The 144,179-nt window shown below is 45.5% G+C and overlaps 4 long non-coding RNA genes across 6 annotated transcripts; 2 read left to right on the top strand and 2 right to left on the bottom strand.

Annotated features, from left to right (window-relative positions):
* Positions 1–19,772: 19,772 nt before the first annotated feature.
* Positions 19,773–25,662, bottom strand: LOC128344862 (uncharacterized). Its single transcript, XR_008316104.1, has 3 exons — positions 25,493–25,662; positions 22,599–22,740; positions 19,773–21,408 (listed from the first exon to the last, which is right to left on the bottom strand). It is a non-coding gene; the product is annotated as an uncharacterized LOC128344862 (long non-coding RNA).
* A 32,328-nt stretch (positions 25,663–57,990) lies between these two features.
* On the top strand, positions 57,991–110,699 carry LOC128344859 (uncharacterized). The gene is made up of 3 exons (XR_008316099.1): positions 57,991–58,092; positions 93,026–93,138; positions 110,613–110,699. It is a non-coding gene; the product is annotated as an uncharacterized LOC128344859 (long non-coding RNA).
* On the bottom strand, positions 87,597–99,466 carry LOC128344858 (uncharacterized). The gene is made up of 2 exons (XR_008316098.1): positions 98,672–99,466; positions 87,597–89,010 (listed from the first exon to the last, which is right to left on the bottom strand). It is a non-coding gene; the product is annotated as an uncharacterized LOC128344858 (long non-coding RNA).
* A 1,238-nt stretch (positions 110,700–111,937) lies between the features above and the next one.
* On the top strand, positions 111,938–117,741 carry LOC128344860 (uncharacterized). 3 transcript variants are annotated; one of them, XR_008316100.1, is made up of 3 exons: positions 111,950–112,063; positions 115,047–117,212; positions 117,562–117,741. It is a non-coding gene; the product is annotated as an uncharacterized LOC128344860 (long non-coding RNA). The 3 variants fall into 3 exon arrangements; XR_008316102.1 differs by lacking the exon at positions 117,562–117,741 and having other exon boundaries at positions 111,938–112,063; positions 115,082–117,389; XR_008316101.1 differs by lacking the exon at positions 117,562–117,741 and having other exon boundaries at positions 115,047–117,389.
* The last annotated feature ends 26,438 nt before the right edge of the window (positions 117,742–144,179 follow it).

Here is a 144,179-nt window from a genome sequence, read left to right as displayed (position 1 = left end):
TTGTGCACACCCCTACTTCCCACTGACTTGCACTTATGACATTTTGCATGGACAATCCTGCCACTTAAATTATCTGAATGCACTATTTTTTACACCAGAACATGCTCAGGGAAAGCTGGAAACCCCCCTCCCCCTTTTTTGTATTTTTAGAATAAATTCTGCATAAGATACTTTGCACTGACCTGAACATACCACATTTTGCATGGACAGTACTGCTACTCTCCCCTCTTTCTCCTTCACTTCCACTCACTTTGTCTTGAGTATGCCAGTGCCAGCCCCAGCAAAGGCAGAGGGTGGGGGAGAAACACAGTGAAGAAACTCTTCTTTGGCATGGCACTTGGCAGTGTGGGCAGTGGAGTTGGGGGGAGAAACATACCAGCAGTGGCAGCAGGAAGCAGTGAATCTTCTTTCATCCCGGACCCCAGCTGGCCCCAATAGCTAGTGCAGCCTTCCTGCTATGGTTGTCTGCAGTCAAGGAGACTGCAGAGAGGAGGGGGAATTGGCTGTGTGGGCTTCCTTCTTAACTGAAGGAGAGCCCTGACAGCCAATCGCAGCTGGAGCAAGGGAGGAGCTTCCTCCCGCAACTCCAGTTGCAGCGGGTGGGAGTGTGGTGCAGCATTTGCATGTAATGCTAGCACTGCCAAACTGGCGGTAGAGGCAGCAAAATGCACGACAAACCAAAGATACAAATTGTAGTTTCAGGAGAAAAACTTTGGCTTCCTTTTCGGTCTGAACGGCAATTGCATGCATTTGGACGTAATTTCAACCTGAGGCCCCTTCAATTCTGGTTTCAAGTTATGTGCGAATGCAGCTATTATCTCAGTTCACATGTGGAACATGCTTATCTATGTTTGAATGTGTCTATGTGCTGCCTTGAGGGTTGGGTCACAGCCTGCTCCTTACTTGCTGTCCTAAATTTCAAACTGAGAGGTTCTCCCTCTCTCTGCATAAGAGACTGTCTCTTTATTGTTTTCTTAGGGTTAAGTTGGTAATAAATATCAAGCTCTTGTTTCTCGTTTAAAGTTGGCTTCCTGTGTAATTACTTATGCAAGATAAATAAATACTCTGCAACAACACTGTGGACTCTTATCTCACAGCCCCATCCTGGATTTTGTTTCTTAGTCACAGTATGTGATAGACTGTTAATTCACTCTCCTGTCTCCTGTCTCCCTTCACCCAGGAAATTAACTCTGTTGTCTGCTTGCTGTCTGGGAAAGCTCCTGGCTTTTGGGCCTGCCTCTCCTTCCCTTCGCTTCCCTTCCAGTCAATATTGCAAATCTGATTGGTTGACTGAGAGGGACCACGGATATGACATTTTACATTTCTTTTTCTTTGGGTGCTCAGGGTTGCTTTTACTTGGCTCTCCCTGTAGTTCCACAGGACAAGGACAAGTCTAGGTTGGTTGGCCTGAGATATGTCAGAGTTTTCTGTGAGCCAGAACCACACCATTGCAACCTGTCGAAACCTGTGATGATGCAAGGAGTAATGGTTGGCATCGCTTAGAGGAGCACACCAAGACATTTTCAGGCACACCTGAAACCCGGGACAAGAGAATGAAGGAATCCCATTGGACTGGCAACCAATAAGGGAGGCGAGTTGACTAGGAAGTGGGAAGTGATGGTGGCTTGTTGGCTAGTACCCATGAATGAGGAGCAGCACTATTATCTCCAGAGCAGCACTATTATCTCCCCTCCTGTCCTGCAGCAACATTCTCCTGGAACACAAGGGTTCTGAGGTTAAATCCTTTATTCAATTGATATACATTTTTGTACAAGCTGCCATTCTGTCACAGGCTCCACCTCTCCAAGCTGCCATTTTGTCACTGGCTCTGCCTCCCCAGGCTGCTATTTTATGCTAGTAACTCTCAAGACTCGGGCCAAAAAAAGAAAGAAAGAAAACCCTCCCAGCAGCCTTAAGTCACCACTGAACTACATTGCAACTCTCTGAAACAAGAGAAAGTACTGCCACCACTCTGTCTCGATCATAGCCAGTGGCTGAGGGCTCTATTAGCTGTCTGGGCTCCAGCCAATTCCTTCAGACTGCCCACACCCAGAATTGCCTCTCTCTCTCCTGTCTTGTGATCGCAGCCCTTTGCCTACCAGCTGCCCGAGTTTGCTTTGCAGCCTGCCAGGGGCATACCAAGGTTGGAGTGGGCCCAGAGATTATATTTTAAAATAGACTCCCCCCCCCCTCTCTCTCTCTCTCTCTGACACATACAGTCTTTTTAACATACAGGTTCTTGAGGGCACAAACAGCAACTGAACTCACAAGGAAGTAAGAATATAAAAACAAATATATTCATGCAAATATGTATTAGCAGAAACATTTCAACACACAACTTAACATACTCCTATCCCACATATTCCCCCTCCCCCCCCTTCTGGCTCTAAAGGTTCCAATATTTAAGCCACTGAATTTGTAGAGATGTACAAGACTCTCTGTGCAGATATACACTAGTAGAAACATCCCAGGGGGTGGAATAAGGCTTCACCTGCATTGGGCCACAGATCTCAAAGAGCCCCTGCCTTCTGCCCCTTCCTCTCCACAACATCATCTCCAACTGTCAGGAAGTGCCATGGAATGCCATGGAGGCACAAGAAGGCAGCAGCCCCCACATCAGCCTGGCTGTTCTTTATACAAATAATAACGCAAAAGTGGTCACCTCTTGAAATACTCTGGCCACATACAGCTACGGTCATGGTTTTCACCACATCACGTTTGAAGTTCCAACTGAACTTATATTCTATTCCAAGCTATTATTGTAGCCTGCATATCAACTATGACAGAGGGAGGTGTGGCAGTGAACACTTAGAAGTCAAAATAACTAACCCATTTTATTGCATGCCGCCCTCCACATATACACACATATATACATATACAAACACATGCTATGGAGGGATACCTATAGTAAGAGGCCTCCTTTGCTTCTGAAAACCCCCAGATACATTTCACTATACTATATTTAGTAAAATTAAATAAAAAATTTTCAGCAGATTCAGATACAGGTGAAACTCGGAAAATTAGAATATTGTGCAAAAGTCCATTAATTTCAGTAATGCAAATTAAAAGGTGAAATTGATATATGAGACAGACGCATTACATGCAAAGCGAGATAAGTCAGGCCTTAATTTGTTACAATTGTGATGATCATGGCGTACAGCTCATGAAAACCCCAAATCCACAATCTCAGAAAATTAGAATATTACATGGAACCATGAAGACAAGGATTGAAGAATAGAACAATATCGGACCTCTGAAAAGTATACAGTGTACTGTGCTTGATTGGCCAGCAAACTCGCCTGACCTGACCCCATAGAGAATCTATGGGGCATTGCCAAGAGATGGATGAGAGACATGAGACCAAACAATGCAGAAGAGCTGAAGGCCGCTAATGAAGCATCCTGGTCTTCCATAACACCTCATCAGTGCCACAGGCTGATAGCATCCATGCCACGCCGCATTGAGGCAGTAATTGCTGCAAAAGGGGCCCAAACCAAGTACTGAATACATATGCATGCTTATACTTTTCAGAGGTCCGATATTGTTCTATTTACAATCCTTGTTTTATTGGTTCCATGTAATATTCTAATTTTCTGGGATTGTGGATTTGGGGTTTTCATGAGCTGTACGCCATGATCATCACAATTATAACAAATTAAGGCTTGACTTATCTCGCTTTGCATGTAATGCGTCTGTCTCATATATCAGTTTCACCTTTTAATTTGCATTACTGAAATTAATGGACTTTTGCACGATATTCTAATTTTCCGAGTTTCACCTGTAGGTAATGCTAAGGATGGGGCAGGGTGGGTAGAGTACAAGAAGACAGGAATTCAAGGAGGTGACGAGAGGCTGTGATTGTGGAAGAAAGGGGGGCAACAAAGAGGGCGGAGACAACAGAGAAAAAGCAGAAGGAGGCAACAGAAAAAAGGGGAAAGAACAAAGAAAGGGGGCAACAAAGATTACAAAGAAAGGGGGCAACAAATAGGGAGAGGGAATGGACAAAGTAAGGGGGCAAGGAGGGGACTAACTGTGTGTGTGGAGGTGGGGGGAAGCAGGTAATCTGGTTTGTTTAAGAGGGGGGAGCTGCAGTCAGCAGATGGTTGTAGCTGTGTGCTCCCCAGTGTTTTGAGCTGCCTGCTAAGAAGGGTGGAAAAACAAGCACAGCTATGTATTGGGAAGGGGGAGGGGGAGGGAAGTCCCTTGATAAGGGGGAAGACGAAGAGTAAGGAAAGGATTAGTTTCAGCTTCAGTATCCTGGGGACTGGGAGGGAGGATTTAATTTTTTCGACCTTCTCCATGCTCCTAACTGACTGAATGATGGGAAGGACGAGGGAGACTGTGAAAGCCCTCAGCCCAGATAGGTGGAATTAAGCTGCTGGTGTAGCACTTCAGACAAGAACTTTCTCTCTCTCTCTCTCTCCCCACCCCCCCGCCCCAGCCAGCGTAGCAGTCGGAAAGCAGCCGAGCCGAGGCTGTTGCTACTCTCTACTGGAGCTTCTTCTTCTCAATCACAACGACAAGGAAGCTCCAGTCCAGAGTGTGGGAATCCCACAAACACTCCTTCCTTGTCTCCTTCATTCAAGCTCTTTGCAGGAGCAAGCAACAATAGGAGGAGAGGGGAAGAGTGGTTGGCCTGCCAACAGCGAGCAGTGAGTCCCTACCCCTGTGGAGCTTCTTGTTTTCGTCTCCAGTCTCCTCGTTCTTTTTTTTTTTTTTAATTACAATGAGGCAGGCACCAACAACATCATTGCTGCCACCTAGCTAAGCTTCCCTTCCTGTTCCCGGCCACGCTTCAGCCTGCCTGCCTGATACTCACAGCTGAGCAGACATAAGGCAAACAGGTGGCTTCTGAGCACCCTGCCTGAGCCCAGACCGGAAGAGAGAGGGCAGGGCATGCATGTGCAATGGGCCAGGACCGGTCTTGTTGCAAGGGAAAGCCCCCGCCCCCTCACCACACCAAGGGCAGCAGTGGTTGTCCATTGTGTGGTCCGCCCAGGCTGGCTGCAACTCGGGAAGGTGCCGACCATGGGTGTGTGTGCATGCCCTGCCGTGCTGCACCATGGGGGAAGACTGGCCTCTTGGGGTGGGGGTGGGGGGCTTTGAGGCAACCAGGCTAGGAGACAACTGTCTCCCCTTGCCTAATTTACCGTACGCCCCTGCAGCCTGCCTGCCTGCTTGGCTCATCCTGTGGGCCTGACTCTGAATGGGATCACAGTCATCCTGAGCTCTGGAGAGTGGTGCCCTTGCTGATCCCAATGTCATCCACATCTGTAGTGCACTGAACAGAGGCAAGGGATCAACCTCAGCCTAGGGTGTGTGTGTGTGTGTGTGAGAAGGGGGGTGGGGACAGTGAATGTGCTGCAGGGGGATATACCATCTCTGGAGAAAGCCCCTGGCAGATGCGTGCTTCAGATGACTTCATATGTATCCCCCAGTCATGCATAGGCACCTGTATATGCACCCAATGAATTTCATGGGTGTGTGTGCATTTTTATGTGCTTCGAAAGCCCTGTAATAGTTTTGAAGGATTAGCTGGGAACGCTGTCCTCTTTATGTTATTTGCAAGGCTATAAACTACATTTATGACTTGGTTAAAATAACAGAAAGCGGAGCACCTCTGCACACTAATGGTGTCTTTACGTTTCCTGGGTTCTCTTCCCACCTGCTTGTCTTTTCCTTGCACTTCCACTTTCTCTCCCCCTCCTGCCACCCCCGTGCACTCAGAAGACCCGTAACCAGATCCTATCTCAGATCTTCCTTAAAAGCTGTCATGTTCAATTGCTTTATTAGATGATAATAGATCACTTTTGCCTCCCTTTGCCAGGACTGCTTTCAAGAGCTTGTATCATAAAAAAGCACAAATAAAATATTATTGCTGTCTCTTTATGCGCGAGCTGGTATTTTCCAGGGATAATTGGGGAGCGTTCCAGGCCTTACGTGAACCTAGAAGCAGGGAGCCAGGCCGCCTGTCAAACAGCTGAACAGCAGGGAGGGCATGGAAGCTGAGCTTTGCCACAGTCTGGTTACTAAACCTCCCTGGCATGCGGCCACCTGCTTCTAACTGCTGGACAAGGGCCGAAGCTGGGAGGGGAGGGGCAGACATCTGGTGAATGCCTCCCTGCCTTCAACCCTTCCATACGCTCTCCTCCAACTATACTAGATTGCCTTTGGTGGGACAGCTGCAGGAAGGGAGGTGCCGGACTGTTCTGCAGGTTTGGCCATGTGGGAGATTGATTTGCTTGAAATTGGGGGCCCTTTGACTCGAGGACACACCACTTCTGCCTCTAAAATAAATATATGTGTGCATATGTATTGAGCACAGAGGTGCTGACCTGAAAATCCGCACTGAAGAGTTTTCAGCCTTGAATTTGGGCTGGCAGGCATAGTTCAGGGGTGGAGAACTGGGGGTGATTCTGAGGTGGGGTGTAGAGAAATTCTGAACAATTTCGGGGACAGCTTACCACTGGCTGGCAGCAGGTGGTTGTCCGTGTTGGTTTTGTTTGTTCCTGCTGCCTCTTTGGCTGTGGAGCTGTAGAGCTCTTCTAGGCAGCTGGTTCTCATTGGCTGCCATGGATTTCCCCTCAGAATGCCCGTGAATGATGCTGCATCATGACATAGTCTCATTCTGAAGGGGTTTCTGGGGGGAAACGGCAGCAGCCAGGAAAATCACAATTGGTTTCCTGTTTTTGCTACCTGAGAATGTGGTGAAGAAAATTAGATGCATGTGTCATTGCTAATCAGTCCTCACACTCACACACACACACACTGTGCAGCACCCTGCTGAAGGAAGAGAGAGGTGTACACACTCGCTCCATGCTAGTCCAAACTGTGTGCCCTCTGCTAGCAAGCGCAGAGAGGCTCTTTGCCTCCTAAGGATGGCACCAGAGCTATAGCACCAATCTCCCCATTGGGAATGATAGGAAAATTGGTGCAATAGCTCTGACACAATCCTTAGGAGCCATAGTGCCTCTTGATAGCAGTGTGAACCCAGTTTGGATGATCACGGAGCCAGTATATGCACCCCTCTCTTCCTTCACAGGGGCACTGAGCAGGATGTAAGTCAGTGTGTTTACACACAGACAGACACACACACGAAAACTGTCACATCACAAGAGTTGCTACCACTCATCCCAAACATGTAACTTTACTTCTCCTGAGGCAGCAGGGGAAAGGGCAGTCACAGCTCTTCCCACTTGCTCTTTTCTCCACCCTCCTACCTCACCTGCTGTGTGACATGCTTGAAGGCTTGTTTGCCACATCAGGTGAGGGAGTGGTGAGTGACAGAATTGGGAAGGGAATGGGTGGGAGGACTCACAGCTGCCTTATCTCCTGTCACACTGTGAGATTTCCAAGTATGAATTCCATAATCTGGGGTAAGAGGTGGCAACTCTAAACAAGCATTTTTGAAACACACACCCCACCTCCCCCACTTGCAGTTTGAGTTTAGATGTGTCTAGCGACAGGCCTTTGGGCCCTTCTTAAACTAAGAGTTTAGTTAAACTCTTAAGTTAAACTTAGTTAAAACTAAGAAGAACCTTGCTGTGTGTGATCAGAAGACCATCTAGTCCATCATCTTATTTTCCGTAGCAGTGTTGAAACTTTGCAGTGAGCCAATATTGATTCTGACTGGTTTACATACTGTGCAGAGAGCCATGCAACCAAGAGGGATGCAGGCTTGCTGTTTCCATGGCATTCACCCGCCCATCAGTACTCTTAGTGATGGTGGGAGAGGCTCCATGCAAATAAGGTGGTGCACCATTGCTGCTGAGATGGGACCAATTCCCATTGGGAATAATGAGCATCATTCATACCTCTCAGGCAGTCGCTAGGACTGTCTAATAAAGAGTATCATTCACACCTCTCAGGCAGTTGCTAGGAGCACAAATGGGTTGGTGGATGCCACAGAAGCAGCTAGCCCACATCCTTCTTGGTTGCACAGCTTGCTGTGTGTTATGTAAGCTGCTGTCATGAAGCATATGTGGATGGGGCTATGGCTCTTTGTTAGAGCATTTGCTTTGCATGCAGAAGGTCCCAGGTTCAATCTCTGACCCTTCAGGGAAGGCTGGGGAAGTCTCCTGCCTGAAACCTTGGAGAGCCACTGCCAGTCAGTGTAGACAATACTGAGCTAGATGGACCAATGGTCTGACTCAGTATAATGCAGCTTCCTGTGTTCTTATTTCCCTGTATAGTACCCTGGGTTTTCAAGGCAAGGCATGAACAATTCTTTCTAAATCTTCTGTATAGCAGCAGCAGCAACAACAACAACAACTTACTCTGACACATACAAGCCACCTTCCTTTGGCTAAACTAACATAAACTGTGCTGAGTTACTTTGGCCTCGGAAGTATCTCCCCATGTGCAGCTGTGTTAGCAAGATATCCCAGATCCCTCTTGGCTTGGATATGACCTTTTCTTGGCTGGGAAGGAGAGGGGCTGACCTCATCAGCCACCTGCTCAGCCAATAGGAGCTGCTCTGAGCTCGCCTTGGCTGGGAGTGAGGTCTCTTAGGTGGAAAAGGTTGTACTGACCTGCTTCCCACCGAGAATGTCCTCCTTTGATAGAAGCCAAGAAGAACCACAACAAGTGCCTCGTAACTGGAAGTCACTTTCCCCTGGGCAGTCTAGCAGAGGTTACTCTGACCAGACGGGTTTTGCAACAGCTTCCTGTTGATGAGCCAGTAATTGACAAGAAGCTGCTGTTGAATATATATGGCTTCTTTGTCCTAGGCCTGTCTGCCCTAGCAACAGACTGAATGGTGCTGATTAGGACTGTCTTTAATGGACATGCCATCTGCAAAGAAAATGTCCAAGAACTGATCTGCCGGATGTCATGGTTCTAGGTCAGAAATAATTTAGATTTACTGTACACATACACACCTCCTCCAAGATCCTATGGATGCCAGATTTGTTAATGTGGAACTTGGGTTATTTATTGACTGAGGCCTCCTGTCTCCCATTGGAGAGCTCTGGACTTTGCTATGTTTGTGTCAGAGCATAATGACATGTGTCAACATGGGTTGAGGATATATTTGACTCACATTCATTTGGCTACTCCAGGCCTCTCAAGACACCAGCTCAGGTTTGATGCACTCATGCAGAACAGTTACATCATCAACCAATATACATGGGCCTTTGATCACCCCAGGACTATCTAAGTTCCATCCATCTTTGCCACAACTGTCCTAGTTACAAGTTTGAAGAAAGGGTGAGCAGTCACCTCCTCTGCAGAAGTGGTGTCTAAGAAGTGTGAAAGGGGATGGGGGAAGGCTTTTTGGATCACCAGCAGCTAGTAAATCCCGGTGCAGAAGTAGACTTTAGACCTCAAAATGTGCCACCACATTCTGCTTATTTCTGGACTTGGGCAAAATTCTAAACATAATGGATATTTCTGGAGTAATGATGTCATTAATCAACATTCATATACCATGCCATACCCCAGGCCTAATGAGGCTTGGTCATTGCTGCCATATCCTCCCTCCCTCCCTCCCTTCTCTCTGTGTAAACTGCTTTGGGAACTTTTGCTGAAAAGCAGTATATAAATATTATTATTATTATTATTTTACACAGTCAGACAGGTGTTATTGACTGGTTTGTTTTATCCAGACATCGAGTCCTTCCCAAGGACCTGGGATGGCTGAATTTTATTGTCAATGTTGTTGCTGTTGTTATAGATATCGTTGCAGAATATAGGCTGTTCCCAGTAAAGCTGCTTTTTGTAATTGGCTGATGGTGATTTCTGTGGCCCCTATGGTGTTGAGGTGCTCTTCAAGGTCTTTTGGAACTGCACCCAGGGCGCCAGTTACCACTGGGATTATTTGGGTCTTTTTCTGCCAGAGCCTATCAATTTCAATTTGTAGATCTTTGTATTTGGTGATTTTTTTCTATTTCTTTTTCTTCTATTCTGCTATCCCCTGGTATGGCTATGTCGATGATTTTCACTTGTTTTTCTTTCTTCTCGACTACAGTGATATCTGGTGTATTGTGTGGCAGATGTTTGTCTGTTTGTAGTGTTTGAAGTTGTATTATTATTATTATTATTATTATTATTATTATTATTATTATTATTATTTATTAACACAGTCAGACAGGTGTTATTGACTGGTTTGTTTTATCCAGACATCGAGTCCTTCCCAAGGACCTGGGATGGCTAAATTTTATTGTCAGTTGTTATAGATATCGTTGCAGAATATAGGCTGTTCCCAGTAAAGCTGCTTTTTGTAATTGGCTGATGGTGATTTCTGTGGCCCCTATGGTGTTGAGGTGCTCTTCAAGGTCCTTTGGAACTGCACCCAGGGCGCCAGTTACCACTGGGATTATTTGGGTCTTTTTCTGCCAGAGCCTATCAATTTCAATTTGTAGATCTTTGTATTTGGTGATTTTTTTCTATTTCTTTTTCTTCTATTCTGCTATCCCCTGGTATGGCTATGTCGATGATTTTCACTTGTTTTTCTTTCTTCTCGACTACAGTTATATCTGGTGTATTGTGTGGCAGATGTTTGTCTGTTTGTAGTCGGAAGTCCCATAAGATTTTTACATCTTCATTTTCTTCAACTTTTTCAATGTTATGGTCCCACCAATTTTTGGCTACAGGTCACTTGTATTTTTTGCAGATGTTCCAGTGTATCGTCCCTGCTACTTTGTCATGCCTTTGTTTGTAGTCAGTCTTCCACCTGAGCTGCGAGGGAGGTATAGCCTATCAACATCATTGCGGGGGTGCAGAGCATAATTGATGGTCATGATTTTCCTGGTCTTACAATCTAGCGTCTCTAGCTCTGCCTGGGTCCAGTCTATTATTCCTGCACTGTATCTGATAATAGGTATAGCCCAGGTGTTTATGGCTTGTATGGTGTTCCCGCCATTGAGTTTGGACTTGAGGATTTTTCTAACTCTCCTGATGTATTCACTTCCAATTTTTCTTTTAACTTCAGTGTGTGCAATGTTATCAGCCTGGAGAATGCCCAGATATTTGTAATGTTCTTTCTCTTCCAGGTTCTTGATCTTGCTTCCATTGGGCAGTTCTATTCCTTCTGTTTTTGTTATTTTCCCTCTGTTCATTATTAATGCAGCACACTTGTCTAGTCCAAACTCCATTGCTTTATCGCTACTGAATATACGGACAGTGTTTAGCAGTGATTCGATTTCTGACTGGGACTTTCCATACAACTTCAGATCGTCCATGTACAGCAGATGGTTGATTTTACTTGATGTTTTAGATGTATTATTAATTATTATTATTTCTTGTTTACACAGTCAGACAGGTGTTATTGACTGGTTTGTTTTATCCAGACATCGAGTCCTTCCCAAGGACCTGGGATGGCTGAATTTTATTGTCAATGTTGTTGCTGTTATAGGTATTGTCGCAGAATATAGGCTGTTCCCAGTAAAGCTGCTTTTTGTAATTGGCTGATGGTGATTTCTGTGGCCCCTATGGTGTTGAGGTGCTCTTCAAGGTCTTTTGGAACTGCACCCAGGGCGCCAATTACCACTGGGATTATTTTGGTCTTTTTCTGCCACAGCCTTTCCATTTCAATTTGTAGATCTTTGTATTTGGTGATTTTTTCTATTTCTTTTTCTTCTATTCTGCTATCACCTGGTATTGCTATGTCGATTATTTTGACTTGTTTTTCTTTCTTCTCGACTACAGTGATATCTGGTGTATTGTGTGGCAGATGTTTGTCTGTTTGTAGTGTTTGAAGTTGTATTATTATTATTATTATTATTATTATTTATTAACACAGTCAGACAGGTGTTATTGACTGGTTTGTTTTATCCAGACATCGAGTCCTTCCCAAGGACCTGGGATTGTTTACCTGTTTCCATTTACTGGCCTTTTCTACTCATATAGGTGTGTTATTGAGGTTTCCTTCCGTTCGAAGCTTGGCTGACTACAAGAACTGGGTGGGGTTACCATCCGGCTCCTTTTATGGGTTTCTAATTTGCATACGTCCTGCCCTGGAGCGAGCATGGGATGTTGTTTTTCTTGTTATTATTATTATTGTTATTATTATTAGCAGTAGATACCTTTCAAGACAAGTGGCAGGAATTTGAAGTGAGTGGATTGCTCCCTTGGCCCTCTTGCTCTGTGTGTGTTTGTGTTTGTGTGTGTGTGTGTGTGTGTGTGTGTGTAAGAGGGAGAGAGGGAGATTGTTCCTGCTTATATATTAGAAAAAGAAAGCTGTGACCTTTATGAACAGTCAAAAAATAAAGACAAAGTTCTGATATTCCTGCCAAACTCCGGAGAGGCCAAGATTAGGCCCTGGCCTATTTCCAAAGTAGAAGAAATGTTGCTGTAATCTCTTCTTACAGCTGTCAGCAGAGTCTTCCTTATCCGGGCCATTATGAAGACTGCTTTCTGATTTTACCATTATGCTCTCACCCTCCAGAATTCATAGTCACAATGAGGCTTTTGGGGAGAAGGCAACTTTCACTTGCTTTGATTCTCCTCTTGATGATACCTTTGTATAGTGAGCGTGCTCGAGTTAATTCAGCTGTCCCCTGGTGCAGATGAGCCTGTGGGCTAGCTTGAGGGAGAACTCTCAATATTTTTAGCTCTTTTAAGGAAAATATAGACTAAATATAGACGCATTTCTGTTTTGGTGTACCACATAGTCCCTATTGACAGGTTTCTGCAGGAAAGTAATCATTTTATTTTATTTTATTTTGGTTTTTTTTAAAAGAAGGTGCTACTGTAAGACCTCAGGAAGGCAAGAGAGGAGGCACCCAGGCCAGGGAGCCCTTGTCCTCAGCTCCTGAAAAGACCAACAGCCTTAGACAACATTTTATTAACATTCTGTAATTTGCTTCTTTTAATATTGTAAACCACTTTGGGTGCCTTTATCAAGGCAGAAAGGCAGTATAAAAATGTAGTAAGTAAGTAAGTAAGTAAGTAAGTAAGTAAGTAAGTAAGTAAGTAAGTCCAAGTTATATATTGAATAAAGTCACCTGGAAGAATCCTTTGGAATTAGCTGACCCGGTGCAGAGCATCTGCACCCCTAGTTTTCCCTGCCTACCCTCCACCCGCTGCCACAACTGATCTGGTACCTGCTCCATCTTCATTTCGTCACCATCCCTTCAGCCACCCCCCCACCATCCCTTCAGCCAGTTTGTTCTCCCCCCTCGATCCCTTCAGCCAATTTGCTCCCCGCATCCCTTCAGCCAGTTTGTTCTCATCCCCATCCCTTCAGCCCCGGTTTCGCCGCCCACATGACCACCTGCTCGGCTGTCCTCCTCGCGAGGAGATGGGCGGTTGTTGCTGATGGGCACTCTCCTGTCGGCTCGCAGTGGTGCCTCCTCCTCCTCCTCCTCGGTCTCCCTCCCTCCCTCCTTGGCAGGCTGGCTCGGAGAGAGGCTCCCCCTGCTGTGCTCTGCTCTTTTATGCCTGGCTAGGAAATATCGCGAGATGTGCCACATACCATGGGATTTGCTACATATGTCCTCAGGCTTTTTAATATAAAGACTGTACCAGTGAGACCACGAGTGTAGAATTGTATTGCTCAATAATTCTGCTCAACTGAAAAAAAGGAAGGGGGGAATTTAAAGAAGCCTTCTGAAATTGTAATTAACACGCACCCATTCATAGCACAAGGCACCTGTGGCACTTCACATGCCCACAGCTATAAAAGGGAAGCACCCAGGCTTTTATAAGTTTTTGCTCTCTACGAAGTATCGGGGGCGGGGGGGGGACTTTAAGTTTCAAAGTGGTCAAAGGCATCGGACTTGAGGAGGTGTGGGCATGGTGCTGGCTATTCAGAGGAAGCACAGACAAAAAGAGCTCTGTTATGACAAATCTGCATTACTGATTTGGAATTTGAACTTGATTGCTTTCTGGGATGCTTAAACAGTTCAGAAGCTCTTTAACGTCCAAGACTACTTTTCATTAAAGATCAGGAACTCTGGCTTCATTAAGAACGCACAAGATTCTATAGGGGTGCATCACATTTTGATAGGCAGCTTTTGCTCAGTCTTTTTGTTGAGCTTTTTGTTCACTCTCTGCACAACAGTGCTGCTTGCTCTAAGCAGAAGCCAGTTTTCTCCTAGCACCAAGTGCCTGTCCTTGCTCTGTTTCCACTGTGCTCTTTAGGAAGGCAAGAAGTGGGTGGAGTGGGGAGAGGCTGTCTTAGAAAATTGTGATAAATTGACACTTAAAAAGGAACAGGGTAGGCACAGGAATACGGCAGTATGGAATAAACATTGTATGGATAATTAGGAATTCATAAGTGAGTTAATGGGGATCAGTACTAAGAAAATGCCTAATAAGGAAGCACACTTGCTTTGTGTTTCTTTAAGCATCTGTATGCTCCTTGAAGGGCCTCCTCCTGCTTAGCTTTCTGACCTGTTTTTAAATAACTTATGATAATGAACATGATACGATAAAGGTCAATTGGCTTCATACCAATAAAGAATCATCATCATTCATTACTTTTGATAACCGTGGTTTAGTTTCAAAGACCCAGCTTCCCTGAACCTGTACACAATGTACACTATTTTACATGTATCCCAGGAAATCCTCTTGCATAATGCTTGTAAGTACATGTTCTCCTAGTGTCTTAAAACATACACACACACACAGGAAAAATTGGAACCTGTCAGTTCTTGCTTTATTCATGGAATATCATGAGGTAGTTGTACAAGGTTAAATGGTGTCACCAACAAATCAGATTTTAACAAAAGGAATTAAATGTATAGCATGGGTATCTGCAGAACATTTTCTAGGGGAAGGATGGGAGCAAAAGCTGCAACTAAGCTCCATTTAATTTCTCAATGGAGGGAATTGACACTTAAAAAGGAATTGCCCCCTCATCCCTCCTGCCCCCAGACGCCCATGAATCATAAGGATGAAACAGAGAAGTAGTGAATAGCAATGTGACAAAGTTGTGGTTATATCAACCACTCCTGTATTTAAGATTGTTGGAAAATACAAAGAGGTCATTCTCATGAGCCTGCGGGAAGGCAGGAACCTACCTGCTCTTCTACACGATCAAAGTCTCCATTGGGCTCTGCTTCCCACGTGCCCACACAAGCCATGTGGCAGCAAGCCCAGAGGCAACTGGGTGGTGGGGAGCAAGCTGGGGCTACCAGGTATCCCACAATGCACCACACAAGCAGTGCAGTGCATTAGGGAAGCTCCACACTGACTGGCTACTTCTTCCTCCCAGCTCTGTGATAAAGATGGCTGCTGGCACAGACCAATGAGTGAGGTAGGTGGTGTGCACTTGCCCTCCTACTCACATTAAACCTGGGTTGCCAATCAGGGCAACCCAGGGGAGGAGCAGCGGGATCGGGAGCAATCCCAGAGCTACAGAAAACTAGTCCTACCTGGGCTTGCCCTGTCCTACCCAAAGACTTTTCTAAAAGCTAGTGGCCATATTTGTCGGTAAAATCACTCAGTGATTTGGGGAGAATGATTTTCGTGGGAGAAGGGAGGGAGGATGTTGTTGTGGTTCTATAAAGGCTGTTAAAGAGTGAAAGTGACTTGACTATGCTACCAGGGGTTAATCTGTGGACGAGTTAGTTGTGGAGGATGAAGTGCTCTCATAGATGCATTGTAGAGATGGTTCTCTCTGGAAAATTACAATAATATTAAAACATTTCCCTAAAATTTGCAAAAACCTTCCAGATACTACTCCACCTACATTTTCAGAATCAATTAAGCTAAATTGCTAGTGCATGTCTGTGATAACATCAAGATATGCTGCCAATGCCTAGAGGCCTATTGGCAGGCTGTGGCCTGCATGGTATGGCTTGGGTTTGTATACCATTCCCCATTATGACTCTATAGGGCTAAGAGTTGACTGTGATGGGCCCAGTCCACATTCTTAAGAGTAAGATACACAAAATGAGCAGGCAGGGCTATTGCTGAGGAATCTCAAGGTTAGGGCAAGGAAGAGAGAGAAACTAATACATTAATTCTTAAGGGGTACACTTATGAACAATTCTGGAATGTTAATCAAACTGTCCCCTCCTTTCCCCTTCCAATACATCAGAGCAAACAGCATAGGAAGAGAGATTTTGTTTATCCATGTGCCCATTTTTTAAAATTTATATTTACACTTATATCCCTCTCTTCTTCCAAGGAGCTCAAGTGGTGTATATGGGTTTTTTTATCCTCACAACAGCCCTGTGAGGTAGGTTAGGCTGAAAGATACATGACTGGCCCAAAGTCACCCAGTGAGATTCATGGTTGAATGAGGATTCAAACTCAGGTCTTCCTGGTCCTAGTCCAACACTCGAACCACTACACTATGCTGGCTCTCAGGAAAAGTCACAAAGAAATCCATCAATTATACTTGTATTCATCTGCCTCATAGAAGCGGTCTCTGCATATTAAGCTTTTTAAGGTTTCTTTTGGTGACTGCATTGTTTATGCACATTAATACAAGTCTATTTCTACATTTGTGTGCATGCCTGGCAGTAAATGAAAAACTTATTGTAAGTTCTAGAAAGTGTCTTCAACTTTCAGATGTAAAACAATCTTTTTCACTTACATTTACAATTACAAGCCTTTTTCAATTACAAATGATTTACTGCACATTTTAATAGTCAACTCTTTTAAAAGACAAGACTTAAATCACAAAATCAATTTTTAACAAACTGGTGCTGCTGGAAGGGCAAGCCAGCACAGCCAAGCCTCCCCACCCCTCCCCTCTAATCCCCTCTAACAACAGAGCACAGAGAAAAGCACATCCAAAGAAAGGAAGGTGGGATTTGAGTGGGATGGGGAGAGGGGTTGCCTGCAGAATGTTGCTTACTGAACAAGGACCACACCTTTGAGTGAAGAGCTGCTTTCACGCAGCAAGCCTGCTCTGAAAAGAGACTGAAGAGCTACCTCCGGCTCTTTAGAGCTTGAGGCTGCGCCCCCTTTGCATGTGATGTGTCATGTGATGATATCACATGCAAAGGGGGCGTGGCCTCAAGCTCTAAAGAGCCTGAGCGAGCTCTTCAGTCTCATTTCAGGGCAGGCTTGCTGCCTGAAAGCATCTGTTTTCCCTTTCTCTACCTCTCTGGAGGGAGAGAAAGGGGAATAGAGGCTTTCAGGCAGCAAACACTCCCTGAAAATAACCGGAAAGTCGGTGCTCGGGGAGGCTGGGAGCGGGGTGCAGCCTCAACTCAGATCTCTGTTGTGCGGCTGCGTGAGTGGGGGCGGCAGTGGGCACCCGGCTGGGGCAGGGATATTCAAAAAATAAAAATTAAAAACCCTCCCCAAACACACACACAACTGTGGTGTTTGGGGGTGGGGCATGGCAGGCACTTGGCGTCCTCCTGCAACTGGCGCCTAGGGCATGTGCCCTGCCTGCCCCACCCTGGTTACACGTCTGCCACCATCAAAGCCTGAGGACCGGTTTTCACAGTCCGGTGATCATAATTATGCTGCTGAATGTTGGGTGGTGGAGGGAGGAGGAGGCATGGATGCTTCCGATTCCCAGTCATCTGTGTGCTGAAAATGACCTGGAAAGAGATCATGTGGTTGTTTGGCATGAGCAACCAATGTCAGCAATCTTAGATTTGAACTATGGGGACCGATGCTGGTTGTCGTGCAAAGCAACCATGGCTGAACCCTTGCACACAATCACTTCCTAGTTGTTTTCACCACACATTAAAATGCTAATCGAGAGTACATGCACCTTTTCTTGCGTCTGCTGTCCAACATTTGCTGGCATAACTATGATTGCTGGATCATGAGAAGTGGCCTTGATTTTGTCAAAGGGGGGTGGACTGTTAACATTAAGATTCCGTGAAGCTTCAGTGTCCAATTTGATTTGATGGAGATTCAGCTGGATTCAGTTGAAGCTTCAAACTGACACGGAACCAGTTTGGTACAAATGGAAACAACCATAGACAAACTGCACAGATTCACTTTCGAAACATTCTGCCATGTCAGCCCATCCCCTCTGTCATTCACCCTTCCCCAACCCCTGCAGGTACTTTCTGGGCACAGGCAGGAGACAGGTTGGATCTATTTTGATTTTTATTTAAGCATCACCATTTAATTGTTGGAGGGGAGGAGTTTGACTAACCCCATTATTACAGCAAAAGTTGAGCCCATTAAAGAGTAGCTTGAGAAAGTTGTTTAAGATCAAAAAGCAAGTAAGCTTTGCCCCGTACCCCAGGAAGACACGAGACACAAAGGTATTGGTATAAACGAGGGCCACAATTTTATTTAAAACTTCAAACGAACTTAATTAACGAGCAGGGATTGGCTCACCACCCCTACAGTGCGGTATCTGGAGGCATGCCCCACCAAGGCGTGTCTCCCCAATAGCCTAGGGCGATGCACCAGGGCTCCAGGTAGCCCCAATGCTCTAGAGCAGGAACTGCCCAACTTAGCCAGCCTAATGCCAGGCCTCTGCCATAGCAGCACCCTCCAGTAGTCACCTAGCCATTCCAGGGAGTTTAGCCTGACAGAGTAGATCAGTCCAGGCCAGGTCTCCCTGAGCCACCCAGCCTCTAGGGAGCTGACCTGTCCGAGCTATAGCCAAACACTTACCTACAGGTACTCACTGACCTCCGATGTTATCCCCAACCGCACTGTATCTGCCAAATTGTGATCAATGAAGGAATGCCTTACTAACTAGCTAATGTCAGTACAGTCCAGAGCAGGCAAAAAAGGACGTGCACCACGGGCCAATCAGGTGAGCGCCCAAAAAGTTCCTGCCCAGCCTCAAAAGACGACCAGCTCGGGCCCAGACTGTACCCAGGGAGGGTGCCTCCAATGAGCGGAATAACGCTGGAGATGCCGGAGCAGACTGGCGTGCCTAGGCCCTGCCCCCGCATGATTAGGCCAGCCAATTAGGCTTCGCCTGCACTTTGGGCTCCTTGCAGGGGGACGGAGGCAAAGCCTCCGCACCACCCAATCGGGTGGCAAGCTCCTGCCCAGTGCTTAGCAGAAGAAGCTTTTCACAGCATGGCAGGAAATGTTATTGCCTGTGAATGCCTGGCATCAAGCTGCAATTGAAGGCACAACTTCAGAGGGTGGTACAAAGGATGGTAACCCTAATTATGTTCCCAGCTTTGGCCGGGGTAGGAGTACGATCTTGACGCAGATGGGGAGATAATTATAACTATTCATATATGATTATTTCTCTGGAGCACCTGCATCTCTGGCAGGCTCAATTGCTTCCATTTTACATACAAAGGGCATTTGCACAGGAGTCCTAAAGTGGCTCTTACTTCCTCTGCTTTGTAATGTGCACACTGCCTAGAGATTTCTATAATAGGCAGTATAGAAATTCATTCAATCAATCAAATAATGTAAATATAAAACCTGCGTTGGGCAGCTTGCTCATTTGCTTCACAAATTCTTCTCCTTCACTTTTCTTTCTCCTGCATGAACGATTATAGATGGTTGTCAGGTGATAACTGATTAAGTCTGATACATTGGTTTCTTTTTTCATGCGATAACAATTATAAACTGCGTAGTCTCTCTGTCACTATATAGGTGTTACCATTTTATTCTGTTGTTGCTGATTGTTATGGCATTGTGGAGTTGCTAAGATACGTGTGTCTTTTAGTGTTGCCAAGAGTTGTGCAGGAGCATGAAAATATGAGTGTCAGGAGCTCATAATCCTTACTTCAAATACAAGGTGGGCATTACAGTCCCGAAATTCTTCTCCAGCTTGGATTAAAACCTGTTGGAGTAGAATTCCCTCCCTCCCTCCTCCATCCAGATTTGGATTAGCTCAGATATATGAAGTGCTGTTTCCCATATTTTTGTTTTTGGAAAATAGCTTGGCATATTTCTAAGCTAATCCAAATTACATAAGAACAGCCCTGCTGGATCAGGCCCATGGCCCACCTTGTTCAGCATCCTGTTTCACACAGTGGCCCACCAGATGCCACTGCGAGCCTACAGGCAGGTGTTGAGGGCATGCCCTCTCTCCTGCACTTGCTACCTTGCAACTGGTATTCAGAGGCATCCTGCCACTGAGGCTGGAGGTGGACTTTAGCCCTCCAACTAGTAGCCGTTGATAGACCTCTTCTCCATGAAGTTTAAAGCCATCCAGGTTGTTGGGTGTCACCACATCTTGTGGCAGAGAATTCCACAAGTTGATTATGCATTGTGTGAAAAAGTACTTCCATTTGTTGGTCCTAAATTTCTTGGCAATCAATTTCATGGGATAACCCCTGTTTCTAGTGTTATGTGAGAGGGTGAAGAATTTATCTCTATCCACTTTCTCCACATCATGCATGATTTTATAGATGTCTATCATGTCTCCCCGCAGCCATCTTTTTTCTAAACTAAAAAACCCCAGGTGTTGTAGTCTTGCCTCATAAGGAAGGTGCTCTAGGCCCCTGATCATCTTGGTTGCCCTCTTCTGTACCTTCTCCAGTTCAACAATGTCCTTTTTAAGATGTGGTGCCCAGAATTATACGCAGTACTCCAGGTGTGGCCACACCATAGATTTGTATATGGGCATTCTAATAATAGCAGTTTTATTTTCAACCCCCTTCCTAATGATCTGTAGCATGGAATTGGCCTTTTTCACAGCAGATGCACATTGAGTCGACACTTTCAACGAACTGTCCACCATGACCCCAAGATCCCTACCAGTCACTGACAGCTCAGATCCCATCAGCATATACTTGAAATTGGGGCTTTTCATCCCAATGTGCATCACTTTACACTTGCCAACACTGAAGCGCATTTGCCACTTTGTCACCTACTCACCCAGTTTGGAGAGATTCTTTTGGAGCTCCTCACAATCTGTTTTGGATTTCACTACCCGAGTTTGGTATCATCTGCAAATTTGGCCACTTCGCTGCTTAGCCCTACTTCTAGATCATTTATGAATAAATTAAAAAGCACTGGTCCCAGTACAGATCCCTGGGGGACCCCACTTCTTACTCCCCTCCATTGTGAAAACTTTCCATTTATCCCTACCCTCTGTTTCCTGTCTTTCAACCAGTTAGCAATCCACACATGTACTTATCTCCTTATCCCATGACCGCTAAATTTCCTCAAGAGTCTTTGATGAGTCTTTAATGATTTTGGAAGTCCAGGTATACTATGTCAACTGGATCACCTTGATCTACACACCTGTTGACACTCTCAAAGAACTCCAAAAGGTTCATGAGGCAAGATTTGAAATTAATCTGGGAGAGCTTGCCCATCACTAGGGGTGTGTGTTCTAGTGGTTATAGTAGTGATGTATGGGAGCCAAAAGGTGCTTTGCTTCTATTCCTATTCCTAAAATAGGAGCACATCTGATTGCCCAGGAAAAATGCTGAAGAGCCAAGAGCCAAAGTCGGTTCCTAGCACTGGTGTGTGAAATCGAAGGTGGATCATCCTACCTCCAAAGATCTGAGCCAACAATTGCTAGACAGAGATGGCGCGGAGGTCTTGAGATGCTTCTTTAATTAACATCTGTGTGATATACTGAGATAAACTGCTAGTTGACTTAATGATTCCCTACGGAGAGAATAAAGATGCCTTCAGATAAGAGATAAACAACAAACCTTTATGCTGCAACAAGTAAAATCATGCTTAGAGAAACAGAGAGCTTTGCTTCAATCAAACTGACCCGAAGAGTCCCAAGTGGCAGGCCATATTGCTGCCATGGTGATCTGCCATCATCTGCAGTGTTTATGGTGCAACAGTTTTAACCCATATCTCACAGGATCCTCTGTAGCTGCAGGCCAGCCTGCCTCATGTTTTATACTGGACTAGAAAGACCAGACTATTATGAGGTGCTAGCTTACTCAGGACTAGCTGGCAACTCTGTGGCATAGTCATGCCTGAAGTAAACAATGCATGGCTGGAAGTGATGTGAGGGTGTCAGCAGCAGGCAAGATTAAAGCAAGTGGGGGGGGGGAAGAGGAGCAGAGGCCTGGACACAGAGCAGGAGAGACACTTTCATTTTTAAACAGGGAGGGACTCCATGCCTGATCTTCCAAGTTGCATGCCTGTTTTACAGACCCGTATCCTACCTGCGCATGGACTTGACTTGGACTGTTGGACTGTTGGAAAGACCAATGCTCTAAAATACTTCTGCCTGGTGAGTCAAAGGAACATAAGAAGCTGTCTTATACTGAGTTAGACCATTGGTCCATGTAGCTTAGTACTGTCTGACTTTCCTGCTCCTAGGGAAGAGGTGGAGGGGCCTCACTTGACTAGACCACCTCAGAGGCCATTTCAGAGGACACTTAGAATGGCAATGGTGCACCCTGTGAGACAGTGGACCAAGAAGGGAGGTTACAATGGAGGTCTATAGGAGTCATTCTTCAGCCTGCTTTCACATGCAGAAAGTGCAAGATGGTAGCCTAGGAAGACCATCATCTGAAGGAGTCACCACATTGAAGCTGTTTCAATTCACTTGAAGATGGTAGCTATAATGTGTAGACCAGCCCTCATGAGCACATGTTATTTCGTAGTACAGTCGTCCCTCATCAATTACAGTTTCCCCAATCGCGGATTTGAGTATCTGCTACTGGGAAATTGTGACTGCCCTTGCCAACCGCAACCCGAGTATCCGCAGTTTGTTGAGGTTCTTTTCTTTTTAAAAAAAGATGGTTTGGGGGGATTTCAGGGGTCAGGGGGTCATTTCTGGGGGTCAGGGGTGATCATCTTCATCTTCAGGGGGGATTTTTTCTGTTTTTTACCTTGCTTTGCGGTATTTTCTTGACCACGATTCCCCTAAACCTCCGTTTGCCATTGCTTTCAATAGATCTCCAACTGCAAATTCGGAATGGAACCCTCGTGGGGACGACTGTACTCAGGGATGACTGTACTCAGGGAAACATACTGTGAATGGGGAACATTTCACTGAATTATTTTTATGTGGCTGTTATTAGGCAGTAAATAACACACAACATTCTAGCCATTTGCCATGCATCATCCAGGGTGCAGCTTGTTTGCCCCAGCCTCATATGAACAGAGTACAAGCCCAAGAGGGTTTTCTAATTGGCTGCTGGGCAGGGAGTGGGCCATGTTAGGCAGCCATTGAGGCTCCTGCCCTTCTTGCCTGGCAGTCCATGTTTGGAGAGTGACCAAGGTGGATGCATCTTGTCACTCCTTTTGGTCAGTGGTAGCAGTGGCAAACTCCCGGGCAGACCAGACATGGCCCGCTTCATCAGCAATGCCTTGTCCAGGCACTTGGTGGTGGTGGTGGCAGCGGCAGCTTTTCTTGCCTAAGTGACCCATTGACCTATAACTTATTTCTGGCATGAGCATGTTCATAGGGGGTGATGGGCATCAGGGCCTTCCCTCTTGTGGGGTCACTGCGCAGCAGTGCTCTATTCTCTCCCATCCCTTTTCCTCACCTGCCCATGTTTCATCTTCCTCCCAAAAAACAAACACGCACCAGTAATCAAGCAAACTAAAACAGAGGTAACAGTTAAGGGGTTTGAGGTAGTGGCTTTTGGCCTGAGCATGGCTTATTGTGGGGGCTTCTGCCTCTTTATAGGCAATCCTGCACCCTGGCCACAGTTCCTTTTCTGATATCTCTGCTCCTTCTTCTCTTTGCTGGGAAGGACTGCTGCGTGCAGGTTTGGTGGCCGTAATTGGGGTCTGCTAATTACACAGAGGAGTTTGTGTTGGCACTATGCCCCCTAAGGAAGCAGGTGGAAAGAAAGGCCCATTTGGCCATCAAGGCCGCCACAAACTTTTCATCCTCAGATGAGGAGGAAGATTTCAGGGCAGTTCAGGCCCTTATAGCCTGACTGGGGGTGCTTGTGAAGATCAAACATGCCTGTTTGGTCCAGGTGCTGGTGAGTCCATCTGGGATTCCTACCAAGCGGAACAGGAATGTGAGGGATACAAAAAAGGAAAAAAAACTGATGTAGACTCTTTTGGATAGAATAGCATGACTCAAAGCTGAAGGTGCCGTTCCATTTGTTCTACCAGCTGATTTAAAAGAGGAAACATGGTTCCTGCACCAAGCCAGCCGGGGCCAGGCCCAGATGACCAGATCACATGGGGACATGGTGAAGTCCCTCTAAGGGTTTGGTCATGGCCTTCAGCCCTATATGGGTTTTACCCCCCACCAATGTCCCAGATTTGGGGTTTAGTAAACTGGGGCTTTTAGCAGGGGTACAGGGTTGGTGTTCTGGCTTCTCCAGGCAATACCTTTTCCCTTACAGGGCATGCAACCAAGACTGGCAGGGTAGTGATCTTCGTGGCCCAATTTCCTGGCCTAGAGCAGTGGCCAGCACTGTTGTTCCTATGTCAAGTTCTCCTCCCTCAGAGAACTATCCTTACGGTCATGGATCCCAGCCTTTGAGTGACCACATTCTCCCTGCCACCAAAGAGTGCATTTGGAAACAGGAGGTATGTTGATATGTTCCAGTTAAAGGTTTAATGAACCAGAAACTTTGTCTGGTGAGCAGGATAGGAAACGTGAGAAGTCCAAATGCAAACCCATTAAACACAATTGGGTAGGGATGTGCGAACCCGCTTGACCTTGAGCTGGTTCACCATCAAGCCAGCCCGGTCCGACTACTCACTGGACGCCTCAGGCTAAGTTAAGTAGCATCAGCCGTAGTGCCATGATGCTATCTGGAGCTAAGGTGTGATGCTTGATGCTTGCCTGATGTGTTACAGGCAAGACTGTCACCAAGGGTGGCAAGTCTCTCGCTACTGCACTGTAGGGGGGCAGGGAGCCAATCCTCATTTGCTTTCATTGGCTGTTTAACTAATAAAGTTTTGACCCTTTACTGCCAAAATCTGCCTCATGGGTGCAATGGATCTAGGAAGGGTCACGCCATGATCTCAGCTTGCTCTAAAGAATGAACAAGACAGGCTGCTTTGAATTTGCATGTTTATATATTTTTTCATGTCTATATATATTTGCTGTTCGCACACAGTTTGTTGCTGGTTTTGGTTTGTTCTTTACACGTGTGGCCCTTTTGTCATATGTTCAAGTCTGGCTGGAATGGCAAGACATGTGCAGCCATGGATGGGACTGTCTCCCCACTGTTCACCATCCCTGTCTTTCTCCCCCACCCTATATTGGGGGAAGGGTGCGCCCAGTTCCCCTTGAAAGCTGGCCAAACACAATACGGTTTTGTTTCTTTAAATTTCCCAAACATATCTGAAGGGGAAGAGAGAGGAGGAGGATGGGGGCATGGCACTTTGGCCAAGATGTAGCCATCAAGAGCTACCTTAGCATGCATAGAGCTACCGTGTCCCTGGGCAGGTCTGGGCCGCCCTCTATTATTGCAGTTCCAAAACTGGCACAAGACCACAGTTATGGCGGCATCTGCGTTCTGATGGAACACTTTGGCTGCCAGACCTCAGTTCTCGGTGGCAAACCTTACTGCAAACTGAAGGTTCAAATTGGAGTTTGGTGGGGAAAACCACAGGTCGCTTTCGGCTCAAAACTTTGGTTCCACGAATTTGGACGTAATGGAGTTCCAACCTCTACCTTGTTAAATTTTGGTTTCGGCCATTTTTTTGTGCTCAATAACTTGTTGCATTGGTTATTGCTGGTCCATTTCCAAGCACATGGCTTGGCACCCAAGGGCTTGAAAAAGTGCCTCTTCCCTTGCCAGCCTACCTGTTCACTGAGGTCATAATTGGAGGCCCTCCTCCAGCCTTTTTAGTGGTGGTGATGCCCTTTTGTAGATATTTCTTCCCAAGGAGACTCACCTAGTGCCAGGAAGACAACAGTGGTTGTGCACCAGGCAAAGACTTTTTTTATTTCCCCAGGTCTTTGAACACATTTTTAAAGCTTCTTATACTGTTTTAGTGCTGCTCTGAAATGGCTGCTTTCTATTACTGTATAATATCTACTCTGTAAGCTGCTTTGGAGTATTGTTTTAACAGAAAGGTGGCCTAGAAATATGTTAGCTTAATTAATTAATCAATTTAATTCCGCACCATCTGATGTTTCTGTCTGCAAAGGGAGCCCAAATATAATTTCTAGGGTGCTTTGGGGAAAGCCATGACAGTTAAACTCATATCAAACCAGTATAAGGTTGTAAAGAGGACAGACTCAGTCTCTTTCTCTCTCTTCTTGTGAATTTTATAGAATGCATAGGGTAATTTCATGATAATATGCAGCTAGGCATTGCTGTTTAATGACAGATGATAAAAACAAGGATCAATTTGGACTATATTGTAATGATCTGTCATATTTTTCTTTTTTTTGTATGGGAATGATCATTTGTTTTTTATTCTTCTGTGTTTATGGTTTGACTATATTTTTGAGTTGTAATTTTTTTAAATTGTGAAATGTAAAAGTCTTTATTTTAAAAATTAAGTATTAAAAAAGGGAGAGATATTAGTGCTTAATGATTCTGCCTACTACATAGTTGCGAATCTGTTGTGGGTGTGAGCCTGAAACAAACTGACATCTATTGGGTCTTTCTACTACTGCTACTGCTACTGCTGCTTGTACTACTACTACTACTACTACTACTACTGCTACTACTACTCATATACAGCTTTTCCACAAGGTTTCCAAAGTTGTTTAAATAGAAAAATAATAAGAAATACATACTGTAAGATAGGTTCTGAATCTCATTCTAGAACACAGGCTGAGATCTCAGCAATCTTCCTGCCCCCAAAATATTCTCCCATATAAAGCACCATTCCTAATATTTATATTTGCTGAGATTGTTAACCTGGAGATGATATCTGAAGACCCAAGGTGATTAGCAAATTTTAAGAACATTTTTTTAAAAGGCCAGCTGTTGAGGTATCTGAAGAATGCTCTATACAATTCAATTCGAGTTTTAAAAACCCAGTTAATTTCCAGTGGCATATTTACACATTTTACCCCAATGTATCCTTCTCCTTATGAAACTTCTCCTTCTCAGACCTTTAAAAAAAGTGCTGTATGATTTTTCTGGGAATCATGTGTATGAGTGAAGGGAAAGTGGAATTGTGATGTCAGAGTTGTCATCACAAGAATGATGACATCACAACAGTGGACCTTCTCTATTTAAACTCCAGCATAGTCCTTTTCAGATGTTAAGCTGTGAAGAATAATTACAACTAGCCAACCCCGCATAGAGCATCTGTGCACTCTTTGGAGCCGGCAGTTACCTCTCCCCCCACCCCCACTTTCTGCCCCAGTCTCCGCTTCCTGACCACAGTTGGTCTGTGCCAGGCCCAGCCACCTCTCTGCCCCACCACCACTTCTGCCCCCCCTCCACTTTCTTTCCTCGCTCCTGGGGTTTGCCTCCGCTGCTGGGCCTGCCGCCGCCGCGGCAACCAATCCTCCTGGGTGCTCCTCAGCCAATCAGGTGCCTCCACCGCCCAGCCAATCAGCTGGGTTCCGGAATGCACATTCCAAGGCACACCCAGGAGAATTAAATATATAGATAACGATGTTACATTAAGGGCTGGCAGTTTCCATCTCCAGCCTGTGTGTTTGTTTTAGGCATTGAAACAAACCTATAAAGCTCAGGGCAATGGTGCCACAATGCTGTCAGCTCAAGCTCTCTGTCTACACACTTATATTTCTTCACAGAGTACTGGGATGGATCTTACCCTCACACTCTGTGAATGGAAGGAGAGTTGTATTCATTGTGGCTCAGGATGATGGGAGTCGTCGTCCAGTAACATCTGGTGGGGACCAAGCTTGGGACAAAGTAGACAATCAGAATTTGCCACATGATATACATGATCACACTGAAGGGAAGCAAAGCTAATTCAGAGGAAGTGCTATGATTGTTTTAAAAAACCCATTCCTCATTCTGAATTAGCTTTGCTTGTCATCCGTGGCATTATCACATTATCACATAATCAAACCTGATGGACTAAGTCAGTGTTCTTCATTACAAGGCCCGAGGGTGAGTGGCGATCCTCATCAGCCCGGGACTGGGGCACTCCTTTAAGGGAAACTGAACCTTCTTGAGTTGCTGCACCTTCTTGGAAGGTGTTCACAGACTGCTGGGAAGTGCAGCCCTTTCCCATTGCTTTCTCCATGGAGCTCAAGAGAGGGTTCCGTTTTTCTTAAAGGGCCCTCCTAGCACTGAGGAAAGTGCAGTATTGTACGCAGAGGTCAGCACAGTGGGAAATGGCTCTCACATTTAAGGATTGGTTTTTTGTGGGTTTGTTGTTGTTGCTGTTGTTGTTTTGGTTTTGCCAAAGTAACCCCTGCTTGGAAAATAGTGAAGATCAATAGACTATGTGATAATGCGGATGCAACTAGAAAGAAGCGCAGTTTTAAAGTGGGGGGGGGGGAGATGTGGAGAAAATGCAGTTGATTGCAGCTGCAAAGAGGCCCACAATGGAGCTGCCCTCTGAATGCCAACTACAGAAGGCGGGAAGAGTATGTGATGCAGGCTGTGACTGAAGGGGGTGCAGGAAACCTTCATTGGTGCTGAGAGGCATCTTCTTTCTGAAGCATCACCCCCCAAAAATCAACAAAAAGGGAGGCACTTCTTTGCAGGGTAAAGAATTTTGCTAAAAGTGTGGCTCCATTTTGGCTCAGTCCTCCTAATTCACTGCTCACTATTCTCCTTTCCTAATTCTGATATTGACTGTTCTCTAGATATTCTTTGGATATTTGCAAAATATCCACAGAATACTTATCTGTGTATTTGACAACCCATGATATTTAATTTGAATATATGATGTTTGCCTTTGGCATTTGATGCCCAGCATTTTATCTTGGCAGTTGACAGTGGCCGACATCCAAATCAATATTGTGCATGCTGGGAAACAGTGCACGTCCACAATGGGCAAGGGGCGATTTTCACTGCTTCCCCCTCCCTGCATGCACATTTTTTTCAGCATGCTCTGTCTGGATGTCAGTCACTATCAGTCACTATTTGATAGTTGCTGTACAGTGGTTTGACAGTATTTGATGGTTGCCATGCAAACATATTTGATGCTTGACTGAATTTAAGAGATAGCATGCAGTGGTATATAGTAAATTTGAAACCTGACAGATTTAGGAATATAGGAATATAGGAAGCTACCTGATGTGGAATTAGAACTTTGGTCCACCTAGCTCAATTGTGTCTACACTAGAGATGAGCATAAATAGTTTTGGTTTTTTTGGTAATTCAATTCAATCTCAAATCAAATAGCAAAAATTCAAATTGATTCAACAAACCAGCCAGCCACTGCTGCCAGTCGAACTAATCAAATCAAAAATTCATAATAATTTGCAATTTACCTAGAGGGAACAATTGGAAACTCAAATCACCCCATTGTTCCGCACAGGTAGGTATTAGGGACACCAAAGGTCCTATGGACACCACTAAAGAAATGGGTAAGTGGATGATTTTTAATTTTTAAAGAAACCACTTTCCCCCCAAACCCCATAGGATCCTAGGGGGTTCAGATTAAAAAAAAATCCTTGCTTTCCCATTTCTTTTGCGGGTTGGGTGATAGGTAGCACCCATCATGCCCTACCACCCAACCCACTTTAGAGTTCCTAAGACCTACCCATGGGGAACAATTGGGTGTTTGGAGTTCCCCATTGTTCCCTATCGGCAAAACAAAGAAGTGTGCACACATTTTGAAACCCTGCCTTGAAAAACACTGCAGAACAGAAGCACACACAATCCCTCCCAACAGAGAACACATTTTGCCAAACACACAGTCCAAAGATGGCCAAAAAAGAATAACTGACCGAGAATCTACTGCCAGCCACAGTGCCAGTGCTGCACTAACATCATTGGTGTGAGTTGCTCTCACAGACAATTATGAGACTCCGTCCTTACTTTCCAGCATTGCAACAGCTGCCACAGCAGCACCCTTAGCAGTAGCAAGCATAGCCCAACTATATGTCTTCAGCCACATTTTGACTGAGTGAGGACACTGGAGTGAGGCACCCAAGTTCTGCCTTTGTCAATCTGAGATCCAGCAAAACCACATAGCTAATACAGCAGCAACAGCACAGAATATTATACTCAGTGCAGGGGCGTAACGATAGGGGGGGCAGGGGGGGCACATGCCCCAGGCGCCACTTGAGAGGGGGCGCCAAAAAGTGCCCCTGCCAGTCCCCTGCTTTTGGCAAAAAAAATTTTTTGTGTGATTTTTTTTTTTTTTTGGTCATTACGGAGATCTCCGGTGGGCGGGAGCTCCCATTGGCTGCCAGAGAACACATGACCACCATGCTGGTTGTCTCAGTTCCTCCCTCCCTGCTTGCTGCACGCAGGAGGAGTGGAGCGGAGTAGCTTGCGAGAGCTGCTGCTGCTGGGGACGTTCCTTGACTCTGTCTGCCTGCTGTTTGCCCACCACACTGCCCTCTGGCTGCATTTTATTCTTCTGTTCTGCATTAACAAAGTAAGTTTCATTGCTCAAATCTCTCTCTCTCCCCTGTGTGTGTTGTGTGTGAGAGAATGCCCCTACTCCCTTGCATAACGTCCTCCTTTTAGCTCTTCTGTGCTTTGCATAGCAGGCTTCACCCCCCCCCCCAAACCGGGGGTAGCTGCCTGCAAGTGGAGCCAGTGGCGCTCTCCTGGCTTGCATTGTGTGAGTTTCTGGCTTGCATTGTGTTTCTGGCTTGCAGTTTCTGGCTTGCATTGTGTGAGTCCCGGTGGGATTGCAAAAGGAAACTCACGCAATGCAAGCCAGGAGAGCGACTTGTGGCTCCACTTGCATTGCCCGAGTTTCCTTTTGCAATCCCACCTCTGCAAAAGGAAACTCATGCAATGCAAGTGGAGCCACAAGTCACTCTCCTGGCTTGCATGCATGAGTTTCCTTTTGCAGAGGTGGGATTGCAAAAGGAAACTAGTAGTACTAGTACACAAGATCTTTGCAGCTCTGCTAGTAATTACAACTTCTGGATCATCCCTTAGCATGGGGGGTGGGGTGGCAAATTTAATTTGGAACTCATTAATATAATTTTTGAATAATGTTCAGTCTGTCAATTAATACTAGGTTTATTCTTTATAGCAGATTTTTATTAGCAACATACAGTCTACAACATTTTCAGCCTTGTTCATTTGGTGCATATTGTAGATGTTCTGTCTCCAAAACATAAGTACAGCATCTATATTTTTGAAGGGGGGGAAATCCCATTTAATACAGTGTGAACAAATTGGTCCAAAAAGTAGCAATGGGAAGTTTTTCTTTCTGCCCCTGTAGCTTTAATAAGATAGAGTGCACAAATATCACTTGATTAACAGCTGCGATATTAATTTCCCTTTTTGGTTGCTTGACTCACAGCGAGAATCATGTCAAGGCAGTGGAGAACCAATTAAATTGATTTTAATCTTTGTTAGGGAAGATAACATGCCTTTCTCTCTCCTTGTTTAAATAATTAAAGTTTCAGTAGGTATTATTTCTGGCTTTAAAGAAATTGGTATCTTAATGTAATGGAATCCTTCTAATTACATACTTAATAGTTTTTTAAAAGTTAATCACGGTTTTTCATTCAATGTGTATTTTGTTTTACATATTAAACTTATATTTTCCTTTGAGAGAGTTTTAAAAATAAGAGGAAATTGGGAAGGCTTTTTTAAAACAAAGAAAAATCTCACCCCTACTTATTCATGATCTTTTTGATTTGCCTGTGTAATTTCAAGCAAGTCAGATGTATGTTGGGGGGTATTTATTTATGTGTATTTATTTCAAACAAGTCAGATGTAATTGCAAATAACATGCAGAAGATCCCAGGTTCAATCCCTACCTCCAGGTAGGGCTGGGAGAAACTCCTGCCTGAAACCTTGGAGAGCTGCTGCCAGTCAGTGTGGGCAATAGTGAGCTAGGTGGACCAATATCTGACTCTGTAGACAGCTTCCTACATAATCAAACCATAACTTGCCCTTACGTTCAGTCCAATTGGATGCATTCACATTCACAGCTTACATCCAATAAACTGCTGAGTAAGCCCTCCAAACTAGGATCACACAGTGTGGTTTGCAATTCTGGTATATGAAGGGCCCAAACCTCAGTTTTGCTGTTCAGGTGCATAGGCAAACGGTGATTTAATTAAACCAGGAGGTTATTTATTAAGACTGTGTATGAGAGGGAAGCAGAAAGAGGAGGAGATCATGGCTCAAATAATGGTGGCTGAATGTGGCCATTGAGTTTCCCAGGAATACAACCAACGTAAAGTGTGCTACAAATAGACATTATTATAGAATTAATAAACATAGAATATCTATGATAGACTAGAATATATGTCTATTATAATTTAAGTCTCAATTATAATATAAGCATAAATCTTGAATAGACTAGAATATCTATGATGGAAAAGACTAGAATACCTGTCTTGTCTTTTCCATTTTGGGACACAAAATCTATTACTATGTTTAAAAGCATTTATTTTCTGGCCATGAGGACTGCAAACTTAGGCTGTTAGTATGCAAGACATTTCTTTAAAATATATATTTCTAAAGAGCCTTGTAGCCTCATGTTTCCTTTTTCCTGTCCCAGTATACTTGCACGGATGCAGCCCACAACCCACATTTGACTCTGACTGTGACACATTTCCATATTTCCGGGGGCAGCCGGGGGGAAGGAGAGTGGGGGGGGGCGCAATTTCAGTGCTTGCCCCGGGCGCCGTTTTCCCTAGTTACGCCTCTGACTCAGTGCAGAGTAAAGAAAACCACAAAACCTAACCATCCTTGATTCCATCCTTCCTCCTCCCCTGATGTATCCTCCTCAAGGGCACACTAAGGGCTATCACTGCCTCCCAGGCCTTTTGAAAACATTTTGAAATTCCCTCCCTTTTTGTTCCCCTTCCCTCCTCACTCTCCTCAGCCAATGGGGGCAAAGTTGCCCATGATAACACTTGATTTGAATGACAAGGAGCCAGCCAAGAAGCAAGGAGATCTCAAGCCAATTGGACCCCAGTGCCAGAAAACCAATCAGCAAGAGGGGGAAATCCACCAATATGGCTGCTAGAATCACGCGAATTGATTCCTGTCAAATCAGGGCTAATTCAATTTAACATGAATCAGCTCCTTTATTTTAAGGGTGATTTGATTCACATTAGAATAACACAAATTGCCTCAATTTGGCAGGAATCGATTCGTGCACGAATCAATTTGCACATCCCCAGTCTGTACTGACTGGCAGTGGCTTTCCAAGGTCTCAGGCAGGAATCTCTCTCAGCCCTATCCAGAGATGCCAAGGATTGAACCCAGGACCTTCGGAATGCATAACTAGTACTCTTCCACTGAGCTACAGTCCCATCTCTATATTAATATTTGATGCCTGCTAAAAACAACGAAGACGTGTCAATACAGCTAAAGCATTAGGATGCTGAACTTCAGGTTACAAAATTTTCACTTAAAATGCAAATATGAAACTTGAGTTCAAAATTTCCTGTTCAAAATGTTAAGGGAACATTGTACTTGTTGCCAGTTTTCAATATTTGTTAATCTTTGTTTCAGCTCTGATTTATCACACCCACACAAGTGTATCTGTTCAATCCATAATGTCCATCATATTCAGAATTCCAATCTATAATCCCCATTTTCTGAACTAATTTCCTTTTTCACACATAAGGAATGAAGTTCCACATTTACTATCGTGGCCCTTGTTACATGCCATTCAACAAACTGACAGGCAAAAATTGGGTATAGTGGCCCACACAGCATTACAACTCTGGGATGATGGGGAAACTTGTGGAAGTTCTGGTTGCACAGCCGCCCATTTTGCACAGCCTCAAAGCTGTCTTTGAAGGCCTCAGCAGCCTCACAGTGAAGTGTTATGGAACGTAATGCTGTGCATCATGTCAGCCATTATTAATAAGTAGCAGGGCCGGGCACAGATCTGTGCCTCTGCCGGCCTGCTTCTTCCCCCTACCTGGCCTGCTTCTTCCCCCTACCTGGCCTGCTTCTCCCCCCGCCTGGCCCGCTTCTCCCCCCCGCACGGTTTCTGGCTGGCCCACCATTTCCTCCCACCCGCCCACCAATTCCTGGGATCTGGGCCAGCCCATCGTCTGCTGCTCCTGGTGCCCAGGTCGGCCCTCCACCTGCTCCCGCTGGCCAGCCGCCCACTGGTGGGAGCAGCCTGCTTCTTCCCCCATCCGGCCGCCCACCCACAGTTTCTGGTGAGCAGGCCAGATGGAAAGCCGGCCCGCCACCTCCTCCCTCTCTCCCTCCTGCCTGCCAACCAATTCCTGGTGGCCGGCCTAGCCCACCGCCCCCTGCTCCCACCAGCCAGCCGGCCACTGGTGGGAGCAGCTTGCTTCTTCTGCCCCCCTGCGCTTTCTGGCTGGCGGGCTGGCTGGAAAGCCGGCCCACCACTTCCTCCCACCTGCCTGCCGATTCCCAGTGGCCGGGCTGGCCGACCGCTACCTGCTCCCGGTGGCCAGCCCACGTCTACCGCTCCCGGAGGCCGGCCTACCCCACCACCACCTTCTCCCACTGGCCCGCCGCCCAACAGCTGGCAGGCATCCGGCATCCCTATTTTCTCCCCGTCCCCATCGCTAATCGGCAGCTGCTCGCGAAGTCTTGCAAAAGCTGCCACGCATGGGATTAGCAACGGTACGCCTAGGAGAAATAAATATCTAGATGACACGAGACCATAATATATGGTCATAATAAGTATATGAGCACTTCCTTAAAAGTAGGCACACCCTGTTAACTTATGTCAGAAAATGTAGTTTCACAAAGTTAATATTTGGTCCTAAAGATATGATCCTATTGTCCAACCTATTTCCAATATATATTTTTTTATTAAGGGGACCTTTCAAAATACATTTCTGTGTTTGAGATCTATCTTTTGGATGCAGCCTTTGACCTGCAAATGAAATATTTCTAGTCTGTTGTGTTACCCAAATCTGTTGATCCAATCATAATGCTCACATGTGCCACAAGCGATCACGTCCCTAATATTAATTGCAGAGTTACTGCTGCATGGTGAGACGCAGCTGAACAGTTCAGATATATTTCCAGAAGAGGGCAGTGTTATCTACCTTCCCATTGACTAGCCCTTCCCTGCTGCTTCATGCCATGTGCCACGGGATCAGTAGAGGCGCCACTTGCATCATGGACCAGTGGCACATGCACCCTGTCTGGACTAGCTGCCTGTACACACTGTAGATGTTGTAGGTTTGTGGTTGATTTGTGGTTTTCTAAAGTAAAAAAATATGTTTGTCAATCTTGATCATCATAGTAATGAGAGCGAGCGAGAATGAGTGCAAATGCCTCAGCACATTCCCATTTACAAATCCCTGGAGTCAGCGTGTCTTATGCATGCTGAGATAAGTCAGCTGCCAAGCCTGAAAGTGGCTTCGTTTCTGTAGCCTAAAACCATATTTAAGTTATGTGAACATCTGCAAATGAATGAAAGTTTTGCTTGTCAAGTTGCTGACAAAGGCACATGGCCCTGGGAGCATTCTCATTATCCTTTGGTTGTTCCAGAGAGCTTTGGTTTCCCCTTGCATGATATTGTTTCACCGTAGGGATCGATTCTGATGTAAACTTGCTCCTAGAGCAAGTGTGTTTTATCATGCTAGGAGTTGGGGATATGGATTTATATTTTTATCTGGATACAGTGATGGAACTCTGGAACTTAGTTCCTGTCATTTGGGTGGAGGGGGTGGCAAAACAAGGCACAGCTAAGGTGGGCCAGAAGTGAAGCAAGGCAGAGCTGAGGGTAAAGGTGATATAAAACATGTAGGAGCAGCAGGGTCTTCTGGGTGCTTTAGCCAATGAGCAAGCCTGACTTGAACAACTTGAATGCTTTTATAGTATTTAGGGAATGATAACCTGGCTTGCACTGGCCTTCTGCTGTATAGATAGATAGATAGATAGATAGTTTATTACGATCATAGACCAGTTAATCTTTACATTTTACAAAATATTTGATTAAGTAATGCAGGCTTTACAAAGCTTACAAACTGTAAAACAAAATTTGGTCACATTAACAGTCATCCCAGGTTTAAAACTGGACAGCAGATACTCCAAGTAAAAAAGATCGGTGTGGCCCAGACAATTCTTTAGCAAAGGTAAAATAAACTTAGAACGACTATCCCTATAAAATTCACAATAAAGAATTACATGAGCAGTGGTCTCTGCTGTTAAGAGGATTCCTTTCCTGGCTGGCTGGTTTCTCTATTCCTTCCTTTTGCCCTGGCTTGGCGCAATGCACAGGCCAAGTCAAGCCCCGATTCACAATGTACCTGCGTCCTGACAGAAAACAGAGAGGAATAAGCTGGGATTGCCCAGTAAAAGCGCTGCAAAGTACTCCTCCCCTCTTTATTTATCTGATAATTGGGTTGCCATGTGGTAATGTGAATTTGTGAAAGGTCAGTTCTGTATCTGAGGCAAATGGAGGCCACACCACTTTTGGAAAGAGTAAACCTCTTGCAAGAGCTCTTAACCTGGGGTCCTGTTGAGCAGGAATAATGTTATTGAAAACAATTATCTTGAGTACTCCCCCCCACACACACACTACCTTTTACTGGAGCCTTATGAAAATATATAAATGGGATGGGTGTGTGTATCCATGGGTAATACTTGAGGATCGGGAAGGATCCGTAGGTGCAAAACGTGAAGACTCTCTGCCCTATTGGGGCAGTGCTTCCAGAAGACCTCTTCAGGTCTGAGAATGTCCAAGCGTGGAGGTGTTATTTCTGCTGTGGGTTTCCTCTCCTTTTATTTCTATATGGACACACCTACCTGCCGTAACACCAGTGCGGACTTTTGTCTTCTCCCCTTCCTACTTGAGCAGGCTTTGAGGAGCCCCCCACCACCACCATCACAACCAGGGAACTAGAATGTTTAGCCATTTGAATGTTTAATCAACACCTTTTTATTTCCCCCGAGCTGTCAGAGGACAAATCCAACAGAACTGCACAAGTATAACTTTGCTTCGAACAATCAGTTCATGAGACATATCACTTTTTCCTCCCAAATGGCAGTTGCTGCTTGCCCACGAACAAGAGCGATCATGTAGAAGCAATGCATACTGGAATTTTCAAATGACTAGAATCTTATATGCAAATTGCAACTATCGTATTTAAAAGTCTTCTAGGGCTAAGCTGAATGTTCTCTGTGGAAATTTTTCTGCTCACCATGTGGGCAGTCAGAGGGAGGAACCCCCACCATTCTTAGCTCACCTTATCCCACCACTGCTTGTTCCACACAGCTGTGGTTGCATATTTCCCTGCAATGGCAACCTGCTGGCTGGAGACCCCACCCCCACCCCACAATTCCCCTAGGAAGAAAGCTAAGTCATCATGTGGCTTCATTCCAAGGGGAATTGAGGAAGTGGGGTGGGGAGATGGCAGCTACCCACTACGGAGAGGAATACTGCTCTAGTTGGCAAAGTCCTCCTTCTACTTCACAGCAAGCCAAAATTTTCTCCCCTATTTTACCACCTAAGAATGGACCAATAAAATTGGGAGGGGGACATTCAACTCGGCCTAACCCTTCAGCCTGTAAAATTGGGAGGGAGACATTCAACTCGGCCTAACCCTTCAGCCTGTTACTGGGCCTATATGAACAGTGAGTTCCTTTTTCGAACCGTTTACTTCCTCTCCCTCCCTCTTCCCCACCAGCTAGTAACAATGTGGTTATCTGGGCTGTTGAGGCTCTTCGTTTTCATGGGAAGGTAGATTTGAACAAAAGAAGATTCCCATATCCTCCGTTGCCAGCCCAGCATAGACACCTTGTGAGTGCCCCTGGCTGGCTCAGAGCCTAGTATGGTTGGACATCACAAGCCTCCAGGGTATGACTGGTCTTGTCTGGGCGGAAGAAGGGATTGGAAATGAAGCTTCTCCCTTGCCTGGTGGCAAAAGACGCCTCCATTTCTCAGCAACAATGAGCTCAGCAAATGTGCAAGGAACAAGGATTGTGTTACACACCGTCCTGTCTCTCCCATCCCCAATTCCCCCTGAGTGTATACCCACCCCCTTTCACCACCATTAAGAGAACAAAGGGTTTGAGTCATCTCCCCAAAGCACTTCCAGTAAAGGGTCTTTGACTCACACTGCCTGTTCCCCAGACCGTGTCAGCACTAAAAAGCATCTAAGGACATAAACATAAACATCTCCCCCTCCCCAGCTTGCAACAGTATCTATAGGAAATGTCTGTCTCCGTGGCATGAGCAACTCACCCCACCTCCCTGCAAGCTGGTCTGTCTCCATAGGAGGGTGAATTGCCAGGAATGTGTGACTGAAGCACAGAGAATGGGAAAGATGTGTTTGCTTGTGGATCAGAGGTGTTGACCAAGTACACATCTGCCTGGCCCTCCTCTTCCAAGCTGTTGGTCAATCATGAGCGCATTGGCCAAAAAAATAAGATAAAAATAAAATAGCCAAGTAGCAACAAGATAATTTATTCCCACTGTAAGTGAGAATTAAGAACCCTGTTTTAAAGGTTAGTAATTGACATTTGTCTCCGTATTGGTTTGGCAAATCTCAGCCTAGGGCTCCCAGCGTAGAGTAGGGATGTATGAGAAATATCATTGCTCTTTTTTTAAAAAAAAACCCCAAAAAACACCCCTAATGTAAAGGTATTTACAATCAAACAATTTGACATTCGTTTCAGGGCTGAATAAGCAGTTGGAAGGAAGTTAGGCATTTGGCTACTGGAGATATGGCTACCTTTGTTTCAGGGGCGTAGCAAGATTAGAGTGGAACAAAAAGTGAAGATAGGCCCCTGACCCCTCATTTCCCTCCTCCTTATTCCGAGAGATAGGAGGAGGAGAGCAAAGAACAGAAAGAATACTCAGCTGGTGGGGCCCCACTCCCACAAGGGCCCAGGGACGTCTGTCCTCCCTGCCCCCATTCAATTATAGCTATGCCCCTGCTTTGTGCAGTAGCACTATGATTCCGGAATATGTTTTAAGAGTTGCTTGTGTAGTGGTAAGTTAAAATCACAATGTTCTCTCAAACCTTTTGCAAATGTTAACATGATGTTTTTTACCTACTCTCCGTAAGGAAAGTAAGCTTTTGAGATCACTTGGCAGTGTGTGTGTGTGTGTGTGTGTGTGTGTGTGTGTGTGTGTGTGTGTGTGTCCCATCAACTTCACAATGCCTGGAGCAATATAAAACAAATTGTTCTAGTAAGAACTAATCAGCCTACTTTCCTTTCTACAGCTGGACTAAATTTGGTTCAGATCAAGGTCAACAAGTTAGATCTTTTGCACCTCAAATGTTCATGCACCCACCATCTTGAATCGGGGTGGATTACATCATTACAAACTACACCATTGAGGTGTCCTTGTGTATCACTCAGTACAAGTGTATCAAATTTGGTTCAAATCAGTTAGACAGTCCTCAAGTTAGTACACTTGCACCTCGAAGGTTCGCACGTCCACCATCTTGGATCAGAGTGAACGACATCACCACAAACTACACCATTGGGACATCACTATGTGTTCATACAGCTGTAGCAAATTTGGTTCAAATTGGTTAAGTGGTTCACAAGTTAGCCCACTTGCGCCTCAAAAGTTTATGCGTCCACCATCTTGGATCAGGGTGGATGACATAATCACAAAATATGCCATTGAGGTGTCCCTGTGTGTCACTCACTGCAGCTGTACGTAATTTGGTTTAAATCGGTCAGATAGTCCACAAATTAGCCCACTTGCACCTCAGATGTTCACATGGCTGCCATCTTGAACTGGAGTGGATGACTTCATCACTCACTATACCATTTGGGCATCCCTATGTGTCCCTGAAACTGTAGCAAATTTGGTTCAAATTGGTTAAGCAGTTCACAAGTTAGCCCACATGTGCCTCAAAAATTTACACGTCCGCCATCTTGGGTTGGGGTGGATGACATCATCACAAACTATGGTGTTGAGGCGTCCCAGTGCGTCCCTACAACTGTACCAAATTTGGTTCATATTGATCAAGGTGTTGCGAAGTTGATGGGTGGGACACACGGACGCACAGACACACACACAGAATGCCAGGTGATCTCATAAGCCTACTGGAAAGTAGGCTTAAAATTGGGTACAGTTGTAGGGACACATAGGGACACCTCAACAGCATAGTTTGTGATGATGTCATCCATCCCTATTTAAGATAGTGGATACATAAATGTTTGATGAGCAAGTGGGCTAAATTGTGTATCGCTGAACTGATTTCAACCAAATTTGTTACAGCTGTAGGTACACTTAGGGATGCCTCAGTGGTGTAGTTTGTAATGATGTTATCCACCCCGATTCCAAATGGTGGACATGTGAACATTTGAGGCACAAGTGGGCTAACCTTTGGACCATCTAACTGATTTGAACCAAATTTGGTACGGTTGTAATGAGTTACACATAGGGGTACCTCAACAGTGTTTGTGATGATGTCATCCACTCCAATTCAAGATGGCATAGCCACTTGTGCCTCAAACATAAATGTTTGAGGCACAAGTGGAGTAACTTGTGAACCATCCAACCAATTTGAACCAAATTTGCTACAGCTAGGGACATAGGGACATTTCATAGGGACATTTCAATGGTGTAGTTTGTAATGATGTCATTCACCCTGATTCAAGATGGTGGACACATAAACATTTGAGGTGCAAGTGGGCTAACTTGTGAATTGCCTGATCTGAACCAAATTTGGAACAGTTGCAATGAGTGACACATAGGGACACCTCAGTTGTGTAGTTTGTAATGATGTCATCCACCCCAATTCAAGATGGTGGATGCATGAACTTTTGAGGCGCAAGTGGGAATCAATTTGGACCAAATATGGTACAGTTGTAGGGGCAGATAAGGACACCTCAATGGCATAGTTTGTGATGATGTCATCCATCCCAATTCAGGATGGTGGACGTCTGAACATCTGAGGTGCAAGTGAACTACCTAACCAATTTGTACTTGTGAACTACCTAACCAATCTGAACCAAATTTGCTACACCAGTAGGGACACATAGGGGACCTCAATGGTGTATTTTGTGATGATGTCATCTACCCCAGTTCAAGATGGCAGATGTGTGAAGGCAGAAGTGGGCTAACTTGTGAGGATGGTAATTATCAAATAAGATTATAGTGAAAGGAAAGTAGGCAGATCAGTTCTTACCAGAACAACTTGTTCTCATTTCTTGCCTGCCTGTTTTGCTGTTGGTTCTGTTACTGACTGACATATGACACAGTGAGCCAGGTATTCAAGAGGGATGCAGGCTCACTGCTTCCATGGCACTTCCACTCACCAGCCCATTGGTGCTCTAGTGAAGGCAGAGGGGTGGCTCCGTGCTAACAGTGCAGTATGCCAACAATGCTGCACCCTACTCCCATCATTCCCAATAGAAGGAGGCCACAACAGTGATGATGCACAGCGTCATTGGTACAAAGCCTCTTCTGCCTTTGCTAGGAGCGCTGATGGGCTGGTTAATGCCATGGGAGCAGCGAGCCGACATCTGTCTTGGATACCCAACTTGCTGAGTGGTACATCAGCCATTGTCTTCAGTCTGATTGTTTTAGCTGATGTGGATCTTTTGGCTGATGCTTTATTTTGGACCAAAAGCACTCCATAAGACATTGTGGTGGAAAGGCAGAGTATAAACATTTTAAATTTAACTGGTGTATACCGGTGCCTGACAGTGCTTTCTCAATGGTTTCCCAAGGAAATCCATTACTTCCCCACTCTTACTGCTTTTGAATGTGCTATCAAGTCTTTCTTGTCTAGCAAGGGTTTATGTTAACTCCTTTTTGTTGTGGTTTTCGCTGTGCTTTAATTGTTAACAGTATGTATTTTATGGTTTTAAGTGGCTGCCGTTAGCCACCTTGTGAGGATTTGGTCCTGAAAGGTAGAATAGAAATATTAAGAAGTAAATGAAATGAAATGAAATGAAATGGAGTTCTTATATAGACTGATATATCCTCATGACACCTAATGGGCCCAACACAGAACGTCTCCAATGCCCCCCCCCCCAACTTTGCTTACCTCTGAGAGGGTCCAAACTGCTGGTAGATAGTACATCATGCTTACAAAAGAAGATTCATGCTGGCTTGCTTACTGCACAGTTCCCCACCAGTCCAAGAGCAGGGCATGCATTCTGGCTCTGTGTGGCTCTAAGTTATGTCCACACTGCTGCACAGCTTGTAGAGGCTCCATGGTTTCTAAAAATTGTATCAGCAGCACGGAAGCAAGGCCGTTGAGGCTCTTGGTTCATTGGAGCACTGCACAGTATGGAAGCCAACGAGTTCTAATCTGAGATATTGGAAGGCCTCTTCCCAGAAAGCCCCTTAACCCTATGCAGACACTAAGGTTGTTCACATGACCAAACTTGCCCAGCCTGGGGAAGGCTGGGAGGGCAGCAGGAGGGCCTTGTGCTGCTCCCCGGCTTCCCAGTGCTGGGCACCCACATGAGTGCTCCAGGAGTGGCAAGTGGGCAGGGGGAAAGCAGGCTGTGGCTTCCTGCATCCCACAATGCACTGCATGAGGATCACGGTGCATTGGGGGATTTCCCCACTGCTGGGTGCTCTTGCTGTCCTGCTCTATGGATGCTCGGACTGCAGGCCGCTTGAGCATTCACATGGCCGAGGAGTGGGGTAGAAGGGCACACAAATGCCCTACTACCTCATTACTAATCCAGTACAAAACCCAAGCTACCCCAGTGCAAGAACACCAGGAATGGGACTGTTCCTGGCGCTCTGCACAACCAGTCCTGCCCAGGTAGGACTATGCAAGTCCAGGTAGGGCTGGTCGTATGAACAGCTTCATTATGTTCATTGTACCTGCATTCAGATGTCTTTGCACTTGTACATGTAGTTATGTGAATGGCTGTACCTATGTTCATTTTAAAAGTGAACCTGGGTACAGGTCCCCTCCAATGCAGGATACAGATAGGAAGTGTACTGCTGTACCTGTGTTCAACATAACACAGTGAATAGCTGTATCTGTGTACAGAACTGAAACTGTGTGCCTTGTACACAGGTTGTATGAGTGTTGAAGGAAAAGTGTGAATAGGGCTCTTGGCATTGCCGTAAGGTAAGGAACTACCTTTGGTGATGCTTTACCATTCACTACCACTCATTCATAATCACATCTTTCTTGTCAAAATATTTTTGGGTTTGATTGCTTGGAATTCTTTGGATGATTGGGGCACACAGAAGCCTACAAACTTTGCTTTGAATCTTGCATTAGGCAAAAACAGGTGGCAAATAGTTGTAAATCAAATGTATGGGGGCTTGTGGTAGTGACTGCTGGTTTCTTTGACCATGGTTTCTCTCTGTTTGTGGTGAATGGGTCATTCATAATGAGCAGTTTAAACCCACAATAATACACTTCATTACTGACTCCCACAGTAGGTGCAGATCATGCATGCCACTTCCTGATTGGTTTTCATCATTCCTGTAAGTATTACCCCTGGCATGGAGGTCCAGAGAATAGACTGCTGAAGTGATAACATCAATATCAATCATTCCCAATGTGAAAAAAATCATCCTTGCTCTTGTAGGTAAGTGTTCCAAACAGGCTGAAGGCTCTAGAATATTACTGCTGAATCTGTAAAACAAAGGCCGGGTTCAGACGTAATATGAAACTGGAGGCTGGCGAATCCATGGTTTCAATTTTTAACTGTACACCTCATCACAGACATTTGTCCAACCACAGTCTGGCAACCTCCAATTCCAGGAGAGGGGAGCCCCTCCCTGTTACCCAGACACCGAGGCCTATCCCATCAAGCTCCATGGCCAGACTGTGGGCAAAGTGTCAGCATTTCAGCAGAGTGGCCACAATTGGCCACAATCTCAAAGGGGCGTGCTGAATGTGGACTTTGAGAGATCCACCTGTCCTAGGCATGGAGGGGGCATTTAAATGCCTTTAAATATCATGCCATGCCAGTGCTTCTTCTGACCGCAAAGGCACCTCCACCCCCCCCCCAAAGATCCCTGCACCCAAATAGTCCCACACAAGAATGATTGGGGTGGGGGCCTGGGGGCATTACTTCCTTGTTAGGGAAGGGAACATGATGGCTTACCAGCAGGGGATATGTAGGTGCGGGAGGGCAAAGGATCCTGGGGGCATCTATCCCGCAATGACCTAGGATTCTCTTGAGAAGGATCACCCTGCCAAAGCAGCCCATGCAGACCAAACTGAACTCCAGCTCCACTGCCAGTTTGCTGCTGGTGGGATAGTCCTCTCATGAGAGGGCCAGTCTACTGGGGAGGACCACAGGGTGTGAGTCCTAGGGCTCCCTTTGGACTGCATGCTCACGAGTTGAGCTAACCCACCAAAGGGGGTTCCGCTTGTGTGCCCCCTCAACTATACATGGTAAAAGATAGAATATAATCACTGCCCCCCACTCCATGGAGCCTTGTATTCACCCAAAGGGGATTTTGATGCTCCATGTGTCAGAGCCTGGTCATGTGCATGGCCAGGGTGGGGGGGGGGGAACGACACACACCAGGTGCGTGGATGGCTCTGGAAACCCTTTCAGAATTCCCAGGTCTGGTCTGGCATTGTGCCATATGCAGATCTGCCGGTGTGGTGACTTGCGGGAGAGGGGAAGCCCAATTTCCAGTGACCCCTGGAGAGCAGGGCCGCTGAGTGGAGGAAAGGGCTGGGCCCTCTTCCCCAGACTTTCTGTGGGAGGGAAATAGAACTCAGCTGCTCAAGGATCCCTGGTTGGGGCTGCCTTTTCAACCTGGCCCTGGGCACACATTCCCAGCCATTTGTTTCTCTCCCAGCACTGTGATGGGGTGCCCTGCTTATATAGTCACCTGGAGTGTTTGTGCTTGTGAACATACATCATTGTTGCTTCCTTCTCGGTGAGCAAAGGACTTTGTGCCCATCCACTCATCCCATCCACTTCCCCTCCTGCTTGTCAAGTATAGAGTGGGGAAAGGGATAGAGTGGAAGCGAGGAACAGAGTGGGAAGAGCGAAGGCCCTTCACAAAGCCCCTGAGTGACTGCTACTTAACAGGCTGACAAGAGGCTGATGCAATGTGGTGGCATCCCTGTTGCCAGGCAACTACATAGGTGTGAGGGTGACAGGAGAGGTGGGGCTGATGCCTAGGAGAGGCAGCCAGTGAGAAGCACTGCAGCTTGGACGCATCTGTGCCGCCGCCTCTATTATTGCAGTTTGAAAATCAGCACAAAACTGCAGTTATGACGGTGTCTGGGTTCAGATGTAATGTTTTAGCGGCCAAACCAAGGGTCTTGGTGGCAAACCTTTGTGCAAACAGAAGGTTCGAGTTAGAGTTTGGTGAGACAAACTGCAGGTTGCTTTTGCCCCCGAAGCATGGTTTCCTGAATTTGGATGTATGGGTGTTCCAGCCTCTGCCCCATTTAACTCCTCTTTCCCATTATATCTGAAAAGGCCATGGTGATGAATGGAAGTGCAAGTTGCCGCCAATGAGCAACAATGTAGGTCTGTATTATACTGCTTAGAGAGACAACTGTGGGGTCATGCAAAAGTTAGCCAGTTGCAAAAAAAATATGCATAGAATCTAGAAAAATTCACTGGATATGCCTTGTGAAAACTGTACTTGCTTTCATAGATCAGTCTTGCAAACATGTGGTGTCAGGTGGAAATAGCCATGAAAATAAAGGGCAGGTGTCAGTTACCCGCATTGTGAAGGCTGGATCCATTTCACATGTGTCATGCACTCACTGCATTTACTCACTCTCTCAGCTTCAGTTCTTGATCTGCAACAGGAAGATAATAGTTACTTCTATTCTAGCATTGTGCTGAGTGAGCTCACTGAATGCTCACTGAGTGATGACATGAATGTCTGAAAGGGTCATCGTCATTCAGAAGCATATCAGCAGTGCACCATACCACCTTCTTTTCAGTTCAGACAGAACTGATGCTTGTGAGCCCAAATGTTGAAAACAAAGCACTTTGCAGGTTAAAGGTGATAGCATGTAGTGTCCATGTGTGAGTGAGTGTGCACGCAGGGGGGTATTCTACAAAAATACCCGTTTCCCCATAAATATCCACAAAGTGGCCTACATTACAATAATAAAAACAACCAACAATAAAAATTGATCATGAAAATAACTAAAAAGCAACTTGCAGCATAACTAATATGAAAATTACACAACCCTCTCATAAATCCCCTAACAGTCATATAAAACAATAAAAAGCTAAATCAGCAGCCAAACAGTGAACTCCAAAACTTATGGGAGAGGGATGTTTTTTTCAAGTCACACACAGTATATATAGAGATGCAACCTGGAGGGTCTTCAGAGGCAAATATGGATATATTTGTGATGCCATCATGGCTGTTTCAAATAGTTGTCAAACAGATATTCTATGTGTGTGGAACCCTCATCAAGGAACCCTGAGAGCGAAACTACATGTTACAGGTTGAGTATCATTAATCCAGACATCCGAAATCCGGAATACTCCAAAATCCGGAAATCACCATGGTGTGCACCCACAGCACTGACTTGACATTATTTTCACATGAAAATCTGAATTTCATCTCCACCTAAAATGACATGTTTGAGTCTAACATGACCAGCAACATTATTGCATTGAAAATTTTCTCACAATTAGTTTTCATTACATTTACAGCTACCTGTAGTTATCATAAATTCAATGCTTATTTGTTTTTATACTTTAAATAAAACTTTAAAAAATAAAATACAGTGTACAGTAACCTTTCATGTTTAGACTTGGATCTCATGCCCAAAATCCCAATACAGTATGCAAATATTCCAAAATCCAGAAAAGTCCAAAATCTGGAACACTTCTGGTCCCAAGCAGTTTGGATAAAGGATTCTCAACCTGTACATGCAAACATGTGCGACAAAGGTTTGATGGCTCCCTTTCTTAGGCTCACTGGGGTAAGTTGTTAGGGGGATCTGGCATGGGGAAGCAGTGGGTGTGTCATCATAGTTGAGCCAAAGGCAGCTGACACGTGTGACCCCAAAACCAGCATCTTGGAGCCAGAAGCCACATCAGCAGGGGTGTGACAGGGGAGGCGGAAGGAAGCAAGCTGCCCCACAAAGCTGAGGGCCCTCAGTGTACTGGTTTATACTGACAGTGTTGGGGGAGATGCAGGAAGAGGGCCCCAAGACTATGTTTTGCTTCAAGCCCTGGGTTACCTCTCTGGCCCTGCACAGCGTTAGTCAGAGCTAAAAGGTCAAGCTAGGAGTAGGGCTGAGAAGGCTAAAGATAACCATGTACACAGCTTTGGACTCCTTGGAGGAAAAGTGAGATTTGAATGTAACAAACAAGCAAACAAACCAAACTGAGGAGTGAGAGTGTGTCATGTCATAGACTATCAAGAGCCAGAATAAACCAGAACCAGGAAAGACTATTTTGCCCAGGCGATGTCCTAGCCTAAACAGGAAGCCTTGCTAACATTTCCTGTTGAGGACACAGGCAATGACCAGTATGGGTTATGCGGTCACCTCAGGTTCTCTTTATTGCCTAGATAAATATTGTAATCCATAGACCTGATGCCTTGCCACAGGGGGCAGCTATGCACAGAGCTGTGGCTCGTATTTTCAGCCCTGGGGGGGCTCCTGACACAGGGAAAGGATTAAGCACCAACATCTCTCCATCTTCACTCCAAAGCACCCCTCCTAAAGTTGCTTTTTCCTAGGAAAAACAGCCATTAAGCGTCCACCACATATTTATGCATGTAACATGTAGTTGGGCCTTGAGGTGACCTTCATTTCCTCTGTCTTAACCAGTGGTCCATAAGCTTTCTCTTTTGTTTTGGGCTGAGGACAAGAATGACTGTTATCTGGCAAACCGATTCAGCTGTACTAGTAAAGCCTGTGCTGGCTGGCAACTCCTGTCATCATTATTACTGACAATGCCAGAAGGGGGGGACTTCATAAAAGGACCTGTATGTGCTGCTGTGCCAACAGGTGATGCTAAGGGGAGCTCTGCTGCAGAGAGTAGGCCATGTGGTCAAATGTGGGAAATGTTATTTTCTGGAAAGCCCTGGCTCCAAAGCCCCATGTGATGGAAGGAGGTGCCTGAGCTGTAAATTAAACCTGATGCCTTGAGCGCTTTGCAGCTACTAAATATGTTAAAGAATGTAATGTGAGATATTAATTTAGATCGGATCAAAAGGTGCTAAGTCAACATGTCTGGAGTAGAAAAGGAGACATCAGAATGTTGATGTCAAAAACGACATGTCATTTCTTTTGGTCTCTGGTAAGATTTCAGCCAGCCCAAAGCTGGAGTCAATAACAACACTGTTGTTGCTTCACTTGCTGGTTTTGGAGTGGCTCCATTGTCCTGGAAGGAACAGCTCTGTAGCTCAAGACCAGGGCTGCTCGGCCCTTCTGCAGATGTTGGCCTACAACTCCCATAATCGTTAGCTATTGGCCACTGTGGCTAGGGATTATGTGAGTTGTAGTCCAAAAACAGCTGGGGGGCCTAAGTTGAGCAGACCTGCTCAAGACTGTCATCTGTTTGCAGTCTTTCAGCAGATGTTCATCATCATGAAAGAAGAAAATGGAGGATAATGGAGGACTCGTGGTGCAGATTAGATCTGGAGGCCAGAGTTTATTGTAAATAGAATATGAATATGTTGTTACTTTCCCAAAGAAAATACCCCACCCCCCCCAGCCACTCGGTCAGGGCAGCTGTGCCTTTAATAGCTGTGTGTTGGGTAGAAATTCAACAGCAGTGAGATCCATTGAGATGGAAAGCTTACCATACTGGCTGTCATGATGCACATTGATATGGCACTACTGTGCATTGCATTGGGGCTGCAGCAGACTTGTAAGGTAGTCCTGATGCTCTAGGGCAGGTCTGTTTAACTTAGGCCCCCCTGCTGTTTTTGAACTACAACTCCCATAATCCCCAGCCACAGTGGCCAATAGCCAGGGATTATGGGAATTGTAGGCCAACATCTGCAGGAGGGCTGAAGCTGAGCAGCCCTGCTCTAGGGGATGCACAATTGTGCAATAATAGAAGCTGTCACAAATGGAAGGAACTGCAGCTGTGCTGCTTATGCAAGTGCCTGTTCTCTACAGCACTGGGGCTGCCTTATGAGTCTGTACCGCTGTGCATCATGTCAGCCACCAAATTCTGACCTGTGTCAAACCGTATTTTAGGGATGTATTTATGAAAGTAAGTGAGCCATAGGGCAAGTAATATGCCTTTTGCTCTGCACAAATAATTTGTTGTCGTGGGGAATGAGAGCAATGAAGAGAGAGGGTTTGCCTCACATCAGTTTGGCGCAGACTGCAGAGGATGAGGCCTTCCTCTGTGGCTCTCTGGCAGTTGCCGTTTGCTGTTTCTTAGAGTGTGTAGAGATTATCCCTTCTTTGGAATGACAGGAGCAACTTACATCGTAGCATTTGCTGCTCTTGCATCCTGCAAACAGAGTGGAGTGGGGTGGGACTTGCTGGGTGGAAAAATCAGGGGGGGGGATTCTAATTGGAAATGCTAATGTTACTCTCCGCTGCCCTCTGGAAATTTTAGGAGGTGGCCAGTGCTGGCTTAATTTTGTAGCCTGGGTGTTTTTCACACAGCAGGCTTTACTGCGGGTTTACTGCGAGGCTTTACTGAAAGTTCAAAGTTGCCGCATAAATCTGATGCAAAAAGGAGATTTTTTAATCCTGTATATAAATCGGGCTACACTCTAATCCTCAATGAAAAACCTGAATTGTTTGTGAAGTGCTCCCCAATAATTCATAGAGACTTCAGGGTAAATCTGGCCGATAGGTGAACGCACACTGTGAATTTTGGAGGAGATGCAGGCTAAAAGCCCTGTGTGAATAACGCAGGGTGTTATAAAGGACCAGTTCTTATGTGGCTGCACTGTGCCATGGGGAAAGCTTTTAAGTGGCTATCACCTGGATCTCAGTAATCAACATCCTCCCTGGGTTCTAATCCCTGAGAACCAGCACCAGGATGTAGCTGGCGAGGGTGCATATGTCTGTGGTAAAGTAAGCGTTTAGTGTGCTTCATGTCTTGGATTCAGTCCCCGACATTTCCAGAGCTGAACACCATCTCCAGAATCTTTGATAGAAAAGACCTGTGCCTCAGGACTTAACCAGGTGAGAAGACAGAGACAGGGGCAAAGCTACTATTGGGCAAACAGGTTCAAAGAACCTGGGCTGTGCCCAATCAGGGGCCGCGCTTCGCAGCCCCAACACACACCTCCCCCGTGTCTGATGTTAGATGTGGGGGTGGGGATGGTTTAGCTCCCGAGTGGGGGACGCTGCATTCACGGCGCGAACAGGAGTGGCTCTTCTCTGCCTTTAAGGCTGCTCCAGGCCGCGCCACAAACGCAGTGCCAGTCTGAGTCTAGCTCCCAAAGGGGCCTGACTTGTTGCCTCCCCCTGTGCCAACTGAGTCCCAAATGGATCTGGGGCTCAATTAGGGAGCCAGACCATGCCCCCTGTGTCTGACATCAGATGCGGGGGCATGGCTAGCCCTGCGTCTGATGTCAGACGCAGGGGCAGGGTCAGTGGGGCCACCACCACGGCTGCACACAGGCCACTGGCGGTCAGGCTCTGCCACTGGGCAGAGACCTCTTATCAGCTCAATTGGCTGACAAGATGGAAGCCCTCCGTCGATGGAAGGGACCTGCAGCACAACTTAAAAGGCAGTTTCAATGGTGTAGCGACAAGACTGCTGTGGAATGACTTAAAACCTCTTCTGGGCAGCAGCACAGAGTTCCTTCCATTGTTCCCAATGAAAATAGTGCTGTGCAACTGCCCTGAAGCAGGTTAAGTCATTCAGCAGCAGCCTAGGGATGTGCACAGAGCTAGATTGCCTGGTTCAACTGGAATCTGGACTGGATTCAAGCCACTCCAGGCAGCTCGGGCTCAATTGAGCCCAGCCTGGCCTGGCCTGGTTCTGCCGTTGAGCTGGCTCGAGGTGCTCAGTGGCTATACTTTCAAAGGGGAGTCCAGCAAGGACTTACAAGTAAAGGGCTGCAGTGGGGTGGAGGAGGGAAAAGGTCTCAGGCTGTCTTTTACCTTCAAAAATCAATCTGCTGCATGACTGGATGGCAGCAGCCTGCCGGCTGTAGGGATGGCAGCAGTGGCAGGAGCGCCTTCCACCCTCCCGCTGACCTCCCAAATGACAGCCCGGGCTGGCTGCGGGCCATTTCAGTCCTCTGTGTGCATGTGCACAGAGGCCTGCAATGGCCTGCAGCCAGCCTGAGCTGTCCTTTGGGAGGCCAGTGTGGGAGGGTGGAAGGAGCCCCGGCCAGCACCTCCCCCATCCTTGGGATGGCAGAGGAGGCCTCTGCGAGTGGCCATGTGTGCATAGAGAGGCCCGAAATGGCCCACAGCAAGCCTAGGTTGTCATTTAGGAGACCGGCAGGAGGGTGGAAGGAGCCCCTGCCATTGCTGCTGCCATCCCACCATGCATTGGCTTGATTTTCAAGGTAAAGGACAACCTAAGATCTTTCCCCTCACCCCTCCCCTGCAGTCCTTTACTTGTAAAGTGGAATTATTTCCAGATTCCTCATTACAAGTATTCCATCGAGCCGGCTTGCGAGGCAGAGGCTTGGCTCATCTTGCCCTCAGACTGCCTCCCCCCCCCCCCAGTTCAGTTTGAGGGCAAGCCATAGAGCCAAGCCGGCTCATTTTTGAGCTGGTTCACACATCCCTACAACAGACCCATTGCTACAGCTTTGGGGCTGCCTTTTAAGTTGGAAGCAGTGTTGACGGGTCCTGAATGTCAACAGAGGGCTGCCTGCCATGTCAGCCAACCCCATGGCTGCTGTTTCTTCAAAACATTTATATACCATTTTTCAAATAATTTCTCCCCAAGGTGGTTTACAACCAAAATATGTATAACTAGCTGAACCAGGCGCAGACCATCTGTGCCTCTATTCCCCCCACCTGGCTTTCTCTCCCCCAAGCCCACCCACCAGTTGCCTTTTCTCCCGCCCGCCTGCCATCACCGCTTTCTTCCCCCTCCCTCTGCCAGCCGCCGCTTTCTCATGCCTGCCACCCCCACCATTTTTTCTCCCCCATCCACCCGCCCGCCACTTTTCTCTCCACCCCATCCGCCCGCTGTATTTTTCTCCCTCTCTCCGCCCACCGCTGCCTCTTTTATCCCCCCCGTATATCCGCTGCTGCTTTTCTCCCCCCCCCATCCATCTGCCCACCTGCCGCCGCTTTCTTCCCCCTCTCCTCCTCCCTCGGCTGGGCCGGGGGCGCCTCCATTATTAATGCTGGAACTCTCGCAGCGTGTTGCAAGAGTTCCACCACCAAATCCTGGGCACGCATGCCAGCTAAGAGAATTAAATATATAGATTTACATACAAAAACATCACCACAGTTAAAACTGGCAGCTAACATCTGAACCCTTAAAAGATTTTGAAGAATAGAAAAGTCTTTGCCTGATACTTAGAAAACAGCAGAAGTGTTTGCCCTTTGCCCTTGCAGAAGCACAGCTTCCTTGTGTGAAGGAAGTGCCGACAATGAGACAGGGCCTTCTCAGTTGTTGCCCCCAGACTTTGGAATGCTCTCCAAAGGGTATCTGCTCCTCAGTCTTCATCAAAGTTTTTAGAAAGCATGTGAAATCTTGGCTTTTTACCCAGGCTTTTATATGATTGTTTCTACTGCTGCTGCTTCGTATTTTTTAATGGTTTTATTGTGCTTGTTTTTAAAATCTTTTTAACCATATCTGTATTTTTGTATTTTAGCTTAATATTTTAATTGAGTATTTTTTCTAGTTTTGTTTTTAACTTTTGTGTGAACTGTCTTGAGATTGTTTTAATGAAAGGTGGACTAGAAATTTGACAATAAATTAACAATAAATAAAGAAGAACCTCTGTATATGGAGAACAACATTATGATTGCATACCATCCATTGGGGAACATCCAGAGCAGCTGCAACATCCAGAGGTACACCTCATGTCAGTGGAAAGTCTCCACACTTTCCAAAGGGCAGGTGTTCTTGTGAAGCAAATCAGTGTTCATTGTAACGGGTTGACTACAGGTCCCATCAACCCCAGCTGCAATGGCCATTGTTTGGGGCTTATGGGGGTTGTAGTCAACAACATATGGGAATCCTTGTTACAGGGAGCACTGGTGCAAATACATGTTAGAGTGGAAACATATTGGTTGACACTCAGTGATGTATTTCTGTTCTAACGGAGGACTTCTGGAGCCTTGGTGGGCTCTGGAATGTATTTGCAGTCTTGCACAAGAGTGTTCAGGCTTTGAAAAGTGTGGAGAGCAGTGTGGGAGCTAGCACTGCATGGGTGCTGATATCTGGAGCACCCCCATCCCATTGCTGTATATGCTGGCCAGTGTGTTGAACTGATATGGAAACTGATGTCCATTTACAGGTGCAAATCCTCACCCGTCTTTGCAGTCATCAAGGGGTGACTGTGAGTCCAAAGGGCAGCTATGATCTGATCCGTCTTCCTCTTAGCTTTGCTTTCCTGAGGAAGGGGAACAAAAATTACAGTGGTGGATTGGTCCCATGGCCTGTCTGTCTCATCAAACAGCCTGGCACTGGCAGCAGCCTGCATTGGAGGAGAAAAGGGCAAGAATACCCTTTATGGACAAATGCAGGGTAATGGGCCTGCAGGGAGGTCCCGTCCCTCCTTAGAGATTACAGCTGCTGTAAGCAAGTGGTATTAGCAATGGCCAAGCCAGCTCTATTACCAAACATTGAAAAGGTCATCATAATTAAGAATAATTTTTATTTATAAAGCACCAGCCAACTCCCATATCCCTTGGCCAAGTCACTGGAGGCTCAGTGCAGCAGTTTAACGGGACTATTAAAAGAAAGTCATGATAGTATAGTTCACACTGTCACCTTTCTTAGCATATATTCTCCATTATTAATTAATGCATACTATCAGGGGGACTATTATCATATGACTGTCACCTTCTGATTGATGTGGGCAAGGGCAGCATCGGCATAGAGAATGAAGGGAAGATCTTACAGCAAAAGGGGACATCTCCATGGGTATTCTGGGTTTATTCATCACAGATAACACAGAATTGTTTTTGTTCATGTACACACATACACATATTGTTAGTTTCCTCTCTATTTTCTGCTGGGATGGTGTTAGGTTCACCAGGTTTAGTGACCTTGTTTGTTTTTATAGAATGTCATCATCATCTGTCAGTCAGTCAATGGCTATTGCAACATAAACAGGTATACACTGACAATCCAGAGGTAAGAATTTAACAGCTTAAAATTATAAAATACCTGTTTCTAAAAGAAATCCTATAGAGGATTACAAGTCTTTGTCTCAGAGCAAGCCAACGTGAGGGGAAGAAAAATGCTCTATCACCCCTCTATGCTTTCTGTACAAAGGTTTCTCCCCAAACTTTCTTGTAATCTTGGTAGGATCTAGGCTGACCCCTCCCCAATTATCAACAGAGTTTAAATCCCCCCCCCCGGCTTGGGTGGAAATCCCAGGGAAACTCTCCTACTTTTGCTACTAGAAAAGTATACAAAACCTTCCACATGCAAACCTACACGTGAGGAGAAAACTAACAGCTGCTGAACTCGTGAGGCATGTGTGTGCACCAGAGTGAGACCCCCTTTCAACTCCCTTTCTTCTGAGTCAAGTATCCACTCAGAGAGGCTTTTAAAATGCAAAGAAAAAGAAAGAAAAGCTTTATTCAAAATACTACAGACAGCTTCCATCTGAGGCGCTCTCAGATTTTAGTTACAGGTAAAAGAAATACTCAGTAAGTTACAAGAATACTTCAAAAAGCACCCCAGATGATGTTGGGGTGGCACACTTTAAAAATCGTGGTTACCCACTTGCAAAGAACATGGATGTAGGAAAATACAAAAGCACCTTTAAAAGCTTGCAGATAGACCATCCTAGAACAGTATCAGGGATTTACAAAGCACACAGAAGAAATATAAGTTTCTAACACAAAATCTGACTAACAAACAGCTCCCAAGGCTGAATCCCCCTTTCCTTGAAAACTCACCCGCCATCTGATGAGAATCAAGCTTCCTGCAATCCTGTCTCGCAAGGATCTGCAGAGGTCCTTCCATGAGAGAAATCTCCAGGCTAGCTTTTGACCATGAGGGAGCAAAACTCCATTGCTCCTCACTAAGCCTTCCGCCTGTGCTTCCCTCACCTCCAGCCTGCTTCTTCTAGCCCTTCTCATCCTCCTCATGGCTCCCTAGGTCCCACCCACATGGTGTGCTGATTGTTTGAGCCCTGGAGTTCACCAGCCTGCCAGTCAGGACAGGGTTCACTTCTGGTTAGATCTTTAGGGGAGCGGAGTGGCTGGTCAGTGACTGATCACTACAAAGCCCTAGTAAAATTCTTTGCAGTTGAATTAGAGAATCTCCCTGATAGTTAACATAAATTATGAGACATAAAATGAGCTCTCAGTTTCTTGCTGCAAATGCAAGTCTGTAGGTGACAAACATATTCGTAACTGCCAACAGACGAGTTTGTGAGACATTCCATTATATATGGTTACATTGGTATAATGTCATAGGATATGGTCTGAAGGCACATTATTCCACAAATTTGCTGAAACCAACCAGATCTCCATGTGGTCAGTTCCTTGTTGGGATACCACCTGTGAATCTTATGTACAACCAAGGGCATAGCCACTATTGTGCGAACAGGCTCAAAGAACCTGGGCCGCCAATGGTAGGGGCTGCTGAAACCCCCAGGGGGGCATGGCTTGGGCTCCGGAAGAACCCCAAACCAGCTCCCCATGCCCAGGCTACTAAGAGTCCCGAGCCAGCACTTGCCTGTCCTTTTCAGGAAGCGCTTGCTTCGGAGCTTGAGTCCACACACCCTTTGTGCATGATGTCACATGCAAAGGGGGTGTGGCCTCGAGCTCTGAAGAGCCCGACTGAGTACTTCCCTGTCATTTCAAGCAGTGCTTGTTGCCTGAAAGCATCTATTCTCTCTTTCTCTCCCTCTCTGGAGGGAGAGAAAGGGGACTAGATGCTTTCAGGCAGCAAATGCTGCCTGAAGGACGGGCAAGCATTCACTCGTGGGCAGGGAAGGGATTTCTCTCAGGGCTCAGGCACGCCCCATGTGTGTGACATCATGCACATAGGACGTCACCAGAGGGGGCCACCAGACAGGGCCGGACCCAGGCCGCTGCTTGGTTGGCTCCACGTCTGTGTACAACATGAGTCCCAAGGATTCTAGACCCCTTCTATAGTTATAATATCAAAATGTCTCATATATTGAATGAGATGGTAGTGGGAGGTGTGAGAAGGATCCCAGGCAAATAGATCTCTGCAAGTTCCACCCATCCAAACCTAAGGAACAGATTTCGTGCAGAATTTTTGGGTCTCCACTGGAACTCAATGGATCTGTTATTGTACATGTGCATTTTGATACATGTATTTCACTGCCTTGAAATTTGGGTGGTAGGTGTCACCCATGGGGACCTACCCACCACCCACATTTGATGCCCCTAAGACCTTTATAAGTGGTACAAATTGATCCAGATCCAAACTGAATCAAATCAAATCCAAATTGAATCTGGGGTGATTTGGAGGGACAGAATCGGACACACACAAAAACAGGGGTGATTTGATTTGGGCACAAATCAAATTTTAAAAAAAATCAATTCGTGCACATCCCTAGTTATAATGCAGAATAAGATTGTTTGCATGACCTCCTACCTGGGTGGGCAGAGAGGGCAGGTGGGGAAGCAGGCTCTTACCTGCCTCTTCACAGATGATCAATGAAGACAAGTGAAGGTTGCCGATCACGCACCCACATACACGCCAGGACAGCGATCGGCAGTGTGTGGCTGGAAGAAGCAAAGTGTGCTCTGGGTCCTTCATGGACCCAGAATGCAGTGTGCGCGCAACGGAGGAGATGCTTTTGGTTTAGCAGCCACTTTGCTCTGAGCAGCTGCTCATCCCCCATGGCTCACTGCCAGAAATGGTGGTGGGTTGGAGGGAAAAGCCCCATTACCCAGGGGTGATAGTACACATGATTTCCTTTCCTTGGTTAAACCCTAGGTACCAAAGGCAGACTATTCTCTACTGGCACCTTCTGCTCCCGGAGCTCCAGACAACATGAGCTGGCTGGGGTAACCTGGGCAGTTCATGTCATGAGAACAGCCCTATTGTCTAGTCAGTCCTTGCTTCCTGCTAGCATCAGATCCCTTCCCCTTGCTTCATGGAATGCCTTTCCTTGAGCAGCCGATGCAGCAGTTTCACTGAGACAAATGAAAACAACAATATCTGTGCTTTCCATGAGCATTCTTTTTGAGTGCTCACAAAAGCCCTTGTGACTTTAAAAATACTTGAAGAGAAAGCTTACAAAACCTGATCATTTGGGGTGGGGGGCAGGGGGATGTCCACCCATCCCTAAGCTGCTTTTCCCAACCACATTGAAGCATCTCTCTCTCTCTCTCTCCACCCCCCACCCCCCCATGTGCGTTTGCAAAAAAAAAAAAAAAGAGGGGGAAAAGCCTGCAATGGACACATGCAATAGCACTGATTCAAAGCCAGTGTTTTCCTTTCCCCTCTTCAAGCCCTAAAAGTGACAAGTAATAATTCCCAAACTTACTATTTAATGGCCACAGACATGAAATAACTCTTTGCCATACCCAGTAGGTAACAACAGCATGCCTATGTCACATGATCCAACAATGGAGGAGGCATGTTTTGCCCTTTGTGGCACTGCACAATAACCTCCATGTTACATTTGTGCCTGGTGCAATTTCGTTCGTTCCTTCCTTTGTGTCTCCCAAGCTCCCAGCCTTTAATTTTTAAGGAAGGGCATAGCATAGCATAGGACATTCAACTCACTCCCCTCCAATGTACAATGCAGGGTTCATGCCACTCAGTCATGTGTCAGATATGTATCTGACCCTGGCACAATGCAGCTGCAGACGACAATTACACACATCCATCATGAAATGACACTCTGGCTCTGTGCTATGGCAGACATTGGCATGGGCTGGCTGAGACAATTATCAGTCCTGGAGCATCCTTAAAACTGCAGCAAACCTCGTATGCTCCCCCTTGGCACACCAGTCAAGGCATCAGGCTGTACTAAGAGAGGTGAAGTGTTCCCATTCTGCTACACTTTGCAAGCCTCATAATAGGCAGGGTCCAGAACAGAACGTAAGTCAAGTTTACACATCCATAACGGAATTAAGTCATGAATTTTGTGGCCCTTGAATAATATCACCCAGCATCAAGCCACTTTATATATCTTGGGCGGTGGTAAACTGGGCACTCGCTTGAGGGCAGGTGGGGAGAGGGGCTGTGCCACGGAAGATAAGAAGGGGAAAGCAGAAATTCGACATGGAACATTCTGGTAATGGATTCCATGGTTACGGTTGCCTGGGCAACCACTGCACATATACATCTCTCTGCACAGGAGTCGAAAGTGAATGACAATTTGGAAAGCAGCAAGCCAGAAGAATCTAGGAGGCCTTAAAGAAGATTGATAGGAAAATCAATGCCTTATAAAAGCCAGGTGACTGATCCACTTTGAAGGAGGGTGTTTATTTGCCCAGCAAAGCCAGACGGTTTAGCAAACAGATGATACATTAATTGCAGCCTGAACTTCTTCCACGCTAGTCTCCATCTTTGCACCCTTCTCTGGAGCACGCCCACATATGCAGGTCCTCATCCATTTCCCCCAAACCCTGTTATATGTACGGGATGAGGGACTAGCCATAAAATTTTACTACCATTGGTTCTCTATTCAGGAAATAACAGGTTCATAAATGGCCCAGACAGTACAGAGCAGAGCAGTCAACTTAGATTCCGGGCAGGCCCTCTCTCTCTCTCTCTCTGCAACAGCTACAGAGGCATTTCCGAGAAGCAGCCAGACTCACGATCCAGTTGCTACCTTCTCGCCTCTCTTCTCCCCCAATTGCTGTTTATGAGGGGAGCTGTTTCTCGTAATCGGGTGTTTTGGAAGGGTCTGCTGATTAAAGAATCATCTGCTGGCATGAGCCCGTGGAAGATGGGGGTAGTGGTGCTGTTGTTCATCCTTCTCCTGGAATCTCGAATGCTGGACAAGTAGTGGGAAAGTAAATCAAAATATGTGGAGGAAGAGTTGGGGGTGGGGAAGGAAGGAGGCTGTGTGTGCATTGTCCCTCCTTGCCTGCTTTCTGAACTGCGCCACTAGACTACTGTGGAGTAATATGTGAGTAGCACAGAATATGTGGCAATAAAATCCTAGGGTCCAAGGACCTGGGAAAGGCTTATGAATTTTAGGTTGCCATTTCAAGGCAACCTGTCCTCCTGATTGCTGCTTTGAGACAGCCTGTCCCCAGATGTCTCTCAGCTTCAGTGAAATGCATGAACCTGCAGAGCTCCAGGAGTGAACGGGCAGCAATGAAAGGGCTATATTGCCTCTCCGATTTAGGGAGTGTGCTCTCTCTACATGAAAACTGATCACATACTGCAGTCCATGCAGCGGTATGCAGCACTGCCAGCTTTTGATTTCAAGAACACTGACTCTGGGGTTGTACCTGTCGTCGTCTTCTTCTTCTTCTCCTCCTCCTCCTCCTCCTCCACCTCCTCCCCCCACTACTACCATTTGCATGCCGCTTTCCAACAAAGTATGCAAACTGATTTACATAGGAAAAGAAGAAATATAAGATGGTTTCTGGTCCCTAAAGTGCTCGCAACCCAGAAAGAAACACAAGGAAGGAAGACACCAGCAACAGCCACTGCAGGGATGATGTGAATAGGTCCAGTTGTTCTCCCTCTGCTAAACATAAGGAGAATCCCAACTTTGAAAGGTGCCTCTTTGCCCAGGTTATCTGAGAGCCAAGGCTACCGCAAAGGGTAGCTGTGAGGACAAAATGGGGGTAATCCTACCTATGATGTTCTGAACTTCTTGAAGGATGAATGGTGTTCAGAAGTGATAGGTCAGAAGCTAGTTAAGAAATGTCTGGCTTCCCAAGATGGCCTGGGGCACCTGGTTCTGTCACACTGTTAAACTGATGGCAGTTTTATCCACCGTTTTAACTTTTTAATTGGCATCATTTTATGGTTTGGCTGTTATTTTTCTCATTATGGTGAGCTACCTGAGAATACTTATATTGAAGAGTAGTGTCAAATCCAAGGGAAAGAGTTGTGCTATGCAAGGACAAAGCAGTGGAGTAGAATCAGGAATATTAATAGTTTAATGAAATATATAGTACTAGCTGGGCCAGGTACAGAGCATTTGTGCCTTTAGCCACCTGCCCCGCTGCCACCTTTCCCGCTCCACCCACCTGCCACTGCCATTTCCCACATCACTGTTGTTTTCTCTCTCACCCCTCTGCCCGGCTTCTTCCTTCCCCTCCCGCTGGCCCGCCCGCCGGCCAGTGACCATCGCCACCTTCTTCCCTGGCCACCGCCACTGCCAATTTGCCCGCCTGCCCACCCGCCCGTCCTCCCTCCCATCCCCACTGTTTTGCCCACCTGTGTGGTGCATGGCCCACTGCCATTTTGTCCTTCCACTCATCCTGCCATTGGCTGCCCACCTGCCACAGTTTTCTTCGGCCACCACTGCTGCTGCCATTTCCCCCTCTCCCATCTATCCTGTGGCTAGCCTATCCAGCAGCTCTCCAAACTCTCGTGAGAGCTGCCAAGCATAGGATAAGCTATGGGTATGCCTTAGAGAATTAAATATTAGGGTTGTGCTTTTTTTTTTCTGTTTTGTTTTTGGCCCAAATCTGAAACTCCCCCATTTTGTTCTTTGTTCGAAATCAGCCAATCCAAAACACCCCAATTTTGTTCTTTGTTCAAAATTGCAAAATCCCAATCTGAAATGTTTTGGATTTTAAAAAATGGCCCCAGGGAAAAACTAGTGGGTGGGGGTGGTAGTGCACAATGGGTGGAAACTACCACCCAAATTTCAGAGGAATTGGGCAAAGGGCTGGTTTTTGGTGAATTTTTGAAGTAGAGGATTTTTTTGCATAGGGAAGAATGGAGGTTTCAGCAAAAGTATAGCTTCATGTTGGGGGGAAATGGGTGGCCCTGGGAAGAGTAGGGTGGGTGGTAGTGCCCAGTGGGGGCAAGGAAGCTGCCTGACTTATTTCAAAGGAATTTGGCAGAGGGCTGATTTTTAAAGATGTAATGGATTTTGCATGTCTGTAAAGTTATTCCCCATAGGGAATGATGGACCTCCATAATCCCTGCCCCATAACTGCACTTGGGGGGCACCAGGGTGGCCCAGAGCGAGTGGTGGTGTAGAGCACGTAGGGTGCCAAACATCCCCATGGGTTGCTAACCCATGGGGTCTGCTGAAACCTCTATTATTCCCTAGGGGAGGGGAAACCTTAAAGAAGCGTAAACTTCAACAATTCCTAAGAAATCAGCCCTTTGCCCTGTTCCTTTGGAATCAGGGTTGTGGCAGGCACCCCTTGGGGCACTTCCACCCAACCCACTGTTTTGCCCCTCAGGCCCCCTTTCTGCCCCGAATCTGCTCCAAAGACATGTAAACTTCAGAAGTTATTTAAAAATCAACCCATTGGGGCACTACCATCTGAACCACTCTTCTGCCCCCAAAGTCCCCCTTCTGCCCCCAATCCACTCCAAATAATATCAACATCACACATTAACAACAGCAGAGCTTTGGGAAAAATCAGGCAGATTTCCAAAGGTCATGCACATCCACATCCCCCCCCCCCGCCTGAAATGCAATTGATCTACACACAACAGTATGAAACAACAACAATGAAATGCACACTGCCCCACTGGGCAATGAGGGTAAATGCACACTGCCCCACTAGCCAATGAGGGTAAAACTTACCCTTATTTTGCTTAAAAGGAATAAGGAGGCAATTGCCAGCAGATCAGCCCATGCTTTTGCTGGCCAATCTGCAGGCTGGAAGGGCTGGAAATTCAAACAGATGTCGAAACTCAAAATGCAGACTGAAGGAGAAAGACTTTTTGCGATTGCAAAATGGAGTTCCAAAACAGCCGAAACAACAAAATGTTTTGTATCCAAAACAGGGACATTTTGTTTTGGCTACAAAATTTTCTGTTTTGAGCATTGGTTGTTTTGTTTTGGCTACAAAACAGCCGAAATGGCCTGTTTTGTGCACAAAACATTTTGTATCCAAAACGAAACGCACATCCCTATTAAATATATAGATGTATAGAGAAGCAAATGGAGTCTGCCTTCAGCGCTCTTGCAGCTGGCTGTTCGTTAGCCCCACCTCTACTCCAGGACTGGAATATAAGGAACTAAAGCCCCATTCAAAAGCTGGTCTGGATCAAGGAATGGATTAACCAATAACACCACAGGTGGCATAGAGATGGTGATGATGATGATGATGATGTTGATGACGACAATGATGGCAACAATGCCTGGTAAAAGCAGCTCCAAAGAAAGAGTAGAATATCAGTGGAAACAAACAAACAATAAGGTTGTTCACACAATTGCTGGGGCTGGGGTTGTGGCTGAGGCTGGGGAGGGCTGGGGGGAAGGCAGGGTCATACGTAACTTTCCCACATGATCTGGAGCACAAAGAGGGCTCTGCTGCCTGAGTGCCCATATGCCTCAGGCATGAGGTAGGGGGCATGCATGCATCCTCCTACTTCACTTTTAGCCCAGGTACAAAAGCTGGGCTACCCGAGGGATGAGTGCCAGGATTGTGAGCAATCCTGGTGCTTCTCATGACCACTGTCCTACCCGGGTAGGGCTGGTCATGCGAATGACCTCAATATACTGTTAGCCTCGCTGCCATCCTTCTCATCAGCAGTTTGATTGTTCTTCTGACCATCCATCCAGCCATTACTTTATCTGTCCAATTCTCTTGTTTGCTCTCCTCCTCTACACTCTTCCTATTCCTACATAAAAGTAGTGGGGAGGTGTCAACCTACTCTGCAGGTGACTCTGCCATTACTCACCTGTGCCTCCCCAGTGATGAAAGTGAGCTATTTGGTCTGGAAAGGAAATGAATGTACCTCTTTAAATCCTTGATATGTATGTATCCTTGATATGTGTGCCTCCCCTTAAATGTTGATACTGAATATTCACCAAATATCCAATGGCAGTGTTTGATAGCTAACCATCTTTAACATTTCATATCAATATTTAATGAGTCACATCCATTTTTATTTTCAGTATTTGAGATTTGACAGTTGACATGCATGGGTATTTAATATATGACAGCGTTTGTTGCAGTTCTGAGAATATTTGATGATCGACAGCTTATGGTGCTTGAGATTTGACAGCTGATATTTGCTATTTGACAATACCCATCAGGCAATGGTATTTTTGATATTTGATCTTAAGAATTTCTTTTGATATTTAGCAACAAGTACATATTTGCTATTCTGTGCAAACATTTGATTCACTATTGCAGTGTTTTTACAACTTTCTACACTCAGGGAACCCTTCTTAGTGGTTTTGACTGCTGAAGAAATGTGCAGTGCAGAGGATTTTGGGAGCACGTTTAGGATGTCATTCTCAGTTCATATTTGGCACCAGCTAGGCCTGTTGGACATTGTTGTAGCTCCATAGGAGGCCATCTTAGAACACAGTCAGCATGACAAAGGAAAAATATCTGAGAAGCTAACATTGAAGAAAAACTTTTAAGGAACCCCAAGATTTCTGGAAACAATCGGAACAGGCAAATGAGCCCAGTTCAAACAATATGTTGAATGCACATACAGTCTGTTTGATGTACAGATCTGGACATGCACACACAGTTATTCACACACATATTGTATGTTTTGTGCACATACAGTTTCATGCACATACTTCCTGTCTGTACCTTCTGAGGGGGCCTGTACCCAGGTTCACTTTTAAATGAATGTATGAACAGTAATTCATATATGTAAAACCATATATGTGTGTAGAGACACCTGAATGCATGTACAGCATAATGCCCGAATAGGGCTATGGTCACTGTCAGATTTGCCAGTTCTTTCCATTTGAGAGAAAGCTGCCCAATTTAACACTCAGTTCCCAGTATTTGAAATTTGACACCCCCACCCACTTCAAATCTGAGGTTGTTCTGAATCAATCATCAGTGAGATTTTCTAGTCAATGTCATGGTAGCTATAAACTGCCCTGAGGCTGAATGTGCTAGGTCAAAAGAGGCATATTTGTAGCACAGCTTTGCTCCTCTCAGCTCAGTCTGTTGCAAACACGCTTTGTAACTGCTTATACTGTGGTCTATGACTGCAATAAAGATTGGATTGGATTGGATTGTAACTGCCTAGTTCAGATTTTTCAAGCAGAGATGCTCAAACGTAACAGAGATGCTCATCCAAACTCCACTGAAATGACTGGATTGGGGATGCTTCTCTCTGTCCAGGCCACTGTCAGTTGCATGCATCACAGCAGCTTCATTCATAAGGTGAACTGTGGTGATGGCCTCAGGCGTGGTGGGCTGTGGGGCAGCAAGTGTGGACACTTTGCGACCCCGCAGCACACCCAACCTGCCTGCAGCTGCTCTGTTGCTGCTCTCTCTCCTCCTTTCTGCAGCTTCTTCCTCCTCTCCCTCCCTTCCCAGTGCTGCCTGCTCTTGCCACAGCTCCACCCACTGCCACCGCTGCCATCCCTCTTCCCTCTTGCCTCCTCCTCCCAGGAGCACTCCACCTACCACTTGATCATATGCTCACTAGCAGCAGCAGCATGCAACCAGCTTTGTCCCCATGGCTCTTCACCCACCCACCCCCTACCCATGCTGCTGCTCCAGCAGCCATCACCATCACCTCACCTGCCACACTCTGGTTGCCACTGGCTCCCCAGGAACTCTGCACTTGTCCACTTCGTCAAGAGAGCAGTTTTTTGGCTCACACACCTATGTCTGTTGCTCCGAGGCTGCCGCTGTCTCTCCAGCATGGAGGCGAAGTGGACAAATGCAATGCTGCTGTGGAGTCAGCAGCAGGCAGAGAGCAGCAGGCCGGTGAGTGAGGTGATGGCTGCTGGAGCATAGCAGTGGCATGGGAACCTCAGGAAGGTAGGCAGAGTGCACCCTGGACAGGGAGGTGAGAGGGAAGAGGCATGGCATCAGTGTGCTCTACCCCCCGCCCCCGGGTGGGGCTGCCTCTGGTGTGTATGATTAGTTGTGAACAACTATTCACTGGTCAGGGGCATGCTGAGAAGGGTAGGCCCGTCTCTATTCTGTTTGGGCAAACTCCCTGTTCGTGGCAAATGAGTTGTGCTCCTCATTCAAGCGCAAGCTGCAATTTCCTCCCATGCTAGCCCTTCCAAGATGGATTGAGGAGTGCAGCATCTGCTTGTGGCAAATGAGTCAGACCGCCTTTCACCGCAAGCATGAGCCAGCGGCAGCCAGAGTGTGGCGGGTGGATGTGATGGTGATGGCTGCTGCCACAAGCAGTGAGTTGTCATAGGCTGAGGGGGGAAGTGGCTGAATTTGTTTGCTTGCTTCTGTTCCACTAACTAACCTTTTGGTCAGATTTTTACATGTGCCTCTACAATTATGATGGGGTTATGAATGATACAAACCAATGGACCATAGATACAGCCTCTTCTGTAGCCTACTTCTCTTGAATGAGAATATTAACACTCCTTTGTTTTTGATTTGGCTATGCTTGTTATAATAGTGGACAATGCACACCCAAATGGAGACACAGTGGCCGCATTTGCATGTAATGTGAAACTGGAAGTTGCTGGACCCGTGGCTAATTTTCCTAACTGTGAACTGCATCACAGACATTTGTCCAACTGCAGCCTGGCAGCCTCTGGTCTCAGGGCAGCGGAGCCCCTCCCTCTTCTTGGTCTGCCCAGGAAGCTCCATAGCGCTCACATCAGCAGACTGTGGGCAAGGCGTCAGAATGTCTGCAGGGTGGCAGCCATTGGCCACGATCTTCAAGGGAGTGTGCCGAGCATGCTTGTGGCTTTTTGGAATGGTCTGCCTGCCCTCGGCAGGGAAAGGGCATTTAAATCCCTTTAAATGCCTTGCAAGCCCTTAATTAGACAACAACTGAACCGCCACCCTCGTAAGAGCCCTGCAACAAAACTGTCTTGCACAAGTACAATTTCTGGTGGGTGGGGGGAAGATGCTCAGGGGCACTATTTGCCTGTTTCCCCTGGAAGGGAACATGATGACTTCCTAGGAGGGGATATGTATTTGAGGGAGGGCAAAGGATCCGGAGGTCTGGCCTGCTGTGACCGCATGCTTTTATGATGGCTCACCCTGGCAAAGCAGTCCATAGAGACCAAACCACACTGCTGTCCTGTGGCAGCTGCTGCCTGGGCATTAGCCCTCTTATGGGAGGGCCAGTCCAATGGCTCAAAAGCCTTTGGTCTTCCATTGTATTGCATGCTTGTGAGTTGAGCCATCAAAAAAATGGGGGGCTGCTTGTGTGGGCCCCCTGTTCTCTCTGGTTAATGATATAACTTTTGCATAGCAACCCCCCCCCCTCTCCAGAAAAGCCCTTGATGCTTCCCAAAGGGAAATTTGATGCTCCATGTGTCTGGGTGCTGCCAGGTGGGCAGACTGGGGAAACTCCAGGTCCAGGGACAGATCTTAACTCTCACCCAAATTTCTTAGGTTCAGACCGATGTTGCAGCATCTGCAGATTGGCTGCCATGGGGAATTGTGGAAGAGGGGAGCCCCAATTTCCAGAGACCCCAGGAGAGTGGAGTCGCCATGCTGGGCAAAAATTAAAATGTATATGTCCTGATGGATGAGTGGACTGGCAGAGGGTCTACTTGGACAGCTTCCCTGTGGCAGTCTCCAAGACTGGGAGAGATGTTGCCAGGGTACCTGCCCACGCAACTTTCTTGTGTGGAGCAAGCAGGCTAGGTGGTATCTGCTGTCCGGTCTGCATGCGTGTCTCCATGGCCTGACATTCTCTTGACAGAGCAGTCCATGGGAGAAGGGGGATTGTCATCAGACATGATTAGAGATTCTGCCAAACACCCCTGTCCTCACATACGGTTCCTCTCATGAGTTGTGAATGGGTATCCTCATGGTCTTCCACTCTCACAAGAGAGTGGTCTTCTCCAGAGCAGCATCCGTCTTCATCACACATGTAGAATTGCTCCTTCTGGACGGTTCCTAGTAAGCTTAGGGTCTACCCACATTAACCTAAGGGGAAGGGGCCCCTCTTCCCCAACATCATTGTAGAAAAAAATAGACCTGAGTCATTCAAGAATTCCTGGGAGGGCTGCCTTTTAAACCTGACCTTGGGTATCGTTGCTCTGCCATATATTACCTTCTTAGCTATCGAATTGGGTTGCCAAGTTTACGATGCCACCATGACTGCATGTACTTGTGAACATACATGTTTATTGCTTCATTTTTGGAGAGTGACAACAACAACAAAAATATTTATATACTGCTTTTCAACAAAAGTTTCCAAAGCCGGTTACATAGAGAAATAATAAATAAATAAGATGGCTCCCTGTCCCCAAAGGGTTCACAGTCCAAAAAGAAACTTAAGATAAATACCAGCAACAGTCACTGGAGGTGCTGTGCTGGGGGTGGATAGGGCCAGTTACTCTCCCCCTGCTAAATAAAGAGAATCACCATGTTAAAAGGTGCCTCTTTGCCCAGTTAGCAAGGGCAAAGCACACATTGCCCATCTTGCCATCCCATCCCCTTTCTCTCCTGATTGCCAAGAGGGGGAAACAAGGGACAGAGTGGAAAGAGGGCATGCCCCCATGTGACTTTCCCATTTGACAGGCTTACAAGCTTGGAATGGGACATGGCAGCATTCCTGTTGCCTGGCAACTGCTTTATTAGATCAGAAACGGGGGACCAGGGCAAGTGCTCAGAGAAGCAACCAGCAAGAAGCACTGCAGGCGTGGAGAGGCCATGATCCTGGGTAGATCTGGGTAGCCCGCTCTATTATTACTGTTCCAGAAACAGCACAAAACTGTGGTTATGGTGATGTCTGCATTCGGGCGTAATGCTGCCACTGCAAAACCTCAGGTTGGGACAGCAAAACTCACTACAAACCAAAGGTTCAAATGGAGTTTGGCGAGGGAAACCGCAGGTTGTGTGTGCCATGAAACCGCATTTGGATGTGCATGAATTCCAACCTCTGAGCCATTTAACTGCAGTTTCACGTTACGTGTGAATGTGGCCAGTGTAGTGTAGTGGATAGATTTGAGCTGGGGAGACTGGGATCAAATTTGTGCTTAGATATGGAGTTCACTAGTGGCAGGCTGCTCTCCATCTTGCTCACAAGATTAGCTCATATGATTGTTGCCGGGATGGCCCACAGATCTTTCCCCCTGAGCTCTTTGGAGGCAAATTGGGATAAAAATCTAATAAATAAGTAAACTTGCTGTATTCACACTTAAGGCCATATGATAGAGGAATTAAGCAGAGCCTTTGTTCCAAAAGTGCTTTAGCAATGGTATTAACGGTATTCTGCAGTGGTGACTCAAGATCTCTGTGTGCCTGAGCCTGAGGCAGGGCGTAAAATGCAGCTCCTTCTCTGTGCACACCCTTCTCCCTCTCTTTCCCTTTGTAAAAAACCGGGGATCAGGAGAGCACCTTCCTGCCTTGCTTGCAACCCAATAATCTGCAGCCTGCGGTGATCACCTCACCGTGCCTTATGGAAGGGCTGTCCTTGGTTATTTTGGATCGTATCAGAGGCATGGCTGAATTGCTGAATGCCTCCGTATCGGAAAAATAGTCACAGAACAAAGGCAAGTAGCATAACAGAGATAAAGTTAGGTTGGATTCTTCTTGGCTTCTATATATCTAGGGGCTTTTGTTTGTTCTATTTTACAGTTATTGTTGTTTTTATTTAGGAGCCCACAAAACATGAATGGTCATCATCAAGAGTCCATGTCTATGTATTTCCTGGCTCTTCTTGCGCTTCTTAAATTCCTCAATGGATGGCAGGGGTGAATAAGCATGGGAGAAAACAATTCTGTCTTTCTGCATCTCTGTGTAATTATAAAAAGAAAGCCAAGTGCCCAAGCTACCTCTCTAAAACAGTAGGGTTCCTATTTGCTCTGACTTTAACCCTATTCTAAATTCTAAACATTTTACTCTCCAAATTTCCACCCCTGCTGCCTTTTTTTGTTTTGTTTTGTTTTGCTTCACTCAGCTGTTATGCTAGGAAATGAGATTGGTTTCGCCAGCCAAAACACAAAAAAAGCAAATACTGTATGTACCAAGTTCCCTTTAAAAAAATGAATGTCTGAAATAGAAGGAAATCCATTAAAATAATTTGATTTTTATTTCCATTATGGGTCATTAAATCAGCAATGGGTCAATTGTCTAAGCGTTATTAGAGCAAAAAGCTTTTACTCCAGATAAAATAATAATCCCACAAACAGCAATATTGCCAGATGAACTTTGTGACAAATGAGTGGTGATTAATGACATACGATTCTGCTCTTAATAGGCTGCAGCAAAAAGGCAATCCTATTGTAACAACAGTGGGTTCTTGGTTTTTGCTGAAGCTCTGGTGTCTGTCACTAAGGGTTGCTAATTGAACAGAACTTTCGCCCCTGTCCAGCTGCCAGAACAAGATGATGCTTTCTGACATGGGGAACTCTGCACATGCTCAGATGCAGTCTCGCTTTACATTGATTAATATTAGGTTTGGGAATCTGTCTAAACATTTTAGCTGATTTATCATCTTCTTGCTAACTTAACAATATATTAAATTTAAATACGGTTGCATATTACATAAACTGTTATAGATGCTTTCCTGACATATTCAAAAAACCAAGATAATTTGCAGTTTAATAAACATTAGCACATGCCATTAGAAAGAATAGACTTTTTTTTTGCCTTTTCATGTTGCATTAATATAGCAGACTAAGGCCAAATATCCTCCAAAAATAAGAATGTATGCCCTTAACTTGCAGTCCCTTCAATTAAAAATTGCCCTCATTAATTAAGCAATGAATGTTTTAACTACTAGTTACTTATTTATTTATTAATTTACTTACTTACTTACTTATTTAAAATATTTCTACCCCACCCCTCCAGTACACTAGTGATTGGGGTGGCTCACAACATTAATAAAATAGATACAATATAAAACAATTAAAAAATAAATTTAAAAAATGTAAAAGACCAGGCTAAACTTCACATTAAAAGTTACAAAATTTAAAAGTTTCAAATTAAAGGTTATAAGAAAAAAGCTAAAAACTAAGAAACCTGCCAGAGATAAGTAGCAGATAAAAGATTTTAAAAGTCTCTCTAAAAAGATGTGTCTTTAATTGGTTTTTTTAAAAAAAACACTGTGGGAGGGAGCATGGTGAAGCTCTTCTGGAAGGTATTCCAAACTTTCACAGATGAAAAAGCCCTATCTATATGAAAAGGGTCTGAGATGCAGAAAGGAGGGCCTGGTCAGATTTATATGAGTGAATGTGGTCCAACAGGTACCCTGGCGTCAAGTCATGTAGGGCTTTAAAAGTCAGGAACAACACCTTGAATCTAGCCCAGAAGCAGACTGGTAGTCAGTAAAGGTGCTGCAGGGTGGATGTGACCCCATTAAGCAACTTGTACCCACGAACATCCTTGCAGCGGCGTTCTGGATCAACTGAAGCTTCCGAACCATCTTCAATGGCAGTGCCATGTAAAGCACATTGCTGTGGTCCAATCTGGATGTCACCAAAGCATGAAGTAGGGTTGATTTGAAGCTGGCACTTCTGCACACGGCGACAACCTGCACCTTCAAGGACAGCATTGGGTCCAGAAGCACCCCCAAGCTATCTTTCAGGGGGAGTGTGACTCCATCCAAGACCAAATCTACCTCACTACTCAGATAATCAGTTTTACCAATCCAGAGCATTTCCATCTTCTAAATTAAATTTCAGCTTGTTTGCCCCCATCCAGCTCAGAATAGCCTCCAAACCCCGGTTCACGACATGCACTGCTTCCCGGATAGCTGCTGATGTAAATGATAGGTAGAGCTTGGTGTCATCTGCTTATTGATGACACTGCAGCCCATACCCATGGGTGACCTCTGCCAGATGTTTAACAGCATAGGGGGCAGAATGGATGCCTGTGGCATAGGGATGTGCCAAAAGGTGGTTTGGCTGGCTGAATTACCGGCACCTCCCTTTTAAATCGAGGGCTTACACAACCCCTTTAAAGTGAAGGAGAGCAGGTCCATGCTTGCTCCTCCTCCATCCACTGCCATTGCTGCCATCCTGGAGCTCCCCTAGCTATTCCCACATGCCAGCGAGGCGTCTCCCAGCTGCCTCAGTGCAGCGCCAGTACGCACATGGGCTCTGTGCATGCACGGCAGCCAATTCTATTCAAGGTTCATCACTGCAATACAACATGGCAGTCCTGTGTTATTGCAATAACAGGAACTGGGCTGTCCCTGGACATCTCGGTGGTCTTGGAGAGGAGAGGGGTTGTAGCTCAGTGGCACAGCATCTGCTTTGCAAACAGAAGGGCCCGGGTTCAATCCCTGGACAGGTAGGGCTGGAAAAGCCTCCTGTTGGAAGACTTAGACAGCAGCTGCTAGATGGAACTGATCTGATACAAGGCCATTTGAAATGCAAATATGACTGGAAGTCAGATTATACTGGGATTCTCAGCCAAGCACTGTCAGCAAAGTTTGTTTGTTCAGTATATTTGTTTGTTTGTTAATTATATTTATTATTTATTTTATTGTTTATATTTATATCCTGCACTTCCTCAGAGGAACTCAGAGCGGTGTACATGATTATTTTTATCCTCACAACAACCCTGTGAGGTAGGTTAGGCTGAGAGATACATGACTGGCCCAGAGTCACCCAGTGAGTTTCGTGGTTGAATGGGCATTTGAACTCGGGCCTTCCCGGTCCTAGTCCAACACTCTAACTACTTACTAAGATATCTATTTAGTTATTTACTATTTATTTATTTATTTAACATATTTAAGAGGAGAGGAGAGCTGGTCTTTTGGTAGCAAGCATGACTTGTCCCCATAGCTAAGCAGGGTCTGCCCTGGTTGCATATGAATGGGAGACTTGATGTGTGAGCACTGCAAGATATTCCCCTCAGGGGATGAAGCCGCTCTGGGAAGAGCAGAAGGTTCCAAGTTCCCTCCCTGGCTTCTCCAAGGTAGGGCTGAGAGAGATTCCTGCCTGCAACCTTGGAGAAGCTGCTGCCAGTCTGTGAAGACAATACTGAGCTAGATAGACCAATGGTCTGACTCAGTATATGGCAGTTTCCTATGTTCCTATATTTATTTTTATATCACCCAAAACTTACAACTCTGGGTGTTTTGCCACAAAGCAAATTAAATGACAACAGAAAAGGTTAAAACATTCGTTAAAACAAAATAAATGACAACAGAAAAGGTAAAAACATTACAACAATTTAAAATTTTAAAACAATATTTTAAAACAATGTTAAAATGATTAAAACATTAAATATTAAATAATAATAAATATTAATTATAATAAATAAATTATAATAAATAAATATTAAATAATATTAAATATTTAATTAAAGTCCAAAAACCACTCTTGCTTTTGGCGTTTAATAGCCAGCTATATGAATGAGGGTGTACCTAGTGTTGATCCTCAAATCCCTGACGCAGTATGGGAAGAGCATTTCACTAGACTGTATAACAGGAATGCTGAACCGTCTAGGGCAACACTTATAGATCCGGAAGATTTGCCAGCATGGCCACCGGTATCATGCTCAGAAATAGCTTCATTGGTCAAACAAATGAAAGTAGGTAAGGCCCCTGGAGTTGATTATATTTCAGCAGAAAATATTAGAGGAAATATGGAATGGTGGGTCCCTGTCCTGGCATCCCTGTTTTCTTATATCGATCGCACAGCCCAGATTCCTAAGGATTGGGGGGTAGCGATTGTCATTCCAATTTATAAAAAAGGACTAAAGAACCATGCGGGAAATTTCCAACCTATTAGCCTCATAAGTGTTATAGGCAAGTTATATGCCAGACACTTGCTTGAGGAATGGATGGAAGTGAATCAAATCCTGGTTGAGGAACAGAATGGTTTCAGAGCAGGTAGGTCAATTACGGATTCTATAATCGTCCTACAGCATTTGGTGGAAAAGTACGCGAGGACTCCCAAGGAGGCCCTATTTACTGCGTTCATAGATCTAAAGTACGCATTCGACCTTATCTTTAGAGATAAGTGGTGGGAAAAGCTTGCCCTGTCCTCTATAGATAGAAGACTTCTTTACCTCCTGTTTAAGTTATATGAGGATACGTCACTTAAGGTGAGATTAAATCACAAGGGCCAAGTAACTAGTTTGATCCCCACGGGGAGAAGAGTAAGGCAAGGGTGCATTTTGGCGCCCACGCTCTTTAACTATTATATTAACAGTGTAGTAGTCCCTTATATGAGAGGAAGCTGGAGTTCCATCCCCCGAAGCTCGCAGGCAAACATGTAAATATTCTTTTATATGCGGATGCTGCCGCTCTGGTTTCGAGGACTCAGATTGGCCTTAAGAGAGCCTTGCGGGCGTTAGTAGAATACTGTGAGACACAAGACCTTACTTTAAACTATGATAAAACTAAAATCATGGTATTTTCAAACAGACCTAAAATCTTTTCCTGGACTCTTAATGGCCACAAATTAGAAGAGGTTATGCAATTTAAATATCTTGGTACAGTCCTTCAGGCAAATAAGACCAATAATGCCCACAGGGATTATATAACGCAAAACACCCAAAGAGTAGCTTCGGCACTCTATTCCTTACAACGAGCACAATCAGTACAGGTGGTTTTTGAACTGTTTAGGACTAAGGCCCTTGCCCTGTTGCTGGTTGGGGCACAGTTGGGCCCTTATGCGGACGTACGGAAGGTAGAAGCGGTTCAATCTAAATTCCTTAGGGGTATGTTGAGGGTAGCTCGATCGGCTCCCAATGCTTGTCTTAGATTAGAAGTGGGATGGCTTCCTGTCGAAGCCAGAATCTGGAAAGCCATTTTTGGCTATTGGCTTAAGTTGGTTTTTCCCCCCAGCTGGCCTCGCCCCACTGGTTCTGCTGGATGATTATAAGACCAGATGGAAAAGTGCAATTGACAGGAAATTAAGCTGGTTGGGGTTTTCACTTCCGGCAATAAGGGAGTTAGGGTTTACCAAGGCCAGAGATACTATAAACCAGCGTACAACTGACATAGCTAGACAGAGCGATATAAGTAAAGTGGGGTATGGAGTACGGATGGGAACCCAAATAAATAAATAGACAATGTTTGGCACGATACTGACGAAAGATAACTTATGCGGAGCACCGTAGGGCCTTAACAGCGGCTAGGCTGAATGTGTTGCAGTCGGCAGTGATGGAAGGGCGATTTCATAAGGTTCCCTATAACCAGAGATTATGTCCACGTTTGGCAGGAGAAGTGGAATCTACTGAGCATATGTTGTTGAAATGTAGTTTCTATAGGGATCTCAGAGAAGAGTTAATACAGACCCCTGTATTAAGTCAGTTTGGGTCAGCTTCAGAGCAAGTGAAAGTAGATTTTTTATTGGCAGATTTGAATGATTCTATTTCCTTGAGAGTTGCAAAGTTCTGCTTTATAGCAGGCAAACTACGGCAGAGGAGGGTCGAAAGGAGTGATGCAGGGTTTGAGTAGCAGAAATTTGGTGAAGGTTTACTGTATTAGTATTTGCTTTCTTTTTGTTTTATTGTATTATTATCTGCTTTTACTCCGTAACCTGAATTTATTATTCTGTAGTTGTTTTATTTTATTTGGCTGTTGGCCATAATAAAGTGGATGATGATGAAGAATATTTAATTAAAAGCATGGATGAACAGATGCGTCTTTAAAGACTTTTTAAAAAGTTTTCAGAGATGGGGAAGCTCTTATTTCAGCAGGGAGCATGTTCCAAAACTTCGGGGCAGTAGTGGAGAAGGCCCAAACTTGAGTAGCCACCAGAAGAGCCCGTGGCAACTGCAGATGGACTTCTCCTTATGATCACGATGGGCGGTGATGTTCATGACAAAGAAGACATTCTCTTAAATACCCAGGGTCCAAGCTGTCTAGGGCTTTATAGGTTATAACCATCACCTTGTATTTTGCCCGGAAACATATCGGCAGCCAGTGTAGCGCTTTCAATATGCAAGTAACATTGTCTCTCTGAAATGACCAAGAGACCAACCTGGCTACCGCATTCTGGACCAACTGTAGTTTCCGGACTACATACAAGGGCAGCCCCATATAGAGCGCATTGCAGTAATCCAGTCTGGAGGTTACCAGCATATGTACCACTGTTCTGAGTTTGTTTATCTCAAGAAACTGATGCAGCTGGCATATCAGCCGAAGCTGACAGAAGGCGCTTCTGGCTACTGCCTCAACCTGGGACACCAGGGAGAGACTTGGATCAAGAAGCACCCCTAGACTGCGTACCTGTTCCTTCTGGGGAAGTGTGACCCCATCCAGAACAGGCAGGTCAAACTAATCTCCTGTGTTTCAACCCCACACGATGAGTAAGGTGGTGCCCTCAAGTCAGTGTCAACTCCTGGAGATCACAGAGCCATGTGGTTTTCTTTGGTAGAATAAAGGAGGGGTTTACCACTGCCTCCTCCCGTGCAGTGTAAGATAATGCCTTTCAGCCCCTTCTTATATCGCTATTACCTGATATAGGTATTTCCCATATTCTGGGAAACATACCGGCAGGGATTTTAACCAGCAATCTCTTGCTCGCTAAGCAAGTCATTTCCCCACCATTAGGTGGTGTGTACCACGATGAGTGCCTCCGTCTTATCTGGATTCAGTCTCAGTTTGTTATCCCTCATCCAGCCCATCACGGCCTCCAGGCAGGCATTTAGGGAGGTTATGCCCTCTCCCAATGATGTTGACATGTAGAAATAGATTTGGGTGTTATCAACATACTGATATCCCCCAGCACCAGATCTCCTGATGATCTCTCCCAGCAGTTTCATGTAAATGTTAAACAACATCGGAGACAATATGGAGCCCTGAGGGACACCATAGGAAAGTTCAGTTTTAGAAGAACAACAGTCTCCAGGGGACACCATCTGGAACCTACTGGAGAGGGTAGGAGCAGAAGCACCACAAAGAAGTGCCTCCCACTCCCAACCCCAGATGCTCCAGAAGGATACTATTGTCAATAAGAGGGATGTGCCCGAATAGTCTTCGGCACCGGCAGGGGTAGTACTTTAAGGGCGGGGGAGGGTGTACTACCCCCCCCCCGCTGCATTTCCCCTGCTGGCGCTCTCCAAATTTTAAGCCCCTCAGGGCGGCAGCGTTCCTCCCTGCCGCCCCGTTCCCCCAGTCGGCCGGAAGTGGCTGGAAGTTGCGAGCGCGCGTGCGCCCGTTGTGTGCGTGCACGCCCGCCCGACTGCTGTGCGCGTGCACAACGGGTACACATGCACTCGCAACTTCTGGCCACTTCCGGCCGACGGGGGGAACGGGGCAGCAGGGAGGAACGCTGCCGCCCCGAGAGGCTTGAAATTTGGAGAGCGCCGGCTGGGGAAATGCGGCGGGGTGGGTTGGGTGAGTACACCCTCCCCCGCCCTTAAAGTACTACCCCCGCCGGTGCCGAAGCACCTAATCCTGCCCCAGCGCCGAAACGTTTTGGAGGCCTTTATAATGGCCTCCGAAACATTTCAGGCACAAGCCTAGTCAATAGTATCGAAAGACGCTGAGATGTCGGATGCAAGGAGGCATCTTTCAAAGTGGTGATTCTCTTTATCTTTAGCAGGGGGAGAGCAACTGGGCCTATCCAACCCCAGCACAGCATCCCTCCAGTGGCTGTTGCTGATATCTGCCTTATGTTTCTTTTTAGATTGTGAGTCCTTTGGGGACAGGGGACCATCTTCTTGATGTATTATTTATTTTTCCATGTAAACTGCTTTGAGAACATAGGAAGTTGCCATATAGTGAGTCAGACCATTGGTCTATCTAGTTCAGTATTGCCTTCACAGACTGGCAGCGGCTTCTCCAAAGTTGCATGCAGGAATCTCTCTCAGCCCTATCTTGGAGAAGCCAGGGAGGGAACTTGAAACCTTCTGCTCTTCCCAGAGCAGCTCCATCCCCTGAGGGGAATATCTTGCAGTGCTCACACATCAAGTCACCCATTCAAATGCAACCAGGGTGGACCCTGCTTAGCTAAGGGGACAAGTCATGTTTGCTACCACAAGACCAGCTCTTCTCTCCAGACCAGTGGTATATAAATATGGTAGCTGTGGTAGTAGTAGTAATTGTACTACTACTACTACTACTACTACTACTACTTTAGTAGTAGTAGAGAGGTCCAAAAGGACCAATAGAGAGGTCCAAAAGGACCAACTGAGTCACACTTCTTCTGTCAATTCCCAATTGAAGATCATCCATCAGCCTGACCAAGGCAGTCTTCACCCCATAGCCCACCCAAAAGCCAGTCTGAAATGGGTCTAGATAATCAGTTTCCTCCAAGACTGTCTGTAGCTGGAAGGCCACCACCCTCTCAATTACCTTGCCCAGCCACAGAAGGTTGGAGACAGACCAGTAGTTGCTCAACTCTGAGGGATCCAAGGTAGTGGTGTGCATGGTCTGGAATTCCTGTGGTCTGGCATGGGGGGGGGAGTTTCTCTTTAAGGGGGGGTGGTAGTACTTGCCCCCCCCCCCCCGCCACTCTTCCCCCTCCGGCGCTGGCAGTTTTCAAAACATTCTTGGGGCGGCAGAGTTCCTCCCTGCCGCCCTTGCCCCGTCGTTGTCCTTGCTAGCTTAAAAGGAGGCAGAGCTGGTGGCGCGCATGCGCCCTTTGTGGCGCGCGCTCGTCTCCGCTGCTGGCGTGCGCGTGCCGCATACATCATGCTGCGCACGTGCGCCAGCAGCGGAGACAAGCGTGTGCGCCGCAAAGGGCGCATGCACGCCACTAGCTCTGCCTACTTTTAAGCTAGCAAGGACAATGACGGGGGCAGGGGCAGCAGGGAGGAACTCTGCTGCCCCAAGAACGTCTTGAAAACCGCCAGCACCAGAGGGGGAAAAGCAGAAGGGGAGTAAGTACTACCACCCCTCCTTAAAGAGAAACTCCCCCCCGCCCTTCCGAACCGAACAGCGGGAATTCCGGACCAGTCTGGAGGCCTTGTCAATGGCCTCCGGACCGAACCATGCACACCACTAATCCAAGGTAGGCTTCTTCAGAAGCAGTCTAATAATTGCCTCCTTAAGACAAGGAGGCATCCTGCCTTCCCTCAGAGAAGCATTTATAATCTCTACCAGGCCTTCCACAACAACTCCCCTTCCAGATAGTATAAGCCATGTTGGGCAAGGGTCAAGAGAACAGGTGGTAGGGCAGTAGTGGAGCCAGACCAGGGGTGGCCTCTGTCAGATGTGGGAGGCATGGTCTGGCTCCTGTTCAGGAGTTCAGGCCAGTGGCAGCCAAGAGCAGCCAAGAGCAGATTCAGGCCAGTGGCAGCCAAGAGCAGCTCTTCCCTACCTTAAAGGCAGGGAGAGCCTCTCCTGGCCACGCTTCAAACACAGTGCTGGCCATCTAACTCCCAAACAGGGCCCCGCAGCCCCACTCGGGAGCTAAACCAGCCCCCCCTGCATCTGACATCAGATGTGGAGATTGTGTTGGGGCTGCAGCCCAGGTTCTTTGAACCCGGTCGCCCAATAGTGGCTACGCCCCTGTGGTAGGCCACACCATTCCAATCAGCTCGTCCATATCCTCAGAGTCACAAACTGGAACTGATCCAATCTAACTATACAAAAGGAGTCACTGGACACCACTACATCAGGCACTGAAGTAATTGTGGAGATTGTGTTGAAGTTGGCCCGAATACAAGAGATGTTTTTCACAAAAATTGAAACAATTAAAAACCATTCAAATCAATGTATAACAAACAATGTTGACGCCACGTACCAAAGCTGAGTGTACCACCTTGAGGAACTGGACTGGTGAATCAACATTGCTTTGAAGTGTCCTGAGGCTGACTTGTCCACTTTTTGTGATTCTGTTCCAAACGATCATAGAAACAACTCATCGCAGAACACTAGCAGAGGAGCAAAGCACCATGTCTGTGAAGGCAGATAATGATAACGGAATCTGGAGAAGTCACCCCCTATATGTCTATTTAAAGCCAACTGACACATGTATGGAAACGTTGGATGGTGCAGATCTTCTGGGACTGTGTCACTACAGAATGCAGATGGGAGATGGTAAAAGTCATCCTTGAAATAGAAAAAGCATTAGAGAGAAAGATTTCATCTTCCTTCTTCCTTGATGTGCTGCTTCCTTATGTGCAGGATGTTAAGAAGCAGCACATTCATACATTCTGTGCCACATGATTGTTCTGAACATGCAGCTGAGTTCTAATTCAGATCTATCCCCACCCCTGCCACTCCTGACAGAGGCATCTTGTTAAGACACGTGGCTGTAGCACACATTGTTCCTGTGTTGTTTGTGTACTTTCACAAGAACACTCCAGGGCTAATACTGGCACCCACATTTTTAAAAAAATCCAAAACAAAACAAATAAAATAAAATATAATAATAATAAAAAAATCTCCAATCCTGCCATTTAGATTTCCCTTCACTTTGCCAGGATCAGCTGATACAGTATTATCGAGAGAGATAGCAGTTAGAGTCAAACCTACTTCACGTTTGGGGCCTGTGTGTTTATCTTTTTAAAGATAAATAGCAAGGCCTCCATCTGGATTGGGACCACAGTGGAAGGGGGCAGTTTATCCCTTTGTTCCTGATTTAGTCCTGACCTGGATCAGGGCCCTGCACAGCTGCCTTGTCCTTGTTTTTTTAAAAAAGCAAACGTGAAGGTCTCAATCACACAGTGAGGTCATTCACATAAGTTAAACCTGTGTTGTGCCCGGGTTTGGGAGCTGTGTGTGCTCCCAATTTTTGGTTGCATGGGTGTAAAACATGAGGTAGGAGGAGGGAGAAATGATTGTGTGGAAGGAAGGAAGGAGGAAAAGCTACCCAGGACAGATTTTCCTCCTACCTTGCTTCCATACAATCACTTCTTCCTCCTCCTACCTCGTTGTTTGCACCCACATAACTGAAAATTGGGAGCACACACAGCTCCCAAACCTGGGCAGAACACAGTTTTTGCTTGCGTCAGTGATCTCAGTTGTAACTAGAGTTTAGTCTGTTGCAGCAAATATAACACATGGTCCAGTTCCCACAATCAAAGCAATATCAGTTAGACAACAATGGGGGATTATTCCATGGAGAATGTCATGAGCACTCAGTGTTTTTTGTTTGTTTGCAATCTCTGCTTGGCTATGAACCAGGGGTGTGGCTATAATTGAGAGAATGTGTTCAATGAATGCGCCGCCCCCTACCGGCAGCTCCTGAGGGCCCCTCAGCTTTACCCCTCCCTATTTTCTTCATTATCTCCCTCACTCTAAGGGGTCACCAGGGAGAGGGGTGAACATGGGCTCCCTCTCCACTAACTACACCCCTGCTTTGAACCACATGGAACCAAAGTCCACATTCTGTGATCTGAAGTCGACTTGTCCATGTTGATTCCATGTGGGGTTGCTCATTGCCAAGCAGAGATAGATTTTTTTAAATCCTGGGTTTCCGCACTGCATGGGAGCGTGCACGCCGCAAAAACCTCCCATTTTCATCAATAGCTAACATTGCTTTGATTGTGGGAACTGGCCTTATTGCAAAGCCTATAAGATGCTATAATAAATGTGTTCATTTTCAAGGTGCACAGGGCTCTTTGTGGTTCTTATAATAGCATGGGAATTTGCAGCCGATCATCTTCTCTCTCCTTGAAGCCTTGGAATGGAGGAGGAAGAACTGCAGGAGATCAGTTACCATTAGAGAGCCATTTCTCTCATTACACAGCAGCAACCCTGGTTTTGCCACTGCACTCCCAACTGGGTCCTGCATCCAATCTTGGCTCCTTTATGAGCACTCATTTAATAGCTGTGTTTAAAAACACTTAAAATGCCTAAAGCACCTGAACAATACAGCACTGCAATATAGTGAGAGAATCAGCCCTGGACATTTAAATAAGCCAGACATGTGGCACATCATTCAGAAAAAAACTCTTCTCTTTCTTTCTCTGAAAAAGACTGATTTGAAAAATATGTTTTGCTTTTTGGAGCCGTGAAGATGGAGACTAGGGGATGAATTGATTATGTTAATCATTTTGATAAAATGTTCTTCAGAAGTGTGTGTGTATGAATCAATCCTAAATTAGTTTAAATATAACTTGATACTGCGGGAGAGAAGAATGGATGAAGCAATACAGTTGGTGAAATTACTTTGTATTGGGGAAGCAGGGAGAAAGAACTGTGCAGTAAATTGATTGAAAACAGATAACCATAGGGTCATATAACTGGAATGCAATCTCTCCCAGCCCCTTAACTGAGACAGAATTATCTGCACACAGGAATAAAGACTGCCCTGGACGAATCTGAATTTGAAGGATGGACCTCAGAAGAGTTATTTAATATAATGTATCTCATGGGTAATGAAAATGAATCTTATGGCAGCTGGTGTGGGGGTGGGGCAAACATGCAAGCAAAACTAGGGGAGAAGTAATTACAAAAAACATAAGAACAGCCCTGCTGGATCAGGCCCAAGGCCCATCCAGTCCGGCATCCTGTTTCCCACAGTGGCCCACCAGATGCCTCTGAGAAGCCCACAGGCAAGAGGTGAGGGCATACACATTCGCTCCTCCTGTTGCTCCCCTGCAACTGGTATTTAGATGCATCTTGCCTCTAAATAAAAGGTGGTACCTGTGGCAAGGGTTGTATATATCGATACGGTAGCACACTGCAGACCTCTTCTAAATTGCCCAGAGATGTGAGTTTTGGGCGGTTTATAAATATGTCAAACAAACGAACAAACTCATCTATTTATTGCTTATAACCTTTGGAAAACCCAGTGCATAACCGAGCACAACCTGTCTATGGACTGTGGGGCTGTTCTCATGCACCGGCAAAACGGGGTTAAGGGAGCTCGGCCTGGTTTTGCTGGCGCATGAGAACCGCCGGCTGACAATTGATCAAAAAAGCAAGGTGAAGGGAACGCTCGCTCCCTTAACCTCGTTTAACTAGGTGGTCAGTTAGGCGGGTTTGCTGCCGTGTAGCCACCGGGATCGGGTGCAATCGCAGTGGTTCACATGATTATGCAAAACCGAGCTGGGCTCCCTTAGCCCCGTTTCGCACACTTGTGTGAATAGCCTCATTGTGAAACAGTGAGGTCATTCACACAATCAAAAACTGAGGCGGGTCTCACAATCAGTGAGACCCGCTTTTGCCGCTATTGCGGGGAGAGCGGGCTAAGCCCACTCTCCCAGCAGACTATTGCGGCAGGAGCCCTGGGTGGCTGGATCAGCTGCCCACACGATTGCCGGCTCTGTGACGGAGCCAGCGGGGGCTGGGGAGCTCGGGGGCCACACAGCCCCCGGAAGCTCCAGTATGCCCTGTGCGAGCATGCAGGGCATACTGGGAAGACCCCCAGAACCGGGAGGCAGCTTTTCGGCTCCCCTCCGGGGGTCTACTCACAAGTAGTGGCTACTCACAATCAGGCAGCCCGGGTTTGTGGAGTGCTCACTCCGCAAACTCGGGCTAAGGGGAGGGCTACTAAAGCGGGCTAGCCGCTCGTAAACCACCAGGCTTGCCTGCGAGCCCGGAGGTTTACACGATCAGGCAAAATTGGGCTAGGCTCCCCTAGCCCGATTTTGCCTGATCATGAGAATAGCCCCACTATGTTCTACATGGGATTGGGAGCTGTGTGTGCTCCCAGTTTTTGGTTGTGTGGAAGCAAGGTAGGAGGAAAACCTGGGTAGTTTTCCTTCTACCTTGCTTCCACACAATGAGGCTCTACACATGATCCATGTGTAGAGCCTGGGAGGGTTCTCCCCACAGGTGTGCAGACATTCATTGCTGGGTGGCTGGTAGGGGCTGCAGGGATCGGGGGCCGCCTGGCCCCCGGAAGTCCCAGGATGCCCTGTGTGAGTGTGTGGGGCATCCTGGGGAGACCACTGATACTGGGAGGCTCATTTTACTCTCCCAGCAAGGGTCTCCTCATGAGTCACTGCAGCGCAGAGCCGCACTGTGGCAACTCACGATCAGGAAAACAGGGTTAGCAGAGCGCTTGCTCTGCTAATCCCATTTAAGGGGATGGCTTCTTTGGTGGGCTAGCTGCCAGAGAGCCACTGGGCTCCGCTGCGAAACTGGTGGTTCTCATGATTAGAAAAAACTGGGCAGCCTGGTTTCCTCCCATGATGAGAATAGCCTCAATCACTTCTCCCCAGGTTTTCCTCTTACCTTGATTCCACACAACTGAAAATTGGAAGCACATGCAGCTCCCAAACCTGGATAGAACACTGTTTTTGATTTTGTGAATGACCTCAGTGTTTTGCACCAATGGGAGTTGTTAATCCCAGGATAAATAGCTGTCATGGGAATGTGTGATCCTGATCAGGCCCATAGCAGGGCAGAAAGTTAACCCTTTTCCAATGCTGTGGTCCCAATCTGTAGAATAAGGAGGAAATCCATCAGTTATTTACTAAGGTCACTCACATGACCAAATGGTGGGGAGCAGAAGGGAAGACAAGTTCTTACCTTCCTGCTCCCACAGGACATTAGGGATATGCGAACCAGTTCGGGGGTTCAGGGGTTTGGTTCGGGGGTTTGATGGTTCAGGGTTGAACTGACAGCCCCCGGTTCCGTCTGGACCGGAACTGGTTCCCCCCTCCAGTTCGGAAATTTTTTTTACCTCTAGCCCCTGCGGGCGGCTTCCTCTAGGCTGTAGGGGGGAAGGGGGTCTTAGAAGGTTCCCCCTCCCCTCGCCGGCCTCATTTATCACCGCTGCAGCCCATTTTAAGCCCTTTTTTGGCCCATTTGGGCCTTGGTAAGCTGGTGCAGTGGCCATGTTGCGCGCCGCTGCAAATATGCAAATGGCCTCTGCGAGGCCTGGCATGGGCCAGGGCCTTGCAAAGGCCATTTGCGCATGCACAGCGGCCATTTTTTTCCAAATAGCCACCGCGCATGCGCAAACGGCCTTTGCAAAGCCCTGGGCCATGCCATGCCTTGCAGAGGCCATTTGCACATGTACGGTGGCTGGAAAAATGGTCGCTGCACTGGTATATAATTTTTTTAATTTCCCCCCCCCTGCGAACCCCCCTCCGGACCGAACCGAACCGGGTGTGGGGGGTTAGAAGGGGGGTCGGACCGAACTGGTCTGGTCAGGTTCGAGTGCAGTTTGCACTCAAACCGAACTGGGCCAGCCAGTTCCATGCACAGCACACCCCTACAGGACATGAGCCTTCTCTGGGCTCTGTTGCTCATTTGCCCCCATGAGCAACATGGTAGCGAGCCCCAGAGCTCAGATGGGAGGGGGAACCCTTACGCTCGGTGCTCCAGGATCCCACAATGCACGGCTGCTCTCAGCATTGCAGCCGCTCTGTTCTGCCTGGCCCTTCTTAACCCCAACTTTATGGTCAACCTGGCCACTGGGCCGGCACCTGGAGCAGTTTTGCAAGCGGTGGCGGTGCAGATGACCAGAGGAAGAGGTAGGAAAGGCTTGTTCTCATACTACTCACTTTTAACCTGGGGAGCCAATCTGGGCTACCCAGGGATGGAGCTTCTGGGTCGGGGCGCTCCCGGTGCCACAGACAACCAGACTAGCTACCTGGGGTAATCCTCTCCTACCCACGTAGCTCTGGTCATGAAACTAGCTCCACTGATTTTTTTTTTTTTTTTTTAAATAGCCCCAGACATTTGTTCCAAGTACAGGCTAGTCTAAAGTCTCCTGTCCCATGGAGGTATCCCCGTCACCTCACTCCCAGAGGCAAGCAAGAACACTGGGCAGATCAATAATTGATCCTGTGCTGTCTCCTTGCCTTGGATGGGTCATTAGGCAGCAAAGTTAGAAAGCAGCAAATGCAGGTTCCTATGGCAACCACAGAAATCTGCATTTCCTCCATTTCAGTGGAAAGGCCGCAATTTGTATGCAAAAGGCACATACCACCTTTGAAATTCAAGCCATAAAGTCTCTCTCTCTGTGTGTGTATGTATGTGTTGTGTGTGTGTGTATCTGTCTGTCTGTGCTTGTGTTAAAAAAAAAAAAATCCTCCTCCTCCTCCTCGCAAAGAAGCAGGGGTTTGGCTTTCAAGGTAGCATATTTAACAGAGAACAATACCACCTTTTATTTACTGCCCTCCTCTAAGTGACATAGGGAAGCTTTGCCATAAGAAGGAAGGCACTGAATCAGAAAAAGAAGGAAACAGAGAAGAACAAAGAAGATCAGGATCTTGTCACCAGTGACAGGATTCAGTGGCTGACATCCTGACTAACACTACATATGTGCAGCTAGAAAAAACCATGCACACACTGCTAGCATTCCCATTCCTGAAGCATGGGTATGTATGCAGTTTTCATGGAACACCCCTTCCCCTGGAAGTGCTCCATGTTACCCAGAAGTAGGTTGCTGGGTTTCACACTTCCCTCAGGGACTTACCTCTGGATCATATAAAGTGGTTCCAGGGTAGAGTTGCCATGCCCCCTGGAATTTCGTGTTTCATCCGGATTTTAAAAATCTCATTCAGATTGCTTAGCCCACCCAGATTCACCTGGATTTCAGCTTTCTTTCTTTTTTAAAAAAAGCTAAGCTCTAGCCCTTGTAGAAGTGGAATTATGGAGCAAAACGTGCAGTCACTATTCTGCTCAAAAATTATTTTCAAGCCAATTTACATAATATTCAAATTAGGCACCCGGATTTTGAAAGCCAGAATATGGCAACCCTATTCCAGGAGAAAGGGGGATTGGTAACCCCCTGGCCCAATGCAAAACCCCATGCTTCATAAATGGGGCACTAGAGTTGTATGCGCATGGTTTTATTAGCTGCACATGTGCAGCATTAATCAGGTTTTCAGTCAGTGTATCTGAGTCAGTATAGCCAATGGCATTATTCAGCTTCGCTCCTGATAATTTTTTAGGATTTTATGTATCCTAAAAAGGCAGCACCTAGGGCAGTGCTCAAAACATTAACATTACACACTTTCTGCCGCAGTAAAGTCATCCATCTGGGAAAGCTCCTGGAGCAGGCTTCTTCTATCTCACAGGGCTGTTGTGAGGGCAAAATGAGATAGTCTCCTTATTAGCCACTCTGAGCTTCCTGGAGGAAAGTCAGAATACAAATCTGGTACAGAGAGCCAGCGTGGTGTATGAGAGCCAGCATGGTGTAGTGGTTAGAGTGCTGGACTAGGACCGGGGAGACCCGAGTTCAAATCTCCATTCAGCCATAAAACTAGCTGGGTGACTCTGGGCCAGTCACTTCTCTCTCAGCCTAACCTACTTCACAGGGTTGTTGTGAAAGAGAAACTCAAGTATGTAGTACACCGCTCTGGGCTCCTTGGAGGAAGAGTGGGATATAAATTTAAAAATAAATAATAATAATAATAATAATAATAATAATTAATAATAATTAATGAATAACTGCAGTCCATCACTGTAGTCCTGGGATTATAAGGAAGATGTCAAGGCCAGAACACATGGCATCTGTTCCAAGTTGTGAGCACAAGAATTTCTTTTCTTGTAGTAGTAGTAGTAGTAGTAGTAGTAGTAGTAATAATGACAGTGAAGAAGATGCACTTAAAATGGTCAATAATGAGAAACTATTAAACAGCAATGAAACAAAGCAGGCCTACAGAAAAGAACAAGTAAAGAACCAAGCAGAAAAATGGAAAAACAAGCCCTGCATGGTCAATATTTGCACAATATAACCAGAAAATCAGACATCACCAAGACCTGGCAGTGGCTCAGGACAGGCAACTTGAAGAAAGAAACAGAGGATTTAATACTGGCTGCACAAGAACAGGTACTAAGAACAAATGAAATATGAGCAAAAGTTGAAAAATCAACAACAAATAGCAAGTGCCGCCTCTGTAAAGAAGCAGATGAAACTGTGGGCCACCTAATCAGCTGTTGTAAAAAGATCACACAGACTGACTACAAAGGCACGACAAGGTAGCACGGATGATACACTGGAACATCTGCAAAAAATACAAGCTATCTGTAGCCAAAAATTGGTGGGACCATAAAATTGGAAAAGTTGTCGAAAATGAAGATGTAAAAATATTATGGGACTTCTGACTACAAACAAACAAACATCTGCCACACAATACACCAGATATAACTGTAGTTGAGAAGAAAGAAAAACAAGTCAAAATAATCGACATAGCAATACCAGGAGATATCAGAAGAAAAAGAAACAGAAAAAAATAACAAAATGCAAAGATCTACAAACTGAAATTGAGAGGCTGTGGCAGAAGAAGACCAAAATAATCCCAGTAGTAATTGACGCCCTAGGTGCAATTCCAAAAGACCTTGAAGAGCACCTCAGCACCACAGGGGCCACAGAAATCACCATCAGCCAACTACAAAAAAAACTTCACTGGGAACAGCCTACATTTTGTGGCAATACCTATAACAACAATATTGATAACAAAATTCTGGCATCCCAGGTCCTTGGGAAGGACTCAACGTCTGGATAAAACAAACCAGTCAATAACACCTGTTTGACTGTGCAAACAAGAAATAATAATAATAATCAAAATTTAAAAGGCCTTTAAAGGTAAAGTGTGCTGTCAAGTTGATTTCGACTCCTGGTGCTCACAGAGCCCTGTGGTTTTCTTTTGGTAGAATACAGGAGGGGTTTACCATTGCCTCCTCCCGCGCAGTATGAGATGATGCCTTTCAGCATCTTCGTGTATTGCAGGTGCCCAATATAATACCAGTGGGGATTCGAACCGGCAACCTTCTGCTTGTTAGTCAAGCATTTACCTGGCATCTAAAAGGACCAAGTGATGAAGCCAGGCAAACCTCGCAGGGGAGGCTATGCCTTAAACGGGGTGCCACCACCATAAAGGCCCTCTCCCTAGTAGCCACCCGCTTTGCGTTTTTTGGCAGGGCCACTCAGAGCAGGACCTCTGAAGGAGATCTTAAGGCCCAAGTCGGGACATATGGGGCAAGTAACTGCAGATTCTATAGATTCTCCACTCCACACACTCATGAAATCTTTTGTGAAGGTGGTATGTTTACAACAAGCTTTAAAATGCTCCTGCGGAATCCAGGCATTTCCTCCATTTGTGGCTGTCATAATTTCGTAAGGAATACTTCAGAGATACCTCCCAAATTCTTTGCAAATAAGAGAAAAGAAACAGAATGGTCACTGAATAGCATGTATAATTGGACCACATTATAAAATTTGCACTCTCATAGGCTCCAACTGACCCTATTGATCAGGGACAGTCTCTATTTCTAGGATCTGTCCCTGGTAAATTACTGTCCCTATTTTGTCCCTTTTCTTCCCTCTTAGGAATGCCTTGTACAGGGTCCCCCACCCCCGCCGCCTCGTCCTGCCCTTCATTTCAGTTGCTAGGCTTGTCATTCTTCAGGATTCAGCTCCCTCCCCAGAATCTCTAGAAATGAAACCTCCAAGTGGGTTGGTGGATGCATCATGTCTCTAGTGCGCCTGTGTTTTCATGGATGCGCAACTCTCAGTTGTTATGCAGTGCACAGCGATAGCAGGTGGAATCCAGCTTTCCCTTCACTAATGTGTAATAGTGGGGTGGAGGCGGTGGCAGAAAGCCATGGTATGAGAACTGGTTGTTACCCATATATTCCTAGTTTAACCTATATTGTTCTGCAAAATGTTGGAAGGGATGGGCTTGGCTCATCTGCTTTAGAAATCTGAAATGATAAGCTCTGTCCTTTATTGCCTGTTTTCCATTTGTGACATGCTGCCAGGTGGCTTGGCCACACCCCCCACATATTCTACACCACGCCTCCCAGGTTGGTTGGTCATGCATCCTACACATTCACAGGCGTGACCCTGTTTTCATCAGTGAAACATTGGAGGGTATGCAGTGAATCATGTTGAATGCTAGCAAGCATCCTCCTTTGTGTGAGTGGGTAGTTCAGGCTCACTGGAGGTGTTTATTATTTTATTTCTCACAAGAGAACCTTGGCATACCGTTTCAGAATAACTGGCAGTGTGGCAGCAGAGCACAAGAGCTGCCTCCTGAGGACCATGTAGTCTTCCATTTGGTCCTGCAGTCCACACAGGGCTCCTCCAACCTCTCTTGATAAGCCATTCCTTCCAGGTGGTTTCAGTCCTTTGAAGGGAATCTGCCAGGAATCTATAGGAAAGAGCCTTCAGGGACGGCCTCCACCTTGGCCCTCTCAGTGTGCCTGGAGATGGCGATGTAACTTTTCATGTCCTCTTCCAACATGATTTGGCAACGTGGCTGCATTCCCTTGAAAGAGGGTTCCTCTCTTTATGGGTGTTACACCTCCAGTCTGCTGTCAAGGAAGCAAGATTCATGACTCTTGGAAGATGTATTTGTGATGACTCAGTGTGAGGAGATGTCAGCAATGATGGCCTTAATAACAGCTTGTTCGGTTTAAACAGCCCAGAGCCACAGAGGAGGGCTGGGGTACTAAAGAGGGGCTAAAACAAAGTTCCTCCTTTCCTTGCTCACACACAGCATCTCTACAACTTGAGAGGAGCCCATTCAACAGAAGCAGCTAGCTGCGGCTTTCTTTTGCATATCAGCACTCTGTGGACTAGGCTCTTTTCCTTAAAAAAAAAAAAAAGAGGAAAAAAAGACTGTGAGCCCCTTGGGATCAGGACTAATTTTTTTTAAAATGCTGTAAGGCACCTGAGCCTATTGTAGAGTGGGATGCAAATAAATAAATGCCCTGGCGAGTTGCCCTGGGGACTACAGGAGGGAAGCATTCTCTTGCTTCTGCCATCGGACAGAGGACTGGGGTGTTGTACCACTTGCCTCCAGGAAAAAACATCTATTATATTAATTCTCCTGGGTGTGCCTTGGAATGTGCGCCCCAGAGCCCAGCTGATTGGCTGGATGGCGGATGCGCCTGATTGGCTGAGGCGCACCTGGGAGGATTAGTTGCCGTGGCGGTGGCCCAGCCGTGGAGGCCAGAGGTGGTGGGCCCGGCCGCAGAGGCAAGGCCCAGGAAGGGGGAAAGAAAGTGGGAGGGGCAGAAGTGGCAGTGGGGAGGTGAGGTGGCTGGGCCCGGAAGCAGAGACTGGGGCAGAAGCGGGGGAGAGGTAACCGCCGGCCCCAAAGAGAGCACAGATGCTTTGTGTGGGGTCGGCTGGTCATCAAAATAAAAGGAAGATGACCAGAATAGTTCCATCCATTGGCTAGTGAAGGAACAGGAGTTTACTTCCATCTCCCTGCCAGGAAGAACTCTACTTTGTTGTTCTCTGGCTGCTTTTTGCCCAGGGACTGTGTACCTACAGGGAAGCACCCTTTATTTAGCTTCTGCCATAGGCCAAGGACTAAGGGCCACTGGGGATTTGCACCACTTGCCTCTCAGAAAAAACCTCTCAGCAAGGGGAAGACTGGTCTGGCCATAGTCACTGGCTAGAGAAGGGGCAACTATGGGACACTTGCTTCCCTTCTCCCTGCAGGAAAGAATTTTGCTCTGTTGCTCTCTAGTTGTCTTGGGAACTGCAGATCCAAAGGGAAGCACCCTCTGGACTTTGCCATTGGCTAGAGGATTAGAGGCAATGTTCCCTCTAACAGGGATTCCTAGATGTTGTTGACAACGCCCAGAATCCTCAGCAGCAAAGGATTTTGCTTGGGGATTATGAGAGTTGTAGTCAACATCTGGGAATCCCTGTTAGAGGAAATAATGATTAGGGGCTGCTGGAGGGTTGCATACGTATCTGCTTTGTGCTGACTTGGGATCATTTTTATTATTTGATTGTAAATGTTTTAAACAATATCTCAGTAGTAGTAGTAGTAGTAATAGTATCATCCTCATCCAGATTGCAGAGGGTAGCTTTGTACCTGTGCTGCTGAGCCAAATCCAAGTTGGTATTACTCATATTAGGTCAAACTGAAATAAATGTGGGACATGAAATCCAAACACAGACCTAGGGAACATCCATTTGGATGCAAACCCCCCACATTTTAGTTTATAACAAACCACATGGTAGGATACAGGCACCTGTCTTTCAATCACATTTATGAGTTTGCCTTTCTGCAAGCACTTAAGGAATGTAAAAGGGGGGAACCAATGATGAAATCAATTACAACCGTTAAAATGTCAGAAAAGCAACCAGTGTGAAATGTTTTTTTTTAACTAACATCGAATATATTTAAAGAAACAAATTTAAAAACACATTTAAAAACTACAAAACACTAACAATCACCAGTATTAACAATTCAGTACATTTAAAGATAAAAGGGTTTTAATCTGGTGTCTAAATGGAGACAACGCAGGTCCTGGTGGGCTGCTTTGGGGAGGCTTTTTCATATCTAAGGAATATGAAATATTCCTTTTCCAGTACTGAAAAAGCCCTGCCTGCTCTGAGAGCCACATAAACTGATCTCACAAAAGGAAGGCATATAGCATATAAACTGGGGGAGAGGTAAGAAGCAAGACAATATTATGCTAAGTGCTGCACATTTTTAAAAAATCTTTTTTTTTTAAAAAAAAGGCCACCAGGAAAAAAATGGCCACCACACATGCGCAAATGGTCTCTGTGAGGCCCTGGGCCATGCCAGGCCTCACAGAGGCCATTTGCGCATGTGCGGCAGTCTCCAAAATGGCCACCGCGCTGATTTATGGAGGCCTGAATGGGCCAAAAAATAACACTCCAGCAGGCCACGGCAATGATTTAGAGGCTGGCGGGGGCAGGGGAACGTTCCCAGACCTCCCCCTGCAGCCTATAGGAAGCCCCCTGAAGGGGCAGAAGGTAGTTAAATTTAATTTTAAAAAAAATGGCAAGCTGGCCGGGGTGGTTTGGTACCAGTCCAGATGGAACCGGGAAGGGGTTCGGTTCGACTCCGAACCCTCAAACTGAATCCCCAAACCCCCGGACCCCTGGACTGGTTTGCACATCCCTAGATATCTCACCATGTTGTCCAAATGTGTGCAGCTCCAGTTCTGTGAGGCGACCCACCCAAAGTTTGGATCTTGGAACTGCAATCTGAACCCTCGAGTTGTAATGAGTTTCATCACCCCAACCTGAGGTTCCATGCAGCCTGTATGTTGTCCAAATTTGGAACCACAGGCTGCGTTCAGTGTGACTGGAGTTGAGGAAGGAAGCTCCCTCCCTCCGGCCATGGTTGCCTGTGTGGGCTGTCTTTCATGACAGAAGGCGGCCCACACAGCCAGTTCCCCCTTCCTCTCTGCAGTCTCTCTGTGACGTCCAAATTCAAACAGGAGAGTGGAGGGGAGTAGAACTGCAGGTCCATGGGACCCACTGTTCTGTGTTATGTGTGAATGAGGCCAATGTGTGGTTTCCTCACAGCTGGTGTTCTTTTTTTAGAGACAAATTCAAAACTGCACAATACCCCAACATACACCTGTGCATTCCCTTGTCTGTGCACACACATACTCGGTTGCCTAGAGTCACATTCCATGACACTGAGAAGCCTACAAAGAATGGAGGAATATCCTCGGAACTGAGCATTTGACAGCACTGTTGCAGAAGAGTGTTATACTCACTGGTGGATACTCTGTGGGGAGAAGCAGCAGAGTCTGCAGGAACCATTTTAGCAAGGGGTGGAGAAATTGATGCACTCGATCAGGGTTTTAGAAGAGCCTGGACAACTCACTTAACTTTTCTCATTGCTATCAATCACTTTTTACATCACCCTACATAATACAACTTTTGCATGACTTGACTGTTGGAACTGCTCACATGTTTGTTTGTTTGTTTGTTTGTTTGTTTTTACACTTATATCCCGCTCTTCCTCTGTGAGGTAGGTTAGGCTGAGAGATACATGACTGGCCCAGAGTCACCCAGTGAGTTTCATGGCTGAATGGGGATTCAAACCTGGGTCTTCCCAGTCCCAGTCTAGCACTCTAACCACTCTGTTCTCTTGGAGCTGCACATTTTATTTTATTTTATTTTATTTTATTTTATTTTATTTTATTTTATTTTATGGAATTGCACATTTTGTGCCTGGTTGCACATTTTAAAAAGTGCTGCTCTCAGCCAAAACAATGGTAAGGCTAAAACCATGTTGCTGAGCATCTTGGAGGAAGGGCGGACAATTGTAACAAAAATAAATCTACTCTGAGGCAACAGCCTGCTTTACATCTATGTAAACTTCCATCCAAGTGGAAGGCGCTAGAATGCAGTTAGAAAGGTTATTATTACCTCCATCTGAACTGATTTGATATTCAGAAAGCATGAGTGAAATGATTAGGTTTTCCAAGTGCTTGTGCTCATGCTCGCCTCAAATGCTGATCTAAGTGTGAGTAGTAATAATAATACACAAATATTCTCTGGAGCCAGAGTCATTCTTGGTTGTTCTTCAGTCCTGGTCAAACAGCACAGAAGGAATATATCCAAATATATTACAGATGGAAAAGAGCCTCACTATTATGTTGTTTAGTGTGGTTACACACATTCCATTTTTGGGAAAGGTGCCCAGATCCATCCTGACCTGCCTCTTGGGGGAAATGAGCAAATATGTGGATTAAGAACAAAAGAACTTTTAACCATTTCCCACATGCTTAACATTAGCCATGAGATGCACCTTTCTCAAGTGTGTGGGAGTAAATCCACCTGCTGTATCTGATAGAAATGATTTATTTCTGTTTAGGTTGCACAGTGAAAAATGATAGTAATCTTCTACAACCGAGAAACACAACATGGGGCAATTGCCTGGGGCCTCTCCCAGGCAGATAAGCTTGTCTTTGAGAAAATTGGCATTAGGTGAGTGAGAATAAACTGCTTTTAACCATCAGACATTTATATGTGTCACAAGAGTTAACCCTTCTTCTTATATAACATGGGAAGACATGACAGAGCTCTGTCAGAGAGGAGAAGCATCTTAGATTTCAGCAGAGGTAGGGGGCAAGGAGATGTCAGTGTGCTGGCCCAAGATGGTCAGAGTGGGTTAAATGCCCACTCTCAGACATATTCCAGATTTAATTGCAAACAAACAAAACCCACTTTAAAAAAAAAAAAAAAAACACAGAGGTGGGTCTCACAATCAATCACGGAGCTGGCGGGTGCTGGGGGAGCGGGTAGGCTGGCAAGACCCCCAGAGCCAGGAGGCGGCTTTTTGCCTCCCCTCCAGGAGTCTCCTTGTGAGTAGCCGCGGCGCAGAACCACGCCGTGGACCCACGCTGTGGCTACTCACGATTTTTAAACCTAGGTTTGCGGAGTGCTTGCTCCACAAACCTAGTTTAAGGGCTGGGGTAGTTAGGTGGGTTACCCGCTTCAGAGCCACTGGGCTCGCAGCCGAGCCCGGTGGTTCATACGATGAGACAAAATCGGGCTAGCCTCCGCTAGCCCGATTTTGTCCCATCATGTGAATAGCCTCACAATTTGTTGTGGCTTGGTTACTTTTTACATCTCTCCAGAATGTCAAACAGCCGCCCTGTCACTTTAGCAACAGGGTTTTGGTATTTAGGATACACACCGAGTCCACATTCTCACAACCATGGGTAGTGTGGTTAAAGAGTTAATCGGAATAGCTGAGTCCCAGGTGCTGCCATGGAGCATGATGTGAGGATTTGGAATTTCTGGGCAATCCAGATCAAACTGCTGTGGTTAAACAGCATTTAATTGGGATCAGCCATTACGGCTAACTCTTTAACCATGCTCCTTGTGGGCATGAGAACACAGCCCAAGTAGATGCGTTCATTAAATTCTTTATAATGATAGTCTCTTGATGTGAAGGGAGTGAAATTCTCAGTTGAGAATTATAACTTGAATTGGGGGTGGGGCTTCAAAGCAGGGAGAAGCTGCCACCCAGTACCTTTTTTCACAGGTGTTGATGCTCCTGGTGACTGTGGTCTGGTGGCTGCCATTTTTATCTCCCATAAGCCTCCAAGTACAATGTTACATGAAGGCAGAAATAGCTGGCCCTGTTTCTGCCATCACATAGCATGGTTCTTGGAGATAAAGACCCAGAAGACTTATATAACCTTTGACCAGTTTCAAACCTCCCCTTCTTGGGCAAGGTGTTGGGGACAGGGAGCATTGTGGCATTTCAGCTCCAGGCAGCTCTGGATGAATCTGATTACTTAGATCCTTTCCAGTCTGGCTTCCGACCTGGATATGGGACTGAAACTGCCTTGGTAGCCCTGGTGGATGACCTACGCCAGGAGATAGACAGAGGGAGTGTGACTCTGTTGATCTTCCTGGACCTCTCAGCTGCTTTTGATACCATCAACCATGGTATCCTTCCCCGACATCTCTCTGGGTTGGGACTTGGGGGCACGGTTATACGGTGGCTCCGTTCCTACCTAGGGGGTCATACACAGGTGGTGCTGGGGGATGCCTGCTCTACCCCTTGGCCTTTGGCCTATGGGGTGCCACAAGGATCTATTCTGTCCCCATGCTGTTTAACATTTACATGAAACCCCTGGGAGAGGTCATCCGTAGGTGTAGGGTGCGGTGCCATCAATATGCTGATGACACCCAGCTCTACCTATCTTTTAAGTCAGCAGGCACCAGGGAGGCAGTGGATGTTCTGAACCAGGGCTTGGAGGCTGTTCTGGACTGGATGGGGGCAAACAAGCTGAAACTTAATCCAGATAAGACAGAAGTGCTCTGGGTTGGTAGAACTGATCATCCGAGTAATGAGGTAAATCTGGTCTTGGAAGGGGTCACGCTCCCTCTTAAAGACAAAGTCCGCAGCTTGGGAGTGTTTCTGGACCCAAAACTGTCCTTGGAGGCACAGGTGGCAGCGGTGTGCAGAAGCACCTGTTATCAACTACGGCTGGTACGCCAGCTGCGACCCTACTTGGAGAAGTCAGACCTGACCTCAGTTACTCATGCATTGGTAACATCCAGATTGGACTACTGCAATGCACTCTATGTGGGTCTGCCCTTAAAGACTGTTCGGAAGCTTCAGATGGTTCAGAATGCTGCCGCAAGGATGCTCGTGGGTGCAAGTTGCTTCATGAGTATTACACTCATCCTGCGTCAGCTTCATTAGCTACCGGTCCGCTTCCAGGCTATATTCAAGGTGCTGGTATTGACCTTTAAAGTCCTACACAGCTTGGGGCCAGGGTACCTGTCGGACCGCATTTGCCCATATGAATCTGCCAGGGCCCTTCTCCCATCATCTCAGGCCCTGCTCATGACCCCACCACTAACAGAGATCCGGTTGGTGGGGAGAGACAGGGCCTTTTTGGTTGTGGCCCCTCAGCTTTGGAATGCCCTCCCTGAAGAGCTTCGACATGCTCCCTCCCTCAATGTTTTTAAAAACATCTTAAAATGCACCTTTCTAAGGATGCCTTTTAATGCTCCATTATTATTATTTTGTTATATCTGGTAGGTTCTTTAGCTTCTTTAGCTTTTTATAATTTTCAGTTTTAATTTGAACCTAATGATTGCGGCTTTTAATCAGAAAACTTTTCTTCTTTTTTTCTTTTCTTGTTTAATATAGTTAGTTTTATTACTTTTAGTGTATCTTGTGTCTATCTTATTGTTGTGAGCAGTAGTGCACTGGAGGGGCGAGGTATAAATATTTTAACACAAACAACGCACAGACTGACTACAAACAAAGGTATGACAAGGTAGCAGGGATGATACACTGGAACATCTGCATAAAATACAAGTTACCTGTAGCCAAAAATTGGTGGGACCATAAAATTGAAAAATTTGTCGAAAATGAAGACGCAAAAATATTATGGGACTTCTGACTACAAACAGACAAACATCTGCCACACAATACACCAGATATAACTGTAGTCGAGAAGAAAGAAAAACAAGTCAAAATAATCGACATAGCAATACCAGGTGATAGCAGAAGAAAAAGAAATAGAAAAAAATAACAAAATACAAAGATTTACAAATCGCAACTGAAAGGCAATTTGAAAACTGAACTGAACTGAAAGAAGAAGACCAAAATAACTGAAAGAAGAAGAAGAAGAAGAATTGAAAGAAGACCAAAATAATCCCAGTAGTAATTGGCACCCTAGGTGCAATTCCAAAAGACCTTGAAGAGCACCTCAACACCATAGGGGCCACAGAAATCACCATCAGCCAATTACAAAAAGCAACTTCACTTTGGAACAGCCTATATTTTGTGATGATGTCTATAATATATATATATTATATATATAATAATAATAAAAATATTGATAATAAAATTCAGCCATCTTAGGTCCTTGGGAAGGACTCGATGTCTGGATAAAACAAACCAGTCAATAACACCTGTCTGACTGTGTAAACAAGAAATAATAATTACGTCTAGTTCAACTAGAAGAGGTTATTTTAAAAGAATGTACCAAATTTGGAAAGAGAAGCATCCAGTACAGAAATAACAGAACAAAGGCTAGCAGACCAGAGAAGATTCATAATAAGAAATAAAGTATTTACAGAAGTTGAGCTGGAAGAACTGCAAAGAGCAACACAGGCTCAAGATATGGAAGAAGAATTACCACCAAGTAAAGAAGTTGCTCAGGCGCAGGTGGAGGAGGTTTAGAAATAGAGGATGCCACTGTTGCTGAACTGTTTCAAAATCAAAACCAGGCAACCGCCCCTTTGCCCTCACCTCAAAAACCCGAATGCCATTTAACAGAAAAGCAACAAGAACTAAAGCAAAAAATAACTGAGCACATGAACCAAACAACCACCAGGTTTTGACTTCCAGCTCTAAAAAGAGTTGCCAAAAAACAACTTGCTCAGGCATTAAAAGATGTCAATGCTGCACTTGCAGAAATAACAACCAATTATTTGCAAGAAACAAACCAACTAATGTACAGTGCAGCAACAATAACAACACAAGAGCTCGGATATAAGATCAGTGGACCTGATAAAAAAGACAGTAGTACATCACCTAAATGGAAGATTAGATTAGAAAATAAAATCACCAGGCTTAGATCAGATGCTAGTAAACTGAAAGATATGAAAGACAAGAAGCTGAAGAATGAAAACACCAAACAGTATCTGATCCAAAAATACCACCTAGATTCAAGGAGAATTAGAGAAGTCCTGGAAATAATAAAGCAGCAAATAACAGCAGTGTCAAAGAAGATTAGCAGATATGAAGCCAGAACTACACAACACAGGCAGAATCTCCAATTCCAGTCGAATCAGAGACGTTTCTACCAAAGCATAGAAGGAGAAACTCAAGAAACCTAGAAACACCAAATAAAGAAGAAACAGTGCAATTCTAGGAAGAATTGTAGATTATAATAAAAAAGCAGGCTGGGTGAAAGAGTTCGAAAAATGTAACCAACAAATGCAAGATCTAATAATAACACCAGAATTAGTAAGTGAAAGAGCAAAGAAAATTAAAAACTGGACTGTACCAAACCTAACAAGCCTCCATAAACAACTATCAAAACAGTTCAATCACATTTTGCAAGGAGGTGATTTGAACAATGGCTAACAACTGGCAAAACTCATTTCATAATGAAAGACCCAGCAAAAGCTGTAGCTCCAAATAATTATAGGCCAATAACCTGCCTGCCAACCATGTTCAAATTATTAACTGGAATAATAGCAGATGAAGTAGTGCAACACTTATTAACTAACAAACAGCTTTCAGTTGAACAGAAAGGAAATTGCCCGAACACCAGAGGCACAAAAGACCAGCTGCTGATTGACAAAATGATTTTAGAAAATGGCAAGAGAAGAAAAACAAATCTAAGAGTTGCATGGATTGACTACAAGAAGGCCTTCTACTCATTGTCTCACGCATGGATACTAAAATGTTTAGAAACAACTGATGTCAGCAAAATCATTCAGATATTTATAAAAAAGCAATGAGCATGTGGAGTACACAGTTAACGATAAATGGCGAGACACTTGGACAGGTTAGCATTAGAAGAGGCATTTTCCAAGGGGACTCACTATCCCCTCTGTTGTTTGTAATTGCCATGACTCCACTTTCACAAATACTAAACAGAACAGGCCTCGGATACCAAACATCTAAAACATCAAGTAAAATAAACTATCTGCTGTACATGGACAATTTGAAGTTGTATGGAAAGTCCCAGTCAGAAACTGAATCACTGCTAAACACTGTCCATATATTCAGTAGCGATATGGCAATGGAGTCTGGACTAGACAAGTGTGCTGCATTAATAATGAACAGAGGGAAAATAACAAAAACAGAAGGAATAGAACTGCCCAATGGAAGCAAGATCAAGAACCCGGAAGAGAAAGAACATTACAAATATGTGGGCATTCTCCAGGCTGATAGAACCCAACTGTTCCAACAAAGAAGACACCAGGGACAAACATTGTTTTTTAACAAAGTCCCCCAACCACTGCAACTCACCGGCTGACAAAGCTTCATTGTTAGGGCTGGTAATAGTCTCAGGCGTTTCTGAGCGCACCCCCTGTAGGAGTGCAGCAGCAGCAGCGAGCGGCAAGGCCGAAGGCAAAGCCTTATAAACAGGCACGGGCTGAGGAGAGACATAATTGCTGCTGTGGTTTTGGCGGGAATCTCAGAGACTGCCGTTGGTGATAGCCGCGCCCGTACTGCCTGTAGCTGAAGCCTCTCACAAAGTGGAGCCCCACCGGAGGCCAGCTTGCATTCCTTTTTCTTTTAGGCCACGTCTGGCCATGGTTTTGGCAGGAATCTCAGAGACTGCCGTTGGTGATAGCCGCGCCCGTACTGCCTGTAGCTGAAGCCTCTCACAAAGTGGAGCCCCACCGGAGGCCAGCTTGCATTCCTTTTTCTTTTAGGCCACGTCTGGCCATGGTTTTGGCAGGAATCTCAGAGACTGCCGTTGGTGATAGCCATGCCCGTACTGCCTGTAGCTGAAGCCTCTCACAAAGTGGAGCCCCACCGGAGGCCAGCTTCCATTCCTTTTTCTTTTCGGTCACGTCTGGGCCATTTAAGTGTTTGGTCTTCTTTGCCACTTTTGGGGGCAGAACGAGCTCTAGGCACGGAGCCATCTCAGAGCTTTTAGCAATGGTTCCCTCAGAGAACCCAGCAGCGCACACGGCAGCAGTCCCAGACACCGCATAGGTGGGTGCCAACATAGCCTCTAAGAGGATAACCAAGGAAAAACAAGCCTAAGGCAGCTAGAAGCTAGAGGAGACTGGGCAGCTTGTGGACTGACTTGAAGCAAGACAGGACCGGAACTGGGTTGGGTGTGGCTGGAGCAGCATAGTATATACAGATCTGAAATCTGATTGGCCCTGTCTTGAAGCATGAGAAGGCTGACAACCCGTCAAGTTAGGATGCCCTCCCCATTCCTCGGAAAAATCCTAAGGTTCAAACTCAATGGTGTGAATACCATACAAGCCATGTACTAGCTGCAGTTTCCAAATATTCTTCCAAGGCAGCCCCATGCAGTGTGTATTACAGTAATCCAGCCGTGACGTGACCAAGGTATAGGATCTGCCTTATGGTATCTATTGCTAGAGGGAGGGACAGTTTGGGCTAGTACTGCTGTCCGTGCACAATGGTAGCTATGTGACTCATGCTGATCCTGCTGGTCCATTTAGATTTGCAGCAGTCACCATGAGAATAAGTACTTTCCCTGTGTGGATTTCAAGTGTCAGGAACGCTTCAGCACATTCAACAGGCGCAAACACACTCAAACTGCTGGAGAAAATCAACACCAGAAGTGCCCGTAGAAGCATCTCTTCTATTGTTTTTTGAAAGGGCATATCTACATGACAAACTTAAACTGAGTCAATAGTTCCCTCTCCGCAGAGAACCTGGATGTTGTACATTCATGAGAGGGCAATAAAGAAGTACACTTTCCAAGACACAATTCCCAGGATACTTTGGAAGTGTTGACTGTTAAAATGGTATAAAACCAGTAACTCTAGACTAGACTAGACTAGATATGCCAAAGAGACATACAGATGAAAGACTAGACTAACGTATTTATTGTGGCATAAATTTTCCCAGCGCAAGAGCTTATTATTTCAGTTGCATGAAATGAAAAGGGAAAGTATTGGATATATGCATGTGTATAGGTCAGTGACTAGGGGGAACAATTATGCAACATGAGATCAAATGGTAAAGAAGCATCTTATGAAAACAGAAGTGCCATACATGAATCAATCTGCTGAAGTAAATAAGATTTAATCAGTGGGTGATTTGGCACAGCTGTGACTGAGGCAGCTAGCACCAGAAGACTTGTTCTATGTAGGACAAGAGCTCCATGGGGCCCCATCTCTGGAGCTGTGCTTCCATTAATGCAGGACTTTGTTCCTTATGGGAGCCCAAAGGGCCATAATAGGGAGGCACGAAAAGAGCAAATATGGCTGAAGGGAGCCTGAGAATCCAGATGTGACTGAGTGAGCTTCTTCTTGTTGTGTTCTGGCTAGAGGTCACTTCTTTTGCACGTGTGCACAGAGAGGCCCGAAACGGGACATTGTCATTTGGGAGGCCAGCGGGAGGGTGGAAGGAGCCCCCACCCCCCAACTCTGCCCCCACCCCCATGGCCACGCCGTCATCCCACCACACAGCGGCTTGAGGTTTAAAGTTAAAGTTAAAGCTGAAAGAACAGACAGAGGCCTTTCCCCTTGCCACCACCCCCTGCCGCTGCTGCCATCCCACTGCACAGCAACTTGCATTTTAAAGGTAAAAGAACAGACAGAGACCTTTTCCTCAACCCCCTCCCCCCACTTATAGCCCTTTACTTGTAAAGGGGAATGCTTGCCAGATCCCCCTTTACAAGTATAACTGTTGCACCCCTCAAGCTGGCTCGATGGCAGAACTGGACCATGCCATACTCAATCGAGCCTGAGCCTTCTGGGGCGGGTCGAATCTGGTCCAGATTTTAGCCGCACTGTGCAAGTCGATTTTGTGCACACCCCTAGTACATATGCTGGTAATCTCCACTTGACTACTGCAATGCGCTCTATGTGGGGCTGCCTTTGTACATAGCCCGGAAACTGCAGTTGGTTCAGAATGCGGCAGCCAGGTTGATCTCGGAGAGACCATATTGTTGGGAATTCTCTCTGGTAAGAGATACCCTTCTATTACAGCAGAGTGCACTGAGGCACAACACAGAGGAGTCTGCCCAGGCATGCGTGTATGCTGAGAGTAAAAGAAACCTGGAGCCAGTTTCAAATCAATATAAGGAGTCTTTATTGGTGAACTCCATTCTAGATAGGAAAGTGGAGAGATAGGATCTCTAGTCTAGCTAACTAGATTAATCTAGCTAGCAGAGGGATGGTTTCTGCATCTCTGCACACATGGTGCAGGGAGAAAGGAGCGTAGGTGTTGCAAGGGAGAAGGAAAAGGGAAAAGGAAGTGGCAGGAAGGAAGGAAGTCCCTGAGAGTAGCAATCTACATATCAAAGGGATAGCGTAAGAGCAGTAGAGAAGGGACAACCAACGTCTTGACCCCTCTAGCCCTCTGACTCACTAATCTGTCCCCCTCTGTCACTGAGACATGAAACAGCGCAGAGTCCTTCACTTCCAACACATATTACTTCTATACTGAAAGAGCTACACTGGCTGTCGATAAGTTTCTGGGCAAAATATAAGTTTTGCTGGTTATAATCTATAAAGCCCTAAACAGCTTAGGCCCTGGATATTTAAGAAAATGTCTTCTTCGCCATGAGCCCCACTATCCACTGAGATCATCCAGAGAGGTTTGTCTGCAGTTGCCATCAGCTCCTCTGGTGGCTGCTCAGGGACGGGCCTTCTCCATTGCTGACACAAGGCTTTGCAATGCTCTCCCTGCTGAAATAAGAGCCTCCCCCTCTCTGACAACTTTTCAAAAGACAATTAAGACACATTTGTTTGCCCAGGTTTTTAATTAGATTCACAGGGTTTATTTTAAACAGCTTTTAACATTGTGTTAAATTTTAAATTGTTTTAATGTTTTAATTTAGTTTTAATTTGTATTTTTTTTAATTGTAAACCACTCAGACACATAAGTTTTGGGCGGTATAGAAAAATGTTAAATAAAATAAAATAAAATAATTAAAATGGCCACCATAAATGGCTCCCATGGGAGTTAATATTAAACATAAAGTTTATACTTTAATGACAAGATGGCATGTAGTAAAACATCCATTAGAAAAATATATCAATGATATGCTATGGCAGCTGAAAACAAACCTCAGCATTTGCAGTCAGTGGAATAGCAAGTTGTGCCCTGCATGATGCCTTAATGTCTATGCATTTACATGTACATGCATGAGTGCTAGAAAAATATAGATAGATGCATCCATCCTAACACACACACAAACCCCATTTGGAGATTTAACTTCCAAAGACTCTGGGGAAGGAGCTGAATATAGAGAATGTCAACTCCAGCAACCACAGCATTAAAAGTACTCCCTAAAAGGCAAACATAAGGACAAAACAGGGATACTGATTTACTAGAAACAGATAACAGAAAGTAAGGACTGCTCCTGCTAAATGTCAGGCCATTTTTCTCAGTAGGGTCTCACGCATCAGCAGCTCCTCTCCAAATGACCCTCTGCCTCTTTTAGTCGTCCATGCATCCAATCACCGTTTTGTTCTACAGCTTATTACATTTTTATTGAAATGCCTTTTATGAATCGCTAAGGATGTAAGGGAAATCTCACCATTCCTTTTGGAACATACACTGAAATGGGTGGCGGGGAGTCTCTTTCCACCGCTTCTGTGCAATGATGACTTTGTTTAATTGATGGGTGAAGGAAATCCTGTAAACTGCATACCATTTATTAGGTGTTTTAAACTGTCTACTAAAATGGAGCCTGGCTTGGTGGTTACTGCAGATGCTATCATAGCCAAAGTAATCCTCAATAATTTTAGCAGCTAATAAAACCCAAGCCTCAATCTGGATTTACTTCTGTGGGCAGCAGGCAGTAGGGATACTTATGAGTTTTAACTATCTGTATCTTTAAGTGATCCCTCAAAGCCCTGATCCGAAGCAATATTTGCTTCATATGCCTGCTACAACAAATTCTGATGCCAGATAGTCATAACTAACATTTCGGGATGGGTCGTGAGGGGCTGAACTACAGGATTGTTGAAATCTTAAAATTGGGGTAGCACTTAATGGTGCAGCGGGGAAGGAACTTGTCTAGCGAGCCAGAGGTTGCCAGTTTGAATCCCCGCTAGTATGTTTCCCAGACTATAGGAAACACTTATATCCATCAGCAATGATATAGGAAGATGCTGAAAGGCATCAGCTCATGCTGCGCGGGATACGGCAATGGCAAACCACACCTGTATTCTACCAAAGAAAACCACATGACTCTGTGGTCACCAGGAGTTGACATGACCGCACAACATTACCTTTACCCTTAGGTTGAATTAAGTGTCCCATAATGATATTTGCTCTCCAACTGCACCTTTTTAAAACAGTGAAGCTATGCCCACGATCAGTAGAAAGCAGGCCAAAGGAGCCTAGCCCACTTTCTACTGAATCATGGGGACCACTGGCTCGTGGGCGAACCTGGTGGTTTCCAGGTGGCTAGCCCACCCAATTCCCCCTCTCCTTAAACAAGGTTAACGGAGCGAGAGTTCCGTTAACCTCGGCTTTTTGCTCGTGTGCTGCCAGGGCACGGGGCAACTCACGAGTAGACCCCCCGACCAGAAGGCTGCAGCCCAGGGCTTGGAAGCTGCTCGTGTGTGGGGAGAGCGGGCTCAGCCTGCTCTCCCCACACAAACCCTCCTGGCACTTTGCATGTGTCATGTGAAGTGCCTCAGTGCTTGTCATCCACTAAATACAGAGGTGCTACATGCAAAAAAACCCCCACCCCTCCATAGTGTTTAGTAATCCAGAATTGTGCGGCATGTGTCCGGGGGTTGTGTTTTGTGTGTGTGTGTTTTGCTGATCTCTCTCCCCACCTCCCGAAGCAGGGGCGTAGCTATAATTGAGCGAAAGGGTTCAAAGAACACGGGGCCCCAGCTCCTAAGGGCCTTCCAGCTTCATCCCTCCCTATTTTCTTCATTATCTCCCTCACTCTGGGGGGCCACCAGAGAGAGGGATGAACATGGGCCCCATCTCCCCTAGCTACGCTTCTGAGTGTATCCTAAAATTACTTGCATTCTCAATTCAGTCAAAGCCCATTCTTTTATCACAGTGATGTGCAATTTCAATGTAGAACTGATGTAGAATTTTTATCCTAGTGATGTAGAATTTATTTATTGGATTCAGCTCAAAGAGAACTTTAAAAATATCATTGTGCATAACCCAGTAAGTGAATTTGCCCTCCCCAGTTTCCTGATCAGTAAGAAGTTCTAGGGGCAGTACTACCTGTGTTTGGTTATCTTTGGATAAGAGAGAACTACAGATTTTGTGATATTTGCTTTATTTACAGTTATTCAAGCAGAGTATAAGTGGAGACAAAGAGGAAGCACTTCTGCAAAGTGGCAGATCTGTTACCCCATGTTGATCCCCAGAGAGTGTCCTTGCACCAAGTGGTATTTTTAGCCTTTCTCTCCACCTCTCTCTTTTCCAAACTACAGACTGGTTTTTCTTCACACATACTGTACACACCCAATCTGCCTGCTCCATACAGTAGCGGGTGAGGTGTCACATTCCTCAAGCTCTGTTGGTTATCTCATTCAAAATACTCAGGAGAGATCTCCAGTTATCAGGAGACCTTTTCCTAACGTGGGACACCTATCAGCTTACCATTATGAGCAAATAACATGACAAAAGAATAACCAGTCAGAAGCAGAGGTGGTATCAGGAGTTGCCAGGCTAAGCCTGAGCATGAACACAAGGGCCTACTAGGCTGAACCCTCAAGCCCCTACTGCTGCCACGGCTGACCAACACCGCCACACAATGTCCTTAAGCAGTGCCCTCACATTAGCACAACGCTATTCTGGAGTCTGCCCACTGACTTACTGGTGGTGTAACTGGAGTCAATCAGTGTGATGTAGTGGTTAGGGAGCTGGACTAGGAGTGGGGAGAACAGGGTTCAAATCCCTGCTCAGGCCTAACATTCACTTGGAGCAGTCACTCTCTCAGTGCAACCTCTCTTACAGGATTGTTGCGAGCTACCCCATGTATGCTACACTGAGCTCCTTGAAGGAAGGGTAGGATATACATGTAAATAGTAAGTAAACAATAAATAAGTGTACGTTCTTGGGTCATTGCTGGGGACTTGGGACAGCCAGCTGCCCTTACCTTTACTGTTTGCCTGTTGCTCAGTTACCCATTTCAGCTACCCCTCTCTTGCCTATAACTTGTCCTTCTTTGTCCAGAGACCACTTATCCATTCATTTACCTCACCACCACATTGCAACCATCAGTTGGACTAACTTACCACTGGATCTGGCTGCTCTGATGGACTCTGCGTTTTGAGCCCCTGCTCACTGAGCAAAGAGGCGCCTTTCAGAGTGGCGATTCTCTTATATTTAGCCGGGGGAGATCAACTGTCACTGTCCCTATTCAACCCCAGCACAGCATTCCTCCAGCAGCAGTTGCTGGTGTCCACCTTGTGTTTCTTTTTAGCCTATGAACCCTTTCGGAACAGGGAACCATCTTATTTGTTTATTATTTATATTTCTATGTGAACTGCTTTGGAAACTTTACTTGAAAAGTGGTATATAAATATAAGTAGTAGTAGTAACATAGTAGAAGAACATACCACCATCTGACGAATGGATGATATTGCATATATCTATATCTATATCTATATCTTGTTTTTCAAAACAATAATAAAACATCCCTGGCCGTCAGTGTGTGATTCATGCCTCTGGTAGAGTTCATCATTGCTGATTCAATCTTCAGAGAAATGAGATGATCCACCTACTGCATGACCAGGGCCTGCATGTTAGGTTTTAAAAATGTAATTAGCAGCCACGCATGGCCCAGCCTTACCTTCTGAACTTGCTATTAGCCCTTAAGCGGAATACAAACAGGTACCTGTGTGTTTTCTGCTGTGGGACTAACAGTAGCTTGAGGAGGAGGGCTTTTTAGATCACAGAAATGGCACGAGGGGTATAGGTTAAAATAACCCGTCCTCCAGTACTGCTGCTCCAATCAAATGTGGAATCCCCACAGCTTCTTTGAATTAAAAATGAAAAATATGGTTCTCCTGCATCACATTTGTTTTGGCCCTAGCTGTTCTGATGATCTAAACCTCCTATTCGCTACTTGCATTTCTAGAATGAGGGAATATGTAACCCTGTTAACTGGACAAGAAGCCGCTTTTGAAAGTGGTGCCTGTAATGTTTAGCAGGGGGAGAGAAACTGCCCTTTTTCAGTCCAGCATAATGTCCATCCATTGGCTCTTGCTGAAGTTTCCCTTGTGTGCTTTATTTATTTATTTTTAATTGTGAGCCCTTTTGTAATGGGGAACTATTTTCTTTTAACTGTTGCCATGTAAATCTTTGAGAACTTTTGTGTTGAAAAGTGGCATATAAATGTTGTTGTTGTTGTTGTTGTTGTTGTTAATAATAATAATAATAATAATAATAATAATAATAATAATAATGTACAGTCATAATGATTAACTTTTTCTAGAACTCAAGACCAAGGGTTACTAACCTCTTTATTCTAGAAATGTCACTATAACTGTCCATGTGAATTAATTGAAAAGGTCATCTTGTTAATCCTTCTGCTTAAATATAGACAATTATAATTACGGTTAGGTTCTGCTTTAAAAGCCCTCTTATAATAAGGGCTTGATAAATCTCTTTGTTGAAGTATAGAGATACAAACATCAGTTCTGGTCCTATTAGTGAGAAGACGGATCCAGAAGGTGATAGTGAACATCCAGTGATAAGATGGCTTCCATAAATGGGATGTGCACGAAACGGATTTTGCATTTTGTTTTGAGCTCAAAACAAAATGCAAAATGCTCAAAACATTTAGTTGAAACAGTTGCCAAGCTAAATATTTCAATAAAACAAACTCAAAACATTTCGAGTGTTTCAACTTTAGGGAACAATGGGGAACTCAAAACACCCCATTGTTCTCCATGGGTAGCTCCTAGGGACACCAAAGTGGGTTTGTGTGGTAGGGCATGATAGGGGCTGAACCCACAAAAGAAAAGGGCAAGCAGGCGATTTTTAATTTTTTTACTTTTCCCCAAAGCCCCCAGAGGATCCTGTGGGGGGTTTTGAGGAAAGGTTAAACATTTGTTTGAAACTGCCTGCTTGCCCATTTTTTTGTGGGTTGGGTGGCAGGTAGCACCCACATTTCAAGTGCAACACATTTTGCACATCCCTACACTGACCAAATCACTGTTCTTCAAGTGCATCTGGTGAACCAAGAAAAACTGTTAACAGATACACTCCTGTCCACACCTACCACCTGCATACAGGAACAAAACTGGATCCAGATGCACCTTTGGTTCCCCAGGAGCTACCCATGGTGAACAATGGGGTGTTTCAAGTTCCCCATTGTCCCCTATGGCTGAAACAAGCTGCACTCACAGAGTGCACACAATAAGTTTTGCCTTGCAATTTGCAATGCTTTTTGTGACCCTGTCTTGCAAATCACTGCAGATTAGAAGCACACAGTAAAAGGGAATCTGTCCCTTCCAACACAGAACACACATTTTTTCAAACACAGTACCAAAATGGCAAAAAATGAATCACTGACCCAGAATCCAGTCCACTGCCAGCCACAGTGCTTGCACTGCAGTAACATCACTGGCAGAAGTTGCTCTCTCATGCACAATTATGAATCCTTACATTCCCAGCATTGCAATAATGGCAGCAAGCATTGCCATAAGCTCAACTAAAGCAATGTATTTAGCCAGATTTTGACTGAGTATGCCTTGCAATGCAGAATGCAGATTGCAGATCAGATCAAAGCAGTGAGTGAAGCACAAGTTAGTTTCAGGGCCAGACATGGAGCCCATCTCACAGCAGTCACCAAGAAAATATTACACAAACACACAGCGCTAAGCTACCACTGTCCATTTCTTGCTACAGCACTATCTCACAAACAAAACACAACTCAAGGAAGGCAGGTAGGCACCCAGGTTCTCCTTTTGTCAATCTGAAATGCAGCAAAAACAGATAGTTAATATAGCAGTAATAGCACAGCATATTATATTCTCAGTGCTAATGAAAGAAAATCAAAAGAGCAAACCTTCCTTGACTCCTCCCTCCCTTTTATCCTGATGTATCCTCTTCAAAGTCACACTAAGGGCCCTCTTTGCTTCCCAGGAACTTTGAATACATTTTGAAATTTCCTCCTTTTTTGTTCCCCTCCCTCATCCCAGCCAGTGGGGGCACAATTGCCCATGACAACACTTGATTTGAATGACAACAAGCCAGCCAAGAAGCAAGGAGATCTCAAGCTAATTGGAAGCCAGTGCCAGAAGACCAATCAGAAATGGAAAATCAGCCTGCCCAAACGGTGCCCCAAACATGAAATGTTTCATGTTTGAAACACAAAATGTTTCTAGTTCAAAATGGTGTTGTTTTGTTCCGAGCTCAAAACAGGCCCTTTATTTTAAGGGTGTTTTGTTTCAAGCTTGAAACAGCCCATTTCAAGTGCAACACATTTTGCACATCCCTGCACTGACCAAATCACTGTTCTTCAAGTGCATCTGGTGAACCAAGGAAAACTGGTAACAGATACACTCCTGTCCACACCTACCACCTGCATACAGGAACAAAACTGGATCCAGATGCACCTTCCAACTGGATAGTGGAGATTTTGAATTTGTCTACATGTGTTTTGATGACATCATTGTATATCTGGAGACCTATAAGATGCCACCTACAAGTGGTTTTAATCCAATTGACCCAAAACAAGTTAAAAGAGAGATGCTGCTGAGCTCTCTCTGGCGTTGTAACCCAGCAAACAAGCTGTGCAACATAACTTTCTTTTCCTTTAACAGGCACTATTGAAAACATTTAACTCAGTCCTACTGCTAAAGCCAAGCCCAGGAGAGAGGGATAGAAATTTAGAGGGTTTGCAGCCCTGTATCCCTGAGATCAAGAGTTTGAACTGGAGGCAATAATGCAGCATGCCAAAGACACTGCTTTGTCATAAAAGTCATATGCAGTGTTGGATAAATTGTTGCTTTTGGATGATAACTGCCATAATTCCCAGCCACAATGGCTGAAGGCCAGGGATGATGGGAATTGTAGTCCAAAAACAACAAGTTATCCAAGACTGCATATGAAATTTAAAAGCACTGTTTGCTGAAGTTGCTTTATTCATCTTGGTGCTGGTGAGGCACTTTTTTAATTCCCCAAGTATTATAATTCCTGAAACAATAACATCTTCAAGTATGTATGTTAGGCTTTGTGTATTTTTATCAAGCCTGGCAATCTAGATGTCTCATATTGCCTGCCCATGATTGCCTGCCCATGATATTCTGCACCCTTAGACCTTCCTGTGTCTGAAGAAGGGTCTGAGCATTTATGGTTGTTCATTAGGCCTCCCCTCCAAAGACTTTCCAGTTCATACCCTGGAATCCCTGATACCTACATAAATGCTATGCCCTGCCCCGCCCCGCCGCCGCCCTAGGTCTTGTTGATCTTCACACAATCACCTTAGAATGGGGGTTGGGAGGTAAGCCTTGAGAATGTTTGAATCAACCCTACAAAACCTCTATTCTTACGCTTCCAAATATGGGGTCCTTTCTACATGGCAATAAAATGTGCGATATTAAGAGCTTGCACACAAGTTCAAAGCGAGAGCTTACTCACTCTTCTGCAGGCTTCCATCTTCTTTCCCAGTGGAATCTCACACAGTGATCAGATGCCTAGCAGGGGCCTTGTGCAATTTCCATAACGCCACCTGCTGGCCAGCTCTTGCTTTCTGACAATAACCCACCCTTTCCCCCATTCACCCAGTAAAGCAGCAATTAAAGAGGTGTGTTGTTGTCAGAAAGCAAGAGCTGACCAAGAGGAGGTGTTGCGGAAATTGTGCAAGGTCCCAGCTGGATGTCTGAAGAGTCTGTGAGATCTCACTGGGAAACAAGCTTGTGGGAGTATGTGGAGGGTGAGTAAGCTCTTGCTTTGAACTTGCACACAAGCTCTTCATGCTGGGCATTTTACTGCTGGCTGGAAGGACCCATGTAATAATTTATATTCCCTCTTCCTAGTTTGTCAGAATCTTTTAAAGAGGAAAAACTCCTTTGCATTCCAGCAGATCCACCCCCCCCTCCAATATCAGACATCTTTTGTTGTGGTAGTTGCTGCTGCAGCCCCCCCCCCGCCCCGCTTTCCCCTTCATATAATAATGCAAAGACAACTTGATGTCTGGTTCATTAGAAAAAGAACTGGGGGGTTATAATTTCTTCTAGGGCTCTCCAGATGTCCCCAAATTCCTCTGCTAGTTTTGTGCTTTTACAACTACTAATACCAATTTTTCTTTCCCTAGTGATTGTGTGAAAAAGCCAAAACAACAGGGAAATTCAATCAAATGCTTAGAGGAGAGAGTAGGAAGCAGCAAAAATTAACAACAATCAGGGGCGTAGCAAGGTTGGAGTGGGCCCAGAGACAAGATTTTAAAATGCCCCCCCCCCAAAGTCCAGGGCCTCCGCACACCCCAGGCCCCCAAGGATTTAAGTCTGATATTCCAAAATAAGTATGCTGCCTGCAAATACATTTCACTGAATACACACACACACGTCACAATATATAGTGATATACATTGAGTACTATACATTTGTATTACTTTTAATGCCTAGAACACACTAGAAAGATGAATTATTAAAATGGGCCCCTCGCTGCAGATTAGCAAAGGAGACTTTCAACCATGCAGGGTGAACCTATGTTTGTTTTCTCAGAATTCTGAACAAATTCAGTCAAGTTTGATTGCAGGAAGTTTTTCACAGGAGGCTTTTAAAGCCCTTTAAGACACATCTCCTCTGGAATGGAGGTGCTGCATTCACATGTTGGCCAGATTTACCCTGAAGTCCCTGCAAGTTATTGGGGAGCAGTTCACACACAAGAAAAATAAAATAAAATAAAAGCACCACACATGCTTCCCAGTTCTCACTCAGACCTTCTGGGTTGCAAAACAACTTGAACATAAGTGCATTTATAAATGAATGAATAAATAAATAAAATTAATAAAATACTGTTCCAGAAGTTTTTGCAATTTTCTGCCATGAAACAAGCCACTTATAGGACTTTTTAGATAGTTTTTTTTAAGTCAGCAAATTTTCCAAGCTGTTTCAAAATAAATATTCAGAGACTTCTCGGTCCCTCCTCCCCGCCCCCCATATCCAAGCCCTATGGCAAGCAGATCCCTATATATGGGGGGGGGCGGGAAAGGTAACCACAAAAAGGAGTTCACACTCTACCTGGCAAATGCTGGTCTGGGTTAAGCAGGGCAGCAAAGGGTCTTCTGCTGCAGAGAACACTCTGGCTGCCTCCTCCTTCCTGGCTGGCTTGGGCCCTACTCGAGTTCAGGCTTCACTGCGGCCTACACGGAGGCCTCCGTGGAAGCCCCGCCCACCCGCCGATCAGCTGAGAGGCGGGAGAAAAGGAGCTCTTTGCAGCTGGGCTGCTGCTTCGATTGCGGCCAGCAGAACAAGCAGGAGAGACGGCAAAGAGGGCAAGTGGCTGAGGGGCCTTGGGGCTGGGCAGGGGGCAATGGGGAGTCACATGAGGTGCCCCTGGGGTGCCCCTCCAGGCAGTGGGGCCCCCAGACAACTGTCTCCCCTTGCCCTATCATTGTTACGCGCCTGACAACAATCCACAACTGCTGTCAAGCTGAAGAAGCAAACAAGCTGAGAAAAACCTTTTCCCTTCTTCTATGGCCTCTTTTCCATTAAAAAACAACAACAAAACCACCACCCAAAGTATTTCTTGTTACAAAAGCAGGTAAAACATTTTCAGACAGGAGAATGATTTTTAAGTTGGCAGCGTCCCTTTAATATTTCATTTTTATTTCCTGTTGTAAATGACAAATTGTTCTCTATTTTATATCATATCCCTCCTGGCAAACTGGTCATGGGATGTAGTTTTTGTCCTTTTTTTCTTTTGGTTTTACTTGGAGAAAAGCAATAAAATAGAATAATAAAAAACTTAAAATACTCAAATAGATACTACAGTAATGAGCACCTTTGAGACGCCAATAAAGAGAAGAGAAGAGAAGAATCCAAGTCTGTCTATTGTGCCACCAACCAAATTCTAGAGAAGAACTTCAGGATTCTGTGATTGTTTTGATATTATTCATACAAAGAGAGAGAGGGAGGGGGAGGGAGAGAGGGAAGCAGGCATTTATTTATTTTCACATTTTTATCCTACCTTTCTATTTTAAAAAAACTAAGGTGGCAAACAATATAACAGAGAATGAACACAACATAATAATATTATTAATATCCATAACATCAAACTAAAAGAACAATAAAAATCAGAATCAGTATCGACATAGTGGCAGTCCAGGAAACAAGTTAAAAAGCAACACCTGAAAACATCTGTTGCAAGAGGTATGTCTTCCCTGCAGGGAACCAGTGGTGGGGAGTTTGGCAGACTTCCTTCAGCAGGGCATTCAAGATAGTTTTGGTGAGGTCTCAGAAAAGGCTTTATCCCTCATGCTGGCCTGCCCTAATTCAGACAGGGGAACATAAGGCAGGGTCTCATGGGCTGGTCAGATTCATATGGTAGGCTGAGGTTCCTGAGATGTCTTGTTCTTGGGCTGTTTATTGCTTTAAAGTTCAGAAACCACCAATTTGAACTGAGCCTAGAAGCAAATTGTTTGGTAACTGTATTGCCACTGGTGGCCAGCTGGTATGTACAGGTTGTTTAGGATTCGCAGACAATAGGCTCAAACTAGTAACAGAGGTTTTATTAAGCAAAGCTCAATAATAGTTTAAAGGGGATTACAGATGAAATGAAACTAAGTAATAGTCAAAAAAGGACCATAGAATAAAGAGAAGATTACAGGTTAAAGAGCAGTCACACATCCCTGGTCCTTCAAAGACCCTGTCCGTGGGGAGCCTGTTCTCGCTGGACAGACATAACCCCATTGTGCCCCTACACAGAACTCCGATTTTAGGGTGTCTGTGTGTCTCCTTATATACCCTTAAACAGCATTCAGAGAAGGCTGTGTCCCCCCCGCAACTGTATGCGTGTAAAATTTGGGTACTTTATTCCTTTCATCTAACAGGAGATGAAGGGAGCAATGGGCTTTCTTATCAGCAAGTGTGTGATCGGATGCCAAGTGCATTTCAAGCCTGGGCACAGCCTGATTCATCTGCCCCAGATGTTTTGGGAGACACGATCTGTGTCTTGGGCAAAGTCTCTCATCCTTCCCAATTATTCTGAGAAGCATTGCCGGTACCTAGCTGTGCTAATTGGCAAGATAGAAACATCAAGTCTGCACCTGGTCTGGGAGAGCCAGGGTCATTCATAGTTCACTTCTTCTAGAAAAGGCCCAAGCAGAAAGGCCTAAAATTAACATTCTATATGTAGAAATGTATGATTATAAATAGCATACAATTATTAGCATATGTAGAGGGCAGGAATGGGTTTCACCACTAAAACTCCTCGCCAATCTTCCGTGGTGCCACTACAGTAACCAGTGCGCATAATATACAATCAGAATTGTTTGTTTGTTTGTTTAATATACCGCCTCACTCCGAAGGCTCTTACACATTTTGAACTGCCCACTCCAGTAAGTGGTCAGGTAACCACATGGATTTATTTATTTATTTATTTATTCATTCAGAATATCCCCCCCATCAGTCAGAAATTGTGCTTGTGTGAGAGAGTTTTGTTTGGGGGCTCTTATGAGGGCAGCGGTACAATCGCTGCCAGAAGAAGGGCTGGCATGGCATGGTATATCAATGGATTTCAATGCCCTTTCCCTGCTGAGGGTGAGCATTCTGAAAAGGCACGATCAAGCTTGGCACACCCCCTCGACTCTCGTGACCAATGGCTGCCACCCTGGAGATTTGCTGACGTCTTGCCCACAGTTTGGCGACACGTGCTGGGATGCAGCCTCAGCAGACCAGGAAGACGGAGGGGCTACCCTGCCCTGAAAACGTGGTTGGACAAATGTCTGCAATGTCACTGACGGTTTGAGAAATTAACTGCGGGTCCAGCAACCTCCAGTTTCACATGATGTGCGAATGCGGCCAAGGAGTCACACGAAGCTGCCTCAGCCTGAGTCAGACCTTAGGTCTACCTAGCTCATTCATTCATTCATTCATTCGATTTCTATACCGCCCTTCCAAAAATGGCTCAGGGCGGTTTACACAGAGAAATAATAAATAAATGAGATGGATCCCTGTCCCCAAAGGGCTCACAATCTAAAAAGAAACATAAGGTAGACACCAGCAACAGTCACTGGAAGTACTGTGCTGTGGGTGGAGAGGGCCAGTTACTCTCCCCCTGCTAAATAAAGAGAATCACCACATTAAAAGGTGCCTCTTTGCCAAGTTAGCAGGGTTAGCTCACTATTTAGCTCACTATTCTCTTCTCACTCTTGCAAGGAGGTTGACGCTGATTGGTAGCAGCTCTCCAGGGTTTTAGATCAAGGCCTTTCCTTGACTCCACCTAGAGATGGCAGAGATTTCACTTGGAATCTTCTGCATGCAAAGAAGATTGCATGGTGCAGAAGACCACCCACTGAGCTTCAACACTTCCCCTCATGTACGTACGGTATATGTACATATATATCTGTATTATATCCATTTATAATGAATTTGTTGTTAGAAACACATGTGTAACACTGGTGTTTTCTGTAGCAATTGCCATGTGTATGTGTGATATGCTGAACAACTGGACATCACATGTATGCATGCCACCCTACATAACACAGAGGCTGCCTTCTCACTTATGTTTGCTCACTGTCTTTAAGATCAGCCAAGAATACATTCTTGCTCTGTGCACCAGGTCTGTTCTCTTCCCTGAAGACTCCTCTGAGTCTAGACCTGAACATTTTCAGGAAGTGCTGCAGCAGCGTGTTCCATTTGGTTTTTAATGGCAAAGATTAAACAGGTATCGTGTCATTTTAATACAGTATCGAACTGAATATTTAACATTTTAATTGGTGTTTTAATGAGCATTGCATTGTTTGTATTGAAATGTTGCTTGATGTTACTAATGCTAAGTACATGAGATGGGCTAGAAATGATTTAGCAGCTATTGTGGGAAGTGTTAGATACTTTGAATTGTTTAAGGAATCTGCAGTTAGGAGTACATGAGGACTTCATTAATCGCAGGTCCAGCACTCACGGTTTTGTGTATCCACGCAGTTGGGTAAAGGCACCCAACCTTGATATATGTGATAAAAAACCGGAGGAGAAAGGGTTAACCCCACATTTCTGTGGGTTGGGGGTGTCCGGAAATTACTTTGGAGGTCATTTCCAGCCACCATTTTGAGTTAGCCAGAGATTAGGAGCCATTGTATGGCTCTCCCTCTTTTTTAACCTGGAAAAAACTTGATTTTTAGCCAATTTTTGGCCAATTATTTCTTCTTGGGGAAGCATTGCTGGGATATGTGGAATGCATGGAGCATGGATGGGCTCTTTATTTTGTGTATTTTTGTAGTGTTTAGCTCTTTAGCCCATTTTTAGCCCATTACCCTGCCCTTTGGAACCTAACCCCCAGATTCCCATTGCCCCATTGCCTCAGGTTTCACGGTTCCAGTATCTGCAGCAGTAGCCGAGAAGCGAACCCCCACAGATACCAAGGTTTTTCCTTATGGCAAATCTGCCAAGCTGCTATATATCTGCTGGTTTTACTTAGTGTGAAATGAAAATGCTGTATTAAGAGTTCTGTGTCTGCCTGGAGTTATTCTGTGTAAATACTACAGAAGAAGGTCATTCACTTGAACAGGTTTACCTGGGCTAGCATAGCCCTATCCAGGTAGACCTGGTTGTGTAGAGCACCAGGATTGAGACCGATTCTGGTGCTCCTCCACTGGGTTGCCCAAGCTTTGTGCCCAGGCTAAATATGAGGTAGAAGGGCATTTGTGTCCTTCTATCTCACCCCCAGTCGTGTGGATGCCTGGGCTGCCTGCATAGTGCCCATAGAGCTGGGTATAATGAGTGCCTGGCAGAGGGTAAATCCCCCAATGCACCACACTCTGTGCATGGTGCATTGTGGGATTTGGGAGGATTTCCTTCTCCAGAAGACAGCTCTGCCGCTCACTGACCTGGCGCTCATGTGGGCGCATGAGTGGCAGAATAAGAGGAAGCCTGCAGATTGCCTGTGGGGAGGCAGGTTGGAGCGGTGAGAGAAGTAGTAAGATTCTTACTTGGCTGGCACTGCCGCCAGTGCTTCCGCTTCCCCCCCTTGGTGCAGCACCAAGCTTGCGTGATGCCTTTTTAGGAAGCTGCCCTCATGGTAGTGTCATGATTCCAGTCTCTGCACATCTGCGGAGGCTGGAACTGCACTATTGCCACGTGGGCGGCTTCCTAACAAGGCATAGCCACCCCGGTGCGAAGGGGCGGTGGCACCAGCAGCCACACCGGGCAGGTAAGAACCTTACTACTTTTTTTGCCGCCACACTCAGCCTCCCCTTAGGTTGATTCAGGACCTGCTCCCCTTTACTTGTAAAGGAGAATACTCACTGAATTCCCCTTTACAAATATTAGCCACTCAAACTGCTGAATCGGTTTGGTCAAATGGACCGGACTGGCCGGCCGGTTCAACCAAACCGCTTCAGTAGCACATGGTTTGGTTCAAATTTGAATCGAATTGGAACTGAACTGTGATTTTTGGTTCATGCACACCCCTAGTCTTAACCCCTAATGCCCTTAGTGGTCAATAGGATTGCTGGTGCATGGAGCCATGCAGGAGCTGCATCTCCAACATTAGGAGCCACAGTTGTGAGTCGCTCTTCTTCTTTCTCCCTCCTTCCCTGGACATACTGAATTCAGTCAACATGAAGCCAACTGGAACGTTATATGGTGGTCGTCTCTGTTGCACCGTCATTTGAAATGGCTGTTACTATAGAAAACAGCACTACCAGGATCCACAAGAACATCTTTGAGACAACTGATGGCCTTCTGCAAACCAGGTTCGGCACATGGCTCTCAGTTAGAGATATACATGTGAATACAGCTCCTAGAAGTATCAGAGCATTTTTTAAAATGCAACTTAAGTTGTGGGAACAAATGTGATTAATCTATTATATATTTCAAAGAGATTGCTTGTGGGTTTATTTGTGTGAAATAAAGTCATACTTCCCAATGACCTACAGAAACCAAATTTTGCATACACAATCCTGCCACTTACATTAGCTGAATGTGCTACATTTTACACTGGAATATGCTGGGGGTGGGGGAGGGTTAAATAATCTTTGTGTTTTTTTAAAGAAGAAATTCTGAATATAATCCACAGATTTTAACTGTTATTGTTCTCAACAGATTTTTAACACTGAGCCATTTTTGGAAGGGCAGTATAGAAATCAAATAAATAAATAAATAATCAGATCAATTATTCAAAAATGGCTTCATTCCCAAGAGAAGCAGAAGATCTTCCTCAGATTCAAATGTGTGATTATTCAAATGTGTCATAATTATTCATTGAAATGAATAAAGTTTGAGGTTGAAACCCTACAAATTTCAAACCGTTCTTTTACTTCTTTTGCAAACACATTAATTTTAAAAAATCATATATATATATATAATTTTTGAACTTTCCTAGCAGCATAATCCATGCAAAATGACTTGGCTTTGCCCAGTAAACGATGGGCTTCATGTACTAGTGTACTATTTCTTATCTCAAATGTTTGAATGCTCCTATTAGAAACATCCTGGACCTAAATATTAGTTAAATCCACTCTTCTCTATTTCTTACCCTTTCGCTGGCTTTGTTGTTTCATCTGCATATATTCATGCTTTAAATATGTATTAATTTCATTGGTAAATTTAAATAGGAATAAAGCTCCTACTTTGCATAGTGGAAGGTGAGTGCTCCAGGAATCAGACACACTCCAGCATCCTCCACCATCTTAGCACAGCTTAACAGTAAATATTTGCACCTTTGCTGTGCCTTTTTAGAATGATTGGAGTTTACAGTAAAGGTTAGCCAGGAAACGAGGATCTGACAGTTGATCTAACAAAGACAGCTCTAAGAAATAAGAGGTGAAACTAGATTATTGAAAATGTAATTCAGTCACACTTTTCTCTCGGCCTGCCTGCGGCCTTCCTGCTGGCCTGTCTTTCTTGAAAATAGCAAAGACAAGCTGCTGTTGAACTTCTCAGAAGTATGAACAAAGTCTACATCATATGACAACTGGCAAGTAGCAACTGAGCAGCTTTATCAGGTGTTTGTTTTAATTAAATATTATTATCTGCACCAGCACTGGCAAACTTATACGTGCTCTTTTAAAATGACTAGGAGGGGAGGAGGAAGGTGGGAATGCTGATTAAACTCACAAGACTTGTCCCTAATGAGAGGTGGAATGGAGAAATGGCCATGCAGCAGACGCCTGTGTTTTGTTTCATTTTTAAAATTTCATTCGGATTTATACATGTCTAACATCTGCTGACTTGTCCCCCTTTTCTCTTTGCAAAGTCAAACCTAGATTTGGACAATCTTTTACAACAGTTTCTATAGGCGCACAGACACAGAAAAAGAGATGTTGGCTGATATCCAGTCTAACACTGCATGCACAATACGAGGGAAGAACAATTTTTGCTGACTCCCTCCCTTCCCTCTGAAGCTCACTGTGCCTCCCGAAAATATGTCCCTAAGGGTAGCACAGTCCTCAGGGGCATATGTTCAGGAAGCACATGCAGTGTTATTGATTGATTGATTGATTGTTCAATTTATATACCACCTATCATAAAAACTTTCCCACTTACCTCATTCATTATTCCCAACGTCAGCCACTGAAACACAGACCATGCAGATTTTCAGAATATGAGCCTTTTTTTTAACTTTCCTTAAAAAAAAATCAGGTAAACAACAAAAGAAGAAGCCCTAAGATAAACCTAAAGGTTGTTCACATGGCCATGCTGGGGAGGGTTGGTGGGGAGGCAGGCTCCTACATGCCTCCCCACACATGATCCCCCTTCCCCTGGAAGCTCTGCTGCTTGCATGGCACATGAATGGTGCCACAGCAAGTGGCATAGCCAGGAGCCAGATAAGCAAATCCTCTGGCATCCCACAATGCATATGGCGATTTCCCCACTGCTGGGTGCTCTTGTCGCCTGGCTCTGTGGATGCTGGCGCACGCTTGCTCTTGCACCCTTCTACCGCACTTTTAGCCCAGGGGGGAAACCCAGGCTGCCCTGGTGCAGAACACGGGGATCGAGACCAATCCTGGCCCTCCACACCTGGGTAGGGCTGTGAAAGCCTGGGTAGGGCAGGTCGTGTGAACAACTTCCTAGACTGCTGTGCTGTGCTTTGAACCTCTTCATTAATGGCTGTAAGGATAAATGGGTACTCACACAACCCACCAGGTGGGCAGGCAGGGGAGAAGGCAGAGTTTCGCCTACCTCCTCCCCCGCCACCAGATGATAAAACAAATGTTGCCTTGTGTTGCACCAAGCAGGTCGGATCTCTGGAGGCTGGGATGCCGGCCTCTGGATAGCCCACGATGTACTGCAAGATGAGCACGTTGCATTGGGGGAATTCCCCAGGAGACAAACACTCGAGGTGCTCAAGGAGTCCAAGCACACAGCACATAATTAATCTAAGGAATTCCTTGCCATGGGAAGTGGTGATGGCCACCAGCTTAGATGGCTTTAAAAGGGGCTTGGACAGATTCATGGAGGACAGGTCTATCAAAAGGCTACTAGTCTGACGGCTGTGGGCCATCACCAGCCTCAGAGGCACGATGCCTCTCAATACCAGTTGCAGGGGAGCAACAGCAGGAGAGACGGCATGCCCTCACCTCTTGCCTGTGGGCTCCCCAGAGGCATCTGGTGGGTCACTGTGTGAAACAGGATGCTGGACTGGATGGGTATTGGGCCTGATCCAGAAGGGCTGTTCTTAAGTTATGTTCTGATGTTCTTAATTCCGGCAGCTGGGTTAAGGACACGCTCACACCCTTAACCTCGGCTAAAGGCTGTGCTACCAAGTGGGTTAGGCTGGGCAGGAGCACTGGGATATGGAGCAATCCTGGCCCTCCACATAAGCAACCGAACCCAGGCTGGGCTGCCCTAGCCTGGGTTAGGCTGCTCGTGAGAACAGCCTTTAAGTGTATCCCAAATAAGACCTTCCCAGACATTGTCTTAGCTGCTGAGATGCTATAGAATGTTTATGGACATTCCAGCTCTTGGGAGAGTAATTACTGTCTCATTGGTGGAAAGGAGCTTAACATCATTACTGTTGTACTGTTAGATTGTGTGTATGTACAAGAAATGCACACAAATGGAATGAGGGAGCAGCGCTCTCCTATGAGTAGTGCATGCCTCAGTTGTGCATGAGAGGCTTAAGATAGAATGGACACAAACAAGGTAATACATGCAAACAGCCCCACCCCACTTTATGAACTTCTATGGATTTCTACTTCTGAATAGTCTTGTGAGGCTCTGGTTTGGCGAATGCATCAGAAGCTATGCTCTGACCATTGGACAGCATGTAAACTAGACTTGTGCGAATGTAAATGCTGTTGCATTAGTATAAAGATGTAGCAATTGGTCACTTTATGAAGACATTTGCCTCTGCTCCAGATGAGGTTTTGCACTTATGCAAACTCTTGCATAAGCTGAAGAATTCTTTGCACAACATGCACTCAGCCTTTCCTCTTTCACTGGTAGTAGAAACAACTTTCACTGGTAGTAGAAACAACTCCACAACTTTGTAGAGCTTCAGAACTGCAAAAAGTCCTTCTGTGAACATGGTGTGGATGCTGCTCATTGACTGACACGGCTATGTGTTCTCTTGCTTTTGTGTGGAAGGTTAGTTACATTGGCTGACATTCTGCACAGTGTTAGGAGGGCTGCGTAACAGGAGCTGCATCGGTGGATGATTCTGCATCGCAACTCTGCCCAGAGTGTTGCCCATCAGGAAAATGCATGTGGAAGGGGAGGAGGCTGCACAGACCTCAAGGACATATTCCGGAAGTTCAAAACGTCCTTTGGGAGGGGGAAGAGAGCAGTGGAAATTACTCCCCTCCCCCTCCACACATGTCCCCCTGCTTGGCAGCAGACTGGCTGGAGCTGTGGTGCAGTTCTAACACTGCACAGAATGTCAGCCACACACTGGTGGTAAGTAGATTCAGTGCTGCATGTATAATCAGGATTTGTAAACACTACAAAGCTCATTAACAGATCCATGGAAATATGCAAGCAATTGAAATGGAGGGAAACTGGCAAAATCTGGGGTTGAGTTAATTTCAGATTCTGGAAGAAGCAGCAATTGCCTGGAACATTTGACTAAGGATACATTATTATGCACACTTATTTTGGGTGGAAGCCCCGTTGAACTCAGAGCAGCTTACTTACTTCTAAGTAAACATTCATAGGATTGTTCTGGGCATCAAATCCTCTAAGAGCCCCTGAAAGTTAGTACACACATTATTTATTTACACTCTGGGAGTCATAGTGAAAGACCAACACAAACTCCTGATTTTCAAAAGCATGATCAATAGCATAGGACATATGTGTGTGTGACCTTACACCAGGGCTGTACAACTTTAGCCCTCCTGCAGATGTTGCACTACAACTCCCATAATCCCTGACTATTGACCACTGTGGCTGGCAGTGATGGGAGCTGTAGTCCAAAAGCAGCTGGTAGGCCAAAGTTGTGCAGGCCTGCCTTACAACAAAGTCCTAGTTCCTAGTCCGATACTAGTAACGGTATGTATGATGAAGTATCCTATATGGTAATTCACAGATGGTCAAGAATATTTAATGAATAATTATTGGTGGTGGAAAATAGCAGAATAATCTTTGTGTATAACAGATGCCTTTATAACTATGCCAGCCATGAGCAAAATAGGTGGGGTTCATGGATATCCTGAGTCCATGCCAAATACAGAACAAGAAAAAGGAATCATCACAGAGCTGACTTGGCACAAGAAATCTGGAACATGATGTGCCTTTGCTTGTCCTTTCTGTATGTAGGCTAATATGACTAGGACTGCCCCTAGGCTAACTAACACTCTGAGCAAAAACTGAAATTGCTGCCCTCCCCAATTAAAAAAAAAAGTATTGTGTGGATTTTGTTTTTAAAGTAAGAGGATACATTTCTCCACTCCTTTCAAAGCATTGCACATAACAGCAGATATGTCTATTATACATTGTCTATGCATTTATATTACTTCATCATAGGAACATGGGAAGCTGCCTTATACTGAGTCAGAGCATTGGTCTATCTAGCTTAGTATTGTCTTCACAGACTGGCAGCAGCTTCACCAAGGTTGCAGGCAGGAATCTCTCTCAGCGCTATCTTGGAGATGCCAGGGAAGGAACTTGGGACCTTCTGCAGGCAAGCATGCAGACGCTCTTCCCAGAGCAGCCTCATCCCCTGAGGGGAATATCTTTGCTCATATATAGTATCCCAATCAAATGCACACCAGGCTGGACCCTGCTTAGCAAATGGGACAATTCATGCTTGCTACCACAAGACCAGCTCTCCTCCCTGAACTTTGCAAATTTTGTGTTTTTATAGCAAAAAGGAAAGGGGGAGAATCCAATTATCTTTCCGATATTCGTAATAATATTGCATGAGAGAGGATCCCAAAATGTAACACTGAATCACATGACAGTCCTAACTTCATTTTGCAATAAATAAAACTTCTTGGGTTTTTTTGGCTGGCATCCGGACAATGGTTGCTTGCACCAAATATGCCCCATGCACACGGTGGAGGTGTGCAATGAGCTATTTTTGCTGATTTCCCCTTCCCTTGCAGCTGCCTCTATCTCCCCAAAATATGTCCCACAACACCAAGAGTCATATTTATGAGAAGCACAGTGGGCTGCATCGGGAAGGGGGGAAATCAGCAAAAATAGCCCCAGCTCCAGTGTTTGAATGGAACATTTTTGGTGCATGCAACAGTAGTTTGGATGTCAGCCAATAAAAATCATCCCTCCCCTGTTGTCGCATACGGATCATGTTTTAGTGCACACAACATTTGTCTGGATGTCAGTCATTATGTATCACTTAATTACTGTGTTGTAGCCTTTAATCAATAATAGCTTAGAGTCCTCAGCTCTGTCTGGAGCTTCCAGGGTTTGGATCAGCAAACTTCCAAATCTGTTGCCACTAGTGATGAGCCATCCAGGTCTGTGGACTGAAAGGGCTATGATGTCCTCCCAAGTACCCCTTCTTGGTACTTCACCTATTCAGTCATCTTCTTGCTCTCCTCTGACCTGGTGGTTCTAAAAGCTTCTAGGTCAGGTCTGGGCTTTTTCAGGACAAGATCCAGGATCTCGTCTGTCAGGCTACTATACTTGCCCTCAGGCCCCAGTCTTAGGGACTCCATGTCTCCTATTTCCCACCCTGCCAGCTCTCTAGACTGCCTACGGCTCAGTATCCCTACAGTCTCCAGGAATTATTGGTGGCTTTGAGTCCACATTCTTTCATCACAAATGAACCTTCTTCATTACACCTTCTAATCTGCCTGTGTGGGTGTGTTGTGTTTGGCCTGAGTATGGGAAAAGAACCAAATCAATGACCATGACAAAAAAAAAAATCCCAAAACACCCCGGAGCAATTGAAAAATATTTTTCCTTCTCCTCACTTTTTTCATTAATATACTAGAGAAAATTGTGCTGTCCCACAGGATGGACTAGACAAGACCTGTTTCCATCCTAATCCACAGTGATTCCTTACCCACTCCTGGAAAAAAATCTATAGATCTATAGATCTGTCAAAAACCCTTGAATAAATGAGTGTCTGAGAGGCATGTTCTCAAGTGCCAGCGAGTCATTAACTGCATTGCAAAACCCTCATGAGAATTTTCCAGCTCAGAATCTTCTTGCTCACCCTTAGCATAATGATGACGATGTAAAAAAACTAATTATATTTTATTTGCCCATCAAAAGAAAATATGACTTGCCTTGGGCAAGAAAGTGAACAGTCTTCAAAGGCTTCTTGGGGAAAAAAATAGTTGTATTGTGTGCAAAACTTTGCATAACCCACTGACTGCTTTATCTCTTCAGGGTGCATTTTCCAGCAAAGTTTTCTAGTATGAACCATGCTTAGACATTCTTGACTAGTAACTACGGACTGGATACATCCAGGTGTCACAGGCATAATGTTTGTTTGCTTGTTTATCATATTTATATACCACCTGATATGTACATCTCTAGGCGGTGTACACAATTTAAAATATTTAAAAGTTACAAATTAAAATACATGACAATAAAAACAATAAATAGATATTAAAACTAGTTTTAAAAACCATTAAAATTAATTCTAATTTAAAAACCTGAAAAAACAGAAGAGTCTTGAGGGTCTTCCTGAAAACAAACAGAGAAGGAGATGCTCTTATTTCAGCAGGGAGCACATTCCAAAGCCCTGGGGCAGCCACAGAGAAAACCCAGTCATGGGTCACCACAAAAAAAGCCATTGGCATCTGGAACCGGACCTCTCCAGAAGATTGTAACAGGAGGCAAGGTTCATGACAAAAGAGGTGCTCTCTTAAATAGCCTGGACCTAAGCCGTTAAGGGCTTAATATGTAAGAACCAGCACTTTGTATTTCACCCGGAAACATATCGACAACCAGTGCAGTTCTTTCAAAACCAGTGTTATGTGATCCCTTCATGTTGTTCTAGAGACCAATCCAGCTGCCACATTCTGTAACAATTGTAGTTTCCAGACTATGTACAAAGGCAGCCCCATGTAGAGTGCATTACAGCAGTCAAGTCTGAGATTACCATTATATGTACCACTGTTTTAAGGCCATTTGCCTCTAGAAATGGACGTAGCTGATGTATCACCTGAAGCTGCTAAAAAGCGCTCCTGGCCACCACCTCAACCTAAGAAACCAGGGAGAGCTCTGGGTCCAGGAGCACTCTCAAGCTACGTACCTGATCTTTCAGTGGGGAGTGTAACCCCATCCAGAACAGGCAGATCTAAACCATCTCTCGGGTCCCATCCCCCGACATTCAGTACCTCCATATTATTTGGATTCAACTTCCGATTGTTAGCCCTCATCCAGCCCATTACTACCTCCAGACAGGCATTTAGGAAAGAATGAAGAGGTCGGCATGGAGAAGAAGATCTGGGCGTCATCAGCATATTGATAACATGTTCTACGGAAAGATGGGAAACAGCAAATATTAACACAATTTTGGAAAGAACAGAAACCCCTCTGCTGAGGGAAAGTTATGTCATGCTTTGGGATCTTGAAGTGTTGAATCAGATATTGTTATGTGTATATCTGAAACAAGGAAATATCCATATTAACAAGTCTGAGGAAGAATGGGAGCCATGAATCTCCTGGAATGCTAAACAGGGCACTGTAAAAGGGCCTTTATCTTCTGTCATGCATCTATACTATTCTGGGTTAGCTACTGGGTAATTAAATGTTTTTAATTTCCTTTCCTCCACCCTGATGGTTTGTTTTGTAACGGCTGTGTTTGAAAGGTGATTTTTATAATCGTTTATAAATAATGTCATTTTATGGGCATTTTTGCTAATTGTTATGTTTACTGTACATGTTTTCTTTCTGTTTTTATGAGCACGGATAGCACCTTATGTATGCTTCTATGATGGCTTTATATTGTGTTATTCAAACTAAACTAATAAAGGGTTTAAAAAATAAAAATGGCTAATGATGATTAGTGTTTGACTCAGTGCAGACAGAAGGAAGGAGGAGTACAGAAATCTGAGAGATGCGTCTGCTCCCTTAAGCATGCTAAAGAGATCAGGAAATGTTACAGCTGCACTAAGCCTATTTAATAATGACATGGAAGAGAGCTGGTCTTGTGTTAGCAAGCATGACTTGTCCCCTTAGCTAAGCAAGGTCTGGCCTGGTGGCATATGAATGGGAGACTAGAAGTGTGAGCACTGCAAGATATTCCCCTCAGGGGATGGAGCCACTCTGGGAAGAGCAGAACGTTCCAAGTTCCCTCCCTGGCAGCTTCTCCAAGATAGAGCTGAGGGAGATTCCTGCCTGCAACCTTGGAGAAGCCGCTGCCAGTCTGTGAAGACAATACAGAGCTAGATAGACCTATGGTCTGACTCAGTATAAGGCAGCTTCCTATGTTTCCTATGGTTTATTTTATTTTAATTAATTTATTACATTTTTATACAGGCCAGTCCAATAGCCTTAATGCAGACGTCAAGTCATTTCAGCACCAGGTTATTCACAGGCACCAATTTAAAGAAACTTAAACAAACATTTCAATGGAGGGGTGGTTTAAAAAAAAAAAAAGCCCGAGACTGACCTGTAAGCAAACAGCACACACACCTTAAGGAATAGGTGAGTATTTTGAGTTCAGCCCTATAAATAGAAAGTCTTTGGACCGGGTCTCACGATCAGTGAGACCCGGTTTAGGGCACTGAATGGGAAGAGCAGGCTAAGCCCGCTCTCCCTGCTCATGAGTGGGCAGGGAACCCTGGGTGGCCGGATCGGCCACCCACACGATGGCTCGCTCCGAGACGGAGCCAGTGGGGGCTGGGGAGCTTGGGGGCCGCGCGGCCCCCGGAAGCCCCAGTATGCCCTGCGCAAGTGCGCAGGGCATACTGGGGAGACCCCCAAGCTGGGAGGCTGCTTTTAAGTCTCCCGGCTGGGGGTCTACTCACAAGTAGCCACGGCGCGGAGCCGCGCTGCGGCTACTCATGAGCAGATAGCCCGGGTTTGCAGAGCGCTCGCTCTGCAAACCCGGGCTAAGGGGTGGGCTAGAGGAGTGGCTGCAAGCCCGGTGGTTCTTATGATCACAAAAATTGGGCTAGGAATTTCCTAGCCCGATTTTTGTGATCGTAAGAATAGCCCCAATGTGTTGTAGGGGGCTAGGACTGTAGAGAAAGCGGGGGCGGGGGTTCAACTTTCTGCTTAGCCACAGACATTCCTGGGTGGGCCATTTGTGCTCTCTCAGCCTAACATGACTCACTGGGCTGTTATTGCTGTCTGCTGCTTTTTTAAGAGGCAAGCCCAGAAGGCCTCAGGATGAGAAGGCCATGTGAGTGAACTGGGGGAAGCATTTCAGTGTTGCAGTAGAAGCCCAAGTTTTCCCAGTCTTATCAGGAGTTTGAATGGTACTAGTCTAGATAGACTAGAAACTTGACACAGATAAGACCACAGATCACATGCTTGTTCTTTTTTTTTCCGCCAATCTAAATTTTATGCACTGAGCTTTCGCAGTGCGTTGGAAATAAATGGTTGCATTATTGAACCTGTTTGCGCAGGCTTTTAATTATAATTAATTTTAATAATTTGTTTTAATAACGGTTTTATGCTATTGTTTTTATTGTGTGTTGTGGTTTTTAATCTGTGACTTTCATATTATTTTAAGTTTTGTACACTGCCTAGAGATGTATATATCAGGCCGTATAAAAATATGATAAATAAACAGACAGACAGACAGACAAAGAGGGGAGGGCTGAGAGGATGGCAGGCGCCCAGCTACCTTCCTCCTGCAACATCAGTGACTCTGCCGCCCATGCACCCACATGAGCAGCATGGCAGCAGATGGCGTGGCAAGCAGGAGGTGGGAGGGAGGAAGTCCAGCTACCAAGAATCCCACAATGCATCGCACAAGCAGCGTGCTGCATTGTGAAGGTTCCTGCTGCCAAGTCTCTCCTTCTGTCACGCCCTCAATCTCCAACAGCGAGGAGGAAGGGGAAGCTGTCCACTTTCCTGCCGATTCAGGAGTGTCTGAGGGGCAGAGCCCGGCTGTCAGCGTTCAGGAAATGGCTGTGGTAGATCCAACTAATGATTTAGAGCAGGCACAACAACCTGAGTCAGCAGAAAGCATGAGGGACCAATCTGAAGGAGAGCTATGCAATGAAACACCACTGACTCCACAACAGCGCAGGATCACGAGGCGTAGGACGCAATTAGAGGCTGTTAGGAGGAGCAAACGCCTGTTGCTGAGGCTGACAAGCCTTGAATTCCTACCAGCTGGGAGCTCTCGGCTTGCTCTATAAATCACATCTCCAGCCTCCTACTCATTGCTGAGAATCAACGTTCATCAACATTCCTTGTTGACAGCGTTCAGCCAAGCCATATCCGATTTTAGCAGCTCCGCTTGCTTCGTGAACTTCCCTAGCAGCTGGCCAGACCTTGACACCTTCCCCCTGACTCTATGCTTTTGATGGCTGCCGGCAGCCCAAAAGGGGCTTCAGGCAGCCTGCTCACCCACATGACCAAGGCAGTGAGGTAGGAGGCACCCGTGTTTCCCCCCAGCTCACTTTTAGCCTGGGTTTCAAACCCAGGCTATCCAGTGGATGAGCACCGGGATCGGGAGCAATTCTTACCACCAGCCCTACCCGGGCTGGCACTGACCTACCTTGGTAGGGCTGGTCGAGTGAAAAACCTTAAGGTCTGCTGTGTGTTGTTTCCCCCCTCCCATATACAATAGTTAGGAGGATAACATGTGTGTAGGGAGCCTTATGGGCTGCCCTGAGAGCCTTGGAGAAAAGGTGAGTGGGATACAAATGTGATCAATCATACTATAACGAAGACAAAATCATTCAAATTAATCACATTCAGGTAAACACATACTAACTGATTCTGGCACCAGAAATTCAGGGTTTCTGGTTGCAAAATTTGGGGGGGGGTTAGCATAGGATATTATACCACCTAGCTGTCACTGTCCTGCTTGTTTTCCTCTTTCTGATTCTAGGCAACATTCCTTCCGAGAGCCTCAGTCATTAAAGAGGGAGGAAGGGAGAGAACAGATAGTACTGAGTCATAAACTTGTCCAATGCAATTCTCCCAGTGGCACTTGCAGACCAGAGGAAAGAAGAGAGAGCAGAGTGTGGGAGCGGAGGGAACTGAAGGCAGCAAGAGAGCACAAGCGCACCATTGTTCTGTAATTGCTATGTTCCACATTCATATTGGGTGTGTGGCGCGGGTGTGGGGGAAGGATATATACTCAGGCTAGGCATCCTCTGAGAGGGAAGTGTGGCAAGGTGAGAGTGTGGGAGATGGTCCAGCTGCAAAGACGGGGAGGGATGGGGGCTCATAATGCTTGCCTGTGCATCCCGTTTCCATCTGCTTCAACTAAGGTTGCCCACACAGCCAGACATTTGCTGGCCTTGTCAGACTTGTATCTTTTGGGTCAGTTGCCAGAATTAGAGGATGGAGTGCCGTTCATTATGTCAGCAGGGACATCGGTGCATTCATAGTGTCTGCCTATGCACTAATATCCTCTGCGGGAGGGATTGTTGCATCAGTAGAGTGCACAGAACTGTGAGTCTGCTGCATGTTAACAGGAATACCTTCTGCACCATTTGGCTTTAAGGGCTGCTCTTACAACCAGGAATAGGGTAGAAGAAGAAGCCTCCAGCTGTCATTCAGGAGCTGGCCAACTGGCCATCATGAGCAAAGTAGGAGGAGGGGGAAATGGTTGTCTGTGAGCTGGGTATGGAGGTGGGAGACGCGGGGAGTGGTTTCCCTTCACCATCACTCTGGAGGTGGGTACAAGTTCTGGGCTCACTGCTGCTGCCCACCTCTGTACCCAGCTCACAGATGATCATTTCCCCCTCCTCCTACCTTGCTTGTAGAATTCTCACGATGACCAATCAGGGGCGCACATGGCTCCCAAATTAAGGTAGGAGGCTTCTCCTACCCTTTTCCTAGTCGTGAGAACAGCCCTTGAGGCTAATCATTTGTTGGGACTGGAGAATAAGAGGTAAACTCTATGATGCCCATAGGGTTGTCAGCTATCTACGTAATAAATCCCACACAGGAAATAAATACACAGAAATATGGTGAGGAGAAGGCTATGTGTGTTTGTACAGTACTATTTACTACAAGTATTTATATAATGCTTTTCAGCACAAATTCTCAAAGCAGTTTATACAGAAAAACATAAACAAAGGAATGAGATGGTTCTCTGTCTCCAAAGGGCTCTGTTGTATTCTGTCCAGTGAGGCTCTTCACACAACCTCCCAAAAGCGGGCTAAGGGAGCCCAGCCCGCTTTGGGGAGGTTGTGTGCTGCAAAGGGAGCCACGCGGTTCCTGGCAGCAAACCTCCCAAAGTATCCCTCCCTTTAAATGAGGTTAGCGGAGTGAGTGCTCCGGTAACCCTGTTTCCAAGACCGTGGGATGCCACGGCAACCTGAGAGTAGACCCCTGACCGGGCGGCTGCAGCAAGCTTCCTGGCCTCAGCCCCGCCCCCCCCCCCCACTGCCCCAGAATGCCCTGCACACTTGCATGGGGCATGCTGGGACTTCTGGGGCCCAGGCGGCCCTCGATCCCTGCCGCCCCTACCAGCTCCATGACGGAGCTGCTAGCTGTGTGGGCGGCTGGTCCGGCTACCCAGGGCGGCTCCTTGCTCGTGTGCGGGGAGAGTGGGCTAAGACCGCTCTCCCCGCAAACCACCCCAAGGCGCTTCACTTGGCTTGTGTGAAGCGCCTCAGTATCTTTTATGGTTTGTTGTTGAGAAGTTTTTCCCAGTGGGGGTCCTGTAGAGATTGTGGGGGGTAGAGCCAGAAAGGAAAAGGGGGGAAGGGAGGAGGAGAAAATGGAGTTGTTGCTGAATAAACTCTTAGTTAAATCTACATAAGGTTACTTTTTGTTTGCAAGGGAAGCAACTATAAAACAGGCTCATAATCTGCAAAGAAACCTAAGGCAACCAGCAACAACCACTGTAGAGATGCTGTGCTGGGGTTGTATAAGGCCAGTTGTTTCCTCCCTACTACATAAGAGAATCACCGGTTTAAAAGGTGCCTCTTTGCTCCATTAGCAGGGCTATATATGGGGTGTGTGTGTGTGCGTGCGCACGCGTGCACATGTATGTGTAAGCTTGCCACTTTACCTGTTATATTAAGCACACCATTGGCACTTATGTGCTCCCCCCAAAATAGCAGATGTGGGATTATCGGGATGAGTACTTTGGCCCAGGAGAGAGGAGCTTTAGCCCTTTGTTCCTGCAATGGTCCTGATCCAGATTCCTCCTCCACCTGCTCCTCCTCCACCTGCAGGAGCGAAGCTTCTGTTTATGCCAGTTACTGAACCCTGACCATAAGGAGCAGGGCATTCTTAAAGCAGAAGGGGGGGGGGATTAAAACAGCAAAAAATCATGGAAATGGAAAATGAAGTTCACACATTTCTAGGGGCATGTGCCTAATTTAAATAAAAGTGCTGCTGTTGCTGTTGCTGAAGGCATGGTTGCTTATCCATTTTTTGTAATCTTGATGTGTGTGCCATTCTTCTTCTGAGCTGGTTACTGTAAGCATTGCTGAGAGTCATGGTGTTGATGTCTGTGTTATTGTTGTTTTCCCCTTCCCATTGATAATGAGATTTTCATTAAGATGAAACAGCTCTTTCAGTTCATTCCAGGGGGGAATTCTGCTAGGAGGCGATGTCTCAGGCTTCACTTATAGAAAATCATATTTTGAAATATTATGAGATTCCCATGCCCCTCTTTAAGGAATAGATTACCTCTGACAGCTGATCTCTGGAAACTCTTATAAAGGATTTGGGGACAGGTGGATGAAACCTCAGACATTTAAAAAAAAAAAAGTCAGCTAATCTCCTTCTGCCATCTCAACTCACCTCAGTCTTTTATGAAGTGTCCGTCACCTCTATGGAATTTCATCGGGTCTGGGGGTGACTCCTGAGGTTATATGGAAAGCGTTGTCTTTTGCTCCATTTAAATACATGCACCCAGAGATTTTGCAGCATGTTTGTGCGTGTGTGTGAAAAGGGATTCAGAGAATCTACATCAGGGGTATTAAACCCCCAGCCAGCAGAGCTCCAGTCATGAGTGAACCTCTCCTTCCTTCCCCCCCCCCATCCCACACCACGCTGTGTGGCACGTTGTGCGGATGGCATGCCTGGCGGGATGGTGAACTGAACCTTTCCCCACTGTGAGCTGTTCCTTCCCTTTCCCCAAACACTGAGCTGCTCCTTCCTTTTCCCTTCCTTTCTCCCCTCCCACCATGCGACACGCCAATGGCATGCCTGGTGTGCTTGTGGGGAAGATGAATTGAACCTTCCCCTGCTCCCGGCAAGTTGTTATTGGATCATTATTGAGTGCTAAAAATCTGTTGAGAACAATAACTGTTAAAATATGATATTCGGATTTTTTTTTCTGAACAAGAAAACATATTTACATTTTCTTTTGGCACATTCTGGTGTCAAAAGTGGTACATTCTGCTAATAAGTGCCAGGATTGTTCATGCAATGTTTGGTATCTGTAGATAACAGGAAGTATGATATTCAGAATTTCTTCAAAGAGCTAAAAAAAAAAAAAAAGGTTTTCACTAAGCATATTCCAGAGTAAGGAGTAATGCATTCAGGTAATTTTAGTGGCAGGCCAAAGGAGGGAAGAAGAAAAGAAGAGAGTGAGAGAAAGAGGGAAGAGGAAGACAGAAGGAGGCATGAGATGGGTACAGGGTAGGCATGAGGCATCAGAAGGCAGCATGAGGCTATGTGCAGACCCCAGAAGTACATCAGAATAAAATCTGGCCCACCACCCAATTGAGTTTGACATCCCTGATTTATGTGATCTGTTGTTTCAAAACTGGTGCTAGAATCAACCAAGGTAGCAATCATAAAGTTAATGATTTCAGCCTTCATAATACAGGTAGTGAAACGCTGGAGGCGCTTCTGGTAGGCAATCATTTGACTTCGTCTTTGCTTGTTCTATCTTGCTTCGTTTGTGCTTTGTTTGTGTCGTGGCCTCACTTCATCTGCTTCTTTGATCCTAGGGCTTCTCTCAGTTTGGCTGCTCTCTCTGGTATAATACAGAAGAGGGATTCTCATAGGCGCTTTTGTACTGCCTTTCAGCGTCCCAAGGAGAGTTCCTGGTTGCACTGACACATGCGGCAGAACAGGTGGTGGATTGCTGAGATGCTAGAATGGACTGTACCACTTCAGACTGCAGAAGGGGAGTGGGCTTATATTTTTAGTGCAGCCCTCTGTAAACAACAACAACAATACTTCCAAAGAGGCGATGCCCCTGTACTTCTCAGCCTTTGTCTGCTCACAAATTCAGCTCGGAGGTATTGAAACTGGTGGACTTGGCCATGCAGGAGAATGCACTCCTGGAGAAAAATAGATGGGCTGGAATTCTATCTGACCCCCATTTTGATGCCTTACGGTCTTCCCTGGATCTTTCCTGCACATCCGCTACTAATAATGCCCAGGCAAGCCTAGACACTCGGGTTTCCCGTGAGGATCTAAATCCCCACGCTGATCTTCCAGAGGCCTCTCTCCAGGACCTTGTTCTACCAGAGGCTTACTCCCAGGACCTCGTACTAAGTCCTCCTCCCTCAAGGGTCATACATTCGGCTACAAATTCTGAACGTCCATCTAAAACTCACCTAGCCTTGGAGAGTGCCCTTATGATGAAGGAAGTCCACCCTCAGTCTGACCCTTACTAACTCACGAGGTCCTCTCTTTTGCTTAGGGTTCTTTCCTGGAATGTCGCAAGTTGGAAACATAAGATCTGTGACCCAGATTTTCATGCCTTTATTACTGCTTTTGATATACTTCTATTAAAGGAAACTTGGGTCATCGGCAATATTCCTTTGCCTGGTTATTTGGTTCATTTCCTTGATGCTACACCGGGTTTAAAGAAGGGGAGACCAAAGGGAGGATTGGCTATTTTTATTTCCACCTCGCTTAAGTGTAAAGTATCCTTAGTTGGGCAAGTTGACCACTTAACTCTCGCAGTTCTTATTAGATCTAAATCTTTTGAAATAATTGTCATTTCTGTTTATATCCCTCCAGCAGGTGCTTGCTCCAACATAGCTGAGATATGGCATAATTTAGAAGATTTTATATCCTCCACTCAGATGGCTTTCCCCGGGTCCTTTGTACTCTTGGCTAGAGATTTCAATGCTGCCTGGGCCCTAATAATGACACATTTTGCAACAAATTTCACTGCCATCTTTTTGATAATTCTATTCCTTCCCCTCTCCGCTCAGGACATTCCAAGGACCTTAAGTCCAATAGTCACGGGCTTAGTCTTCTAACACTATGCCACAAGGAAGATCTTCATCTCCTCAATGGCTCTGTCCTTACAGACTTTCCCGCTGAATTTTCTCACTGGTCATCCATCTTTGATTGACTATATGACCATTTCTCATAACTTGGCCCTTTTTGTTAGCTCTTTTCAGGTAGTTCCTCATCCCAAAAGTGATCACTTTCCCCTCGAGCTCTCTCTTCGGATGACTGGTCCATTCCATTTGGAAGATGGGCAGCTTTCTCTTTCAGAAGGGGTCCATGGGCCTCTCAGAGCCAAGTGGTCAGAAGTTTGTTCTGCACACCTCTCTTTACTATTGAATTCTAAGAAAACTTGTGATTTGCGTGAAGCAATATTAACCTCGCATGTCACCCAGGAGATGGATGTTATCCTATCCAGTTATCAAAGTATTATGGCTCTTGTATTTCTTGTGCTGACCAAACTTCGTTCATATCATAGCCACTCCCCTAGGATTCCATCTAAGCCATGGTTTGATAAAGATTGCCTAAATGTGAAGAGGGATTTGGTTAGGGCTTTTAAAAGACATGTTGCTGACCCCTCAATTACTTCCAAACTTGAGATTTCAAAGAAAAAATTCCAGTACGAACAGTTAATAAGAAATAAGAAATTTAAAGTAGTCAAACAGAAGTGGGCTGAACTCATCAAGGTGGCCAGATCCAGACATAAACCAAGTTGGTTTCTGGAGGTTGGTCTCTCCTGCTATGGGTAAAACTATGTCTTTTCCTTCTTATTGTATTTCAGCGGAAGTCTGGGAAGCACACATTCGCTCTCTGTACAAAATGGCACCTGAGTCGGAGCATAACACCAGCGTTATCAGGGCACTACATAGCTCTGAGATTCCTACTTGGGAGCCTGTATCGTGCTCCGAAGTAGAAAGGCTTATTAATTCTTTTCCTCGTGGTAAAGCCCCAGGTCTTGACTTTGTTACCATTGATGCATTGCAGGCCAACTTTAATTGGTGGGTGTCCCTACTAGCTTCTCTTTTTACATACATCGATTCCATGGCCAAAATCTCCCACGACTGGGGCATAGCCATCATCATTCCAATCTGCAAAAAAGGCAATAGGGACAATCCAAATAATTATCACCCTATCAGCTTATTAAGTGTTGTCAGTAAGATCCATGCCAAACATTTACTTTTAAAACTTACGGATTGGATTGATGAGAATAATATTCTGGCTCCAGAGCAGGCTGGTTTCTGGGCGGGTCGGTCCACCTTGGAACATGCCCTTATCCTGCAGTTTTTATCTGAACAGTACTCCACCAAGCCATCTTCTGGTATATTTGTTGCTTTAATTGACCTCAAGTCTGCTTTTAACTTAATATCTTGAGAGAGGCTTTGGCAAAAATGGTGGGATCTCGTGATAGATAGAAGGTTGTTATTATTGATAACTGTCCTGTATGATGGTGCCCGGCTGAAAGTCCACTGCAACGCATTGGGGGCTATGTCATCTGAGATTCCCACTTGTAGGGGTGTATGACAGGGCAGCATATTAGCCCCCATGCTATTCAATCTTTACATTAATTCTGTAATTGCTCATGTTTCCATCCCTTCTATCCATCCCCCTAAAATTGCGAATAGGCATATCTTTGTCTTGTTATATGCTGATGATATGGCAATTTTATCTCAAAGTCCAATTGGCTTGAAACATGCTCTCAGTCTTTTATCAAAATTTTGCAGTCAAGAGGCTATTGAGATCAATTATCAAAAAACCAAAATTATGTTTTTTGCAAAATGGCCCAGACAGCATAATTGGTCTATTAACGGTCACAGGATAGCACAAGTAAATTCTTTTAAATACCTAGGAGTGGTATTTCACTCTTCAGGCTCACGTAGTCCTCACCTTAATTCTACTTTGATGACGGCTCAGCGTACTACTAATCTTATTACTTCTATTTATTATTCAAGGGGAGCTTCTTTTATCCCCGCAGCCGTTAAATTATTTGTCATCAAAGTCCATCCCCAATTGTTGCATGGTGCTCAGTTAGGACCGGCCAGAAATTTCCCGTCTTTAGAAGCTCTGCAATCTAAATTTCTGAGATCGATATTAGCGATCCCTCTCTGTGTTCCTATTGTTGTGTTGAGAGGTGGGCTTGATTAGAATGGTAACCTGTTACTGGAGAACCATCATCCTATTTTGGTTAAAATTTGTGTTTTCCTGTGTGGGTTTGGCCTCTCTTACAAAAATTGATTCATTCAGGTTTAAATGGCCCACCCTGATCAGTGGCAAATTAACACATTATGGGTTCTCTACAGAGGAAATCCTTAAAATGGGTTATGACTGGGCCAGGAAGGAAATTGAGCAACCTATTATAGCAATAGCAATAGCACTTACATTTATATACCGCTCTATAGCCGGAGCTCTCTAAGCGGTTTACAATGATTTAGCATATTGCCCCCAACATTTCTGGGTACTCATTTTACCGACCTCGGAAGGATGGAAGGCTGAGTCAACCTTGAGCCCCTGGTCAGGATCGAACTTGTAACCTTCTGGTTACAGGGCGGCAGTTTTACCACTGCGCCACCAGGGGCTCCTTATAGATATAGATCGCGAGGAGGAAGTTGCTCTTCTGCCTAAGAATGTTCATTTGGAGGAGCAAACATTTAGTTTTAACCCTGCAAGTTATCTGTGTCTTATTATTGTCCCTAAATTTAGACGCGCTTTGACTTTAGTGCAATTGGATGTGCTTCCCTCCACTGTTTTGGAGGGTAGATTTAAAGGCATTCCTTTTCCCGCCCGCCTATGCCCCTGTGGAACAGGCCAAGTGGAGACCAGTGCACATTCTATATTATATTGTGATTTTATAGGGATGCCTGTTTCGAATTAAGCTCCCCTTTGTTGATTGATTTTATAGGGCATACCAATGATTTTTATTTGAAGTTTTTATTAGCCAATCCTGATGGGAATGTTATTAATAAAGTGGCCAGGTACCGTTATATAATTTGTAAAATCCGATCAGGTTTTTAAATGTTTGATCTTGATCTACTTGTATATATGTTCCTTGTTTTCATGTGTTTGTTTCTTTTTCTGGTTGTTGTGGGGTTTTTTGGTACTCTGGTCTATCACCGTAATAAAGATTGGATTGGATTGGATTGGACTGAAAGAAGCAATGGCAACTCTTCCACAGAGAGAGAGAGAGAGAGAGGGAGAGAGAGGGAGAGTCCTGAGACCAGGGCAGGATAATCGGAAGGATTGAGTCATAGCCCACAGCAGGGAGTGCCTTGTGTTGCTACCTAACCCGGTAAAGGGTGGCATCAGCGACACACATGCCTGGTGCACCCAGAGCTGGTCCCAGGAGGGAAACAGCGAGCTGGAGCTAGTTGCTGCTATAGGCTCGCAAGGACTCAGGACTGTCTCACAAGGGCTTGGAGAGGTCTTGTGTGATTTCAGCCTGAGGTCTCACAAGAATTGCTCCAAGTGCCAGGGCCTATATAAAAGACAGCAGGCCAACAATGAAGGGCCAGTTCTCAAGGAGGTCTCAAGCTGGCTAGAGCCCTGTGACTTGGATGAAGACATTGGACAACATCTCCCCTAAGGGTCTTGTTCGAGAAACAAGCCGTTGTCACAAGAGGGAGCGCCTGCCTTCAAACATACCCTGAGGCCTGTCTGGCCTTTCCAAAGCCCAAATGGGTGCTATGACCTAAAAGGGAGGCATTACACACATAAACACACACACATACACCACTCACACACACCTTTATAGAACCAGTATATTGTTTTATCATCTCCCTGTACTCACTAGATGAGCATTGTGAACATGGCACCCTTAATGTTAAATGACACTAGCACTTCATCAGAAGTCCCTCCCCATTTCTGCTGATTTGGGTGTGTGTGGTGTGGGACCAGAAGCGTTTTTCTAAGTCTGCACAGGTTAGGCAGGGGCTTACCTTAAAGTGTCCTTTTCTTTCTTTAAATAATGAAAAAGCTTCTGCCACTGTGCACAACAGTGCTAGAAGCACTGCTTGTCTCCCAGCATCTGACTCATCTGTCAGCTGCTGGCTCCATTATCATTCCCAGAATTCACTAGGAAGGACAGAATATTATTTTATTTATTTATTTTATTTTTTACATTTATATCCCGCTCTTCCTCCAAGGCGCCCAGAGCGGTGTACTGCAAACTTGAGTTTCTCCTCACAACAGGAGGGAGAACACACTCTCCTTGAACACACTGGGAAAGGATACAATGCCTCCCACACCACTCCTGCATGAACTCTGAAAAACATTCATGGGTCTTTCTACAATAATGAAGGGTTTATAGTTCCTGTCAACCAATCTCCCCACCACCAAATTTTTGGTGAATTGCTGGGGTCAATGTTTTCTACCCCAGGCCCAGATTATCATGATATGAGACAGAATTTGTATGGGCATCAGAGACTGCAAAGTATCAGGAAAACTACAGTTAAATGTTTTCTAAAAGGCAGACACCACCGTGAGACTGCATAGGAAACAATAACTGGGCCTCCTCAGCAGCAGCAGCAGCATCTCCCAGGTGGACAGTATTTATATCCAAAGAGAGCAAGTGAGGTCCAAGTATTCAGGTAATATTGGGGCAGCTGAGAAGGTGACCTCAACTCAAATCAAAAGGAGGGAACTCACAAAAGGGAGGGGGCGCGGGACTCATATAGTTTAATGGGAAGAACGAAACTGAAACAACTCCTGTTAGAAATGAGAGTATGTGACAACATGGAATTAGTTATGTGGAGACATGGAACTAGTTACATGCCTAGCACAAGTGACATCTGGCATTAAGTCAGCAGTCAATCCACAGAAGACTATCCTGCACTCTTCCAAGGTTTGTCTCAGATGGAGACCCCTATCAGATTAAACTGAAACCAGACCTAAATATTTCCCTATCAGTGTTCCCAGATGAATACTGATTCCACTGCTCAACAAAGTAAAGAAGAAGCTTGAAGAAGTTATTAAATTGTGGACAAGTCCACAAATTGATACATTCCAAAATCACTAACAAATCCCATGAAGATATGTACATCTGTGCTGAATTGTTGATTTGACCCAAATGAATAGAAGTGCTGAAAGAGAACTGCATCCTATGCTAGCAATGAAACATATGCTCTTGGGCAGCTAGGCAAAGTCAAATTCTTCTCCAAATCAGATGCTAACAATGAATTCTGGCAAATTCGACAAACATAACTCCAAGTCTGTCACTCCCTTTGACATTACTGTTTTAAAAGACTACCATTTGGGATTATGTTAGCCCAAGAGCACTTCCAAAAGAGAGGACACCATCTACTTAAAGATATTGAGACTGCCATTAGGCACATGCTATAATCTCAGAATTCCTGATAGAAAAGCATATGTAACTGCAGTAGGTCCTACAGAAGGCAAAGGTGACAATAAGAAGAATGTGAGTTTGGAATTAAATGTGTGTGCTTCCTGACATGTGTGATTGATAGAAATAATATACCAGATCCAGAGAAAGTAAAGGCAGTAGAGAAGTTTCCAGTCCCAAAATCAATCATGGAAGTGTGCCAATTCCTGTCTTGTCTATTGGACCTTACAAACCCATTTAATGAACCGTTGAGATCCAACAATAAATTTGTCTGGGTCCCAAGTCAGGAACAAGTCCTTCTGTGGGTTCAAAATGATTTCAACGACATCATTCATACTAGCAACGTACAGTCCAAAGAGGCAAACTATCATTTTGGCTGATGCATCATCTGAACGATTGGGCAAAATATTCCAGTGTCAAGATGATAACCAACTTTGTCCATTTGTTTTTGCCTCACAGATCTTGTTATGCCAAGATTGAAAAAGAGGTTTTGGAGTAGGGATGTGCGAATTGATTCAGGTACAAAACAATTTGTACCCAAATCTGCCTGTTTTTGGCAATTTGTGGACAAAATGAATCGCCCCTGTGATAGCCAGAGGCATACCTAGGGAAAATAGAGCCTAGGGCAAGCATTGAAATTGCGCCCCCTGTCCAAACATCTGACACCCATCTTTCAGATAACTTTACCATAATATCAGCTGAAAAATACAAGTCTGAAGGTCACATACAAGTCACATATCTGAATATGTGCACAGTGACATATATATATATATAAATTTTACCTGTAGCCCCTTTGGGGGGCTTCCTAAAGGCCGTGGCTGGGGGTCTGCAAAGGTCCCCCCTCCCCCCTGCTGGCCTCTAGGGCCTCACAGGGACCATTTGAGCATGTGCAGTGGCCATTTTTTAAATTATTTTTTTTTAAAAAAATGGCAGCTGAAAACAAAATGGCCGCCATGCATGCTCAAGCGGCCTCTGTGAGGCCTGGTATAGGCTAGGGCCTCACAGAGGCCATTTGAGCATGTGCGGTGGCCATTTTATTTTTGGCAGGCTTTATTAAAAAATATATATTTTAAGAAATGGCGCCCCCTTCAAGTGGCTCCCCGGGGCACGTGCCCTGCCTGCCGCACCCTAGATACGCCCCTGGTGATAGCTGGCCAGATTTGGGTCCAAAACAAATCATCCAAATTTTGGACCTCAAAAATTTGTATATCCAGACCTCCATTTTGTGGTGATATCTCTTGATGTTTCAATTTTGTGTCAGGAAATATTTTTGAAAATCCTGCCCTCCTAAGCTTCAGGTTGGTGACTTACAGTGTACAATGATTGGCTGGCGCAGGCAGCCAGCCGCCTTTCTGCCTCGTGGGAGGAGAGAGAGAGAGAGAGGATCAGAGGAGCTTTGCTTTGCCTTGCCTGCCTACTGCCTGGAGTGGATTCTCTGCTTTTTGTACCTGCTTTCCTGATTGAAAAGAGAAGAGTGGTTTTTTTTTCACCCCCTTTCTGCTGCTGAGAGAATCACTACCTGTGCCTGCAAATCACTACCTGTCTCTGCGAATCACTACCTGTCTCTGCGAATCACTACCTGTCTCTGCGAATTGATTTGGGTATAAAATGATTTGTACTCAACTCTACCTGTTTCGGGAGATGTGTGGACAAAACAAATCTCCCCTGTGCTAGCTGGCCAGATTTGGACCCAAAACAGATTGGGGTGAATCGATTTGAGTACAAATCGAATGGAAAAAATCAATTTGTGCACATCACATAGGCCAGTGAAAGTTTCTGAGATTATATTTTAGGAATACATTTCATCATGGTTGAAAAAGGTCATAAATCCCTGATCCCTATCTCAACAACTAAAAGACATCTAGACTGCAACATTTTGATGTGGTATTCATTTGATATTCATTTTGACATGTACCAGGGAAGGACTTGAAAATAACTGACATCCTGCTAGATAGCTATCAACAGAAAGTGGAAACTAGGAACTAGAACAGGAAATTACAGCCCATATCCATTCTATTGTTGCCTGTCTTCTAGCATTGGATGCAAAGCTACAGGAAATCTGGGTGAACCAACAGGAGGATGTAAACCTGTGTGAGGTTGCAAAATATAGTGGAGAAGGCTGGCCTGAGAATTGCAAACTACATTGAGAGTGCCAGAACTTTTGCCAAGTATTATGAGACATTAGTTCAAAATGAATTGCTAAAGAGAGGAAATTGCTTGATTATCCCAGCTAATATGCAAAAAAAGAGATCTTTTCTAGATCTGCAGTAGGCTTTTCCAGTGAGGGTGGCAATAAACAGTTGAGCTGTTGGACAAGGTTTTCTGTGTGCCACTGTATTCCAAAATCCCACTCTCAGGACTTGAACTTGTGCCAGGCTGTAAGCCTGGGGCCTGAATTATCTGAGCTAGAACAAAGAGTGTAAAAGAAACTAAGCAAAGCACACAAACACACAGTTTTTCTATGAACATTACTGTGAAATTAATGAGATGGCAATAATAATTCAGTGATGTAAGCCAGGTATTTTAACCTATAATTAGATATGTGATGAAACCCAAACATGGAGCAATTCCATGAAAAGTGAATAACTCTTGTCTTCAAGCAAACCGTTTTATTTGCTAATTATTGTTAAAAGTAACATAAACACAATTAGTATATTTTATATCACTCTTCTGCTTTCCAAGTGATTATGATATTTTTTGGAAGAGATTTCTGGAAGGAAAAAGTTGCTGCTGAACTACGCTTGTCTAGCACTTTCCAGCTGTTGCTCTGATGGGAGTGTCAGAAACATTCATTTGAACAAGGGGAATACTCCCAAGCACATATTCGCACAATGATTTCATGAGCTGCAAACGGGCTCTGTGGTGTGGAATACATTTGTCAAGTTATTCTGATTTTGATTTTGGTCTCAATGGCCACATTTATTTATTTATTTGTTCATTCATTCATTTATCTCATTTATATACTGCCCCATCCAAATGGCTCTGGGTGGAGCACAGCAGCAAAAATAAAACCTGAGAATCAGTCCTTTGAAAACAATCATTACTAAACAATTTAAAAACAGTTTAAAACCATCTCTCTCTCTCTCTCTCTCTCTCTCTCTCTCTCTCTCTCTAAAATTCTCTAAGGCATACCCATGGCTAATCCCGTGCGTGGCAGCTCTCGTGAGAGTTCGCGAGCAGAAGCACCGTGGTGACTGGGCAGTGGGGATTCCATATGTAGATAGGAAGGAGGAGCCTGTGAGAGCAGGAGCACCATGGTGATTGGGCAGTGGGGATTTCATATGCAGATAGGGAGGAGTCGTCTGTGCAGATAGGGAGGAGAAGTCAGTTGGAATGCAAGTGTTACTGGTCAGAAGATGTTCTTGATTGTAGAGGAGAGGGATAGATAGATAGATAGATAGATAGATAGATAGATAGATAGATAGATAGTGGGCAAGGGTCTGCAAAGAGAGGGATCATGAGGGAGGAAGGAGCCTCTTCAGGAGAAGGAGGCTGCTGTGTAAATTAGATGAAACAAGTTAAACAAGATCTGGTAACTCAAGAAGGGGGGGAAGGAGAAGAAAGACAGAGGAGAAGAGTGAGTGGAGGAGAGAGAAAGAAGGGAGGGGAAGAGAGAAAGAAGGAAGGGCGAGGGACAGGTCCAAGCCTGTCAGCGGCCTGAGGGGAATGAGGCCATGGTGGTGGTGGTGGGGGGGGGGGGCAACAGCAGCAAGGAAGGGCCCAGTCAACCACTGCTGCTGTTTGTGGCTACTGAGGCTATTGGCGGAGGGAGGCAGGCAGACAGGCAGGCAAGGGACAGGCCCGGGTCTGTCAGCAGCCTGAGGGGAACGTGTGGCCATAGCGGAGGGTGCAGTGAGGACTGACCCGACCAACCAATGTTCCTGCTGCTCCTGTGGGGAGGAGCAGGAGTGGGACTCGGATGAGGGTGGGGAGGTTTCTGAGGATAGGGGGCTGCAGCTTGGCCAATAGGCACCAGCAAAGCTGCAACCATGACCAACAGGGGTGAGGGGGATGGAGTAAAAGGATGGACGAGTGACCAAGAGGGGTGAGGGGGATGGAAGCTCCTGGATGGAGGAGGAGCAGCAGGAGTGCAGCTCAGGTGAGGGTGAAGAGATCTCTGAGGTGAGGGGGCAGTGGCAGGGGGTGAGGGGAGCAATCGAGTACTAGCACACAGATGCTCTGCGCGGGTTAAACTAGTTAACAATTAAAATATTTAAGACAGTTTAAAAATGCTGGATGGCCAGGCCAAACAGATAGGTTTTAAGGGCAGACACTTTTAGTCTGCAGCACTAGTTTTTGAACTACAACTCCCATCATCCCCAGCCACTGGCCTTTATGGCTGGGGTGATGGGAGTTGCAGTTACCCAAAACTGGTCTGCAGGTAAGGTTCAACTGTTGAAGCTAAGGATTGGCCCCAGTGGCATTGTTGGGGGAGGGCCTGGGGCACGGGCCCCCCAATGTTTTGAGGGTGCCCCAACCTCCCCTGCCTCACCTCTCACCTTGCCTCGCTCCTCCTCCACCACCGCCACCACTAAAGTACAGCAGCAGAGGAGCAAAACAGTGGTGCACTGCTGTGTAAAAAGTGAACAGGGAAGTTGCCGTGATGCATGGTTTAGTTTTTCTGCTGCCTTTGAGGTGGTGGTGGTGGTGGCAAGTGGTGGCAGGCAGTGGCAGGAGTGGCAAA

This window comes from Hemicordylus capensis, chromosome 2 (genome assembly GCF_027244095.1).
Source record: "Hemicordylus capensis ecotype Gifberg chromosome 2, rHemCap1.1.pri, whole genome shotgun sequence".
In the NCBI taxonomy this organism is placed as follows: Eukaryota; Metazoa; Chordata; class Lepidosauria; order Squamata; family Cordylidae; genus Hemicordylus; species Hemicordylus capensis.
This window is presented reverse-complemented; position numbering and strand designations above follow the sequence as displayed.